A 144,179-nucleotide genomic window follows, 5' to 3' on the forward strand; every position below is an offset into this window, starting at 1 on the left:
TCCACATACCAACCCTCAGCACATCCCATCATTCTCCCCCTCACACAGCAACTCCACTACCACATACCAACCCTCAGCTTCCCTCAGCACATCCCACCACTCTCTCTCACACACAGCAACTCCACTACCACATACCAACCCTCAGCACATCCCATCTATCTCTGTTGGCCACCCACTTTGTGTTTCTACGCAACACATATCTTTCAACTATGCTATGATTTTAACGTACAATTTCAATTTATCTAATCGAATAGAATCCACAGATTGCGTGTTGAAGATAAATACTTTTACTAAGAGTATTAGTATAGTAGTAATTGACTGACCCGGTCTCTCCAGATTCAGACCTCTTTACTTTTTCCACATTTTGTTACATTACAGCCTTGTTTTAAAATGGATTCTTCCCCCCCACCCCCCTCAATCTACACACAAAATCCCACAACGGCAAAGCGAAAACAGGTTTAGACAGTTTTGTAAATTTATTACAAATAAAAAACAGAAATACCTTATTTGCGTAAGTATTCAGACCCCATGATATTTTTTTTGCTATGAGACTCGAAATTGAGCTCCGGTGCATCCTGTTTCCATTGATCATCCTTGAGATGTTTCTTCAACTTGATTGGAGTCCATATGTGGTAAATTCAAATTGATTGGACATGATTTGGAAAGGCACACACCTGTTATATAAGGTCCCACAGTTGACAGTGCATGTCAGAGCAAAAAACTAAATCATGAGGTAAAAGGAATTGTCCTAGAGTTCCGAGACAGAATTGTGTCAAGGAACAGATCTGGGGAAGGGTACCTAAACATTTCTGCAGCATTGAAGGTTCCCAAGAACACAATGTCCTCCAACATTCTTAAAATGGAAGAAGTTTGGAACCACCAAGACTCTTCCTAGAGCTGGCCGCCCAGCCTAACTGAGCAAATGAGGGAGAAGGGCCTTGGTCAGGGAGGTGACCAAGAACCCGATGGTCACTCTGACAGAGCTCTAGAGTTCCTCTGTGGAAATGGAAGAACATTCCAAAAGGACAACCATCTCTGCAGATACTCCACCAATCAGGCCTTTATGGTAGAGATGGAAGCCACTCCTCAGTAAAAGGCATATGACAGCCCGCTTGAAGTTTGCCAAAAGGCATCTAAAAGACTCTCACCCCATGAGAAATAAAAACACAGTGGTGGTACTGGCCACAGGCGCCTAAGCAATGGAGAAAAAGGAGCAGCTGTATCTCCACTTTCAAAATAGGGGTGTAAAAGTATGTTTTTGCACCCCCACTGTTTTACCAGAAAGGTATAATCCATTGGGTAATGTCTCACTTTCAGTGATGAGTAATGTTTTGAACTAGTCTGTATTAAAATAGATATGTCCATTTTATATATGATATAATAATTAACAGATCACATTTTGCACCCCCCTCTGTGGTTTTGCCCACTGAAAAGTTTTACTTCAGTCCCTCATGCCACTGTTTTACTTCAGTCCCTCATGCCACTGTTTTACTTCAGTCCCTCATGCCACTGTTTTGGTTCAGTGCCTCATGCCACTGTTTTGGTTCAGTCCCTCGTGCCACTGTTTTACTTCAGTGCCTCGTGCCACTGTTTTACTTCAGTGCCTCGTGCCACTGTTTTACTTCAGTGCCTCGTGCCACTGTTTTACTTCAGTGCCTCGTGCCACTGTTTTACTTCAGTGCCTCGTGCCACTGTTTTACTTCAGTGCCTCGTGCCACTGTTTTACTTCAGTCCCTCGTGCCACTGTTTTGGTTCAGTGCCTCGTGCCACTGTTTTGGTTCAGTGCCTCGTGCCACTGTTTTGGTTCAGTGCCTCGTGCCACTGTTTTGGTTCAGTGCCTCGTGCCACTGTTTTGGTTCAGTGCCTCGTGCCACTGTTTTGGTTCAGTGCCTCATGCCACTGTTTTGGTTCAGTCCCTCGTGCCACTGTTTTACTTCAGTGCCTCATGCCACTGTTTTGGTTCAGTGCCTCGTGCCACTGTTTTGGTTCAGTGCCTCATGCCACTGTTTTACTTCAGTCCCTCATGCCACTGTTTTACTTCAGTGCCTCATGCCACTGTTTTGGTTCAGTGCCTCGTGCCACTGTTTTACTTCAGTCCCTCATGCCACTGTTTTACTTCAGTGCCTCGTGCCACTGTTTTGGTTCAGTCCCTCTTGCCACTGTTTTGGTTCAGTCCCTCATGCCACTGTTTTGGTTCAGTCCCTCATGCCACTGTTTTGGTTCAGTCCCTCTTGCCACTGTTTTGGTTCAGTCCCTCATTCCACTGTTTTGGTTCAGTCCCTCATTCCACTGTTTTGGTTCAGTCCCTCATTCCACTGTTTTGGTTCAGTACCTCATGACACTGTTTTGGTTCAGTGCCTCTTGCCACTGTTTTACTTCAGTGCCTCGTGCCACTGTTTTACTTCAGTGCCTCGTGCCACTGTTTTACTTCAGTGCCTCGTGCCACTGTTTTGGTTCAGTCCCTCATTCCACTGTTTTGGTTCAGTCCCTCATGCCACTGTTTTGGTTCAGTCCCTCATTCCACTGTGTTGGTTCAGTCCCTCATGCCACTGTTTTGGTTCAGTCCCTCTTGCCACTGTTTTGGTTCAGTCCCTCGTGCCACTGTTTTGGTTCAGTCCCTCGTGCCACTGTTTTGGTTCAGTCCCTCGTGCCACTGTTTTGGTTCAGTCCCTCATGCCACTGTTTTGGTTCAGTCCCTCACGCCACTGTTTTGGTTCAGTCCCTCACGCCACTGTTTTGGTTCAGTCCCTCACGCCACTGTGTTGGTTTAGTCCCTCACGCCACTGTGTTGGTTCAGTCCCTCACGCCACTGTTTTGGTTCAGTCCCTCTTGCCACTGTTTTGGTTCAGTCCCTCACGCCACTGTGTTGGTTCAGTCCCTCACGCCACTGTGTTGGTTCAGTCCCTCACGCCACTGTGTTGGTTCAGTCCCTCTTGCCACTGTTTTGGTTCAGTCCCTCATGACACTGTTTTGGTTCAGTCCCTCATGACACTGTTTTGGTTCAGTCCCTCATGACACTGTTTTGGTTCAGTCCCTCATGCCACTGTTTTGGTTCAGTCCCTCTTGCCACTGTTTTGGTTCAGTCCCTCTTGCCACTGTTTTGGTTCAGTCCCTCTTGCCACTGTTTTGGTTCAGTCCCTCTTGCCACTGTTTTGGTTCAGTCCCTCATGCCACTGTTTTGGTTCAGTCCCTCATGACACTGTTTTGGTTCAGTCCCTCATGACACTGTTTTGGTTCAGTCCCTCATGACACTGTTTTGGTTCAGTCCCTCATGACACTGTTTTGGTTCAGTCCCTCATGCCACTGTTTTGGTTCAGTCCCTCATGCCACTGTTTTGGTTCAGTCCCTCATGCCACTGTTTTGGTTCAGTCCCTCTTGCCACTGTTTTGGTTCAGTCCCTCATGCCACTGTTTTGGTTCAGTCCCTCATGCCACTGTTTTGGTTCAGTCCCTCATGCCACTGTTTTGGTTCAGTCCCTCTTGCCACTGTTTTGGTTCAGTCCCTCATGCCACTGTTTTGGATCAGTGCCTCATTCCACTGTTTTGGATCAGTCCCTCATTCCACTGTTTTGGATCAGTCCCTCATGACACTGTTTTGGTTCAGTCCCTCATGACACTGTTTTGGTTCAGTGCCTCATTCCACTGTTTTGGTTCAGTCCCTCATGACACTGTTTTGGTTCAGTCCCTCATTCCACTGTTTTGGTTCAGTCCCTCATTCCACTGTTTTGGATCAGTCCCTCATTCCACTGTTTTGGTTCAGTCCCTCATTCCACTGTTTTGGTTCAGTCCCTTATTACACTGTTTTGGTTCAGTGCCTCATTCCACTGTTTTGGTTCAGTCCCTCATGCCACTGTTTTGGTTCAGTCCCTCATTCCACTGTTTTGGTTCAGTCCCTCATGACACTGTTTTGGTTCAGTCCCTCATGCCACTGTTTTGGTTCAGTCCCTCATTCCACTGTTTTGGTTCAGTCCCTCATTCCACTGTTTTGGTTCAGTCCCTCATTCCACTGTTTTGGTTCAGTCCCTCATTCCACTGTTTTGGTTCAGTCCCTCATTCCACTGTTTTGGTTCAGTCCCTCATTCCACTGTTTTGGTTCAGTCCCTCTTGCCACTGTGTTGGTTCAGTCCCTCATTCCACTGTTTTGGTTCAGTCCCTCATTCCACTGTTTTGGTTCAGTCCCTCATTCCACTGTTTTGGTTCAGTCCCTCACGCCACTGTTTTGGTTCAGTCCCTCATGCCACTGTTTTGGTTCAGTCCCTCATGCCACTGTTTTGGTTCAGTCCCTCATTCCACTGTTTTGGTTCAGTCCCTCTTGCCACTGTTTTGGTTCAGTCCCTCATGACACTGTTTTGGTTCAGTCCCTCATTCCACTGTTTTGGTTCAGTCCCTCATTCCACTGTTTTGGTTCAGTCCCTCATGCCACTGTTTTGGTTCAGTCCCTCATTCCACTGTTTTGGTTCAGTCCCTCATGCCACTGTTTTGGTTCAGTCCCTCATGCCACTGTTTTGGTTCAGTCCCTCATTCCACTGTTTTGGTTCAGTCCCTCATGCCACTGTTTTGGTTCAGTCCCTCATTCCACTGTTTTGGTTCAGTTATAAAGCACTAGTTGCACCATTGGTGTTTAACATGAGAAGGTACCAAAGAAAATGGTTTATCTGTTCAGAAAGCTATTTCTGTTTTGTTTTTTAAAATACATTTGCAAACATTTCTAAAAACCTGTTTGCGCTTTGTCATATTTTGGGTATTGTGTGTAGATCGCTAAGAATGCATTTATTTTTGAATGAGGCTGTAATGTAACAAAATGTGGAAAAAGTCACGTGGTCTGAATACCTTCTGAAGGCACCGTATTAACTCCATGCGGCAGTAGTCCGTATCTCTGCATTTTCCCGCTTCAGTGTCTTTTTTGTCAATCAAAAGTTATGCGGAAGGTACTACACAACGCACAGTCGTCGAGATACGTCAAGTTTCCGTGTCGGCCTACCAAAAGAAAGGGTCTGAAAACCAAAAAATATTAATATGAAACTTGAGTGACAGAAATCCAATGTTGTATATAAAATGTCTGCCTTTCCCACTATATTTTAACAGTTTAATAACTAAATGTAGTCTGTGTTGTTTCATTTAGTCTCAAAAGGTTCTGCAGCTTCACCATTGCACCACAATATAGCAGGGGGTGTAAAGCCATAACACATAAGTTTTTCCAGCAGCAGACTATGATCGATAATGTCAAAAGCCGACATTGAAGTCTAACAAAAGAGCCCCTCCAATATTTTTATCAAACATTTCTCTCAGCCAATCATCAGTCATTTGTGTAAGTGCTGTGCTTGTTGAATGTCCTTCCCTATAAGCGTGCTGAAAGTTTGTCGTCAATTTGTTTACTGTAAAATAGCATTGCATCTGGTCAAACACCATTTCTTCCAAAAGTTTACCAAGGGTTGGTAACAGGCTGATTGAGCCAGTAATGGCGGCTTTACTATTATTTTGCTTTCCTCCAGGCCTGAGGGGAAACACTTTTTTTGACCCCCTTTTTCGATCTTGCCTCATTGCTGCAACTCCAACAGGAGGCAAAGGTCAAGTCATGCATCCTCCAAAACATGACCCACCAAACCGCTCTTCTTAACACCCGCCCTCACCAATGTGTCGAAGGAAACACTGTTCAACTGAGGTCAGCCTGCAGGCGCCTGGCCCACCACAAGGAGTCGCTAGAGCACGATGAGCCAAGCAAAGTCCCCCCGGCCAAACCCGAACGACGCTAGGCCAATTGTGCGTCAACCTATGGGACTCCCGATCCTGGCTAGTTGTGATACAGCCTGGGATCAAACCCAAGTCTGTAGTGATGCCTCTAGCACTGCGATGTAGCGTCTTAAACCGCTGCGCCACTCAGGAGGCTGCAAAGACTTTCTAGTAGGCTTAAATTAAAGATATGGTAAATAGGAGTGGCAGTATTGTTCACCATTAACCTCAGTAATTTTCCATCCAAGTTGTCAGACCCCGGTGGCTTGTTATTGTTGATAGACAACAATAATTCTCACCTCTTCCACACATTTACTTTATGGAAATCAAAATGACAATGCTTGTATTTCATAATTTGTTCAGATATACTTGGATGTGTAGTGTCAATGTTTGTTGCTGGCATGTCATGCCTAAGTTTTCTAATCTTGACAATGAATTTTTTATTTATTAAAGTGTTTGTATCATTAATCTTTGTTTCATAGTGTAGTTTTTTCTTCTTTTTATTCAGTTTAGTCACATGATTTCTCAGTTTGCAGGACGTTTGCCAATCGGTTGTGCTGCCAGACTTATTTGCCGTTCCTTTTGCCTCATCCCTCTCAACCATACACATTTTCCAAGGGGATTTATAAATCCAAGGGGATTTAACCGTTTTTACAGTCATTGTCTTAATGGGTGCGTGCTTATTAGTAACTGGAATAAACCATTTTATAAATGTGAATAAGTGCAGTGTATGGTTTCTCCTCATTACACACCATAGACCAGCAAATATTCTTTACATCAACAACATATGAATCACTACAAAATGTATTGTATTACTTCTTATACACTATCTTATGAAAATATACCTGTCTGTTGATATCCCACAAGCATTTCACACATATTATCCAGATACTGACTGTTAGCACTTAGTGGTCTACAACAGCTTCCCACAATAATGGGCTTCAGGTGAGGCAGATGAACCTTGGAATAAGATTGTATTTTCATATTTACTATAATAGATGTGCAAAATGTTTAATTTTAAACAAATAGGAGAATGGTTGATTTAAATACCCCACAAAGTTACATTTTTGGTGAATTTAAGGGAACTCATGTCTCCTTCAGGGTGGCCCCTCCCAGAACAGCTTGATGTCGTCTCATGTTATGATCATTTTAGACACTAGATGGAGCGTGTGTATGGGGAATCCGACTAGGAAGACTGGAGCCTTAGGTCATGTGTTAGGTTAGTAGGCCTAGTTAATCTATGTATATTTTGTTTTTACACTTTCATTTCCTATCAAATCTGGGTCATAACCACCCAACTTTATTCACAGGTTAGGTTAGAAACGGAATTAAGTACAGAGCAGAGCAACCACTGATGATTGGTGTACATCAGAGGGCCATTCTACTGGTGATTGGTGCACATCAGAGGGCCATTCTACTGGTGATTGGTGTACATCAGAGGGCCATTCTACTGGTGATTGGTGTACATCAGAGGGCCATTCTACTGGTGATTGGTGTACATCAGAGGGCCATTCTACTGGTGATTGGTGTACATCAGAGGGCCATTCTACTGGTGATTGGTGTACATCAGAGGGCCCTTCTACTGGCATAATACAGTAAAGCTTGCTGTCTCTAATAAGCACAGGTTGTGTTGAGTGTTGAAGTAAATAAACACCCAGTCTATTAATTCAAGTTTTACGGTATGGCTGTCTTTCAGAGGGTTTGGATTCAAGCAGCTAAGACAAGTTTCCTTGATACAGAGTCATCTTCTTCTCTTTGTTTTCAGATACCAATATTGAGGTCACCTTCAAATTGATAATGAATCTGAACCCTGGTCTCGCACGGGAGACACCAACGTCTTAACCATTATCCCACTAGGGAAGTCCCACTAAACCTGTCTAGGACTGGGGTTCCGCCAGCGCCAAATACAAAGCAACAGAAAAATTTAATAAATCAAATTTCTCAAACATACAAGTATTAGTGATAAGAGAATTTCCAAATCCCAATGATAATAACGATCGATTAATAGCTCTGACCAATTCCCGAGGTTTGTAAGACCATGGGTATAATAATAACTAGTCAAAGACTCAGCTTATATAAAAGGCTAGTACAGTTTATTCAGAGGACGTTCTAAAGTCAAGAATACAAAACAATTCATTTTATACAGACTTCTCACGCACACACACACACACACACACACACACACACCCTTCTACCCAGCCGCCAGAGCTTTGTGACCTTGTTCTTGACACGTATTCCCTGTTCTCTCCCAATCTCTAGTCAGGTCGGCACCAAGCTCAGACAGTCTGTTTATAATACCATAAAGACATATTGTCTTTACCCTACTTTTGACTAGGACTACACATTTATTGATTATGATTTTATACATTCTAATAAATTCCATACAATTATATGTTTCAGGGCGGAATATTCTAATCATTCAATTAAATTCTCACCTATCAATTAGGCACCATTTTAAAGATAAAATTCTCGTTAATCCAGCCACAGTGTCTGATTTCCAAAATGCTTTACAGCGAAAGCTCCACAGACGATTATGTTAGGTCACCACCAAGTCACAGAAAAACCCAGCCATTTTTCCAGCCAAAGAGAGGAGTCACAAAAAGCACAAATAGAGATAAAATTAATCACTAACCTTTGATGATCTTCATCAGATTACACTCATAGGACTTCATGTATGTTTTGTTCGATAAAGTGCATATTTATATCCAAAAATCTAATTTTACATTGGTGTGTTATGTCCAGTAGTTCAGAAACATGCTGAGATCTTGCAGAGAGCCACATCAATTCACAGAAATACTATAATATTATAAATGTTGATGAAAATTCAAGTGTTATGCATGGAACTTTAGATAGACTTCTCCTTAATGCAACCGCTGTGTCAGATTTCAAAAAACATTTACGGAAAAAGCATCATCTGAGTACGGCGCCAGCCGTAGGCCAAACCAGCCAAAAGAAATATCCGCCATGACAGACAGACACAGGCTTAAACGTGAGCTGTGTGATGATAGACATGTAAAGATGAGAGGTCCCCATTGGAACAGAGTTCTCTTGACTGTACATCATTTCTTTGCTGTTTTTCTTCATAGAGTTAATGTTAGATTTTTCTTGTCACCATTGGAAAAGACACTAGTTATAACAACCTGGGAAAGTTTCCACATAATATTGGAGCAGTAAATAATCATTCAGATTTCATAGTTAGTTAGTTGACTAAAATTCATATTTGTCTCTGTCTACTACCGTTTCTCGACTATTTCATCAAATATTGTTGCAACACCAGTGGCAATGATGATGGAAGTGTTACTGCAATCGTCCAGTAGAATATTTGTGGTTTGTGGGAAAGAACATGAAAAAAAAAAGTTGATTCTTGGCACTGTCCATCATGTGGTTGCATCATACTGAATCCACTGTAAAGTAGTCTGCAGAGTTAGCTAATATAGGCTGTGCTGATTGTGTCCTGTCTGTCTCTGACCAGGTCCCTGACTGACCCTTACTCCTGTTTCCAGATCTGCCTCTGTCTGTGACTAAAGAATCACTGTGTTTCTCAATGTGAAAATCTGCCATCACCTTCAGTCTACGAGAGAGAGAGAGAGAAAATCAGGCATAGAACTCGCCTTTTATGGTTGTGAGAGGTCTGGGGTCCGCTCAACCAACCAATAATTCACAAAATGGGACAAACACCAAATTGAGACGCTGCATGCAGAATTCTGCAAAAAATATCCTCAGTGTACAACGTAAAACACCAAATAACGCACGCAGAGCAGGATTAGGCCGATACCTACTAATTATCAAAATCCAAAAAAGACACGATAAATTCTACAACCACCTAAAAGGAAGCGATTCCCAAACCTTCCATTACAAAGCCATCACCTACAGAGAGATGAACCTGGAGAAGAGTCCCTTAAGCAAGCTGGTTCTGGGGCTCTGTTCACAAACACACCTCACAGAGCCCCAGGACAGCAACACAATTAGACCAAACCAAATTACGAGAACACTAAAATATAGTTACTTGACACATTGGAAAGAGCTAACTAGAATGATATTTGGCCGTAAACAGAGAGTACACAGTGGCAGAATACCTGACCACTGTGACTGACCCAAACTTAAGGAAAGCTTTGACTAAGTACAGACTCAGTGAGCATAGCCTTGCTATTGAGAAAGGCCACCGTAGGCAGACATGGTTCTCAAGAGAAGACAGGCTATGTGCACACTGCCCACAAAATGAGTTGGAAACTGAGCTGCACTTCCTAACCTCCTGCCCAATGTATGACCATATTAGAGACACATATTTCCTTCAGATTACACAGATCCACAAAGAATTCAAAAACAAATTTTGATAAACTCCCATATCTATTGGGTGAAATTCCAGTGTACTATCACAGCAGCAAGATTTGTGACCTGTTGCCACAAGAAAAGGGCAACCAGTGAAGGACAAACACCATTGTAAATACAACCCATACAGTACATATGAGATGAGTAATGTAAGGTATGTGAACATTATAGTGGCTAGTGATACATTTTTTTACATCAATTTCTCCATTATTAAAGTGGCTAAAGTTGAGTCAGTATGTTGGCAACAACCACTCAATGTTAGTGGTGGCTGTTTAACAGTCTGCTGGCCTTGAGATAGAAGCTGTTTTTCAGTCTCTCAGTCCCTGCTTTGATGCACCTGTACTGACCTCGCCTTCTGAATTATAGCGGGGTGAACAGGCAGTGGCTCGGGTGGTTGTTGTCCTTAATGATCTTTATGGCCTTCCTGTGACATTGGGTGGTGTAGGTGTCCTGGAGGGCATGAGGGCAGTCCTGGAGGGCAGGAGGGCAGTCCTCTATGCAGGGTGCCAATTGGGACCCAAGTACCCCAAACACGCCCACGGTAACACGACCATGATAATCTCCAGTCTTTGTGTTTCACATTACTTCTGCTTTAACTCTTATGGTCCCAGTAATGTTGAATCCACACACACACACACACACACACACACACACACACACACACACACACACACACACACACACACACACACACACACACACACACACACACACACACACACACACACACACACACACACAACATGTGGGCATTAGACCAGAGACTTGGACTAGATTTATGAAGTGGAGTGTGTTCTTACGGAGTTGCCCTTTCACCTAATTTGCTGTTGTGTGAGAGTGTAAAACTACAGGGTGTAAAACTACAGGGTAAAACTATAGGGTAGTGTGTGTGTACATGTGTTTATGTATTTGTGTAAGTGTGTGTGTTTGAATATGTGTGTTTGTATTTATGTGCGTGTGTTGATGTGCGTGTGTTGATGTGCGTGTGTTGATGTGCGTGTGTTGATGTGCGTGTGTTGATGTGCGTGTGTTGATGTGCGTGTGTTGATGTGCGTGTGTTGATGTGCGTGTGGTGTGTTTGTATTTATGTGTGTGTGTGTGTGTGTTGATTTGTGTGTCTGTGTTGATGTGTTTGTATTTATGCGCGTGTGTGTTGTTGTGTTTGTGTATGTGTCTGTGTGTTGATGTGTGTGTGTTGTTGTGTTTGTATTTATGCGTGTGTGTGTTGATGTGTGTGTGTTGTTGTGTTTGTATTTATGCGTGTGTGTGTTGATGTGTTTGTATTTATGCGTGTGTGTGTTGATGTGTTTGTATTTATGCGTGTGTGTGTTGATGAGTGTTTGTGTGTGTGTGTGTTGATTTGTGTGTCTGTGATGATGTGCTTGTATTTATGCGTGTGTGTGTTGATGTGTGTGTGTTGATGTGTGTGTGTTTGTGTAAATTCAGCCGTGAAATTTTGAGGAAGTGACATTGATTATTTATATTTAGAAGGTGTGTGTTGATATGTTACCTCTTTTGGCGGAGGCGGCTCAGTTCGGCCTTGTGACCGCCAAGAGTTAGTGGACACTGACATGGTGATTTCCATTTCTTCTGACGGAGAGGAGTAGTAGGATGGATCGGAGGACCAATGCTTGGTAGCTTGGTAAGTGTCCATTTTAATATCTAAAACTCAACACTACAAAAAAAATACAAAATAACATCGTGAATGACCAAAACGAAAATCAAAACAGTCCCGTGTGGTACAGACACAGGAAATAATCACCCACAACTCAAAAGTGAAACCAGGCTACCTAAGTATGGTTCTCAATCAGGGACAACGAATGACAGCTGCCTCTGATTGAGAACCATACCAGGCCAAACACAGAAATCCCAAATCATATAAAAAAGGAACATAGACAACCCACCTAACTCACGCCCTGACCATACTAAAACAAAGACATAACAAAAGAACTAAGGTCAGAACGTGACAGACACTGACATGGTGATTTCCAAGAAAGGGTCCGAAGTCCATATTTAAATGTTTTATTTAACAAGGCAAGTCAGTTAAGAACAAATCCACAATGGCCCCCAATTCCCTATATAGTGCACTACTTTTGACCAAAGCCCTGTGGGAGTAGCCCTATATAGTGCACTACTTTACTGGGGAGGCAGTTTGGCCTTGGGAAGGTCAAGTGTTAGTGAATATTTGGTCATGGTCATTTCCAAAACAGGAAGTTAGGGAGTTAGAGGGTTAGGGGGTTAGGGGGTTAGGGACTTAGGGGGTTAGGGAGTTAGGGGATTAGGAAGTTAGAGGGTTAGGGGGTTAGGGAGTTAGGGGGTTAAGGGTTTAGGGGGTTAGGGAGTTAGGGAGTTAGAGGGTTAAGGAGTTAGGGAGTTAGGGGGTTAGGGAGTTAGAGGGTTAGGGAGTTAGGGGGTTAGGGGGTTAAGGAGTGAAGGGGTTAGGGGGTTAAGGAGTTAGGGGGTTAAGGAGTTAGGGAGTTAGGGGGTTAAGGAGTTAAGGAGTTAGGGGGTTAGGGAGTTAAGAAGTTAGGGGGTTAAGGAGTTATGGGGTTAAGGAGTTAGGGAGTTAGGGGGTTAGGGAGTTAGAGGGTTAGGGAGTTAGGGGGTTAGGGGGTTAAGGAGTTAGGGGGTTAAGGAGTTAGGGAGTTAGGTTGTTAAGGGGTTAGGGAGTTAGGGGTTAGGGGGTTAAGGAGTTATGGGGTTAAGGAGTTATGGGGTTAAGGAGTTAGGGGATTAGGGGGTTAAGGAGTTAGGGGGTTAGGGAGTTAGGGGGTTAAGGAGTTAAGGAGTTAGGGGGTTAAGGAGTTAGGGGATTAGGGGGTTAAGGAGTTAGGGGGTTAGGGAGTTAGGGGGTTAGGGAGTTAGGTGGTTAAGGGGTTAGGGAGTTAGGGAGTTAGGGGGTTAGGGAGTTAGGGGGTTAGGGGGTTATGGGGTACATCCCACATGACACTATTCCCTGTGTAGTGCACTACTTTTGATCAGAACCCAATGGGCCCTATGTCCCTGGTTAAAGTTAGTGCACTATATAGGAAATAGGGGGTTATTTGGAACTCGCAACAGGGTCTATTTTCGTTTGTTACTGTCACAGTAGGACTTGATCCAGACTTTCAGATCGAAATGTTTCACAGCTGACCCAAATGTGAAAACAACCTTATATTTTTAAATTGAAAATATTAAATGTTAACCCATATCAGATTTTTGTTCATGTTTTAATTTTTATTTATTTATCAATATCGTCCTCACCTTATCCTGACTTAATATTCATCGAAATATCAAGCCCTCTGTTGAATGGTCAAAACAGTGTTTCCCTATCCAGTTTTTGGGGACTCAACATGGTTCTCATGTTTGTTTTTTGCACCAGCAATAAGACCTGATATGACTTAGGAAAGGCTTGATGACGAGTTGTTGAGTTGTATCAGGTGTGTTAGTCGCAGGGCAAAAACACAACAGAACCAGGACCCGGATTGTGAAACACTGGTTTAAATTCCAAAAGCTGTCATCATGCTGTTGTTCTGACGGTACCCATGAAGCATTGCTGTATGCGGTCCTGAAAGGCAACCCATTTCCAATAAAAAGTGAACTTCCTTTAACCAGATACAGGCAGGCAGCTAGGTAGATAGACGGACAGGCAGGCAGCTAGGTAGATAGACGGACAGGCAGGCAGCTAGATAGATAGACGGACAGGCAGGCAGCTAGGTAGATAGACGGACAGGCAGGCAGCTAGGTAGATAGACGGACAGGCAGGCAGCTAGGTAGATAGACGGACAGGCAGGCAGCTAGGTAGATAGATAGACGGACAGGCAGGCAGCTAGGTAGATAGACGGACAGGCAGGCAGCTAGGTAGATAGACGGACAGGCAGGGCTGTAATGTCTGTGTCAATACTATAAACCTCCTACTCTCCCCAGACATCTGGGACCCCTAGGAGCTACGATGATCCCATACACGCTCAGGTTCTATACACACTGTAGATTATGTAAGACAAACTCTGTTTTATCCCAACACTATCGGTTGTATCACAACCGTTGTGTCAAATGCGCTGTACACCATGAGTGTATTCGGGGCCAAAGTGCTCTTTATAACATCGGCACCAGCAGACTGTGTTGTTGGTGAGTAATGTATACTCTCCCAGCTGAGGCGACAGGGAGAGTTTCTCCAGTCAAGTTTCCCTGTTAAACTATTACCATTAGTACTGGAAATCCACCTGAACTTGAACTCTAACTTAAAATATTGGGTATTGTAGTTCTGATTAAACCATTACCATTATTCAGTATTGTAGTTCTGATTAAACCATTACCATTATTCAGTATTGTAGTGCTGATTAAACCATTACCATTATTCAGTATTGTAGTTCTGATTAAACCATTACCATTATTCAGTATTGTAGTTCTGATTAAACCATTACCATTATTCAGTATTGTAGTTCTGATTAAACCATTACCATTATTCAGTATTGTAGTTCTGATTAAACCATTACCATTATTCAGTATTGTAGTTCTGATTAAACCATTACCATTATTTAGTATTGTAGTGCTGATTAAACCATTACCATTATTCAGTATTGTAGTTCTGATTAAACCATTACCATTATTCAGTATTGTAGTTCTGATTAAACCATTACCATTATTCAGTATTGTAGTTCTGATTAAACCATTACCATTATTCAGTATTGTAGTTCTGATTAAACCATTACCATTATTCAGTATTGTAGTTCTGATTAAACCATTACCATTATTTAGTATTGTAGTGCTGATTAAACCATTACCATTATTCAGTATTGTAGTTCTGATTAAACCATTACCATTATTCAGTATTGTAGTGCTGATTAAACCATTACCATTATTCAGTATTGTAGTTCTGATTAAACCATTACCATTATTCAGTATTGTAGTGCTGATTAAACCATTACCATTATTCAGTATTGTAGTTCTGATTAAACCATTACCATTATTCAGTATTGTAGTTCTGATTAAACCATTACCATTATTCAGTATTGTAGTTCTGATTAAACCATTACCATTATTCAGTATTGTAGTTCTGATTAAACCATTACCATTATTTAGTATTGTAGTGCTGATTAAACCATTACCATTATTCAGTATTGTAGTGCTGATTAAACCATTACCATTATTCAGTATTGTAGTTCTGATTAAACCATTACCATTATTCAGTATTCTAGTGCTGATTAAACCATGACCACTAGTCAGTATTATACATAGTCAGCTATTCCACTGGGTAAAGTATTCTTGAGGTGGAAAGCATGTGGAATGTGAATGTGATGCCGATGAGCATTTGAGATGAAGAGATGCAGTCGCCCCACTCCCAAAATGTTTACAAATGTAATGTACAGTAACTGACTCAAGAACTCAACCAGAAACTCAATCAAATCCAAGCTACAGTAATTATTGGGATGAAAACAATTAAATATAGGCTTTAAAAAAGCAGACTTACCCCAGGAAACAAACCATTATATCATTATATACAATCTAAATGATAAATTATATACAACCAATATTGTTTACATACTGCACTACCCATCCAGATCAGCTAGGAAACAGACAATATTGTTTACATACTGCACTACCCATCCAGATCAGCTAGGAAACAGACAATATTGTTTACATACTGCACTACCCATCCAGATCAGCTAGGAAACAGACAATATTGTTTACATACTGCACTACCCATCCAGATCAGCTAGGAAACAGACAATATTGTTTACATACTGCACTACCCATCCAGATCAGCTAGGAAACAGACAATATTGTTTACATACTGCACTACCCATCCAGATCAGCTAGGAAACAGACAATATTGTTTACATACTGCACTACCCATCCAGATCAGCTAGGAAACAGACAATATTGTTTACATACTGCACTACCCATCCAAATCAGCTAGGAAACAGACAATATTGTTTACATACTGCACTACCCATCCAAATCAGCTAGGAAACAGACAATATTGTTATTTTCTTTCTTTTTTAAGGGACATTTCATCAATCATTTATAAAGAAGGAAAATATTTAACCTCCAAAAGATCTATAATATATTAACGCAACCATGTGTAGCTGGGTGAACTGCTGAATGTATACAATAGGTCTGAGTTGTAAAGGGCACCCTATTCCTTATATAGTACACTACTTTTGACCAGGGCCCATAGTGCACTATATAGGGAATAGGGTGCCATTTGGGGTACATACTAGATTTCCTTCAATACGGTGACCGGGGTTATTGACAGCCTGCATAGTGTCCTGTGCTGATCGATATTACCGTCAGGTGACTTGGATTTCACAGCGTTGTAACACAATTGGCACACACACAACAACAACAAAAAAAACGTGTTTACAATACTAATGTAAATATATTGCTCACATCCTAAACTTTGATTCCTTTAATTCAAAAACTATATCAGCTAAAGGGTTGACAAAGTTAATTACAATAATAAAAAAGTATTATATATATATAGAGTAGGGTAGATATATATATATGTATATAGAGAGAGAGAGAGAGAGAGAGAGAGAGAGAGAGAGAGAGAGAGAGAGAGAGAGAGAGAGAGAGAGAGAGAGAGAGAGAGAGAGAGAGAGAGAGAGAGAGTAGATATATATATAAATATATATAGAGAGAGAGAGTAGGGTAGATATATATAGGGAGGGTAGGGTAGATATATATATATATATATATAGAGAGAGAGAGAGTAGGGTAGATATATATAGGGAGGGTAGGGTAGATATATATATGTATATATATATATAGAGAGAGAGAGAGAGAGAGAGAGTAGGGTAGATATATATAGGGAGGGTAGGGTAGATATATATATATATATATATAGAGAGAGAGAGAGAGAGAGAGTAGGGTAGATATATATAGGATAGGGTAGGGTAGGGTAGGGTAGATATATATAGGGTAGGGTAGGGTAGATATATATATATATAGAGAGAGAGAGAGAGAGAGAGAGTAGGGTAGATATATATAGGGTAGGGTAGGGTAGGGTAGATATATATAGGGTAGGGTAGGGTAGGGTAGATATATATATATAAGGATACATGTGTGATAAATAACAATTCAGTAAGATATATTTGAATTAAAGAAACGGCACATGTCTAACTACGCAATGAAAGGAACAAAGAAATCACACTATCATGAAATTAATTCATCATCACGTTTTCAGAGCTGACTGTTACGAAGGAGAACTTTACCAAACCGAGTTTGACTTCTTGATTGGAATGTTAAAACACATATATTATTATACAAACATATACTGTGTTTACACTATTATGTTGCACCCGGACTATGCTGTGTTGGCTCTCACAATCACAAACACTACCACAGATCGTTGGCTGAAATCCTGACTTGAAATTTGAGAACGTAACTCGAATCCTCGATGCAGAGCATGACCCCGGGGTACATAGAGGGTCACCGTATAGGGAATAGGGTGTCATTTGAGACGCGCCCATACATACACTTAACCAGAGGGTACACTCTTCTACTAACCAGTTACTACAATCATATCTACAGTATTTGACCTCAATGCTCTGGTGATGGGGGTGACGATGACGATGATGTGTCTGTGGCAGCGTCGTTCAGGCCTTGTTTGAAGAAGCTGCCCTGCATCTTCAGTCTGTGGATTCTGCAAACAGACACAAACACATAGGGTTGGCAAGGAAGTATGTCATTGGTTGGGGCTGTGACTGGTCGTGTCATATCTCTTTTCCTGGTCCCGTTAGTCACATGGTCAGGAAGAACTCCTTAACTACACTGAAACCAACCAATGGAAATAAGATACTTATTTATGTAATCCTATAATATTTTATGTTTTACTTGATTATTTTTAATGAGTGAATTGTCGTTGCACTGGTTTGTGGCTGTTTATATTTTTTCTTGTGTAATAAATTAAATCAACCAAGTCAGTGTCACCGAGTCTCTCACCTCTCATGCGTCCTGCTGTTCTGATCCTCTTTAGACTTGGAGAAGGTCACAGGGTCACCTCCTTGGACCAGGTGAGCAAACTTCCCGTCACTTTCTGCTCTGAAAATCACCCTGCAGGAGAAGAAAGTCACAATCACCATCATACACTTAAAATCACTCCATTCAGCTCAACTCTAGAGAATCAGCGTGGATTGTTGACTAGAGTAGAGTTCAGTATAGCAGAGTACAGTAGAGTAGAGTAGAGTAGAGTAGAGTAGAGTAGAGTAGAGTAGGGTAGAATAGAGTAGAGTAGAGTAGGGTAGAGTAGAGTAGAGTAGAGTAGGGTAGGGAAGGGTAGAGTAGGGTAGGGTAGAATAGAATAGAGTAGAGTAGAGTAGAGTAGAGTAGAATAGAGTAGGGTAGGGAAGGGTAGAGTAGGGTAGGGTAGAATAGAATAGAGTAGAGTAGAGTAGAGTAGAGTAGAATAGAGTAGGGTACAGTAGAGTAGGGTAGGGTAGAGTGGGGTAGAGTAGAGTAGAGTAGGATAGAATAGAGTAGGGTACAGTAGTGTAGAGTAGGGTAGAATAGAGTAGAGTAGGATATACTAGAGTAGGGTAGAATAGAGTAGGTTAGGTTAGAATAGAATAGAGTAGGGTAGGGGAGAGTAGGGGAGAGTAGAGTAGGATAGAATAGAGTAGGGTACAGTAGTGTAGAGTAGGGTAGAATAGAGTAGAGTAGGATAGAATAGAGTAGGGTAGAATAGAGTAGGTTCGGTTAGAATAGAATAGAGTAGGGTAGGGTAGGGGAGAGTAGGGGAGAGTAGAGTAGGATAGAATAGAGTAGAGTAGAGTAGGGTAGAATAGAGTAGAGTACAGTACAGTACAGTAGAGTAGAGTAGAGTCGAGTAGAGTACAGTAGAGTACAGTACAGTAGAGTAGAGTATAGCAGAGTAGAATACAGTGCAGTACAGTACAGTAGAGCAGAGTAGAACAGAGTCGAGTCAAGTAAACTTTTCAGCCCACTCTACTGTACTGTGTTGTACTGTACTCTACTGTACTCTACTGTACTCTACTGTACTCTACTAGAGTTAAGTCAATCAAGTAGTTCCCTAAGGTAAATTCATATACAAGAGATAAATATGGTAGACTGCAGTAGATAGATAAAATTAGATGCTGACTTGGACTGGGTCTCTCCCGTTTTGACTCTAATCCTGCGGACCATGAACTCGTTTGAGTTGAAGAAAGAGAAGTAGGAGTCACTGTCCCACTGCAGAGTGACTCTCAGCAGCTCTCCCAGGTCTACGTCAGTGGTCAGTAGGAAGGACACGGTGGTGTTGGTGGTCACGTTGGACCTGTGTTGGGGGGGGTTAGCATAGTTAGGTAAACGCACATGAAATAAAACAACCAGAACTTTTAAAACGGGGTGCTGGGCCAGAAATTATTATTTGTTTTGCTCTATCGTAAATCAGCAGTGCACAGGAATTACACACAACTTCACTGTACCATTTCAATAGACAATGTAAAGTAACAATGAAATAACCTAATGTAAATCGACTGTAAACTAAACAGAAAATTAACAAAAAAAATACAGAACCAAGTACTAAATTGTAAGAAGTTGAATGTGTAGCAGAGCTGCTTACAGAAGGAGTTGGACGTCCTCCTTCTCTCCGTGGGTTCCATAAAGAGACACTATGAAGGGCTGCTCGTTCAGACTCAGGTTCTGCTGCTTGAAGACATGGAACTTCATCTGGTAGTGGAAGACTGAGGGTGGAGAACAGGACAGATTGTTTACGCAGCATAAACAAGAAGAAGAAGAAGAAGAAGAAGAAGAAGAAGAAGGAGAAGAAGAAGAAGAAGGATAAGAAGAAGAAGAAGAAGAAGGAGAAGAAGAAGAAGGAGAAGAAGAAGAAGAAGGAGAAGAAGAAGAAGGAGAAGAAGATGAAGAAGAAGGAGAAGAAGAAGAAGGAGAAGAAGAAGAAGGAGAAGAAGATGAAGAAGAAGGAGAAGAAGAAGAAGAAGAAGAAGAAGAAGAAGGAGAAGAAGAAGAAGAAGGAGAAGGAGAAGGAGAAGAAGAAGAAGGAGGAGAAGAAGATGAAGAAGAAGAAGAAGAAGGAGAAGAAGATAAAGAAGAAGAAGAAGGAGAAGAAGAAGAAGAAGAAGGAGAAGAAGGAGAATAAGATGAAGAAGAAGGAGAAGAAGAAGGAGAAGAAGATGAAGGAGAAGAAGAAGAAGGAGAAGAAGATGAAGAAGAAGAGGGAGGAGAAGACGAAGGAGGAGAACCTAGATACTACAATATGGAACATTGACGAGCTTTCTCAGTTTGATCTGCATTGTTTAGGAACACACCGCCCAGCTAACAATCAGATGTTTAACAGATTCACCAACCCACCTTTGAAGGGCATACTGGCGCCGGTCTTCAGGTACATCTTGGCGCTCCTGGTGGTGCGTATCTTGTTGACCCCGAAGCCCATGTTGTTGCAGCGGTTCTTACGGCAACTGAGACACAGGCCCCTGTCGAAAGCGTCTTTGGAGTTGCAGCGGTAGGCCATGCTTTGCTGCTGTTTGTTCACCAGCGAGTCGATGAACAGGTGCACAGAGCGCTCATGGGCGCACTTCACGATCTGATCCATGTCTGGTTCAATAAAATAAATAAATAAATGCAGGGTATGGCACAGGAGAGGATTAGTTATGAGCGATGTGTGTCTGACATTATGTTCACCTTCAGAACACCAATGCAGAGCGAGTGTCCTCTTACTACTAATCGCCACACTGTACTGTTGTGTTGAACTACAAACTAAAGAACATCAGCGCTGTTTTGAACATTCTGTTCTGTTCCAGCATTAGTATGTTTTATTCAACACGTAAAGTCTTGATGATGAGTTGGATAGAATCGGAAATGGCAATGTGCAACAGGCATTTATTTATTTATTTATTTTATTTTACCTTTATTTAACCAGGTAGGCAAGTTGAGAACAAGTTCTCATTTACAATTGCGACCTGGCCAAGATAAAGCAAAGCAGTTCGACACGTACAACGACACAGAGTTACACATGGAGTAAAACAAACATACAGTCAATAATACAGTATAAACAAGTCTATATACGATGTGAGCAAATGAGGTAAGGGAGGTAAAGGCAAAAAAGGCAATGGTGGCAAGGTAAATACAATATAGCAAATAAAACACTGGAATGGTAGTTTTGCAATGGAAGAATGTGCAAAGTAGAAATAAAAATAATGGGGTGCAAAGGAGCAAAATAAATAAATTAATTAAATACAGTTGGGAAAGAGGTAGTTGTTTGGGCTAAATTATAGGTGGGCTATGTACAGGTGCAGTAATCTGTGAGCTGCTCTGACCGTTGGTGCTTAAAGCTAGTGAGGGAGATAAGTGTTTCCAGTTTCAGAGATTTTTGTAGTTCGTTCCAGTCATTGGCAGCAGAGAACTGGAAAGAGAGGCGGTCAAAGAAAGAATTGGTTTTGGGGGTGACTAGAGAGATATACCTGCTGGAGCGTGTGCTACAGGTGGGAGATGCTATGGTGACCAGCATGACCAGGCATGTCTGAAGGTCAATGAAAAACAGATTTGGAAACAATGATGTTCTCTTGTGTGTGTTTTTTTTGTCCTTCACTTGTGTAATGACAAACAAAAATCACTACAGTGTGAATCCAGGGTTGTTCGAGGACGAGGCTAAGTCTGGTAAGTCTACTTTGATACCAGCTAGAGAAATCCAATAATTATATATGGAATTCTATGACTGTAGATATAGTTCGATTAAACTACAGTGTGAGGGTTTGTGGGAGTTGGAGTTGAGCCTGGGTCTACTTACTGTATATGCCTAGTTCTATAGAGCCTCACAGTGGAGGTGTCATAATACCCATAAAGCCTAGCGGTCGAACAGGGAAATGTTGTTTTTCCTCCATTTATTTTTCCCATTGGGAATTTTATAAACACTTCAAATAAGGGCTGTGTTTCATGTAGGTTTACCCTGTTTACCCCGTTTTGATAATCGTGTAAATCTTTCTTGGACAAGGTGACTTTTATCAATATATTCGGCTCTATTTACTCTCAGATTCGAAATGGCTAATTATCATCAAAGTAGACATCATGCCAGACTACAAATCCCTGCCAGTTCCTGCAAATCATCTCGAGCTGACACCTTCATCTCGAGCTGACACCTTCATCTCAAGCTGACGCCTTCATCTCGAGCTGACACCTTCATCTCGAGCTGACACCTTCATCTCGAGCTGACACCTTCATCTCGAGCGGACACCTTCATCTCGAGCTGACACCTTCATCTCGAGCTGACACCATCTCTAGCTGACATCTTCATCTCTAGCTGTTACCTTCATCTCGAGCTGACACCATCTCTAGCTGACACCTTCATCTCGAGCTGACACCTTCATCTCGAGCTGACACCATCTCTAGCTGACACCTTCATCTCGAGCTGACACCTTCATCTCTAGCTGACACCTTCATCTCGAGCTGACACCTTCATCTCGAGCTGACACCATCTCTAGCTGACACCTTCATCTCGAGCTGACACCTTCATCTCGAGCTGACACCTTCATCTCGAGCGGACACCTTCATCTCGAGCTGACACCTTCATCTCGAGCGGACACCTTCATCTCGAGCGGACACCTTCATCTCGAGCTGACACCTTCATCTCGAGCTGACACCTTCATCTCGAGCTGACACCTTCATCTCGAGCGGACACCTTCATCTCGAGCTGACACCATCTCTAGCTGACATCTTCATCTCTAGCTGTTACCTTCATCTCGAGCTGACACCATCTCTAGCTGACATCTTCATCTCTAACTGACACCTTCATCTCGAGCTGACATCTTTTGCTAACAGGTATTGTGTCAATTTAAAACTTGCCAAGACAATTCACAGAATTGTAAATGTAAAGAAATGTAGCCAATTTATTCATTACAAAATTTAGTTAATCCGCAGGTTCTTACCTTTGCCTCGATTCGGTAGTCTCATCATGGCATTTGTAGTTCTCTATGATAGCCACATTAGCAGCTAATTAGCATTTCATTTTGGAGGTAAATACAGGCAAATTGTAAAAGTCACCTTGTCCTAGAGACTTACACAGTTATCAAAATGTCACGCCCTACGGGAAGAATAACCTATGGGAAGAATCCCCTATGGGAAGAATAACCTATGGGAAAAATAACCTATGGGAAGAATCCCCTATGGGAAGAATCCCCTGTTGGAAAAATAACCTATGGGAAGAATCCCCTATGGGAAGAATCCCCTATGGGAAAAATAACCTATGGGAAGAATCCCCTGTGGGAAAAATAACCTATGGGAATAATCCCCTATGGGAAGAATCCCCTATGGGAAGAAACCCCTATGGGAAAAATCCCCTATGGGAAAAATCCCTTAAGGGAAAAATGAATGGTGAAGAAATGATGGAAACCATTTTCTTGTTTGACCGCTATTTGCTGCCCTACATGGAATCACTGGTCACTTTAATAACGGAACACTAGTCCTTTTAATCATGTTTACATACTGCTTTACTCATTTCATATATATGTATAAACTGTATTCTATTCTACTGCATTTTAGTCAATGCCACTACGACGTTGCTCGTCCTAGTATTTATATATTTCTTAATTCCATTATTTTACTTGTAGATTTGTGTGTACTGTTGTGTATTGTTAGATACTACTGCACTGTTGGAACTAGGAACACAAGCATTTCGCTACACCCGCAATAACATCTAATAAATATGTGTATGATTCCCAAAAAATAATTGTTGATTTGACTTGATATTTCATGGGGATTAATGACTCATACTGTGGTACTCTATTGAACTAAAGTGTTGGAGTTGGAGTGAAGCCTGTGTCTTCTCACTGTAGATGCCTAGTTCTATTAAACTACAGTGTGAGGGTTTGTGGGAGTTGGAGTTAAGCCTGTGTCTTCTCACTGTAGATGCCTAGTTCTATTAAACTACAGTGTGAGGGTTTGTGGGAGTTGGAGTTAAGCCTGTGTCTTCTCACTGTAGATGCCTAGTTCTATTGAACTACAGTGTGAGGGTTTGTGGGAGTTGGAGTGAAGCCTGTGTCTTCTCACTGTAGATGCCTAGTTCTATTGAACTACAGTGTGAGGGTTTGTGGGAGTTGGAGTTAAGCCTGTGTCTTCTCACTGTAGATGCCTAGTTCTATTGAACTACAGTGTGAGGGTTTGTGGGAGTTGGAGTGAAGCCTGTGTCTTCTCACTGTAGATGCCTAGTTCTATTGAACTACAGTGTGAGGGTTTGTGGGAGTTGGAGTGAAGCCTGTGTCTTCTCACCGTAGATGCCTAGTTCTATTGAACTACAGTGTGAGGGTTTGTGGGAGTTGTAGTTAGAGTGAAGCCTGTGTCTACTCACTGTGGAGGCCAAAGCTTCTCATCATGTCTACGGTGTGCCGGAAGGAGCAGCCTGGCTGCTCGGTTCCTCCGTTGGGGTAGATGTCCACATGGCCCACAGGTCTCTGGATACCGATACTGAGATCTGGAGACCCCCTGGTGTTGGTGTGGAGGACGTCCACAAATGTTGCATCGTCAGGAGACAGGCGGTTTAGGTGCTCAGCGTATTCGAAGCGAGGCCCAGCCGGATCCATGCCTGACAGAGAGAGCATGACAGGGAGAGGGACATTAGAAGACTGGTATGTTACAGTAACTTCCAGTGGTAGAACTACTATATTCTGCTCTGTTGTTAATAGTTAGTAGCTACTGCATATAATCAGAACACTGTCAGTCTGTTGTTATGGTGTCAGCCTGCTGTTGTGGTGTCAGCCTGCTGTTATGGTGTCAGCCTGCTGTTGTGGTATCAGCCTGTTGTTATGGTGTCAGCCTGTTGTTATGGTGTCAGCTTGCTGTTATGGTGTCAGCCTGCTGTTGTGGTGTCAGCCTGCTGTTATGGTGTCAGCCTGCTGTTATGGTGTCAGCCTGCTGTTGTGGTGTCAGCCTGCTGTTATGGTGTCAGCCTGCTGTTGTGGTGTCAGCCTGCTGTTGTGGTGTCAGCCCGCTGTTATGGTGTCAGCCTGATGTTGTGGTGTCAGCCTGATGTTATGGTGCCAGCCTGCTGTTATGGTGTCAGCCTGCTGTTATGGTGCCAGCCTGCTGTTATGGTGCCAGCCTGCTGTTATGGTGTCAGTCTGCTGTTGTGGTGTCAGCCTGCTGTTATGGTGTCAGCCTGCTGTTATGGTGTCAGCCTGTTGTTATGGTGTCTGCCTGCTGTTATGGTGTCAGTTTGCTGTTGTGGTGTCAGCCTGCTGTTATGGTGTCAGCCTGCTGTTATGGTGTCAGCCTGCTGTTGTGGTGTCAGCCTGCTGTTATGGTGTCAGCCTGCTGTTGTGGTGTCAGCCTGCTGTTGTGGTGTCAGCCTGCTGTTGTGGTGTCAGCCTGCTGTTGTGGTGTCAGCCTGCTGTTATGGTGTCAGCCTGCTGTTGTGGTGTCAGCCTGCTGTTATGGTGCCAGCCTGCTGTTATGGTGTCAGCCTGCTGTTATGGTACCAGCCTGCTTTTATGGTGTCAGCCTGCTGTTATGGTGTCAGCCTGCTGTTATGGTGTCAGTCTGCTGTTGTGGTGTCAGCCTGCTGTTATGGTGTCAGCCTGCTGTTGTGGTGTCAGCCTGCTGTTGTGGTGTCAGCCTGCTGTTATGGTGTCAGCCTGCTGTTATGGTGTCAGCCTGCTGTTACGGTGTCAGCCTGCTGTTATGGTGTCAGTCTGCCATGATGTATTAGAACACATGGTTCAAGGTACAAGCCTTCTGAAAGTTATACAGCAGTCTTTTGTGTGTTATAAATAGTCATTTGGGGGGTTATAAATTGTCATTTTGGGTGTTATAAATAGTCATTTTGGGGGTTATAAATAGTCATGTTGTGTGTTATAAATAGTCATTTTGGGGGTTATAAATAGTCATTTTGGGTGTTATAAATAGTCATTTTGGGTGTTATAAATAGTCATTTTGGGAGTTATAAATAGTCATTTTGGGTGTTATAAATAGTCATTTTGGGTGTTATAAATAGTCATTTTGGGGGTTATAAATAGTCATTTTGGGTGTTATAAATAGTCATTTTGGGGGTTATAAATAGTCATTTTGGGGGTTATAAATAGTCATTTTTGGGTGTTTACTTAAGCAGTGATTGGCTGACCAAAGTTTGATAGGCAACAAACCATTATAACTGCTATAGGGGTGCAACGTAAATACAAAAAAAATATTCAGGGCAAACTTGTATATCTTAGGTTTAGAACAAAGCCTAATGACACAGTAGTGATTAGGTTGATTGACAGATGGACAGTGCGAGGGCTGGGTCCTACCCAGAGCCATATACTTCTCTGTTATATATCTTTTTTGGTCCTATCCACCAGTGATATTACTCTGTTATCTGGCTGTGGTCTGGTCCTATCCACCAGTGATATTACTCTGTTGTCTATCTGTGGTCTGGTCCTATCCACCAGTGATATTACTCTGTTATCTGGCTGTGGTCTGGTCCTATCCACCAGTGATATTACTCTGTTATCTGGCTGTGGTCTGGTCCTATCCACCAGTGATATTACTCTGTTGTCTAGCTGTGGTCTGGTCCTATCCACCAGTGATATTACTCTGTTATCTGGCTGTGGTCTGGTCCTATCCACCAGTGATATTACTCTGTTGTCTAGCTGTGGTCTGGTCCTACCCACCAGTGATATTACTCTGTTGTCTAGCTGTGGTCTGGTCCTATCCACCAGTGATATTACTCTGTTGTCTAGCTGTGGTCTGGTCCTATCCACCAGTGATATTACTCTGTTGTCTAGCTGTGGTCTGGTCCTATCCACCAGTGATATTACTCTGTTATCTGGCTGTGGTCTGGTCCTACCCACCAGTGATATTACTCTGTTATCTGGCTGTGGTCTGGTCCTACCCACCAGTGATATTACTCTGTTATCTGGCTGTGGTTTGGTCCTACCCACCAGTGGGTTGCAGAGTTGAGGTGGATTGAGAGATGGTTATATGTCTCTATTGGTCCTACAGAAACCTGCTCCTACAGGCATCATACGAGGGATGAGAGCATCTCGTCCTACCCACCAGTGATCCTGTTGACCTTGTTGTTGGTCAGGTTTCCAGCTACGCCAGCCACGTGTGCTCCCAGGCTGTAGCCCAGCAGGTGGAGGTTCTTCAGGTCATACTTCAGATCCACCTGAGTGGAGGTATCATTTACTTTTAACAGATGATTGGTGTATTTCAGATCCACATAAATAACTGCACATTTCAAGTAAGAGAACACATGGATTATGGTTCTGGAATTATCAGTGTGGTAGAACAGTCAAACTGCGTTGATCGCCATTGCTAATTCTCTCTCTCGTCACAGCCCCATCTCTCTCTCTCTCTCGCCCCCACCCCCCTCTCTCTCTCTCACCCCCCCCCCTCTCTCTCTCTCTCGTCACCCCCCCTTTCTCTCTCTCTCTCTCTCTCATCACCCCCCTCTCTCTGAATAATTTTGCACGCCCTATTTTTCAGTTTTTGATTTGTTAAAAAAGTTTGAAATATCCAATAAATGTCGTTCCACTTCATGATTGTGTCCCACTTGTTGTTGATTCTTCACAAAAAAATACAGTTTTATATCTTTATGTTTGAAGCCTGAAATGTGGCAAAAGGTCGCAAAGTTCAAGGGGGCCGAATACTTTCGCAAGGCACTGTATCTCTTTCCATTCACCTCTGTTTGGTGGCTGGAAATATGTTACGCGTGGATGAACGGGCGCGGGTACACGTAGTAAAAGAGCCCTTTAATGTGATTGGTTGACAATCAGATGAAAACATCACGATTGGTTGTGCCACAACAAAAGGTAATACATTTTAAAAGTTAAATTACAAATCTTTAGACTAGTGCCACAGTGATCCTATTGAATGAATAGGGATTCCATACAGATTTCTAAGATTAAGAGGTACTGTTATGGGTCTACTTTCGCTCTTGTATAAATCCAATACATTATCCTTACAGTAGCGTACCAAAACGGCATCATGATCAAACCCTCACCTCCAGCCAGTTGATGAGCCTTGCCACATCCTCTCCAACCAGCTTGGTGTTGGCAGCGGAGTTGGGGTAGTGGTGCTGGGCCCGATCCAGCCAGTCCACCACTATAACGTTGGCATTGGGCACACGCTCAAACAGGGCCGCTACCAGCTCGTGGATCCAGCTCGCAAACAGACCTGCCACCTGGAACACAAGGCAGGAAGATACAAGTGTATTAGGGATGACTTACAGGGTCGTTAGGGAAAACCTCAAAGCCACACTATTCTCTATGTACTACACTTCTAACCAGACCCTATGTAGGGCAGTACTAACCAGACCCTATGTAGGGCAGTAATAACCAGACCCTATGTAGGGCAGTACTAACCAGACCCTATGTACGGCAGTACTAACCAGACCCTATGTAGGGCAGTACTAACCAGACCCTATGTAGGGCAGTACTAACCAGACCCTATGTAGGGCAGTACTAACCAGACCCTATGTAGGGCAGTAATAACCAGACCCTATGTAGGGCAGTAATAACCAGACCCTATGTAGGGTACTACTAACCAGACCCTACTGTGCACTACTAACCAGACCCTATGTAGAGCAGTACTAACCAGACCCTATGTAGGGCAGTAATAACCAGACCCTATGTAGGGTACTACTAACCAGACCCTACTGTGCACTACTAACCAGACCCTATGTAGAGCAGTACTAACCAGACCCTATGTAGGGCACTACTAACCAGACCCTATGTAGGGTACTACTAACCAGACCCTATGTAGGGCAGTACTAACCAGACCCTATGTAGGGCAGTAATAACCAGACCCTATGTAGGGCAGTAATAACCAGACCCTATGTAGGGTACTACTAACCAGACCCTACTGTGCACTACTAACCAGACCCTATGTAGGGCAGTAATAACCAGACCCTATGTAGGGCAGTAATAACCAGACCCTATGTAGGGTACTACTAACCAGACCCTACTGTGCACTACTAACCAGACCCTATGTATAGCAGTACTAACCAGACCCTATGTAGGGCAGTACTAACCAGACCCTATGTACGGCAGTAATAACCAGACCCTATGTAGGGCAGTACTAACCAGACCCTATGTAGGGCAGTACTAACCAGACCCTATGTAAGGCAGTACTAACCAGACCCTATGTAGGGCAGTACTAACCAGACCCTATGTAGGGCACTACTAACCAGACCCTATGTAGGGCACTACTAACCAGACCCTATGTAGGGCACTACTAACCAGTACTACATGTGCATCATGTAACAGCATGTAACATCATGTAACAGCATGTAACAGCATGTAACAGCATGTAACAGCATTTAGCAGGCAGCAGTGGTAGCAGTAAGAGAGACTTTACTATTGTGGCTTCACAAACAGATCTTAGACCAGGATACGCTCCTGTTGTCCAGCTGATCTGGGACCAGTTTACATTCCTGTTATTCAGCTGATCTGGGACCAGGATACACTTCTGTTATCCAGCTGATCTGGGACCAGTTTACATTCCTGTTATTCAGCTGATCTGGGACCAGGATACACTTCTGTTATCCAGCTGATCTGGGACCAGTTTACATTCCTGTTATCCAGCTGATCTGGGACCAGGATACACTTCTGTTATCCAGCTGATCTGGGACCAGTTTACATTCCTGTTATTCAGCTGATCTGGGACCAGGATACACTTCTGTTATCCAGCTGATCTGTGACCAGTTTACATTCCTGTTATTCAGCTGATCTGGGACCAGTCTACACTTCTGTTATCCAGCTGATCTGGGACCAGTCTACACTCCTGTTATCCAGCTGATCTGGGACCAATCTACACTTCTGTTATCCAGCTGATCTGGGACCAATCTACACTTCTGTTATCCAGCTGATCTGGGACCAATCTACACTTCTGTTATCCAGCTGATCTGGGACCAGGCTACATTCCTGTTATTCAGGTGATCTGAGACCAGGCTACATTCCTGTTATTCAGGTGATCTGAGACCAGGCTACATTCCTGTTATTCAGGTGATCTGAGACCAGGCTACATTCCTGTTATTCAGGTGATCTGAGACCAGGCTACACTCCTGTTATTCAGGTGATCTGAGACCAGGCTACATTCCTGTTATTCAGGTGATCTGAGACCAGGCTACATTCCTGTTATTCAGGTGATCTGAGACCAGGCTACATTCCTGTTATTCAGGTGATCTGAGACCAGGCTACATTCCTGTTATTCAGGTGATCTGAGACCAGGCTACATTCCTGTTATTCAGGTGATCTGAGACCAGGCTACATTCCTGTTATTCAGGTGACCTGAGACCAGGCTACATTCCTGTTATTTAGGTGATCTGAGACCAGGCTACATCCCTGTTATTCAGGTGACCTGAGACCAGGCTACATTCCTGTTATCCAGGTAGATACTTACCGACCAGCCATGAATGATGGCGAACGTGGGTAAGCTGATGTTGAAGCCACACCGTGTGACTGTATTCTTATCGCCTGGCACCAGGTAACACAGATCCTCCTCTGGCTCCTCGACTGAACGCACTGAGAACTTGGTCTCTATATCAGTGTAGTCCCGTATCCAGTTTGTACCGTTGCCTGGAGGGACAGAGGGAGAGATTGAAGACACACGATCCCCACTTTGTATCAAGTGTTTCAAAAACATTTAGTACGTGGCAATTAATGACCTATTATGCTGGCGGATACAGGAACGTTATAGGCACAGATGTTTCTAGACACCGGTGTTCGAAAGCACCGACGCATAATGCATATTCTCATGAGTTGAAAAGCACAAAATGGCCCTTAGGGGCTGTAGAGGTTCAACCAGAGAGAGTAGTCATTCCTCTCTCAGATTGCAAAATTATAAAATCATCCCAAACCTCATCATTTACAATATTTTGTTAAAGTTTAAAAACACAATATGCTACATATTTAAATATTAATACGCATACATAAAAATATGGTTATAATGTACATATGAATGTGTCATGATTTCGTGAAATCTCTTCTAGCCCATATGTTCAGGTGATCTGGGATCAGGGTACACTCCTCTTATCCTAATAAAACACCAACAGGTTAGGGGAGTTTTGTTCCTCCGAATAATGAACTGTCTGGCTGTCAGAACTCAAAACAGGTTAATGGAAACTGCCTTCATGGAGACTGCCTTCATGGAAACTGCCTTCATGGAGACTGCCTTCATGGAGACTGCCTTCATGGAGACTACCTTCATGGAAACTGCCTTCATGGAGACTGCCTTCATGGAAACTGCCTTCATGGAGACTGCCTTCATGGAGACTGCCTTCATGGAGACTGCCTTCATGGAAACTGCCTTCATGGAAACTGCCTCAGCTAAATGCCAACTTTCCAAATCCCGTGGCACAAATGTTCCAATTGTTAAAAAATCCACTGCACCTTTTATAAACAGCATGTAGCCTATTATAATCTGCTTACAAAACATATATGTATTACATTGTTATCTAACGTTTGTATTCAGAATAATGCATTCATTAATTTGAGAGAGTAAAAGAATCGTCCAACTTACCGAGAACAGGAGTTTCAGTGTTGAAGAGAGACTCACATGATGACTTGATACAAATCCCAATTATGATCAACCAGGGGATTTCCTTTCCCATAGTACAGTTGATTCAATATAATTAAAGAACTTTCCAAATTAAAAAGTAAATTGTTTGTCACTTTAATCCACAGGAATGTATTTTACTGCTTGTAAAAGTCTATTTTTGTAAAAGTTGTCCAACTACGTAAAATTATATTCACTTGAACTTGAAGGTTTCAAATGGTTTATTTATACTGGCCCCGTAGACGCATGTAAATCCAACCCTATTTCTATTGGTCTAAAACATGGGCAAGGCTTGGACAACCTTCCCAAATGGGGACAATGTCAACAAATCACGTCTGCTTCAGGACTACTGTTCTTCCCTGAGTACTTACCTGGTATGGTACACTGACTGTGTATAAAAATACACACACACACACACACACACACACACACACAGTAGGCATGCATACACTATATACAAAAGTATGGGAACACTCCTTCAAATTAGCAGATTCGGCTATTTCAGGCACACCCATTGCTGATAGGTGTATAAAAAAGAGCACACAGCCATGCAATCTCCATAGACAAACGTTGGCAGTAGAATGGCCTTACTGAAGAGCTCAGTGGCTTTCAATGTTGCACCATCACAGGATAACACCTTTTACAGGTCAATTTGTCAAATTTCTGCTCTGCTAGAGCTGCACTGGTCAACTGTAAGTGCTGTTATTGCGAAGTGGAAACGTTTAGGAGAAACACCTGCTCAGCCGCAAAGTGGTAGGCCACACAAGTCCACAGAACGAGACCGCCGAGTGCTGATGGGCATGGCGTGTAAAATCTGCCTCTGAAAGCAAGGTCAGCACAATGAACTGTTCATCGGGAACTTAATGAAATGGGTTTCCATGGCTGAACAGCCTGATCACCATGCGAAATACCAAGCATCGGCTGGAGTGGTGTAAAGCTCCCCACTATTGGACTGGGGCAGTGGAAATGCTTTCTATGGAGTGATGAATCACTCTTCACCATCTGGCAGTCTGACGGACGAATCTGGGTTTGGTGGATGCCAGGAGAACGCCACCTGCCACAATGCATAATACAAACTGTAAAGTTTGGTGGAGGGGGAATAATGGTCTGGGGCTGTTTTTCATGGTTCGGGCTAGTCCCCTTAGTTCCGGGGAAGGGAAATCGTAATGCTACAGCATACAGTGACATTCTAGACGATTCTGTGCTTCCAATATTATGGCAACAGTTTGGGGAATGCCATTTCCTGTTTCAGCATGACAATGGCACCATGCACAAAGCGAGATACAGAAATGGTTTGTCGAGATCGGTGTGGAAGAACTTGACCAGCCTACACAGAGCCCTGACCTCAACCCCATCGAACACCTTTGGGATGAATTGGAACGCCGACTGCGAGCCAGGCCTAATTGCCCAACATCAGTGCCCGACCTCACTAATGCTCTTGTGGCTGAATGCCCACAGCAATGTTCCAACGTCTAGTGGAAAGCCTTCCCAGAAGAGTGGCAGCTGTTATAGCAGCAAAGGGAGACCAACTCCATATTAATGCCCATGATTTCAGAATGAGATGTTGGACGAGCACGTGTCCGCATACTTTTGATCATGTCGTGTACATCACCTTTAGTTTATTATATAGACCACTTACTGTTGTTGTAAATATTAGTAATGGCTAATATTGTATTCATTGTATAATTACTCACTTTAGCAGACAGCAACATATATTATTGTAATAATATGTCAAAAATAATTCACAATTATGACATATATAAGAATATAATCATATATATAAGAATATAATCATAATTAATATAATTAATCATTCCATTTTAGCCTATCCACCCTTTTCTAGTTCAACCCCCACGCCCCCATCTCAGACAATCTGCTAAACTTCCCTTTTTCAATTCAACCCCCATGCCCCCATTTCAGACAATCTGCTAAACTTCCCCTATTTAGTTCAACCCCCATGCCCCCATTTCAGACAATCTGCTAAACTTCCCCTATTTAGTTCAACCCCCATGCCCCCATTTCAGACAATCTGATAGGCTGCCAATGCCTGTTCTCTTCTCAAGAACACACCATCCACAGTTAGCGTGCTTCTGCTGTCATTGACGTTTGACATATTTATTTTTCCATTTAGCCTACCACATGTTGTAAGGTTTGTCACTGATGTTGCTCGTGTACCATGTCTCAATAAGTGTACTACATTGTTAATCACAGGCACCAATGAAACATCGAATGTACCTGTTTCACTAAGGCAGGCATAGGACTGTAATAAATGATTACATCATTTACCAATATCAATTAATATAATCCCTGGGCTGTAATAAAAATGTTTAAAAAAAAGCTTAGCAGTAGCAAACTTCTGTCTAAAAATAACCATTTTGAAATATGTTGAAATATTGTTGAATCATTCCTGACAATTTCTCCATTCTCATATGCAACCATCGCACTTGCAAGACTCATGAAATACCAGACAGAAATGTGTGCTCACTTGGCGTCTCACAATAATATCCTCATGCTATAGAAATCTGATTGCATAGAACAGAAAATATTAGAATAACTTTATTTCTCTCAGAGGGAACTTCAGTCTGTGACAATTGGGATATATAATTTGGATATATAATTGGGATATATAATTTGGATATATAATTGGGATGTATAATTGGGATATATAATTTGGATATATAATTGGGATATATAATTGGGATATATAATTGGGATATATATGTATACAGGACTGTCTTCAGTTGATCCTTATTGGATTTGACAGGTGGTGAAGACTCAGTAATGATAATAAAGGGGAGTTTTTTTTTTAAATTTAAAGCTCTTAGATCAGGAACTATTCAATCAGATTTGTCTAATTACCTCCAACGTGACTCGGTGGAACATTCCTTGAAATCAAATCAAAAGGGGCTTCAGGTGGGAAATCACTTGTAGTATTATCTATGAAACTCGCTCATCTTTGGTGTTTTCCATTGTTCTTACGAGAGGAGTTACAGTGTAACTCCTGAATCAGACAGCTGCAGTACGTCAGAAATGGTACATGTTTTTTCATCATGTTGTTAAAGAGTTCACCTTAGAACAGTCTCGTAGACAGGTAGGTGTTTTTCACCATGCTGTTAAAGACTTCACCTTAGAACAGTCTCGTAGACAGGTAGGTGTTTTTTGCACATTCATGTGACATAATGTAGCAACATTTTATCCTATACTCTAAGCATTATCCAGAAATTAGAATTAGACCCAAAATGAAAGCCATTGCCTGAGGACGGTGCCTGAGGACGGTGCCTGAGGACGGTGACGGAGGACGGTGCCTGAGGACGGTTCCCGGAAGATAGGGCCTTTTTTTGACACCGCCTGGTATACAGGTCTTGGATGGCACTGGCCTGTACGCACCACCCTCGGTAGCTCCTTGCGGTCGGATGTCAAGCAGTTGCCATACCAGGCGGTGAGGCAGCCAGTCAAGATGCTCTCAACGGTGCAGCTGTATACATTTTTGAGGATCTGAGGGCCCCATGCCCTCAGCCTCCTAAGGGAGAATAGGTGTTGTCATGCTCTCTTCGTGACTGTGTTGGTGTGTGTGGACCATGATACTTCCTTAGTGATATGGACACTAATGAACTTGAAGCTGTCAATCTGCACCACTACAGCCCCATTGATGTAGATGGGTGCATGCTCAGCCCTTCGTTTCCTCCTTTGTCTTGATCACGCCGAGGGAGAGGTTGTTGTCCTGGCACCACACAGCCAGGTCTCTGACCTCCTCCCTGTAGGCTGTCTCATCATCGTCGGTGATCAGGCCTACCACCATCGTGTCGTCAGCAAACTTAATGATGGTGTTGGAGTCCTGCGCTGGCCACGCAGTTGTGGGTGAACAGGGAGTACAGGATGGGGACTAAGCACGGAGCGATGGTCATTTAGTCAGGTTATCTTGGAGTTCTTGGGCACAGGGACTATGGTGGTTTGCTTGAAACATGTAGGTATTACAGACTGCTAGCCTCGAAGCGAGCATAGAAGGTATTTAGCTCGTCTGGTAGGTTTGCCTCACTGGACCGCTCACTCCTGGGTTTCCCCTTGTAATTTGTTATACACTATATTTACAAAAGTATGTGGACACCCCTTCAAATGAGTAAATGCAGCTATTTTAGCCACACCCGTTGCTGACAGGTGTATAAAATCGAGCACCCCGCCATGCAATCTCCATAGACAAACATTGGCAGTAGAATGGCCTTACTAAAGAGCTCAGTGACTTCCAATGTGGCAATGTCATAGGATGCCACCTTTCCAACAAGTCAGTGGATGAATGGAAGCAAGATCCCGCAGCAATGTTCCAACATCTAGTGGAAAGTCTTTGTTGGACGAGCAGGTGTCCACATACTTTTGGTCATGTAGGAAAGTTTGCAAGCCCTGCCAAATCCAACGAGCGTCAGAGCTTGGTCCTGTTCTGACGCTTTGGCTATTTGAGCACATCATTGGTACTTCCTGTTTTAGTTTTTGCTTGTAAGCAGGAATCAGGAGGACGGAGTTATGGTCAGATTTGCCAAATGGAGGGCGATGGAGTGCTTTGTATGCGTCTCTATGTGCCAGAATAAGAACCTATCCCTCAACGTAACCAAGACTAAGGAGATGATTGTGGACTACAGGAAAAGGAAACTAAAAAGATTTGGCATGGGTCCTGAGATCCTCAAAAGGTTCTACAGCTGCAACATCGAGAGTATCCTGTCTGGTTGCATCACTGCCTTGTACGACAATTGCTCGGCCTCCGACCGCAAGGCACTACAAAGGGTAGTGCGTACGGCCCAGTACATCACTGGGGCAAAGCTGCCTGCCATCCAGGACCTCTACACCAGGCGGTGTCAGAGGAAGTCCATAAAAATTGTCAAGGACCCCAGTCATAGACTGTTCTCTCTACTACTGCGCATGGGAAGCGGTACAGGAGTGCCAAATCTAGGACATAAAGGCTTCTCAACAGTTTTTACCCCCAAGTCATAAGACTCCTGAACAGGTAACCAAATGGTTACCCGGACTATTTGCATTGTGTGCCTCCCCCAACCCCTCTTTTACGCTGCTGCTACTCTCTGTTTATCATATATGCATAGTCACTTTAACTATACATTAATGTACATACTACCTCATTTGCCACAACCAACCAGTGCTCCCGCTATATGGCTAACCAGGCTATCTGCATTGTGTCCCGCCACCCACCATCCGCCAACCCCTCTTTATGCTACTGCTACTCTCTGTTCATCATATATGCATAGTCACTTTAAACATATTTACATGTACATACTACCTCAATCAGCCTGACTAACCGGTGTCTGTATATAGCCTTGCTACTGTTATTTTCAAATATGTTTTTACTGTTGTTTTATTTCTTTACTTGCCTACACACACACACACACACACACACACACACACACACACACACACACACACACACGCACACACACCCACCTTTTTTTTTCGCACTATTGGTTAGAGCCTGTAAGTAAGCATTTCACTGTAAGATTGGTCGTGCCAATTGAGGTAGTGTGTACATGAATGTATAGTTAAGTAAGTGTTGTATTCGGCGCACGTGACAAATAAACTTTGATTTGATCCAGAAACCTATGAGTCTTCAGTCCAGTAACCTATGAGTCTTCAGTCCAGTAACCTATGAGCCTTCAGTCCAGTAACCCATGAGCCTTCAGTCCAGTAACCTATGAGTCTTCAGTCCAGTAACCCATGAGCCTTCAGTCCAGTAACCTATGAGTCCAGTAACCCATGAGTCTTCAGTCCAGTAACCTATGAGTCCAGTAACCCATGAGTCTTCAGTCCAGTAACCTATGAGTCCAGTAACCCATGAGTCTTCAGTCCAGTAACCTATGAGTCTTCAGTCCAGTAACCTATGAGTCTTCAGTCCAGTAACCTATGAGTCTTCAGTCCAGTAACCTATGAGTCTTCAGTCCAGTAACCTATGAGCCTTCAGTCCAGTAACCTATGAGCCTTCAGTCCAGTAACCTATAAGTGTTACAAGTGGTGCTCAGCTGGTAGAGAAGGGTGCTTGTAACATCAGGGAGTGGGTTCGTTTCAAGCTGTGAACACCCATATGAAAATGTATGCACACCCTACTGTAAGTCGCTTTGGATAAAAGTGTCCCCTAAATGGTATATGTTGTGTTATGTGCAGTGCCTTCAGAAAGTATTCACACCCCTTGACTTTTCCCACGTTGTGTTTTGTCACTGGTCTACAAACCCCATATTGTCAAAGTGTAATTATGTTATTAGAAGTGTTTACAAAAAGTATTCAACCCCTTTGTTATGGCAAGCTGAAATAAATTCAGGAGTAAAAATATGCATAATTAGGTCACATAATAAGTTGCGTGGACTCACCCTGTGTCCAATAATAGTGTTGAACATGATTTCTGAATGACTACCTCATCTCTGTACCCCACACATACAATTATCTGTATGGTCCCTCAGTCGAGCAGTGAATTGCAAACACAGATTCAACCACGAAGACCAGGGAAGTTTTCCAATGCCTCGCAAAGAAGGGCATCTATTGGTAGATGTGTAAAAATAAAAAAGCAGATATTAAATATCCTTTTTATTAATTATTAATTACAATTTCGATGGTGTATCAATACAGCCAGCCACTGCAAAAATGCATGCGTCCTTCCTAACTCAGTTGCCAGAGAGGAAGGAAACTGTTAAGGGATTTCACTATGAGGCCAATGGTGACTTTAAAACAGTTACAGAGTTGAGTGGGTGTGATAGGAGGAAACTGAGGATGGATCAACAACATTGTAGTTACTCCACAATACTAACCTAAATGACAGAGTGAAGAGAAGGAAGTCTGTGCAGAATATAAATATTCCAAAGCATGCATCCTGTTTGCAACAAGGCATTAAAATGATGCGTTATATTTGTGGCAAATCCAATGCAACACATTAATGAGTACCACTTTCTATATTTTCAAGCATAGTGGTGGCTGAATCATGTTATGGGTATGCTTGTCATCGTGAAGGACTGGGAAGTTTTTCAGGATAAAAATATGGAGCTAAGCACAGACAAAATCCTAGAGGAAAACCTGGCTCAGTCTGCTTTCCACAAGACACTGTGAGATTCACCTTTAAGCAGGACAATGACCTGAAACACAAGGTAAAACCTAGACTGGAGTTGGTTACCAAGAAGACAGTGAATGTTCCTGAGGTGCAGAGTTACAGTCTTGGCTTAAAAATCTGTGGCAACGACCTGAAAATGTCTGTTTAGCATTGAACAACAACCAATTTGTCGCAGCTTAAAGAATTTTAAAAGAATAACGGGCACATTCTTTAAAATAATGATGGGCACATTCTTTAAAAGAATAATGGGCACATTCTTTAAAAGAATGATGGGCACATTCTTTAAAAGAATAATGGGCACATTCTTTAAAAGAATAATGGGCACATTCTTTAAAAGAATAATCGGCACATTCTTTAAAAGAATAATGGGCACATTCTTTAAAATAATAATGGGCACATTCTTTAAAAGAATAATGGGCACATTCTTTAAAAGAATAATGGGCACATTCTTTAAAAGAATAATGGGCACATTCTTTAAAAGAATAATGGGCATATTCTTTAAAAGAATAATGGGCACATATTGTATAATCCCAGTGTGCAAAGAACTCTTCGAGCAGGGTTCATCAACTGGAGACTCGCATTTTAACGTTCCATCCTCCCATTCGAAAGATGGCACCTTACGCACGGCAATGTCCCCAAATGTAATCAAGGTTTGAAAATATTATGTTTAAGTCAAATATTAGATCTGTTTAGGCTTATTGTGAGTTAGGGTTGGGGTTGGGGTTGGGGTTGGGTTAGGGTTGGGGTTGGGGTTAGGGTTGGGGTTGGGGTTGGGGTTGCAGTCTAAAAATATTTATTTTATTATGTTCCCGCCCCCCAGCCATCCGCTCAAGAAACAATTGGCCCGCGGCTGAATCTAGTTAATGATCTCTGTCTTAGAGACTTACTCAGACTCACAGCTTTAATCACTTCCAAAGGTGATTCTAACATGTATTGACTCAGGGGCGTGAATACTTATGTAAATTAGATATTTCATTATTTCCTTTTTGAAGAAATGTGCCAAAATTTCTAAAAACACATTATCACTTTGTCATTATGGGGTATTGTGTGTAGACTGGTGAGATAACAATGTAATCCATTTTGAATTCAGGCTGTAACACAACAAAATGTGGAATGAATCATGGGGTATGAATTCTTTCTGAAGGCACTGTAACAGGTGTTAGTCATCAGTAAGGGACAAGGGTTCATGTAATGAGATTGTATCAGATAAGGTCACTCCACAGCTTGAAATAGTACCAATGACCTTTTCCGGTGCCAGGGCAACTGGTTTGTACATTGTCAAGCAGGGCATTCATGTGTGTTGATGAGCAGAGTGTCACTAGTTCCAGCCATGGAATGGAAAGTGACAGTGGAGGAAGCGATACTGTTTGCAGCACAGTGATTTCTGTCACATTTTACTTTTACTCTCGTCTACAGTCAGAGACAGAACATCTCTGACCTAAACTCTCTAAACCTTTAGATAGAGACAGAACATCTCTGACCTAAACTCTCTAAACCTTTAGATAGAGACAGAACATCTCTGACCTAAACTCTCTTAACCTTTAGATAGAAACAGAACATCTCTGACCTAAACTCTCTAAACCTTTAGATATAAACAGAACATCTCTGACCTAAACTCGCTAAACCTTTAGATATAAACAGAACATCTCTGACCTAAACTCTCTAAACCTTTAGATATAAACAGAACATCTCTGACCTAAACTCTCTAAACCTTTAGATAGAGACAGAACATCTCTGACCTAAACTCTCTAAACCTTTAGATAGAGACAGAACATCTCTGACCTAAACTCTCTAAACCTTTAGATAGAGACAGAACATCTCTGACCTAAACTCTCTAAACCTTTAGATATAAACAGAACATCTCTGACCTAAACTCTCTAAACCTTTAGATATAAACAGAACATCTCTGACCTAAACTCTCTAAACCTTTAGATATAAACAGAACATCTCTGACCTAAACTCGCTAAACCTTTAGATATAAACAGAACATCTCTGACCCAAACTCTCTAAACCTTTAGATATAAACAGAACATCTCTGAATCAAACTCTCTAAACCTTTAGATAGAGACAGAACATCTCTGACATAAACTCTCTAAACCTTTAGATATAAACAGAACATCTCTGACCCAAACTCTCTAAACCTTTAGAGAAAAGCAGAACATCCATGACCCAAACTCTCTAAACCTTTAGATAGAGACAGAACATCTCTGACATAAACTCTCTAAACCTTTAGATAGAGACAGAACACATCTGACCTAAACTCTCTAAACCTTTAGATAGAGACAGAACATCTCTGACATAAACTCTCTAAACCTTTAGATAGACAGAACACATCTGACCTAAACTCTCTAAACCTTTAGAGAAAAGCAGAACATCTCTGACCCAAACTCTCTAAACCTTTAGATAGAGACAGAACACATCTGACCTAAACTCTCTAAACCTTTAGATAGAGACAGAACATCTCTGACATAAACTCTCTAAACCTTTAGATAGACAGAACACATCTGACCTAAACTCTCTAAACCTTTAGAGAAAAGCAGAACATCTCTGACCCAAACTCTCTAAACCTTTAGATATAAACAGAACATCTCTGACCTAAACTCTCTAAATATTTAGATATAAACAGAACATCTCTGACCCACACTCTCTTAACCTTTAGATATAACCAGAACACCTCTGACCCAAACTCTCTTAACCTTTAGATATAAACAGAACATCTCTGACCTAAACTCTCTAAATCTTTAGATATAAACAGAACATCTCTGACCCACACTCTCTTAACCTTTAGATAGAGACTGAACATCTCTGTGTCACGCCCTGATCTGTTTCACCTGTCCTTGTGCCTGACTCCACCAGGTGTCGCCCATCTTCCCCATCATCCCCTGTGTTCTTACACCTGTGTTTTCTGTTTGTCTGTTGCCAGTTCGTCTTGTTTGTCAAGCTTACCAGCGTTTGTCCTGTCAGCTCCTGTTTTTTCCCAGACTCTCTTTTTCTCGTCCTCCTGGTTTTGGACCCTTGCCTGTCCTGACCCTGTACCCGCCCGCCTGACCACTCTGCCTGTCCTGACCTTGTACCCGCCCGCCTGCCCACTCTGCCTGTCCTGACCCTGTACCCGCCCGCCTGACCACTCTGCCTGTCCTGACCCTGTACCCGCCCGCCTGACCACTCTGCCTGTCCTGACCCTGTACCCGCCCGCCTGACCACTCTGCCTGTCCTGACCCTGTACCCGCCCGCCTGACCACTCTGCCTGTCCCTGACCCTGAGCCGTCCTGTACCTTTGCTCCACCTCTGAATTACTGAACTCTGCCTGTCCTGACCCAGAGCCTGCCTGCCGTCCTGTACCTTTGCTCCTACTCTGGATAATCGACCCCTGCCGGCCTTGACCTGTCGTTTGCCTGCCTCTGTTGTTACAATAAACTTTGTTACCTCACACGGTCTGCAGCCCCGAGAGGATCCGAGCGTACCCAAGTACCTCCAAGAGCCTCCCAACCCAACACAACCCAACACAACCCAACACCCAACAAAAATAGAGCAGAAGACAAGATACAACTAGACATTAATGAGTGTCCTGTTACTATACGTTGATGAGTGTCCTGTTACCACATGTTGAAGAGTGTCCTGTTAATAGATGTTGATGAGTGTCCTGTTACTACATGTTGATGAGTGTCCTGTTACTACATGTTGATGAGTGTCCTGTTAATAGATGTTGATGAGTGTCCTGTTACTATATGTTGATGAGTGTCCTGTTACTACACGTTGATGAGTGTCCTGTTAATAGATGTTGATGAGTGTCCTGTTACTACACGTTGATGAGTGTCCTGTTACTACACGTTGATGAGTGTCCTGTTACTATATGTTGATGAGTGTCCTGTTACTACACGTTGATGAGTGAGTGTCCTGTTAATAGATGTTGATGAGTGTCCTGTTACTACACGTTGATGAGTGTCCTGTTAATAGATGTTGATGAGTGTCTTGTTAATAGATGTTAATGAGTGTCCTGTTACTACACGTTGATGAGTGTCCTGTTACTACATGTTGATGAGTGTCCTGTTAATAGATGTTGATGAGTGTCTTGTTACTACACGTTGATGAGTGTCCTGTTAATACTATTCAAATCTGAATCTAACTGGACAAACTACACAGTGGGATGGATGGCTGTGGAGGAAACTGACTTGAGAATGTTGTGTCCTTAGTTTTCTCTTGTATCCTACATCGCCCTCTGCTGCTGACCACAGTCATCACAGAATGCTTGGATTTAAATGTTAAGGAAGAGTAACACATCTGACCACTAGAGGGCCATGTTGTCTATATATCACGGCATAGAAATGAGTGAAATCCTACTGCCCAGCTGTCAGTGGTCAGAGGGAGCCTGATCGCCCTCTTGAGTGAAATAACTTGCTTCTGTCTGCACCTTGGACGAAAATGTAAACATCAACATTAAGTGTCTGTTGACCTATGCCAGTACCCAGTCAGTCTTTTAGCCTACTTTAAAGCTGAAGCTGACCCGCGGAAAGACGGCAGACAGAAAAACAGACAGACACACACACACACTTAAGATAGGATAGGAAACCTGAGTTACCTCAGGGAGACACGAGGAGAAGAACAGGATGATATTTCACCACTATGCTGCTTTAATCCACCGTCTCAAGCTCTCCCAACCTACGCCACTGCCTCAGAATAGAAGTGATTGGAATGATGACGGACGGAGGGCCTCCGCCGAGGGAGATGACCGTCCTGAATAGAAATACAGTGCAATATGTCTAGCCTGGGCTTTAATATAAACGCTGTAGGAACCTTTTAGTCCAGGACCGGGGCTTAACCCAGGACTCTCTGGAAAGCGGTGGCAAGTGCATCCCAGGTGAATCTAGTCCCTGTACATTCCATTCCAACAGTCACAAACTAGAGGTCTACCCTGGGGTTAGGAGAAAGGGCTGTGTTTCATTAAAAATGGCAGAGGGGGAGGGGGCAAATGTTACTGAGAGGACTACCGAGTTGCGCAGCGGTCTAAGACACTGCGTCTCAGTGCTTGAGGCATCACTACAGACCCTGGTTCGGTCCTGGGTTGTATCACAACCGGGATACAGGGCTGGGTTTCATCAAAAGTGGCTGAGGTGGGCTCCAGATATGAGTCCCCTGATCCCGAGGATGATAATATAAAATGTTCCAGAAGTCAAACGTAAGCACAAATGGAGTGGCCAGTGGGTTCCCAAACCTGTGTGTGTGTGTGTGTGTGGTAGGGGGGGTGTTATAACCCTTTATGTATTCTTGTGTTTACCTATCAACATGTTGATAGAACAACTTTATGAAACTTGAAATGTAACCCATCTGTGACACACACAAACATACATACACACAGTGTATCCATTCCCATAGCGTTTGTGTATGAACTTAGCTGTACTTTGGCTGGACTGCATGGTCCCAAGGGGACCTGGCTGCTTTTAGGGGAGTTTTTACCATACAAGGAGAAGAGGATTTGAGCTGCATTTCCTGTGGGAGGGTTCTGATTTCTCTCTCTCTCTCTCTCTCTCTCTCTCTCTCTCTCTCTCTCTCTCTCTCTCTCTCTCTCTCCTTCCCCCTCTGTCTCTCTCTCTCTCTCCTTCACCCCCCCTCTCTCTCTCTCTCCTTCCCTCTCTCTCTCTCTCTCTCTCTCTCTCTCTCTCTCTCTCTCTCTCTCTCTCTCTCTCCTTCCTTCCCCCTCTCTCTCTCTCTCTCTCTCCTTCCCTCTCTCTCTCTCCTTCCTTCCCCCTCTCTCTCTCTCTCTCTCCCAATCTCTCCTTCCCTATTTCCCTCCCTCTCTTTCTCTCTCTCTCTCTCTCTAAAAGGGTCTACCCACCTCTCTACTCACTCTCTGTCCATCCTGAAGGAATGTGACACTCTTAGGACTCTTAAAAGGGTTCCTCGGCTGTCCTCATAGGTGAACCATTTGAATAACCCTTTTTGGTTCCAGGTAGAACCTTTTTGGGTTACATCTAAGCCCGTTCTACAGACGGTTCTACATGGAACCCAAAAGGGAGAGAGCGAGAGAGAGAGAGAGAGAGAGAGAGAGAGAGGGGAACACATTTATTAATCTACAGGGCATTCAGAAACCCCTTCACTTTTTCCACATTTTGTCACGTTACGGGCCTATTTTTTTAAATCAATCTACACACGATACCCCACAATGACAAAGTGGAAGCAGGTTTTTAGAAATGTTTGTACATTTATTAAAAAGAAAAATCAGAAATACAGAATTTACATAAGTATTCAGACCCTTTGCTATGAGACTCAAAATTGAGCTCAGGTGCATCCTGTTTCCATTGATCATCCTTGAGATGTCTCTACAACTTGATTGGAGTCCACCTGTGGTAAATTCAGTTGATTGGACATTATTTGGAAAGGCACACACCTGTCTATATAAAGGCCCCACAGTTGACAGTGCATGTCAGAGCAAAAACCAAGCCATGAGGTCAAAGGAATTGTCCGTAGGGTTCCGAGAGGATTGTGTCGAGGCACAGATCTGGGGAAGGGTAGCAAAAAATGTATGCAGCATTGAAGGTTCCCAAGAACACAGTGGCCTCCATCATTCTTAAATGGAAGAAGTTTGGAACCACCAAGACTCTTCCTAGAGCTGGCTGCCCAGCCAAACTGAGCAATCGTGGAGAACAGCCTTGGTCAGGAAGGTGACCAAGAACCCGATGGTCACTCTGACAGAACTCTAGAGTTCCTCTGTGGAGATGGGAGAACCTTCCAGAAGGACAACCATCTCTGCAGGACTCCACCAATCAGGCCTTTACGGCAGAGTGGCCAGACAGAAGCCACTCCTCAGTAAAAGGCACATGAAAGCCCGCTTGGAGTTTACAAAAAGGCAACTAAAGGACTCTCAGACCATGAGAAACAAGATTATCTGGCTTGATAAAACCAAGACTGAACTCTTTGGCTCGAATACCAAGCATCACGTCAGGAGGAAACCTGGCACCATCCCTACAGTGAAGCATGGTGGTGGCAGCATCATGCTGTGGGGATGTTTTACAGCGACACGGACTCGGAGACATGTCAGGATCAAGGGAAAGATGAACGGAGAAAAGTACAGAGAGATCCTTGATGAAAACCTGCTCCAGACCGCTCAGGACCTCAGACTGGAGTGAAGATTGACCTTCCAACAGGACAACGACACTAAGCACACAGCCAAGACAACGCAGGAGTAGCTTCGGAACAAGTCTCTGAATGTCCATGAATGGCCTACCCAGAGCCCGGAATTGAACCCGATTGAACATCTCTGGAGAGATCTGAAAATAGCTGTGCAGCAACACTCCCCTTCCAAACTGACAGAGCTTGAGAGGATCTGCAGAGAAGAATGGGAAAAACTCCACCAATACAGGTGTGTCAAGCTTCAAAAAAGTAAAGAGTAAAGAGTCTGAATACTTATGTAAATGTGACATTTCAGTTTTGGGGTTTTAATACATTTGCAAACATTAAAAAAAATATTTAAACAATTTGCTTTGTCATTATGGGGTATTGTGTGTAGATTGGTAAGGGGGGGAAAATATTTAATACATTTTAGAATAAGGCTGTAACGTGACAAAATGTGGAAAAAGTAAAGGGGTCTGAATATTTCCCAAATGCCCTGTCCGTATCCATCCACTACAATGGATGTCAAAGATTCCCCTCAACAACGTAATCTGAGTTTTAGAGGGTCAAAGATTTCCTCGGGACATGAACTATAGACTCATGTCTCACTCATGTCGATTTTAGTAGTTGTGGGGGATTTGTACCTTAGTGATGTATTCAGATGCTACTACAGGGTAACCTGATATACAGAGAGAGAGAGAGAGTGTGTGTGTGTGTGTGTGTGTGTGTGTGTGTGTGTGTGTGTGTGTGTGTGTGTGTGTGTGTGTGTGTGTGTGTGTGTGTGTGTGTGTGTGTGTGTGTGTGCGTGTGTGTGTGAGTGCGGGTGTTCTGCTCTACTTTCACCCAAACCCTAACCATCAATAGTCGGTGTCTCATTGTCTTCCTCTCTGACCATCATCACAATCATCATTATCACCATATTTATCAAACATAACATTACATTCTTTTAATTTTATTCCCTGGGTTATTAGTCTATATTCAACAAGTTCATACAGTTTCAAGTCAGAATTAATTTTATTCCCTTGGGTTATTAGTCTATATTCAACAAGTTCATACAGTTTCAAGTCAGAATTAATTTTATTCCCTGGGTATTAGTCTATATTCAACAAGTTCATACAGTTTCAAGTCAGAATTAATTTTATTCCCTTGGGTTATTAGTCTATATTCAACAAGTTCATACAGTTTCAAGTCAGAATTAATTTTATTCCCTGGGTTATTAGTCTATATTCAACAAGTTCATACAGTTTCAAGTCAGAATTAATTTTATTCCCTGGGTTATTAGTCTATATTCAACAAGCTCACACAGTTTCAAGTCAGAATTCGACATTAATCTGTGGTTCTCAAACATCAAATTTATATGTTGTTCCAAATGTCAAATTTCGAAGTGTTTAAGTTTAAGTTTAGACATTAACTCTGAATGGTTAAAATAAGGGTTCAGTTTTGGGATATAGCTTAAAACAAAATCTCAAAAACAACTTTTTATTACCGTTGTGACAACACTGTTCTCTAATTTCACCACCCTTTATTTTTAGACAGAGCAGCTGTTAGTGTTCGTGAAAGTCAATTCCACAGTCACGGAATTACGCTATGATTCTATTTTAACTTTAAAATGGATGCCAAACCAAAACCACTGATTTCAAAGTTAAACAAGCCATACAACTCTATGCACAAGGACAACTTTGAACAATTTACACAGACATTTTTGGGCTCCTGAGTGGCGCAGCAGTCTAAGGCACTGCATCTCAATGCTAGGGGTGTCACTACAGACCCTGGTTTGATTCCAGGCTGTATCACAACCAGCTGTGACTGGGAGTCCCATAGGGCGGCGCACAATTGGCCCAGCGTCGTCTGGGTTAGAGTTTGGCCTGGTTAGGCCGTCATTGTAAATAAGAATTTGTTCTTAACTGACTTGCCTAGTTAAATAAAGGTTAAATAAAATAAAATGTTTTAAAAAATCACACATTAACTGAAAGAACTGTGCAAGTGCAAAGATTGGTAACAGAATTACGGTAAAATCTCTTGTCAGTTTTTTTATTTTCCATCATGTTTTCTAAAAACGATGTTGAATATCTGCTCTGAATTAAAACCCAAAGATGTCTGCAGGGAATTGCACATCCAGGTGCAGGACAGAAGAACGTATCGAAGAAGAAAATAAAAATGTCCACAACTCTGCTCCCATGGTGATTTAATCAGACACACAATAAAGACAACGTTTTTCGATGACCCGACGAAGATCCATTGTCTTTATTGTGATTTAAATCACCTAGAGCTGTGGACATTTCTTTTAGCTATAACATGACACCTTGACTCTGATCTATTTTGTATTTGCTTATTGAACTACAGTAGGTGAAGGAATTACGGTAACGGAATTACAGTAACAGAATCACATCATGGGTCCCTGATCTGTACTATAGAGAAATACATAATTATGGATATAAATTTAATTCTCTTCATGGTGATGTATGTTAAATAGGTGGTAGATACATACAACGGTAGAGATATGCCCCCCCCCCCACCCCCACACCACCACCCCCTTGCACACACGTGCCCACACCACGTCTATTTTAACCCTAACCCTAAAGCTAATATTCTTGCAATTCTATACATTTTGCCATGTCTAACGTGCATTCATGTGATATTTGAGTGACTAAAAAAATGACAACAATATCTATGGGCTAAAAAAACAGTTGACATGGTCAACATTTTCTGACAAGTTGTAAATATCTCTCTAAGGTCGACAATGACTGACATGACAAGAGGAACTGATGATGCACTACCCAATTTAGAAATGGCACCTTGTGCGTTCTCCTATTAGATCTTTAACAAGTAAGGTTAAAACCGGACAGAGTTAAAAAAAAAAATTGAAATAATAATAAAATAATTTGAAACTAATCCGATCAGTTAGTTAGATTTATTGCACCCGTTACGGAGATGGTTGTTCCAGTTTAAATGATTTAGGTCGTCTCCTTTGTCAGTGTTCCTGACCCTGACAGTCATTCTGAATGTTGCAGGTGAACACAATTTCCAACTGTTGGATCTGTCTGCATAACGTGACTTGCAGGCCTGATGTGGCCTGTAAACCAGGAGATTCCTAACACCACTATGGTAAGAAACTCACTTGGTGAAGTCCACAAGACTGAAAATGAATAAATTCAACAACCATGTCTCTGTCACTAACAAATACAGTCATGGGTAGTAACTCTACAATTCACTCAAAAAAAACAAGGCACAATGGGAAATTATATTGGAGGTGAGGCTTGTTGGAGGCTTGTTGACTTTCAATTAGTTATTTTTGGCTCCCCGTGAGTGGAAGTGTTGTACCAGTTTAAGTGGTTATGTTAATTAAAGATTGAGAGTGTCTGCTGCCAGTTCTGATGTTTTTGTAAATGTTTACATAGGAGTATGTGACAGTAAAGACTGAAATATAAATATTAGTGTAATGTCTTAACTCAGCACTGAGTGACCTCTTGATGTAGCGATTAAAAATACTATAGAAGGCGTTATTGCATAACACTGACAAAGTGTAACAGCGTCAGCACTAAGCACCGTGTTGAATTAACACTGGAGAATTTGCTGTGCAGAGACAGTAGCTGCCAGCTGACTGAGTCTTTCTGTCCCTAGTCATCAGAGACAGTAGTTCCCAGCTGCCTTCTGTCACGTGTGGTGAAATCAACCTATCCTCACACTTTCTTTACAGCACATCACATCGTCGTGCCGACAAACGGTTAAAAACAGCCGTTGGCCACCTGCTTAGTTAGTTGCAAACCCATTTTCAGACACAGGGAGGTAATCACCTTACTAAACTATAGTAGTGATGCTGCTCTTCTAAAAAATATATAAAAAATACAGCAAATATTCAAATTATACACATAGGTTGGTCAACCGAGCAGTAATTAAAGAGATCTTAATTAGAAAGTAGGGTAATTGTATTCATTTGGAGTTTTAGTTTACAGCCTTGAATGTAAAATCCTTTTGAAGATAATATGTGCACACATACAGAAATTCTACCCCATTTCCTTGGCTGGGTCTTTTTCCGTCTGACTCTTTTTAATCCACGGTAGAATGATAACTATGTCTCCCCCAACCAACGCTGGTATTAACATCAATTTCAGCATTCCTCAGTGACGGAGGAAACCCAAGCCTGGAATAAAATGCTTACAGAGTCCCGTGTTGTTCAGACAGAGGCTGAAACTTACGTTTCGGTTATTTATCTTGTAAAAAAAAAAAGGCAAAACCCTGCTCGCACATACTACTAATTGTAGATTTTTTTGTCGTATGTGTGGTGCGTAGACCAAGCCTTAATCTGTTATGAGCGTCTATCAACGGTTATTTCTTTGTGAATAATACACTGTGTCTGTGGTGCCACAGGTTCTTCTCCAGACAGGTGTGTGTTATCTCAGCAATGATGCTTCTCTTCTGATCTTTCCCTCTCCCTTCCTCAAGATCTTTTTCTCTCCCTTCCTCAAGATCTTTCTCTCTACGTTCCTCAATATCTTTTTCTCTCCCTTCCTCAAGATCTTTTTCTCTCCCTTCCTCAAGATCTTTCTCTCTACATTCCTCAAGATCTTTCCCTCTCCCTTCCTCAAGATCTTTCTCTCTACGTTCCTCAAGATCTTTTTCTCTCCCTTCCTCAAGATCTTTCTCTCTCTGTTCCTCAATATCTTTTTCTCTCCCTTCCTCAAGATCTTTCTCTCTACGTTCCCCATGATCTTTTTCTCTCCCTTCATCAAGATCTTTCTCTCTCTGTTCATCAAGATCTTTTTCTCTCCGTTCCTCAAGATCTTTCTCTCTCCGTTCCAACCCGTCCCCTTAAGAAAAAAAAAGGAAATGAGAACATGCTTCCAAATAAGGAGAGCGGGTGAATTTCGCCAGAGTGTCTGTTACGTTCTTAAGAAAGCCTTAGGAGGAGTGAGTGGGGAGGTTCAGACCAGAGAGGGAGGGGTAGAGGGAGGGGGGTACTGTGGCTGCTGAGGTTAGCTAGCTAACCAGGCGCGGGGAGGGGTGGGGGGGTGGAAGGGGGTAGTGGTCTATGTCACTGGGGACTGCATGGGGCTGTCTCTTCAAAACCAGTCAGGTTTAAATCACTTATATCAGCCCTGGTTTCCAGTCTGCATCCTCTGCTCTCTCCTCTCTCTCTCTCTCTCTCTCGCTCTCTGTATCAGCTGGCGTATTGGCTCTGGTGGACTTGGAAACTTAGAAAGGACTAGTCTCTCTCTCTCTCTCTGTGAGAGGGTTTGTTTTTAAGTGTCTAACTAGACCTCCCTGTCCCAAACTTGAAAAGTTTCCCCAGTTTCTGTAGCCACTGACCCCTAACAACCGTCAACCATGGAGGCCATCAAGAAGAAAATGCAGATGCTGAAGCTGGACAAAGAGAACGCCATCGACCGGGCGGAGCAGGCAGAGACCGACAAGAAATCAGCTGAGGACAAATGCAAACAGGTGAGGGAAGGATATTGAGAGGGGGGAGGAAAGATAAGGTGAGGGAAGGATTGTAAAGAGGGTAGGGTTGCAAAAATCCTGTAACTTTCCCAAATTTCAAGGTAATCTAGAAATCCCGGATGTAGGATTCCCAGATGTCCTGCTTATTCTCTCCTGATTGCAGGAATATTACAACCAGGATTTCTGGGAAACCTGGGAATTTTGAAAAGCTACTGGAATTTTGCAACTCCAAAAAGGGTAGAGAGGGAAGAGTTGAGGAGGGGGAAAGGGAGAGAGGGAAGAGCTGAGAAGGGGGAAGAGCTGAGAGGGAAGAGTTGAGGAGGGGGAAAGGGAGAGAGAGAAGAGCTGAGGAGGGGGAAAGTGAGGGAGGGAAGAGCTGAGAAGGGGGAAGAGCTGAGAGGGAAGTGTTGAGGAGGGGGAAGAGAGGGAAGAGTTAAGGAGGGGGAAGAGCTGAGAGGGAAGAGTTGAGGAGGGGGAAAGGAGAGATAGAAGAGCTGAGGAGGGGGAGACAGAAAGCAGCTAATGGATACAAGTGATGAATTGTACAGAGTGGTAAAATATACATGGGTACTTTACATTTTTTTTATTGTAATATAGGCAAATGTTGAAGTACTTGATAATGAACGTGATGCTGTTCTTCTTGTGCTGTGTGCTTGAATGTCATATCTCGGATCCAATGTATTAGACCCATGGGTGTCCCTAACCTCCCTGTCCCAAACCTCCCTGTCCCAAACCTCCCTGTCCCAAACCTCCCTGTCCCAAACCTCCCTGACCCATGGGTGGAAATGATCATTAGTAAATAGATGATGTATATATATATCATAAATGTCATTTCTGAGGTATAAATAAATGCAGTTCTTCTCATGGAATACATGTAAGAAACTAGCCCAAGGCAGAGTGTGATGGAATAGATTTGTGGATGACCTATACTCCTCACAGAGTATAAAGTAGTTTATGCACAGTGAAATCAGTCCGGGGAAAAAGAGCTACTTGAAATTGATTGATTAAAATAAGCTCTGAGACGTAGAACAGCTAGCTGATTGTACTGAGGATGGTTCTCCTTTCCTCTGATGGAGAGAGATGAAGGCCTCAGGGAGAGAGGGATGGAGAGAGAGATGAGGGCCTCAGGGAGAGAGGGATGGAGAGAGGGATGAAGCCCTCAGGGAGAGAGGGATGGAGAGAGAGATGAAGCCCTCAGGGAGAGAGAGATGGAGAGAGGGATGAGTCATCAGCGAGAGAGGGATGGAGAGAGAGATGAAGGCCTCAGGGAGAGAGGGATGGAGAGAGAGATGAAGCCCTCAGGGAGAGAGGGATGGAGAGAGAGATGAAGCCCTCAGGGAGAGAGGGATGGAGAGAGAGATGAAGCCCTCAGGGAGAGAGAGATGGAGAGAGAGATGAGTCATCAGGGAGAGAGGGATGGAGAGAGAGATGAAGGCCTCAGGGAGAGAGGGATGGAGAGAGAGATGAAGCCCTCAGGGAGAGAGGGATGGAGAGATAGATGAAGCCCTCAGGGAGAGAGGGATGGAGAGAGAGATGAAGGCCTCAGGGAGAGAGGGATGGAGAGAGAGATGAAGCCCTCAGGGAGAGAGAGATGGAGAGAGAGATGAGTCATCAGGGAGAGAGGGATGGAGAGAGAGATGAAGGCCTCAGGGAGAGAGGGATAGAGAGAGAGATGAAGCCCTCAGGGAGAGAGGGATGGAGAGAGGGATGAAGAGAGGGATGGAGAGAGGGATGGAGAGAGGGATGAAGCCCTCAGGGAGAGAGAGATGGAGAGAGGGATGAGTCATCAGGGAGAGAGGGATGAGTCATCAGTGAGAGAGGGATGGAGAGAGGGATGAAGTCCTCAGGGAGAGAGGGATGGAGAGAGGGATGAAGTCCTCAGGGAGAGAGGGATGAGTCATCAGCGAGAGAGGGATGGAGAGACGGATGATCCATCTGGGAGAGAGGGATGGAGAGAGGGATGAGCCCTCAGGGAGAGAGAAAGAGCAGTGAATGAGTTCTTCTGCATCCCAAACCCACCCCTTCCCCGTAACCTCCCGGACGCTCCTGTAGACGTGAAAGGAAGAAATATGGCCCAAATTCCACCCAGCTTATCTGTTAATATGGTTGAAAATTCCAATGTGATAACAAATTCCATGCAGCACATCAGAAGGCTTGGTGAATCAATCTATGAATCATTAAAGCTACCAGATCTAATCATTTTGTATCTCCAGGCTAAGGGGATAGGGGTTCCCCTGTCCATTTGGTATCCAGCAGCAGGCTGCATGACGACTGATCATAGATAGATCTTAAGAGAGCCATAGAGCTCCAGAAGGATTAGCCCCCCCCCCCCCCCCCCCCCCCCCCCCCCCGCGTTGTACAGGAACAACAAGGGGTATCAGGAATAAAAAGCTAGCTATGCCAGCTGTCGCTCTGCTCCTCACTTTGGTGTGACTTTACATGGCTCTGGGGTGCAGATCCACTCACCAACATTCCTTTGTCTGATCTGTCTAAAGTTCAAGAACATACCAGAGGAGATACTAAGGATATGTCCCAAATGGCAGCCTATTCCCTTTATAGTGCACTACTTTTGACCACAGCCCTGTAGGTATTGATCGAAAGTAGTGCACTATATAGGGAGCAGACTTCCATTGTGGACGTAGTCGAACTAACAACACAACATTCTTAGAACCGTGTGTGTAAGTGTGAGCAGCAGGCAGTCATCAGTAGCACTATCCACAATACCCTCAGCCATTTCAGATAGGGAGGGTTCCCGTTTGCCTGAATCATGGTGGATTACACAGACCTCTTTAGACAATTAGTTGGATAGAGTTAAACAGCGATGAGTGTTGATGCTTTCCTCTGGTATTCTATGAGTCTCTGGGGCTTTGTCCCAAAGGGCACCATACTACCTGTAAAGTGCACTGCGTTTGACCAGAGCCCCGTCAGCAGCCTGTGAGCCAAAGGCCAGCGGGGTAGTGAACACTTGTACCCTTCTGCCATCTACTGGGATCACACTTCATGGCTATAAAGCACTGCAGGAAAAAGTACGGTTGAATCCAACAACAACAACATTCTAGTCTTTGGAACAAGCACCTAAACATTAGCAAAAAACATTCAATGTTGGAGTCAATTCAATTCTACATTTATAGCTACAAAATACTGAGTGGTTGGTTATTCTCTTCCTTTGCAGGCCTTTTCTCCTGAGTTCCCCACTGGAGGCACAATGTTGTAGATATACATCTGTTTTATATAGAGCTGACATGATTCTGTCTTATATAGAGCTGACGTGATTCTGTTTTATATAGAGCTGACGTGATTCTGTTTAATATAGAGCTGACGTGATTCTGTCTTATATAGAGCTGACGTGATTCTGTTTTATATAGAGCTGACGTGATTCTGTTTTATATAGAGCTGACATGATTCTGTCTTATATAGAGCTGACGTGATTCTGTTTTATATAGAGCTGACGTGATTCTGTTTTATATAGAGCTGACGTGATTCTGTTTTATATAGAGCTGACGTGATTCTGTTTTATATAGAACTGACGTGATTCTGTCTTATATAGAGCTGACGTGATTCTGTTTTATATAGAGCTGACGTGATTCTGTTTAATATAGAGCTGACATGATTCTGTTTAATATAGAGCTGACATGATTCTGTTTTATATAGAGCTGACGTGATTCTGTTTTATATAGAGCTGACGTGATTCTGTTTTATATAGAGCTGACGTGATTCTGTTTAATATAGAGCTGACATGATTCTGTTTAATATAGAGCTGACATGATTCTGTTTTATATAGAGCTGACGTGATTCTGTTTTATATAGAGCTGACGTGATTCTGTTTTATATAGAGCTGACGTGATTCTGTTTTATATAGAGCTGACGTGATTCTGTTTTATATAGAGCTGACGTGATTCTGTTTAATATAGAGCTGACGTGATTCTGTTTAATATAGAGCTGACGCGATTCTGTTTAATATAGAGCTGACGTGATTCTGTTTTATATAGAGCTGACGTGATTCTGTCTTATATAGAGCTGACGTGATTCTGTTTAATATAGAGCTGACGTGATTCTGTTTAATATAGAGCTGACGTGATTCTGTTTTATATAGAGCTGACGTGATTCTGTCTTATATAGAGCTGACGTGATTCTGTTTTATATAGAGCTGACGTGATTCTGTTTTATATAGAGCTGACGTGATTCTGTTTAATATAGAGCTGACGTGATTCTGTTTAATATAGAGCTGACGTGATTCTGTTTTATATAGAGCTGACGTGATTCTGTTTTATATAGAGCTGACGTGATTCTGTTTAATATAGAGCTGACGTGATTCTGTTTAATATAGAGCTGACGTGATTCTGTTTTATATAGAGCTGACGTGATTCTGTTTTATATAGAGCTGACGTGATTCTGTTTAATATAGAGCTGACGTGATTCTGTTTAATATAGAGCTGACGTGATTCTGTTTAATATAGAGCTGACGTGATTCTGTTTTATATAGAGCTGACGTGATTCTGTTTTATATAGAGCTGATGTGATTCTGTTTAATATAGAGCTGACATGATACTGTTTTATATAGAGCTGATGTGATTCTGTTTAATATAGAGCTGACGTGATTCTGTTTAATATAGAGCTGATGTGATTCTGTTTAATATAGAGCTGACGTGATTCTGTTTTATATAGAGCTGACGTGATTCTGTCTTATATAGAGCTGACGTGATACTGTGTGACAGAACGCATATCTGAACATTTCCTGACTCTGTCACCTAGTCTGTCCTTTCTGTGACAGAAGTACAGGTATGTCTGTTGTATAAAATATTGATATCTGAACACCCTTCCCTGATTCTCTGCTTCGCTCTGACTCTGTGTGCCCCCAGTTGGAAGATGAGCTGCTGGGGCTGCATAAGAAGCTGAAGGGGACAGAAGATGAGTTGGATAAATACTCTGAGGCTCTGAAGGACGCACAGGAGAAACTGGAGCTGTCAGAGAAGAAGGCTACTGACGTGAGTACAGTACAGTACTAGAGATACTGCCGGGTTGTCACTGTAACGCTCAAATAATCCCTATTTCAGACACATACAGATGTTTTAAATGTATCATATCACATCCAAGGTTAAGCAATAAAACACTTTCCTTTATGCTCAAGCATTGCACCACTGTACACACATGGTTTAGAGAACCTTGGTTCTGTCTTGGCAAGTTTGTTCAGACATCTTCGAATACCGTTGGACAACAGACTCTGATCTAGTCTGGTTGTGTCGTCAAAAGACCCAAGATTAAACAGCATTCCTTTTTCCTGATCATTTAGAGAGATCAGGTCAGAAAAATAACATTTGGGATAACATCCACTTCCCTCAGACCACAGCAGGGTCTCTTTCATCAACAGCACAACCAACTGCTTTCCCTCAGACCACAGCAGGGTCTCTTTCATCAACAGCACAACCAACTGCTTTCCCTCAGACCACAGCAGGGTCTCTTTCATCAACAGCACAACCAACTGCTTTCCCTCAGACCACAGCAGGGTCTCTATCATCAACAGCACAACCAACTGCTTTCCCTCAGACCACAGCAGGGTCTCTTTCATCAACAGCACAACCAACTGCTTTCCCTCAGACCACAGCAGGGTCTCTTTCATCAACAGCACAACCAACTGCTTTCCCTCAGACCACAGCAGGGTCTCTTTCATCAACAGCACAACCAACTGCTTTCCCTCAGACCACAGCAGGGTCTCTTTCATCAACAGCACAACCAAACTGCTTTCCCTCAGACCACGGCAGGGTCTCTTTCATCAACAGCACAACCAAACTGCTTTCCCTCAGACCACAGCAGGGTCTCTTTCATCAACAGCACAACCAAACTGCTTTCCCTCAGACCACGGCAGGGTCTCTATCATCAACAGCACAACCAAACTGCTTTCCCTCAGGCCACAGCAGGGTCTCTTTCATCAACAGCACAACCAACTGCTTTCCCTCAGACCACAGCAGGGTCTCTTTCATCAACAGCACAACCAAATTGCTTTCCCTCAGACCACAGCAGGGTCTCTTTCATCAACAGAAAACACCCAATAAATCAACGAAGTACAGTCAATGTGACTTTCCAACCTTCACTCCCATCATGTATGAACAAAGTCAACAGTCTCCTCTCTCTTTATTTTCAAAGATAGCATCTACTGAACTGCGTTACGGTCTTCTCCCAGGCCTGAAACAAAGTTTCAGGGGCTGCTATTTCATATATATATATATATATATATATATATATATATATAGTGCATTACTTTTCACCTGGACCTATAAGGCTCTGGTCAAAAGTAGTGCACTGTATAGGGACTAGGATGCCATTTGGGACACATGCAGAGTCTCAGCACTCAGCTCCACTACTCCACATATGCAACAACACAGAAATGTGAGGAATGCAGCTAAAACAAACAGAGAACCTCACACTGCTGTGGCTATTGAAGACTATACTGGAAATGCTTCTTGTAAGGAGACCACAGACACAGTTACAGACACGGCTACAGTTACAGGCATAGCTACAGACACAGTTACAGACACGGCTACAGTTACAGGCACAGCTACAGACACAGTTACAGACACGGCTACAGTTACAGGCACAGCTACAGACACAGTTACATGCATAGCTACAGACACAGTTACAGACACGGCTACAGTTACAGGCACAGCTACAGACACAGTTACATGCATAGCTACAGACACAGTTACAGACACGGCTACAGTTACAGGCACAGCTACAGACACAGTTACATGCATAGCTACAGACACAGTTACAGACACGGCTACAGTTACAGGCACAGCCACGGACACAGTTACATGCATAGCTACAGACACAGTTACAGGCACAGCTACAGACACAGACGCGTTTACAGACCCGGCTACAGACACGGTCACCGACACAGTTACAGCAACCGACACAGACACGGTCACAGACACAGTTACAGAGTCACAGACACGGCTACAGACACAGTTACAGACACAGATACCGACACAATAACAGAGACACAGCTACAGACACAGACACAGTTACAGACACAGACACAGACACAGTTACAGACACAGACACAGACACAGTTACAGACACAGACACAGTTACAGACACAGATACCAACACAATAACAGAGACACAGCTACAGACACAGACACAGTTACAGACACAGATACAGACACAGTTACAGACACAGACACAGTTACAGACACAGACACAGACACGGCTACAGACACAGTTACAGACACAGATACCGACACAATAACAGAGACACAGCTACAGACACAGTTACAGACACAGACACAGACACAGACACAGTTACAGACACAGTTACAGACACCGACACAATAACAGAGACACAGCTACAGATACAGACACAGTTACAGATACACAGCTACAGACACAGTTACAGACACAGATACCGACACAATAACAGAGACACAGCTACAGATACAGACACAGTTACAGATACACAGCTACAGACACAGTTACAGACACAGCTACAGACACAGTCACAGACACCGTCAACATGTTGTGATTCTGGATGGCCAGATTGCTAGTAAGAATGACAAGAAACTGCCATATGGGAAATAGTAAGTGGCTTGTTTCAGCTCGTTTCACCTTGTTTTTGATACCATGTCTTATTTTGAGGTATTTTGACTGAAAATGTCAATGTTAATATCGCCCCTCAGGGGTGCATGCTTAGTCCCCTCCTGTACTCCCTGTTCACCCATGACTGCATGGCCAAGAACGACTCCAACACCATCATTAAGTTTGCCGACGACACCACAGTGGTAGGCCTGATCACCGACAACGATGAGCCTATAGGGAGGAGGTCAGAGACTTGGCAGTGTCGTGCTAGGATGACAACCTCTCCGTCAACGTGATCAAGACAAAGGAACTGATTGTGGACTACAGGAAAAGGAGAGCCAAGCACACCCCCATTCTCATCGTGGAGCAGGTTGAGAGCTTCAAGTTCCTTTGTGTCCACATCACAATAAACTATCATGGTCCAAACACACCAAGACAGTCGTGAAGAGGGCACAACAATGCCTTATCCCCATCAGGAGACTGAAAAGATTTGTCATGGGTCCCCAGATCCTCAAAAAGTAATACAGCTGCACCATCGAGAGCATCCTGCCTGACTGGCTGCATCACCGCCTGATATGGTAACTGCTCGGCATCTGACCGCAAGGCCCTACAGAGGGTAGTGTGGCCAAGCTTCCTGCCCTTCCAGGACCTTTATACAAGGCGGTGTCAGAGGAAGGTCCTAAAAATGATCAAAGACTCCAGTCACCCTAGTCATAGACTGTTCTCTCTGTTCTCAAGTCTAGGTCCAAAAGGCTCCTTAACAGCTTCTTGTGCGAAGCCACTGCTGAACAGTTAATCAAATGACTACCTGGAATATTTGCAATGACCCTCCATTTTTTTTACACTGCTGCTACTCGCTGTTTATTATCTATGCATAGTCACTTTACCTCTACCTACATGTACAAATTACCTCAATTACCTCGACTAACCTGTACCCCCGCACATTGACTCAGTACCGTCACCTCCTGTATATAACCTCCACATTGACTCAGTACCGTCACCTCCTGTATATAACCTTGTTATTGTTATTTTATTATGTTACTTTCATTTTACTTTAATTTATTTAGTAAATATTCTCTTAACTCTTAATTTTCTTAAGTCGGCATTGTTGGTTTAAGGGCTTGTAAAGTCAGCATTTCACGGTAAGTTTACCTGTTGTATTCAGCATTTCACGGTAAGGTCTACTACGCCTGTTGTATTCAGCGCATTGATTTGATTTGAATGATTAGAATGATTGATCTTCTTCCTGTGCTCATATTCAACCTTAAATCAGCGTCACCCAACCCCAGAGGGAAAGGAGAAAGAAAGACAGGAAACACTAGCCTGTGGAATGTTTTGCTGCAGGTTATTTCAGCCAATAAATCAGTTAACATTCCAAACCATTTCTTTGTCCAGTATACATGTTATAAAGATTGTTTTTACAGATATGAAACCATATTTAGAGGCAAGTTTACTTTGCCCATCACATCTACAGTGCCTTGCGAAAGTATTCGGCCCCCTTGAACTTTGCGACCTTTTGCCACATTTCAGGTTTCAAACATAAAGATATAAAACTGTATTTTTTGTGAAGAATCAACAACAAGTGGGACACAATCATGAAGTGGAACGACATTTATTGGATATTTCAAACTTTTTTAACAAATCAAAAACTGAAAAATTGGGCGTGCAAAATTATTCAGCCCCTTTACTTTCAGTGCAGCAAACTCTCTCCAGAAGTTCAGTGAGGATCTCTGAATGATCCAATGTTGACCTAAATGACTAATGATGTGATAAATACAATCCACCTGTGTGTAATCAAGTCTCCGTATAAATGCACCTGCACTGTGATAGTCTCAGAGGTCCGTTAAAAGCGCAGAGAGCATCATGAAGAACAAGGAACACACCAGGCAGGTCCGAGATACTGTTGTGAAGAAGTTTAAAGCCGGATTTGGATACAAAAAGATTTCCCAAGCTTTAAACATCCCAAGGAGCACTGTGCAAGCGATAATATTGAAATGGAAGGAGTATCAGACCACTGCAAATCTACCAAGACCTGGCCGTCCCTCTAAACTTTCAGCTCATACAAGGAGAAGACTGATCAGAGATGCAGCCAAGAGGCCCATGATCACTCTGGATGAACTGCAGAGATCTACAGCTGAGGTGGGAGACTCTGTCCATAGGACAACAATCAGTCGTATATTGCACAAATCTGGCCTTTATGGAAGAGTGGCAAGAAGAAAGCCATTTCTTAAAGATATCCATAAAAAGTGTCGTTTAAAGTTTGCCACAAGCCACCTGGGAGACACACCAAACATGTGGAAGAAGGTGCTCTGGTCAGATGAAACCAAAATTGAACTTTTTGGCAACAATGCAAACGTTATGTTTGGCGTAAAAGCAACACAGCTCATCACCCTGAACACACCATCCCCACTGTCAAACATGGTGGTGGCAGCATCATGGTTTGGGCCTGCTTTTCTTCAGCAGGGACAGGGAAGATGGTTAAAATTGATGGGAAGATGGATGGAGCCAAATACAGGACCATTCTGGAAGAAAACCTGATGGAGTCTGCAAAAGACCTGAGACTGGGACGGAGATTTGTCTTCCAACAAGACAATGATCCAAAACATAAAGCAAAATCTACAATGGAATGGTTCAAAAATAAACATACCCAGGTGTTAGAATGGCCAAGTCAAAGTCCAGACCTGAATCCAATCGAGAATCTGTGGAAAGAACTGAAAACTGCTGTTCACAAATGCTCTCCATCCAACCTCACTGAGCTCGAGCTGTTTTGCAAGGAGGAATGGGAAAAAATGTCAGTCTCTCGATGTGCAAAACTGATAGAGACATACCCCAAGCGACTTACAGCTGTAATCGCAGCAAAAGGTGGCGCTACAAAGTATTAACTTAAGGGGGCTGAATAATTTTGCACGCCCAATTTTTCAGTTTTTGATTTGTTAAAAAAGTTTGAAATATCCAATAAATGTCGTTCCACTTCATGATTGTGTCCCACTTGTTGTTGATTCTTCACAAAAAAATACAGTTTTATATCTTTATGTTTGAAGCCTGAAATGTGGCAAAAGGTCGCAAAGTTCAAGGGGGCCGAATACTTTCGCAAGGCACTGTACTTTATTATGCACTGATATGAATCTCTCTCTCTCTCACACACACACACAGGTCCTCAGGGTTATTTTTATAGAAATGAGTGGCTACACTGACAATTAAGCAACACACAGATTGTACAATATTATGAGGAAATGTAGATACAGTATATATATCATAAACTACAGTAGGCTACTAAATAATGTTTTCAGTGGCACACTGACTCACCTAATGATAAAGATGAAGACATAGGCTAATCACAGTGATGACCGATGAGCTCGTCTCAAGATGAGCTACTTTGAAAAACGGCGCTGCTGTTAGCTACAAATTTGGAGTGAAAATGGTATTTTGAAATCTGCAAACCAACAGCCTTAACCAACCACAGAAATATAATCCATAGAGGGCAGTTCCCATTCAAGTCAGGACTGGCATTCATTACTAGTGTACTGATGAGTATTAACATTCAAATTGCCAGGGTAAGAGGTTACAAGACCCGTCTATGGATTATATATCTATGGCCACAATGCAACAAGCTGTAGCCTATACGGTATTTGGTGCAGATGCTGCCCAAACTGCAGCCTTCCAAACTGTAGGAATACCAGTAATTGCCAAAAATAAAGGAAACACTGGAGTAAACAAGGAATACAAAGTATATGTCATGATGTGGGGTGCGTTTTCCTGGCATGGTTTAGGTCCACTTGTAGAATCTATGCCAAGGAGCATTGAAGCTGTCCTGCCAGCTCGTGGTGGCCAAGCACCCTTTTAAGACATTTTATGTTGGTGTTTCCTTTATTTTGGTAGATACTTGTATGTGCTTGTGATAAAACGTAATCCAAAGTCACAATCCAGTCACATTTATTTATTATGTATTTATTTTTATTTTTTATTAATCAGTTACTCAATATATTATTTATTATGTATTTTTATAAATGTATTAATCAGTTACCCAATATATTATTTATTATGCAGTTGTTTATTATTTTATTTTTTTAATCAGTTATTTAATATATTTCCTTCATCATTTTTGTTTTCTTCTTCTCTTTTTTTTGCTGCCTCTTGGGCCCCCCAAGGGCCTGGGGCCCAGGGGCTTCTGCCTCTTGGGGCCCCCCAAGGGCCTGGGGCCCAGGGGCTTCTGCCTCTTGGGGCCCCCCAAGGGCCTGGGGCCCAGGGGCTTCTGCCTCTTGGGGCCCCCCAAGGGCCTGGGGCCCAGGGGCTTCTGCCTCTTGGGGCCCCCCAAGGGCCTGGGGCCCAGGGGCTTCTGCCTCTTGGGCCCCCCAAGGGCCTGGGGCCCAGGGGCTTCTGCCTCTTGGGGCCCCCCAAGGGCCTGGGGCCCAGGGGCTTCTGCCTCTTGGGGCCCCCCAAGGGCCTGGGGCCCAGGGGCTTCTGCCTCTTGGGGCCCCCCAAGGGCCTGGGGCCCAGGGGCTTCAGCCCGGTAAGCCCCTGCATTAACCCAGCCCTGCACACACACACACACACTCTCTCTCTCTCTAGCATACTCAATTCAATTCAAGGGCTTTATTGACATGGGAAACATATGTTAGCATTGCCAAAGCAAGTGAAGTAGATAATAAACATAAGTGAAATAAACAATAAAAATGAACAGTAAACATTACACTCACAGAAGTTCTAAAGAAGTTCATAGTCTCTCTCTCGGGTACTCGCTCTCTCTCACTCTAATCAGTTCAGGGTGTACATAACTGCAGACATAAACCTACACACACCTTGCACTGAAACTGAAGTGAAAGCTAAAAACCATAGACATTACAACCAGCTATAAATCCACACCCTCTCATGGGAACAAAGATCAAGACCTTCATGCACGAAAACCTCCCTCCCTCTGGTTAATCTAATCATGATGTCATCTGAGACTGCTCAGGATTGGAGGATTTCAGCCATAACTTTCCTCAAACCTCCAGCCCTTTCCCGGCCCTCTACTTCTTAAACGTATTTTAAATTTGATATCCAATTTACAGTAGGCTAGATCGATCACTTAGTTCGATAATGACAGGTGGATCATTGGACGCGGTGAAAAGGAAAATCCAGGCGCTTCAACAGCAAGCGGACGACGCAGAAGATCACACGATACTTTTACAGAAACAGTTGGACGATGAACGGGAATTGCGCGAAAACGTGAGAATGTTGTGGCTACAGTTTTATCATTACCTGTTCGCCACGTTTATTTTACTTTTGGTTTTCCTCCGTTCTTCTTTGGCAGAAAACCTGTTTAAAGTAGTCTAAAATTATATCGACTAAAAAGTCAGTGCTACTGCACTACCTTGAAGTGAGGCATTGAGTTCATTCATATTCTGGTTGTAATGTCGGCTGATCATTGGAAGTTGAGGAACGTTTTCTATTGAGATGAAACCAAATATTCCCATAGTCAAGTCAAGTGCCATCAAATTTAATTCTCACAAAATCATTGACTTTTGATTACGTTTAATTGTATTGTAGCGACCTTAAAACCCAACACCTAGCAACGGTAAAGGTGTTGGCATGACATTCGATGGACCCGGGTTCGCTACACTGGTGTCAGAAGTGGGATCAAGGTGTTCGGCCCTTGTGGCCATCGGAGAGTTGTGTACATGTAACAGTATAAGTTTAGACCGTCCCTCGCCCATACCCGGGCGCGAACCAGGGACCTTCTGCACACATCAACAACAGTCACCCACGAAGCGTCGTTACCATCGCTCCACAAAAGCCACGGCCCTTGCAGAGCAAGGGGAACTACTACTTCAAGGTCTCAGAGCAAGTGACGTCACTGATTGAAACGCCCACGCTAACTAAGCTAGCTGTTTCACATCCGTTACATACACGTGAGGGGGCTTGGTGTAGAGAAGTGTGGGGACCACTCTCCTGAAGGAAGGGTAATGTACCGACCTTAATCCAACACCTAGAGACCTCATCAAGGTGTTCGGCCCTCTTGGCTTGACAGTTGCTGGACCTGGATTTGAGTCCCAGTCGTGGCTAACCCCGTCATTTGCTATAGCATTATATTGAAAAGCTAACAATGATAGGCTTGTCAAATGCCTTGTCTTGAACAAGCAGAGGTTAGTTTTTCCTATTGAATGAAGGGACCAGACAGGAGAGAAGCAGACAGACGTCAGGGTTATCTTTTACAATGGGCGTCTCACAGGAAGCAGATTGATAAGCAGCCATCCCAGACTGCCAACTATTCACACTGACTGACTGTTTACAGTACGTTGTTGAGGAGGGGATGTTGCACAAGTGTGTACAATTTATCAAGATTCAACCATTCCCATCATGAGTCCCCCTATTCTTCTGAATGAGTCCTTTATTCTTGGGTAATACACAGTGTGGGTTGAGGACTGACTTGAACAGTGACGATACTCTATCTGCAGGCTCCCTGTTTCACCTCATCACCTGTTGTTCTGTACCATTGGGAATAAAAAAAATTGTCTTGTTTCCTCTGGTCTTTATCATGACCTCTAACCTGTGACCTGTGCCCCTCCCCCCCGCAGGCGGAGGGCGACGTGGCGGCTCTGAACCGTAGGATTCAGCTGGTGGAGGAGGAGTTGGACAGGGCTCAGGAGAGGCTGGCCACTGCCCTGCAGAAACTAGAGGAGGCAGAGAAGGCTGCGGATGAGAGTGAGAGGTCAGATCAGGACTACAACAAGTCACCATTTGCTCTGTCATTATATAGATAGCACAGCGCTACAGGGCTTTTCTATGGGTCCATGTTTATCAATGGGTATGGACTGCTATAAGGAGGGATTGTGTTTATTTTTGGACAAAGGAGAAAGTGGCCTCCACACTTTGCAGACTTCCTCTGTATGGAGGTGGGGGGGGGGGGGGGGGGGGGGGGGATTGTAGTTATTCTTTACACAGTTATTCTTGATATAATGGTAATCAGAGTTAGCTTACAGGTAGATAGTTTACAGAGCTATCTAGCATTTTTCTCAAGTCTTCACATACGGTAGGTTATACTGTAGCTAACCCTGTGTTGCTGTTGCTCCAGAGGCATGAAGGTGATAGAGAACCGAGCCTCCAAGGATGAGGAGAAGATGGAGATCCAGGAGATGCAGCTGAAGGAGGCCAAGCACATCGCTGAGGAGGCCGACAGGAAGTACGAGGAGGTAAGAAGCACAGAATAGTAGGGTGAAGGTGCCCCTAGATGCGCTGATTTTGGGTCTGTTTTGCATTTTCCCCACTAAATTGAAGCTGATCCTAGATCCTGTACCCAGTGAAAACTTCACCCTGGAGTCACAGCATAGTTTGTTATTAGGGGAAGGGGGATACCTACTCAGTTGTACAACAGAACGCATTCAACTGAAATGTGTCGTCCGCATTTAACCCAACCCCTCTGAGTCAGAGAGGTGCAGGGGGCTGCCTTAATCAACAGCCACATCTTCGGCACCTGGGGAATACTGGGTTACCTACCTTGCTCAGGGGCAGAACAACAGATTTTCACCTTGTCAGCTCAGGGATTTGATCCAGCAACCTTTTGGTTATTGGCCCAACACTAACCACTAAGCCAAGAGTTTCCCCTGACCAGGAAAACCTCTGGGTCTAATCCGTAAGGCCCTAGTATAGCTGGTCATAACCAGTATAACCCAGAGTTTTTCTTGGTTAGTTGTGGTCATGAAGACCTCAGGCGCCGTTCATGACATCATACATTTTCAGATGAGTCAATGTAATGAGGCACGATTATTGATTTAATGTTGAATTTAGTCTCCAAGAGATCCCTTCTGACCCATGGTTTGTGTTGTTCTGTTTCAGGTTGCTCGTAAGCTGGTCATCCTCGAAGGGGAACTGGAGAGGGCCGAAGAGCGAGCAGAGATCTCTGAGCTGTAAGTACCAATACTCATCACACTAGATGTCTGTCAACTATGTTAGTCAGACTACAGGGTGGCGTTAGGGGCGGGCCTTAGGGGGCCTGGCCGACCCTAACGTACATCGTTGCGTGTCCAAAACAAATATTAAAATATTGATAATTTATTTGACCGAGACGCGAGCCAACAGAAAGACTCATCAATCTCAAATAAAGCATCTGAGCAAACAAAACAGCGCCCCCTCTGTATCAGTATGGATAGCCCATGTATCTGATGCTGTCTGGACAGGGAAACAGCGCCCCCTCTGTCTCAGTATGGATAGCCCATGTATCTGATGCTGTCTGGACAGGGAAACAGCGCCCCCTCTGTCTCAGTATGGATAGCCCATGTATCTGATGCTGTCTGGACAGGGAAACAGCGCCCCCTCTGTCTCAGTATGGATAGCCCATGTATCTGATGCTGTCTGGCCATAAATAGAATGGCATGTAAAATTACATGTCTTTACGATGAAACCCATTAAAAAAAATGTGTAGGAGGTCCCGTTGAAGAAAAAATAATAATAAACTTGCCCCTTATGGAAATCAAATGCCAGTCCTCTGATTGGTTCTGGGGCTGGTCCTGGTCAGACTTCTTGTGTTAGAATGCTTTTACTTGCTACTCACAGGGGTTTGCACCTCCAGTCCTCTGATTTGTTCTGGTGCTGGTCCTGGTCAGACTTCTTGTGTTAGAATGCTTTTACTAGCTACTCGCAGGGGTTTGCAGCTCCAGTCCTCTGAATGGTTCTGATTGGTGTCTTTCTTTTACCTCCATCCTATCAAACACAGCTGATAAATCAAATTGCGTTCTAAACTGAAGATCATGATTAGTTGATTATTGGAGTCTGGTGTGATAGCTGGGGCAAAACTGTGACACCAATCAGCCCCCCCCTGCAGGCTAGTGTCAAATCAACCTTGGGCCAATGTAACGGATGTGAAACGGCTAGCTAGTTAGCGGTGGTGCGCGCCAAATAGCGTTTCAATCGGTGACGTCACTTGCTCTGAGACCTTGGAAGTAGTTGTTCCCTTTGCTCTGCAAGGGCCGCGGCTTTTGTGGAGCGATGGGTAACGATGCTTCGAGGGTGACTGTTGTTGATGTGTGCAGAGGGTCTCTGGTTCGCGCCCGGGTATGGGGCGAGGGGACGGTCTAAAGTTATACTGTTACAACAAGATTGCCTTGTTGATGTAAGATGATTCCCTCTGTCCTCCTCTACAGTAAATGTGGTGACCTGGAGGAAGAGCTGAAGAATGTAACCAACAACCTCAAGTCCCTAGAGGCTCAGTCTGTTAAGGTGAGTGTCCTCTGCCCCCTATTTTGTTCTGTTTCTCTGTGCCCTTGTCTGAACGATACTTTTGCAAAATATCAGCTCTGAAATCTGCTACTGAATAATAATTAATGACATGTAACATGAGTTCCATTTTAATAAATATGTTGTTTTGTCTCTGCAGTATTCAGAAAAAGAAGACAAGTATGAGGACGAAATCAAAGTGCTGACTGACAAACTGAAAGAGGTGAGGACAGCTGTCTGTCTGTGGTGGCCTGTTGCCCTTAAGGCTCCAGCCAAACTCGGCTAAGTGAACCGAACAAGTGTGCTCACATACTCCCTTACTCGCTTGAGATGCAACTCATACAGTAGGAAGGTGTTCCTAATGTTTGTTATACTCCGTGTATATTGGTCCTATTTCACACATATAGTGTATAAGGGGATATCTGTCGTTACTGGCTATAACCGGTCCTCTGTCCCGTCTCTCTAGGCTGAGACTCGTGCTGAGTTTGCAGAGAGATCGGTGGCTAAACTGGAAAAGACGATTGATGACTTAGAAGGTACAGTTCACACACAGTGCATTTCATGGCTGTTTATGTCTCTGCACACTGTGGTTCCTCAGAGTCAAACCATCTGGATTCAACACTGATCTCTAGACTGTTTCTCTCTACCTCTGTATTATTATTTGACCCTAATCTCTCAATTTCCCTCTTTCTTTCTTTCTCTCTCCCTCCACCCTCTTTCTTTCTCTCTCTCCCTCCACCCTCTTTCTTTCTCTCCCTCCACCCTCTTTCTCTCTCTCTCCCTCCACCCTCTTTCTTTCTCTCCCTCCACCCTCTTTCTCTCTCTCTTTCCACCCTCTTTTTTTCTCTCTCTCTCCCTCCACCCTCTTTCTCTCTCTCCCTCCACCCTCTTTCTTTCTCTCTCTCTTCCTCCACCCTCTTTCTTTCTCTCTCTCTCCCTCCACCCTCTTTCTTTCTCTCTCTCTCCTCCACCCTCTTTCTTTCTCTCTCTCTCCCTCCACCCTCTTTCTCTCTCTCTCTCTCCCTCCACCCTCTTTCTCTCTCCCTCCACCCTCTTTCTCTCTCTCTCTCCCTCCACCCTCTTTCTCTCTCTCTCTCTCTCTCCCTCCACCCTCTTTCTCTCTCTCTCTCTCCCTCCACCCTCTTTCTCTCTCTCTCTCCACCCTCTTTCTCTCTCTCCCTCCACCCTCTTTCTCTCCCTCTCTCTCCCTCCACCCTCTTTCTCTCTCTATCTCCCTCCACCCTCTCTCTCTCTCTTCTCCACCCTCTTTCTTTCTCTCTCTCTCCCTCCACCCTCTTTCTTTCTCTCTCTCTCCCTCCACCCTCTTTCTTTCTCTCTCTCTCTCCCTCCACCCTCTCTCGCTCTCTCCCTCCACCCTCTCTCTCTCTCCCTCCCCTTTTCCTCTATGGTCTCTGTGCTGTTCTCTCTGCTCTTCTGACCCTGCTGCATCCTGCCACGCCTGCTCATTTCCTCTGATCTGCTGACCTTTGGCTGACCTCTAGATGAACTGTACTCTCAGAAGCTGAAGTACAAGGCCATCAGTGAGGAGCTGGACCATGCCCTCACCGACATGACCGCCATATAGATTACCTTTAACCTTTCACACTTCACCAATCGAAATGGGACGCTTTCACCTTTTCTCGTCTTCTCTTCTCCCTTCCTTTATTTTCTTCTCTCTTCGCCTCGCTTATCTTCTCTTCGTGCCTTTTCTGTCTTGTTGTGAGACCTTTTCTGTAAAATCAACGTTTCAATAAAATTTGACCTGTTCTATGCACTTCCTCTCCTTGAATCCTTACTTTGTAAATCTGCTACCTCAACTTTACTGCTTTTATCCTCTCCTTTTTCTGCTAATAAATATTGATTTTAATATTTTTTTTTAACATAGTAAAACTATGAACTAAAGAATAACGAAACAGTTTACAGGTGCAGTCATTATGTTTTGTCTTCACAATGTCTGTGTCCCAGCAGATCTCCTAAAGAGATATCAAAGGGGACCGAATTTCTCAAGTTTGAATATTACAACCTTTTATTACAGAACATTTATCCAGTGCAAAAGAAGAGAACTTGGATATGCATCAAGTCCTGGACCAAACACTGATAGAGCTGAATAGTTTGTAAAGAAATGAAACATAATTAGAAACCAAAGAAGAAGAAGAATCATTGTTCCATGACTTTTTTTTTTTATAACGTCACAATTCTAATGGCATGTCCAGCTTTAACGTCTCAACCATGAAAAGACGTTGTACTTTCCGACCACTGTTTGTAATTCTTGTTTTTCTCTATTTTAGTATTCTACCGGTAGCTTTTATGTTTCGACGTCCTTTCCTACTGTCATGAGTACAGTTTATAAGTACAATGAGCATATACTGACAGCTGTAGCTGGATACCAAAACACTATCAAAGATTCCTCTCTGACTCTATATAGGAATGCTTGTATCAGTTGTATAGCCACCATGGACCAGTTTTTTTCACAGACATATTCTGCAAAAAAAACAAAAAAACATTTTGGGGGTTGAAATGTCTGTGGTTAGCTATAATACTAAAAATCTATAATACAACTTTTAATGTGTGTGTCTGTTTTCCTATACTGAGTACCAGGAGTCCTCACAAGAATAGTAAGCAAACATACATTCAGAGAAGTGAGACATTTTGCTGGGTCTCACTTGTAAAAAGGCTATTTTAGCGTCAGGGTTGGGGTTAGGGAAAATGGGATTTTGAATGGGAATCAATTGTTGGTCCCCAAAGTCCTCACAAGTATAGTAAGACATAGCTGCATGGGTGCTCATGCACATGTTTGTATGCGGACATTTTGTGTAATAAATCCGCAATCGGAAATAATGAACACATATTCAACGTTTACATATTTATGTAACATCACAATGTTATGTTTGCTAGTAGGTGTGATAAACGTTGAATTAGTCATTCAATCATAATGATTTATTTAGATGTGTATTTGGATACTGACCTCATAACGTGACAGAAGGGGGCGTCGCCGTCCTGTAACGACGCGGCAGCGCGCAGCTTTTCGCCGGGCGGGATTTCCGCAATATCAAGTATGGCGAAGACGTACGATTATTTGTTTAAGTTACTGCTAATCGGAGACTCCGGTGTCGGGAAGACCTGCGTGCTGTTCAGGTTTTCAGAGGATGCTTTTAACTCGACATTCATCTCCACCATAGGTAGGTGTGACTTTGGTTAGCCACAATGCAATGTTTACAAAACGACAGTCATCCTGACCAGAAAGCAGCTAGCTAACGTTACTAGTATATGCTGTTAACTGTAGCTTATTAGGCGAAATTGATTCAAGTAACTGACTAACTCAAGTTAACTTGTTTAGGTGACAAGTAACACTAGGTGACAAGTAACAGTGGCACTAGCTGTGTAATAGCTGCATTATAGCAAGCTATATAGGTAATGCTAGCTAACGGTCGGTATATAGAATGCTAGCCTGTTGGCTAACTTCCTGTAGCTTACTAGTAACGTTACTAGCTAACAATTAGCCCCACTAGCTAACAGTTAGCCCCACTAGCTAACAATTAGCCCCACTAGCTAACAATTAGCCCCACTAGCTAACAATTAGCCCCACTAGCTAACAGTTAGCCACACTAGCTAACAGTTAGCCCTACTAGCTAACAGTTAGCCCTACTAGCTAACGTTGCTTAACTCTAACTCGCAGCTGGAAATCGAAACGATAAAGTGCTACAGTACGTTAACTAGGTAACGTTAGCTACCTGCTCTGGCTAACCGTTATGAACGTTAACTAGCCACTAAATGTTCATAACTGTGTACAACTAACTTAGCTAACCTTTTATTTAACGAACTCGCTAGTTAGCTTTAGAGCTTGTTCTCCTTTTACATTTTGTATTGCATTGATTGGAGTATAGCTACAGTCATAGCCATAGTGTGTAATGGCTAGGTTGTTTAATTTCATGATTCTTCTCTTCTGTTTCTCCTGTAGGCATTGACTTTAAGATTAGAACGATAGAGCTAGACAACAAGAAGATAAAGTTACAGATATGGTAAGCCCTCCATGTCACCTCGAGCACCACGACTGCTTTTTATACAGGAAAGAAAACGGGTAGGCTTACACCCAACGCGTTTTGCCTTGCAGTTATAATGTATGACTGTCTATGTACCTAACTAACTGTTGTCCTTGTGTTTTTGCAGGGACACAGCAGGGCAGGAGCGATTTCGAACAATCACAACCGCATACTACAGAGGCGCGATGGTGCGTTAACAACATGCTTGTTACGTTTTCATATTTTGTTATGTGTGTTTTCTTCTTCATCACAACGTCGAGGTGTTGACTTTCTGGTTGTATTCTTTCATTTTGACGTTTCTCATCACAGGGTATCATGCTGGTCTATGACATCACCAACGAGAAGTCCTTCGAAAACATAAAGAACTGGATACGGAATATAGAGGAGGTATGTTTGCTTAAAGTTCTATTCTGTTCTAAACACGAATACCATACTGACTGACTAGTAAATATTTGGTGTACTCTTGTCAAAGTCGACCGTATGTACAGTGAGGGAAAAAGTATTTGATCCTCTGCTGATATTGTATGTTTGCCCACTGACAAAGAAATTATCCGTCTATAATTTTAATGGTAGGTTTATTTGAACAGTGAGAGACAGAATAACAACAACAACAAAAACACATGTCAAAAATTGTATAAATTGATTTGCAATTTAATGAGGGAAATAAGTATTTGACCCCTCTGCAAAACATGACTTAGTACTTGGTGGCAAAACCCTTGTTGGCAATCAGAGGTCAGACGTTTCTTGTAGTTGGCCACCAGGTTTGCACACATCTCAGGAGGGATTTTGTCCCACTCCTCTTTGCAGAGCTTTTCCAATTCATTTAAGGTTTTGAGGCTGACGTTTGGCAACTCAAACCTTCAGCTCACCCCAGATTTTCTATGGGATTAAGGTCTGGAGACTTGCTAGGTCACTCCAGGACCTAAATGTGCTTCTTCTTGAGCCACTCCTTTGTTGCTTTGGCCGTGTGTTTTGGGTCAATGTCATGCTGGAATACCCATCCACCACCCATTTTCAATGCCCTGGCTGAGGGAAGGAGGTTCTCACCCAGGATTTGATGATACATGGCCCCGTCCATCGTCCCTTTGATGCAGTGAAGTTGTCCTGTCCCCTTAGCAGAAAAACACCCCCAAAGCATAATGTTTCCACCTCCATGTTTGACGGTGGGGATGGTGTTCTTGGGGTCATAGGCAGCATTCCTCCTCCAAACACGGCGTGTTGATGCCAAAGAGCTCCATTTTGGTCTCATCTGACCACAACACTTTCACCCAGTTGTCCTCTGAATCATTCAGATGTTCATTGGCAAACTTCAGACGGGCATGTATATGTGCTTTCTTGAGCAGGGGGATCTTGCGGGTGCTGCAGGATTTCAGTCCTTCACAGTGTAGTGTGTTACCAATTGTTTTCTTGGTGATTATGGTCCCAGATGCCTTGATCATTGACAAGATCCTCCCGTGTAGTTCTGGGCTGATTCCTCACCGTTCTCATGATCATTGCAACTCCACGAGGTGAGATTTAGCACGGAGCCACAGGCCAAGGAAGATTGTGAGTTATTTTGTGTTTCTTCCATTTGCAAATAATCGCACCAACTGTTGTCACCTTCTCACCAAGCTGATTGGCGATGGTCTTGTAGCCCATTCCAGCCTTGTGTAGGTCTACAATCTTGTCCCTGACATCCTTGGAGAGCTCTTTGGTCTTGGCCATGGTGGAGAGTTTGGAATCTGATTGTGTGTTTACGGACATATTCAATCAATCCCTATACCAGTCTGCTGTTCCCACATGCTTCAAGAGGGCCACCATTGTTCCTGTTCCCAAGAAAGCTAAGGTAACTGAGCTAAACGACTACCGCCCCGTAGCACTCACTTCCGTCATCATGAAGTGCTTTGAGAGACTAGTCAAGGACCATATCACCTCCACCCTACCTGACACCCTAGACCCACTCCAATTTGCTTACCGCCCAAATAGGTCCACAGACGATGCAATCTCAACCACACTGCACACTGCCCTAACCCATCTGGACAAGAGGAATACCTATGTGAGAATGCTGTTCATTGACTACAGCTCGGCATTCAACACCATAGTACCCTCCAAGCTCGTCATCAAGCTCGAGACCCTGGGTCTCGACCCCGCCCTGTGCAACTGGGTACTGGACTTCCTGACGGGCCGCCCCCAGGTGGTGAGGGTAGGCAACAACATCTCCTCCCCGCTGATCCTCAACACTGGGGCCCCACAAGGATGCGTTCTGAGCCCTCTCCTGTACTCCCTGTTCACCCACGACTGCGTGGCCACGCACGCCTCCAACTCAATCATCAAGTTTGCGGACGACACAACAGTGGTAGGCTTGATTACCAACAACGACGAGACGGCCTACAGGGAGGAGGTGAGGGCCCTCGGAGTGTGGTGTCAGGAAAATAACCTCACACTCAACGTCAACAAAACTAAGGAGATGATTGTGGACTTCAGGAAACAGCAGAGGGAACACCCCCCTATCCACATCGATGGAACAGTAGTGGAGAGGGTAGCAAGTTTTAAGTTCCTCGGCATACACATCACAGACAAACTGAATTGGTCCACTCACACAGACAGCATTGTGAAGAAGGCGCAGCAGCGCCTCTTCAACCTCAGGAGGCTGAAGAAATTCGGCTTGTCACCAAAAGCACTCACAAACTTCTACAGATGCACAATCGAGAGCATCCTGGCGGGCTGTATCACCGCCTGGTACGGCAACTGCTCCGCCCTCAACCGTAAGGCTCTCCAGAGGGTAGTGAGGTCTGCACAACGCATCACCGGGGGCAAACTACCTGCCCTCCAGGACACCTACACCACCCGATGTCACAGGAAGGCCATAAAGATCATCAAGGACATCAACCACCCGAGCCACTGCCTGTTCACCCCGCTATCATCCAGAAGACGAGGTCAGTACAGGTGCATCAAAGCTGGGACCGAGAGACTGAAAAACAGCTTCTATCTCAAGGCTATCAGACTGTTAAACAGCCACCACTAACATTGAGTGGCTGCTGCCAACACACTGACACTGACTCAACTCCAGCCACTTTAATAATGGGAATTGATGGGAAATGATGTAAATATATCACTAGCCACTTTAAACAATGCTACCTTATATAATGTTACTTACCCTACATTATTCATCTCATAGGCATACGTATATACTGTACTCTATATCATCGACTGTATCCTTATGTAATACATGTATCACTAGCCACTTTAAGTATGCCACTTTGTTTACATACTCATCTCATATGTATATACTGTACTCGATACAATCTACTGTATCTGCCTATGCTGCTCTGTACCATCACTCATTCATATATCCTTATGTACATATTCTTTATCCCCTCACACTGTGTACAAGACAGTAGTTTTGGAATTGTTAGTTAGATTACTTGTTGGTTATTACTGCATTGTCGGAACTAGAAGCACAAGCATTTCGCTACACTCGCATTAACATCTGCTAACCATGTGTATGTGACAAATAAAATTTGATTTGATTGATTGCTTCTGTGGACGGGTGTCTTTTATACAGGTAACAAACTGAGATTAGGAGCACTCCCTTTAAGAGTGTGCTCGTAATCTCAGCTCGTTACCTGTATAAAAGACACCTGGGAGCCAGAAATCTTTCTGATTGAGATGGGGTCAAATACTTATTTCCCTCATTAAAATGAAAATCAATTTATAACATTTTTGACATGTGTTTTTCTGTTTTTTTTGTTGTTCTGCCTCTTCACTGTTCGAATAAACCTACCATTCAAATGATAGACTGATCATTTCTTTGTCAGTGGGCAAACATACAAAATCAGCAGGAGATCAAATACTTTTCCCCCTCACTGTAGTATACTGTATGTATTGTGGTGTTCAACTACTCTTATCTCCTTAGCATGCATCGGCTGATGTTGAAAAGATGGTCCTCGGTAACAAATGTGACATCAATGACAAACGGCAGGTGTCCAAAGACCGGGGAGAGAAGGTGAGTTCTGCTGCAATTGTGATGAATCACAAGCTCCGTTCTGGTTGTGTACTGTACAACATTAAAGGGCTTGGGATGATATAGAGCACTTTTCAAACTTAAGCTCTGCCATGTTGTCTAGGTCAACAACAACAACAACAAAGACCTGCTTGAATTACCAAAACCAGATAGAAACTGTGTAGAAATGATGATCGTAACCACAGTCAAAGCATTACTCCCCCCCCCATTTCTCAGCTGGCGCTGGAGTACGGTATTAAGTTCATGGAGACTAGTGCAAAGGCCAACATCAACGTGGAAAACTCGTTTTTGACACTTGCCAGAGACATCAAATCAAAGATGGACACAAAATTGGTAAATTCAAACTCATTTAGGTTTTAGAAGGAACTTTTTTTTTTTTTTAACGGTCAAAAATGCTGGACTGTTGATTTGAAAAACTGAACTGTCTGTCTTTGTTGCAGGAGGGTAGCAGTCCTCAGGGGAGCAGCCACAAGGTGAAGATCTCTCAGCCCCAGAAGAAGAGCAGCTTCTTCCGATGTGCCCTACTGTGAGGACCAGACCATGGGTGTATACCAAATGGCCCACTATTCCATATATAGTGTGCTATGTTTGACCAGGGCCCATAGAACTCTAGTCAAAAGTAGTGCACTATGTAGGGAATAGGGTGCCATTTGGGATGCATACCAAAGGCCTTACCTACCCTCCGCCTGCCCTGGCTGGGATATGCTGGGGTGCTGGCTGGACACAACTGGACTGTGCTTGCTCCCAGCACCCCCCCTTCTACCCTATTCCCTTCAGCCAGTCCCAATTCACTCCCCGCCTCTTCCCCTCGGCCCTAACCCTTAGATGTCTGTGTATCTGAAGTGTTTGAATAGATACATGCAGTTGTTTACACCTTGCGTATACAGTGAGCTCCAGAAGTATTGGGACAGTGACACATGTTTGGTTGTTTTGGCTCTGTACTCCAGCACTTTGGATATTTGTGCATCTGTCATTTCTTTTCCACTCGTCATTATTCACGATGATCCGTAACCATGGTAACATCCACTTTTAAATGTAGATGTGTTAAGAAACATTCTATTATTGTTTACAATACAAGTGACTGAAAAATAGCACAATAACAAACGGCAAATGCATCCAACAAATTTGTAGAATCACAAGCTTGACGTAGTCATTGTGTGCTATGAATATGAGACGAAATACTTAACTTTTAATTACGTTAATACCTATATAAGTGAATTTGTCCCAATACTTTAGTTCCTCTAACATGGGGTGGGACTATGTACAAAAAGTGCTGTAATTTCTAAACGGTTCACCCGACATTGAAAATACCCTCAAATTAAAGCTGACAGTCTGCACTGGAGTACCGAACCTAAACAACCAAAAATGTGTCACTGTCCCAATACTTTTGGAGCTCGCTGTTCGTGAACATCGAAGACTTGGGGCCAATGGTAATTGGTAAGGAGATAATTAGGACAAGTTGTCTCTCTTGCTCTCTCTCTCTCCCTCACTGTCCACCTCTCCCAACGTCACGCCCTGGGGTAGCTGGAGTACGGTAACCGCGACTCCATCCACAATGGCCCCGTGACACCTGGTAATGCTGCTGTCCTTCCTGCGGCACACCAACCTCCTGTTTTCTCTCACCACGGGTCGGACTGACAGACCAACCGGTGGAAACACCACTTGTTTTTGTTTTTTTTAAAAGAAGGTTCAAATGACATGTCACACAGAAAAGATGGGCTCTTCTTCCTGTTTCACACTAGTCTCTATGTACATACATTTTTCACACGCAGCCACCTGGCTCCACACCTGCCAAAGTTGGAGCCCCGTTTACTTTTCAGTTCGAATCGCTTGAATGACCCAAAGGTTTGGGATTGGGAACGTGATGCGTGGATGTTTAGATACTATTTGTAGGCCTCTCTTCCCCATTCGCCACATTGTTAACATGAGCCAGAGACTGATAAGCTTACTGTTTTGATGAAACAAGAGTTTTTAAATTAATATAATATGACTTGAAGATTCACAATCCTTCAGGAAAGATTGATCGCTAAATAATTTAATTACACAGACTAAAAGAAAATTCAATTTGAACGATAATTCCGTTTTGTTTACATTCCAAGATAATTTGATGCTATTCTATACATGAGAGGCTTGCAACAGGCCTCTCTTCCTGGACAAAGTTATTGTACTGAATCCAAGTGTTTGACTTGTTTACTGCCAGTCCCAGATGTTGTCTTGAGAACAAACACACAGCCTCTTAACCATAGTGCTGCAGCACCACCTGAAAAATTTGAATTTAAAAATACATTTAGACTTTTTTTTTTTATATACATACAGTACCAGTAAGAAATTTAGACACCTTTCTTTCTACATTGTAGAATAATAGTGAAGACATCAAAATTTCATGTTATTTCATAGTTATGTAGTAACCCAAAAAATTGTTAAACAAATCAACATATATTTTAGATTCTTCAAAGTAGCAACCCTTTGCCTTGATGACAGCTTTGCACACTGTTGGGATTCTCTCAACCAGCTTCACCTGGAATGCTTTTCCAACAGTCTTGAAGGAAAAGTACTGAGCACATGTTGGCTGCTTTCTTTCACTCTGTGGTCCAACTCATCCCAAACCATCTCAATTGGGTTGAGGTCGGGTGATTGTGGAGGCCAGGTCATCTGATGCAGCACTCCATCACTCTCCTTCTTGGTCAAATAGTCCTTACACAGCCTGGAGGTCTGTTGGGTCATTGTCCTGTTGAAAAACAAATTAAAGTCCCACTAAGCCCAATCCAGATGGGATGGCGTATCTCTACAGAATGCTGTGGTAGCCATGCTGGATAAGTGTGCCTTGAATTGTAAATAAATCGCTGACGGTGTCACCGGCAAATCACCCCCACACCATCACACCTCCTCCTCCATGCTTCACGGAGAGATCATCCGTTCACCTACCCTGCATCTCACAAAGACACGTGCAGTTGGAATTTAAAAAATCTCACATTTGGACTCATCAGACCAAAGGACAGATTTCCACCAGTCTGATGTCCATTGGTCGTGTTTCTTGGCCCAAGCAAGTCTCTTTCTTCTTATTGGTGTCCTTTAGTAGTGGTTTCTTTGCAGAAATTTGACCATGAAGGCCTGATTCTCGCAGTCTCCTCTGAACAGTTGATGTTGAGATGTCTTTTAATTGAACTCTGAAGCATTTATTTGGGCTGCAGTTTGAGGTGCAGTTATTCTAATAAACGTATCCTCTGCAGCAGAGGGGAACTCGTTTCATTTCCTGTAGCGGTCCTCATGAGAGCCAGTTTCATCATAGCGCTTGATGGTTTTTACGACTGCACTTGAAGAAACTTTTCCGACTTGACTGACCTTCATGTCTTCAAGTAATGATGGAATGTCGTTTCTCTTTACTTATTTGAGCTGTTCTTGCCATAATAATGACTTTGCCCTATTTGGTAAAAGACCATCTTCTGAATACCACCCCTACCTTGTCACAGCACAACTGATTGGCGCAAATGCATGAAGCTGGAAATTATTTCCACAAATTAACTTTTAACAAGGCACACCTGTTAATTGAAGCTAGTTGAGAGAATGCCAAGAGTGCAAAGCTGTCATCAAGGCAAAGGGTGGCTACTTTGAAGAATCTAAAATACATTCTGATTTAACACTTTTTTTGGTTACTACATGATTCCATATGTGCTATTTCATTGTTTTGATGACTTCACTATTATTCTACGATGTAAAAACAATAATAAGATGAAAAACCCTGGAATAAGTAGGTGTGTCTGGAATGACTGGTTCTGTATGTATGTGTGTATTCACAAGTGTACAGCACTGGGCCTTAAATAGTATTAGCTTCCCACGGCTATGCTCTTAACACAAGGCCTGGGGCTACCTTTTCTACTCTAGAACATTCTTGTGTGAAATCTGTTGAAATGTGGCCCACTGGAGCAGGGCTATTTAATTCTTACCCTACGAGGTCCGGAGCCCGCTGGTTTTCCGTTCTACCTGATAGTTAATTGCACACACCTGGTGTCCCAGGTCTAAATCAGTCCCTGATTTAGAGGTGACAATGATAAAATGCAGTGGAACTGGCTTCGAGATCCAGAGTTGAGTTTGAGGCCAATAGAGCGTTGACACGTAGCCAACCTGAGCATTGGTTCCTGGTAGTGGAGAGACGGACTGATTAGTGTCTGAAATGGCACTCCATTCTCTAGTGCACTACTTTTGACCAGAGCCCTATGGGACCTGGTCAAAACGAGTGCACTGTATAGAAATTTAGGGTGCCATTTCGAAAGCAGCGATAGTGGGGTTTTTTCTTCTTCTCGTCGGTCAAGTTACAGCAACAACATCCATTTATAAGCTCATGTTTATTCCCAGCTATATGACGTCTCTGGTAGTTAGCTAGTGAAACACTCAGCTTTTTCACTCTAAACTGGAGTGGCTGTCTGCTAGTACAAACATCCATGTTACAATGTGGACACACAAACAGATCCAATGCAATCCATCCCTTTGCACTTTACCAGTAAACCTGTGTGTGTGTGTAGTCTGTGCCAAGTGATAGTTTTGCAATATAAGAACAAGCATATTTTTTTGTCCATTTTAATTGAATGACATGATCTGTTGGATTTATGGTAATGGTTGGTAGATACTTTGGGCACATTTTAGATTAGTGTTGTTTGTTACGCCTGTACTACGCCTTTATAAATGGCTTCCTCTCCTTTGCTACTTCTGATATGACTTGTGTTCTATGGTTCAGGGCCTCTGGTCACAAATGTCTCTGAATATTAATGCTGACCTAGGATAAGGTTGTCTTGTTGGTTATGATTTAAATACAAAACTGATCCTAGATCAGTATCCTGCTCTGAGACGCTTTAGGAATACAGGCCCTGGTATCAGTTTTTAGTAAAAAGGGGTTTTTAGTTGTATGCTACTGCCCTGACAAATTTGAGTATAATCTAAATGTGACGTTCTCTTGGCTTATGGAGCCAAGCTAAAACTTCCTCAAGGTCTTGTGAGTCTTGGTTTCATGTGGTCGTGTCTGTCTTTTTTTTTGTCAGTACCTTGTTTGACAGCTAGGTGGCAGCACATCACCACCACCAGCTGTTTATAACATTGGAATAATGCGTTGAAAGAAATGTCCTAAGTTATGAATTGAAAAATCCATTGTAAAGCAGTGTGATATTTTTGAATATGTTTTGGAAGTGCTAGGATAAAATGGTGTGTATATGTGATAGACACACCTAGCATCGCTTGTGTCCTACGTTGATACAGTGTTTAACCATTGAGTCCTCTTACTCCAACACTTCCCAGTTTGTCCCTTCCTGTTCTATTAAATGTCTGTGTTTTGAAGAGTTAAAAAAATAGCCTGAGTTCCAGTCTGTTTGTGTTATAATACCAACTCCTTGTCACTCATCGTCATGTTTAGCTTGACAATGAAGTTGGCAGGGGCACAAACAGATCTGGGACCAGGCTAAAACAATGAAAATACATGTACAACATTGACAGGAGGGCTCCTTTTAAACTAGCCTTCCCCTTTTTCGATATATCTACTGTACTGGGACCTGCTGCTGCACCTGCCTCTCAACCACGTCTTAATAATAACTAATACTCTTCCCGGTTTGGACCTAGCCTGGTCCCAGATCTGTTTGTGCTAGTTTTACATCCAATTGGGGACAGATTTCCATGTGAATATTGTAAAAAATCTGCATAAAAACAATACACGCATTTTCCCACCAGAGATGTTTCCGTCAAATTGTACAGTTCCTGATAAAAGACGTAAGTGATGACGTAGTGCACATAAAAACAATTCAATGTGCCGAATAGGATAATAAACTCAGCCAAAAAATAAACGTCCTCTCGCAGTCAACTGCGTTTATTTTCAGCAAACTTAACATGTGTAAATATTTGTATGGACATAACAAGATTCAACAACTGAGACATAAACTGAACAAGTTCCACAGACATGTGACTTACAGAAATTTAATAATGTGTCCCTGAACAAAGCGAGGGTCAAAATCAAAAGTAACAGTCAGTATCTGGTGTGGCCACCAGCTGCATTAAGTGCTGCAGTGCATCTCCTCCTCATGGACTGCACCAGATTTGCCAGTTCTTGCTGTGAGATGTTACCCAACTCTTCCAACAAGGCACCTGCAAGTTCCTGGACATTTCTGGGGGGAATGGCCCTCACCCTCCAATACAACAGGTCCCAGACGTGCCCAAAGGGATTGAGATCTGGGCTCTTCGCTGGCCATGGCAGGACACTGATATTCTTGCTTTGCCAGTCCTGTCTGGTCCAGCGACGGTGGGTTTGTGCCCATAGGTGACGTTGTTACCGGTGATGTGTGGTGAGGACCTGCCTTACAACAGGCCTACCAGCCCTCAGTCCAGCCTCTCTCAGCCTATTGCGGACAGTTTGAGCACTGATAGAGGGATTGTGCGTTCCTGGTGTAACTCGGGCAGTTGTTGTTGCCATCCTGTACCTGTCCCGCAGGTGTGATGTTCGGATGTACCGATCCTGTGCAGGTGTTGTTACACGTGGTCTGCCACTGCGAGGACGATCAGCTGTCTGTCCTGTCTCCCTGTAGCGCTGTCTTAGGCGTCTCACAGTACGGACATTGCAATGTATTGCCCTGGCCACATCTGCAGTCCTCATGCCTCCTTGCAGCATGCCTAAGGCACATTCACGCAGATGAGCAGGGACCCTGGGCATCTTTCTTTTGGTGTTTTTCAGAGTCAGTAGAAAGGCCTCTTTAGTGTCCTACATTTTCAGAACTGTGACCTTAATTGCCTATCATCTGTAAGCTGTTAGTGCCTTAATGACCTTTCCACATGTGCATGTTCATTAATTGTTTATGGTTCATTGAACAAGTATGGGAAACAGTGTTTAAACCCTTTAGAATGAATACCTGTGAAGTTATTTGGATTTTTACGAATTGTCTTTGAAAGACAGGGTCCTGAAAAAGGGCCATTTCTTTTTTTACAAGTGAAATGTGTTTCCATTTTCCACTCTGCTGATGGTTTTCTCACTAAAAATGTTGTGTTGTATAGCAAATGCCCACTGGTATTAGAACCTGCACTCTAGCCAACAGCTCGCAGATACAGTGCAAATATAGCCTACAGCATGAGATTATTCTGGACAAAAGACAGAGATTCATTTTGTTTGTCAAATGGCAGCCAAGCATCAGTGGCCGTGTCACCAGAATAAAGCCCTCTGCATTTATTACCACCCTGTTAAATTCATAATGGATTTCATCTGTAGCCTAATTAACTGCATGCTTTCTCAAATACGAGTCATAGTAGGAGGACAAATAGCATGTAATCGCGTGACTCCAAAATGTATATTGATATGATAGTTAGTATATCCATATTTGCTCATAAAAGCTTTTCCACCAACATTTCTCTCATTGCAAAAGGATAGATTTGGAGTTAGATCAACTTTGATTTTAGGTAGGTGTATACAGTTGAAGTCGGAAGTTTACATACACTTAGGTTGGAGTCATTAACTTGTTTTTCAACCACTCCACAAATTTCTTGTTAACAAACTATAGTTTTGGCAAGTCGGTTAGGACATCTACTTTGTACATGACACAAGTAATTTTTCCAACAATTTTTTACAGACTGATTATTTCACTTATAATTCCAGTGGGTCAGAAGTTTACATACACTAAGTTGACTGTGCCTTTAAACAGCTTGGAAAATTCCAGACAATGATGTTATGGCTTTAGAAGCTTCTGATAGGCTAATTGACATCATTTGAGTCAGTTGGAGGTGTACTTGTGGATGTATTTCAAGGCCTACCTTCAAACTCAGTGCGTCTTTGCTTGACATCATGGGAAAATCAAAAGAAATCAGCCAAGACCTCAGAAAACAATTGTAAACCTCCGCAAGTCTGGTTCATCCTTGGGAGCAATTTCCTAACGCCTGAAGGTACCACATTCATCTGTACAAACAACAGTACGCAAGTATTAACACCATGGGACCACGCACCCGTCATACCGCTCAGGTAGGAGACGCGCTCTGTCTCCTAGAGATGAACGTACTTTTGTGCAAATCAATCCCAGAACAACAGCAAAGGACCTTGTGAAGATGCTGGAGGAGACAGGTACAAAACTAAATCCACAGTAAAACGAGTCCTATATCGACATAACCTGAAAGGCCGCACAGCAAGGAAGAAGCCACTGCTCCAAAACTACCATAAAAAAGTCAGACTACCGTTTGCAACTGCACATGGGGACAAAGATTGTACTTTTTGGAGAAATGTCCTCTGGTCTGATAAACCAAAAATATAACTGTTTTGCTATAATGACCATCGTTATGTTTGGAGGAAAAAGGGGGAGGCTTACAAGCTGAAAAACAACATCCCAACTGTGAAGCACGGGGGTGGCAGCATCATGTTGTGGGGGTGCTTTGCTGCAGGAGGGACTGGTACACTTCACAAAAAAGAAGGCATCATGAAGAAAAATTATGTGCATACATTGAAGCAACATCTCAAGACATCAGTCAGGAAGTAAAATCTTGGTCGCAAGTGGACAATGACCCCAAGCATACTTCCAAAGTTGTGGCAAAATGGCTTAAGGACAACAAAGTCAAGATATTGGAGTGGCCATCACAAAGCCCTGACCTCAATCCTATAGAAAATTTGTGGGCAGAACTGAAAAAGTGTGTGCGAGCAAAGAGGCCTACAAACCTGACTCAGTTACACCAGCTCTGTCAGGAGGAATGGCCCAAAATCATCCAGCTTATTGTGGGAAGTTTGTGGAAGGCTACCCAAAATGTTTGACCCAAGTTAAACAATTTAAAGGCAATGCCACCAAATACTAATTGAGTGTATGTTAACTTCTGATCCACTGGGAATGTGATGAAAGAAATAAAATCTGAAATAAATCATTCTCTCTACTATTATTCTGACATTTCACATTCTTAAAATAAAGTGGTGATCCTAACTGATCTAAAACAGGGGACCTTTTACTAGGATTAAGTGTCAGGAATTATGAAAAACTGAGTTTAAATGTATTTGGCTAAGGTGTATGTAAACTTCCAACTTCAACTGTATGTAGGATGCAACACTCCACAGCATGGCCTTCGCTCCAGATCAAAACTCCAAACCTACAACCTAATTTTGACCAAAGAGATTACTGCTGCCAAGGTTTTATTTTTCCAAGCTTTACGGAGGGTGCTCTAGCCAACAAACAGCAGAGTCCCGAGGACACCATTCCAACCAGGAATTGAGCCAGATACCAATTCAATTAGCACTAAGGTGTGAAGTAAAAGGCCTTTGGGCCCAACAAGTGTCAGGAGTCTTTGAAGCATCCTCAGAAGTCCCCTCCTACTGTTCAAAGACCATCACTGGCATTTTCTACAGGAAATTTGCCTACAGAAATAAAAGCTTCTCCCAAGTGGGTGTGACACCTACTCCCAATGCCTGCTGCACTGCTGCTTGGATTCCACCTGGCGATCTCTTCACCGTCTGCCCTGGTCTGTCTCCCCCTGTCTGGTACAGGTACCCCCACCACACTCACCCCTCTCTCCCTGGCCTGTCTCCCCCTGTCTGGTACAGGTACCCCCACCACACTCACCCCTCTCTGTTCACCGTCTGCCCTGGCCTGTCTCCCCCTGTTTGGTACAGGTACCTCCACCACACTCACCTACCCCCACCACACACTCACCGTCCCCTGGCCTGTCTCCCCCTGTCTGGTACAGGGTCTGTCTCCCCCTGTCTGGTACAGGTACACTCCCCCTCTCTCCCTGGCCTGTCTCCCCCTGTCTGGTACCCCCACCACACTCACCCCTCTGTTCACCGTCTGCCCTGGCCTGTCTCCCCCTGTCTGGTACCTCCACCACACTCACCCCTCTCTGTTCAGGTACCTCCACCACACTCACCCCTCTCTCCCTGGCCTGTCTCCCCCTGTCTGGTACAGGTACCTCCACCACACTCACCCCTCTCTGTTCACAGTCTGCCCTGGCCTGTCTCCCCCTGTCTGGTACAGGTACCCCCACCACACTCACCCCTCTCTGTTCACCATCTGCCCTGGTCTGTCTCCCCCTGTCTGGTACAGGTACCTCCACCACACTCCCCCCTCTCTGTTCACCGTCTGCCATGACCTGTCTCCCCCTGTCTGGTACAGGTACCTCCACCACACTCCCCCCTCTCTCCCGAGCTTTCTCTCGCCTCCAGCACACAGGCACTGTTTGGGTGAGTGACTCTGAACTTACAATGGGAGCCAAGTCGTTAGTTATATGTATTTTTTAATTATTGTGCATTTTGCTTTTTTGCTATTTACTTCATGACTCCTGAATACTTTGTTGACTACAAACTTTCTTTACCCAACATTGGGACAGACTATGTTTGTTCCCACACTTGGGACTCTGACTCTCTATTGGTTACACAGACTTTTGGCCTCCCATCCTATTCTAACCACCTCTCTCCAGCTTTGTATTCATGTTACTTGGTGAAATTGCTGTACAATATGATCTTGTTACCATCTGATGCACATTCAGATGTCATAAATCAGCACTGCAGAGCTCTCCCTGCCCTCTGCTGTGCCCTGATTGTATTACTGCTGATGATATCTGGAAATGTGCATGTACACCCTGACCCATCTATTGTTGCTAGCCCCAATTCTTACTTGCGCTCTGATATCTGCTTCACTGATTTCTGCTCTCGTAAAAGCCTGGTTTTTCTGCATGTTAACAATTGAAGCTTATTACATAAAATGGATCAATTGAAAGTGTGGGTTCATAGCTCCAATCCAGATGTGTTGGTCATTACTGAGACGTGGTTAAGAGTGTTTTGAATACTGATGTTAACCTTTCTGGTTATAACTTTTTTCAGCAAGACAGATCTTCCAAAGGTGGAGGAGTGGCAATCTTTACCAAGGATCACCTTCAGTGCTCGGTTGTCTCCATCAAGTCTGTTCCCAAACAATTTGATTTACTTTTAAGCATTAACCTTTCAAATAGCTCTTTGTTGACTGTTGCTGGGTGCTATCGTCCTCCATTAGCACCGGCCTGTACCCTACCTGCCCTAAGCTCTCTCCTGGCCCCTTACACTAAGTCTAAATTTGTCCTGCTAGGTGACCTAAACTGGGACATGCTTAAACCACCTGACCAAGTCCTAAAGCAATGGGACTCCCTAAATCTTTCTCAGATTATCACCAATCCCACAAGGTATGACTTCAAACACCTAGAAAAAAGGCTGCTCTCCTCGATGTTATCCTCACAAATAATCCTGATAGGTATCAGTCTGGTGTTTTCAGTAATGACCTTAGTGATCACTGTTTTACAGCCTGTGTTTGTAATGGCTGCTCAGTGAAACGACCTGTCCTGATTTGTCATAGACGATAAAAATAATTATTGAGCAAGCCTTCCTTCATGAACTGGCCTCTGTAAAATGGTGTAGAATCAGATTGATCCCCTCTGTCGAAGACGCTTGGACTTTCTTTTGGTATATTTTCAGTGGTATTGTTAACAAACACGCCCCCATAAATAACATGAGAATTAAAAACAGGTTCAGCCCCTGGTTTGACAGTGATCTTGCAGAGTTACTCCACCTCAATAATTGCATTTGGCGAAAGGCTCGGCACACGCATACTCAGGCTGACTGGCTCTCATTCTTTCAAATGAGAAATAAGAGCACTCAGGCTTTCCGGAAGGCCAAAATTAGTTACTTTATGGAACAGTTCTCTCTCTTTGGGTCTAACCCCAAGAAGTTCTGGAAAACGGTGAAAGACCTGGAGAACAAACCCTTCTCACAGCTGCCCATGTCCCTTAAAGTTAATGATGTGGCTGTTACTGACTAGGAGCACATGTCCCTTAAAGTTGATGATGTGGCTGTTACTGACTAGGAGCACATGTCCCTTAATGTTGATGATGTGGTTGTTACTGACTAGGAGCACATGTCCCTTAAAGTTGATGATGTGGCTGTTACTGACTAGGAGCACATGTCCCTTAATGTTGATGATGTGGTTGTTACTGACTAGGAGCACATGTCCCTTAAAGTTGATGATGTGGCTGTTACTGACTAGGAGCACATGTCCCTTAAAGTTGATGATGTGGCTGTTACTGACAAGGAGCACATGTCCCTTAATGTTGATGATGTGGCTGTTACTGACTAGGAGCACATGTCCCTTAATGTTGATGATGTGCCTGTTACTGACTAGGAGCACATGTCCCTTAAAGTTGATGATGTGGCTGTTACTGACTAGGAGCACATGTCCCTTAAAGTTGATGATGTGGCTGTTACTGACTAGGAGCACATGTCCCTTAAAGTTGATGATGTGGCTGTTACTGACTAGGAGCACATGTCCCTTAAAGTTGATGATGTGGCTGTTACTGACGAGAAGCACATGTCCCTTAAAGTTGATGATGTGGCTGTTACTGACAAGGAGCCCATGTCCCTTAATGTTGATGATGTGGCTGTTACTGACTAGGAGCACATGTCCCTTAAAGTTGATGATGTGGTTGTTACTGACTAGGAGCACATGTCCCTTAATGTTGATGATGTGGCTGTTACTGACTAGGAGCACATGTCCCTTAAAGTTGATGATGTGGCTGTTACTGACTAGGAGCACATGTCCCTTAAAGTTGATGATGTGGCGGTTACTGACGAGAAGCACATGTCCCTTAAAGTTGATGATGTGGCTGTTACTGACTAGAAGCACATGTCCCTTAAAGTTGATGATGTGGCTGTTACTGACTAGGAGCACATGTCCCTTAATGTTGATGATGTGGCTGTTACTGACGAGAAGCACATGTCCCTTAATGTTGATGATGTGGCTGTTACTGACGAGAAGCACATGTCCCTTAAAGTTGATGATGTGGCTGTTACTGACGAGAAGCACATGTCCCTTAAAGTTGATGATGTGGCTGTTACTGACTAGGAGCACATGTCCCTTAAAGTTGATGATGTGGTTGTTACTGACTAGGAGCACATGTCCCTTAATGTTGATGATGTGGCTGTTACTGACTAGGAGCCCATGTCCCTTAATGTTGATGATGTGGCTGCTACTGACTAGGAGCACATGTCCCTTAATGTTGATGATGTGGCTGTTACTGACTAGGAGCACATGTCCCTTAATGTTGATGATGTGGCTGTTACTGACTAGGAGCACACTGACTAGGAGCACATGTCCCTTAAAGTTGATGATGTGGCTGTTACTGACTAGGAGCACATGTCCCTTAATGTTGATGATGTGGCTGTTACTGACTAGGAGCACATGTCCCTTAATGTTGATGATGTGGCTGTTACTGACTAGGAGCACATGTCCCTTAAAGTTGATGATGTGGTTGTTACTGACTAGAAGCACATGTCCCTTAATGTTGATGATGTGGCTGTTACTGACTAGGAGCACATGTCCCTTAAAGTTGATGATGTGGCTGTTACTGACTAGGAGCACATGTCCCTTAAAGTTGATGATGTGGCTGTTACTGACGAGAAGCACATGTCCCTTAAAGTTGATGATGTGGTTGTTACTGACTAGGAGCACATGTCCCTTAATGTTGATGATGTGGCTGTTACTGACTGACTAGGAGCACATGTCCCTTAAAGTTGATGATGTGGCTGTTACTTAGGAGCACATGTCCCTTAATGTTGATGATGTGGCTGTTACTGACTAGGAGCACATGTCCCTTAAGTTGATGACTGTTACTGACAAGGAGCACATGTTAGGAGCACATGTCCCTTAAAGTTGATGATGTGGCTGTTACTGACTAGGAGCACATGTCCCTTAAAGTTGATGATGTGGCTGTTACTGACTGAGAAGCACATGTCCCTTAATGTTGATGATGTGGCTGTTACTGACGAGAAGCACATGTCCCTTAAAGTTGATGATGTGGCTGTTACTGACTAGGAGCACATGTCCCTTAAAGTTGATGATGTGGCTGTTACTGACTAGGAGCACATGTCCCTTAAAGTTGATGATGTGGCTGTTACTGACTAGGAGCACATGTCCCTTAATGTTGATGATGTGGCTGTTACTGACTAGGAGCACATGTCCCTTAATGTTGATGATGTGGCTGTTACTGACTAGGAGCACATGTCCCTTAATGTTGATGATGTGGCTGTTACTGACTAGGAGCACATGTCCCTTAATGTTGATGATGTGGCTGTTACTGACTAGGAGCACATGTCCCTTAAAGTTGATGATGTGGTTGTTACTGACTAGGAGCACATGTCCCTTAATGTTGATGATGTGGTCCCTTGTTGATGACTGACTAGGAGCACATGTCCCTTAAAGTTGATGATGTGGCTGTTACTGACTAGGAGCACATGTCCCTTAATGTTGATGATGTGGCTGTTACTGACTAGGAGCACATGTCCCTTAAAGTTGATGATGTGGCTGTTACTGACTAGGAGCACATGTCCCTTAAAGTTGATGATGTGGCTGTTACTGACGAGAAGCACATGTCCCTTAAAGTTGATGATGTGGCTGTTACTGACTAGGAGCACATGTCCCTTAAAGTTGATGATGTGGCTGTTACTGATAGAAGCACATGTCCCTTAAAGTTGATGACTGACTAGGAGCACATGTCCCTTAAAGTTGATGACTGACTGTTACTGACTAGGAGCACATGTCCCTTAAAGTTGATGATGTGGCTGTTACTGACTAGGAGCACATGTCCCTTAAAGTTGATGATGTGGCTTAAAGTTGATGATGTGGCTGTTACTGACTAGGAGCACATGTCCCTTAAAGTTGATGATGTGGCTGTTACTGACTAGAAGCACATGTCCCTTAAAGTTGATGATGTGGCTGTTACTGACTAGGAGCACATGTCCCTTAATGTTGATGATGTGGCTGTTACTGACGAGAAGCACATGTCCCTTAAAGTTGATGATGTGGCTGTTACTGACGAGAAGCACATGTCCCTTAAAGTTGATGATGTGGCTGTTACTGACTAGGTGCACATGTCCCTTAATGTTGATGATGTGGCTGTTACTGACGAGAAGCACATGTCCCTTAAAGTTGATGATGTGGCTGTTACTGACGAGAAGCACATGTCCCTTAAAGTTGATGATGTGGCTGTTACTGACGAGAAGCACATGTCCCTTAAAGTTGATGATGTGGCTGTTACTGACTAGGAGCACATGTCCCTTAAAGTTGATGATGTGGCTGTTACTGACAAGGAGCACATGTCCCTTAATGTTGATGATGTGGCTGTTACTGACTAGAAGCACATGTCCCTTAAAGTTGATGATGTGGCTGTTACTGACTAGGAGCACATGTCCCTTAAAGTTGATGATGTGGCTGTTACTGACTAGGAGCACATGTCCCTTAAAGTTGATGATGTGGCTGTTACTGACAAGGAGCCCATGTCCCTTAAAGTTGATGATGTGGCTGTTTCTGACTAGGAGCACATGTCCCTTAAAGTTGATGATGTGGCTGTTACTGACTAGGAGCACATGTCCCTTAATGTTGATGATGTGGCTGTTACTGACTAGAAGCACATGTCCCTTAAAGTTGATGATGTGGCTGTTACTGACGAGAAGCACATGTCCCTTAAAGTTGATGATGTGGTTGTTACTGACTAGGAGCACATGTCCCTTAAAGTTGATGATGTGGCTGTTACTGACAAGGAGCACATGTCCCTTAAAATTGATGATGTGGCTGTTACTGACTAGGATCACATGTCCCTTAAAGTTGATGATGTGGCTGTTACTGACTAGGAGCACATGTCCCTTAAAGTTGATGATGTGGCTGTTACTGACGAGAAGCACATGTCCCTTAAAGTTGATGATGTGGCTGTTACTGACGAGAAGCACATGTCCCTTAAAGTTGATGATGTGGCTGTTACTGACTAGGAGCACATGTCTCTTAAAGTTGATGATGTGGCTGTTACTGACTAGGAGCCCATGTCCCTTAAAGTTGATGATGTGGCTGTTACTGACTAGGAGCCCATGTCCCTTAAAGTTGATGATGTGGCTGTTACTGACTAGGAGCACATGGCTGAGCTCTTTAATCACACCTTCATTAAGTCAGGATTCCTATTTGACTCAGCCATGCCTCCTTGCCCGTCCAACATTTCCTCATCTCCCAACCCTTCTAATGTGGCTATCCCCGATGCTTCTCCCTCTTTTTCCCCTGCCCTGCTACAAAGTTTCACCCTGCAGGCAGTCACTGAGTCCGAGGTGCTAAAGGAGCTCCTTAAACTTGACATCTTACAACAGAGTAGAAAAAGACAGGTGTGTGTCATTTTAGTCAAAACATTTTCTGTCAAAACTACCTCTAAAATGTGTTATCTATCCCTCCTTGTTCTTTCTGTCAGTACGTGTCGAACTTCCTCTTGACACCAATGCATGACTAAGTGGAAAAATAGGTTTAGGAAAAGTCAGAGTTCACCCCTAAATGCATATCACTTACATTGCTTTTTTTTATGACCACATCTTTATTCCATTGTCGATTGTGAGGTACACCATGAGAAAGAAATGACATTTTAAGAAAATATAAAATGCTGTTTTTAATATATCACATTCAAAACAGAGAAGAGATCTACTGTAATTGTACTGTACTTAATACAATCATATTGAAATTGATCTACAGTTTTGTAGATATCTGCACTTTGATTGAATAAAATAAAATAATTTTAAAGAGCTGTGAGTCATTTTTTTTCTTCAAAGGGGCAATCTGGAATTGGTACATACAATCTGGAATTGGTACATACAATCTGGAATTGGTACATACAATCTGGAATTGGTACATACATTTTTGGACTTTAATCTTAATATATAGTCACTGATTATTGAAGAATAAACGTGTACATTCCTCATGAGCTTAGTTTGACTGTCTTATCCCCATCAGAACCCCAAATACAAGCTTGTTTTACTAAAAAAAATATGTAAACAACATAATTGTAAACAAACACGGTATAGCTTGAAACTATAATTTTGATCTCATGGATGGTCGGTCCTCGCATCCATAGCTTCATCTATGAATTTGAGAGTGGTTACATTTCTCCAGCCCATCCCTCAGCTGTTTACCAAAGAAGAGTTGGGGTGCACGACTGCTTTGTTGTTGTTTGAATCTCAGATTGCCTCTTTAAATGACATTGTATGAATGTATCCAGAATGATTAAAGCACAATCGACTGTTAGCTGAACCCATGATTTTATAATGGAGCGTTAATTCATACATGACACAGATGCCTCACCCTCCACTGCCCCTCCATGGTTCAGTGAAATATGGGGGAAGATGTTTATTTTATAGCCTGGTGTAACTGAGCCTTCATAGAAGAGAATACAAATCAACTGTTGGCCGTCATAGCTAATGAGCCCTGTCCTGATAGCTACAATAGCTCTATAATAATAGACTATTCAGCTGTCAACAGGTCAGTGGGCTGTCTCCGGCCTACATCAAAGTAAAAAACAACTAGCCTAAGCCTGCATAGTGCACACTTTAAAGGTCCCTCTAACATCTTTGGTAGAGAAAATGTTTGGATCCATGGTGGTAGTGTCCATGGCATCTCTTTAGTCTTCATATCCTTATATGGAAGGTGCTGTGGAAGAAAAGTCAACATGTTAGAATTTGTTCTAAATGAGTTATGCTGCATTCAAGACAACTCAGAATTGGGAAACCTCCGACTTCACCGTGTTCAAGACAACTTAGAACTGGGAAACCTCCAACTTCAGTGCGTTCAAGACAACACCCAACTGCAAATTTTTTTTTGAACAGTCATCCAACTCAGAATTACAAGTCGGAAACTCTGACATCATCCTAGAGCTCTGACTTCCCGACCTAAAGATCACTGATGTCATGATTTTCCCAGTCCGAGATTATTTTTTTCCTGAGTTCCCAGTTGTTTCGCTAAATTAAAGTTAAGAACTGCCCAGGAAAAAACCGCTTGGCCATTGGTTAGGTGACAACTACTGCAGACCTGAGGAAGTCTGGAGCACGGACGATCATGTGCTGGAAGTCCTCCAGTGAGAGACGTCCATCGTTGTCCAGGTCGGCCTCGTCGATCACCTTCTCACATACCATCCTGACCTCGTCCTCCGTTAGCTCATTCCGCGTCAGCTTGTTCAGCGTCTTCTCCAGGTCAGACTTACACAGGAAGTCATCATTGTTGAAGTCTGAGAGGATTGGAGGAGGAACAGAAACAGTAGTAGGATGTCATTATTCAAATGATCAGTTAAAGATTAAAGTTCACATTCCCCTCTTTTAGTTTACAGCTTACTTTGGTCCCTGGTAGCAGTGTACTAAAGGGAAAGGGGGATACCAACTGAAATGTGTCTTCTGCATTTAACCCAACCCCTCTGAATCAGAGAGGTACAGGGGGCTGCCTTAAATCAACATCCATGTCTTCAGCGCCTGTGGAACAGTGGGTTAACTGCCTTGCTCAGGGGCAGAATAACAGATTTTTTACCTTGTCAGCTCAGGGATTTGATTCAGCAACCTTTGGTTACTGACCCAACGCTCTGAACACTAGGCTAGGGTGCTTTTCGGGAAGCATAGACTTCCCTTTTTGTCCTGTAACTAAACATTTCCAAACAGAGCCTTCCTTTGCGTTTTATTGACCCATGACCGCGGGCGGTCATGTCACTGCATAGCTGCCTGCGGTGAAACGTCATCTGTCATCGCCAGTTAATTAGGGTGACTCTAGCAACACAGACCGTGCAAGGCCTTTTTTTTGTACAGGCCTGCCCTGTCCATACAGCGTGTTTGGGCCCCTCTATAATGCCCTTATCAATCATTCACAGAGATGGGGCAAAATGAGTGGCTAATAAGTCTGGCTGCACTGCATCTGATTGGCTGACTTACTGCAAATCTTTCATCGAATCAGATGGCATATTTATCACAAAACTATTTGATGTTGCCAATTATTTGAATGATTACTTCATTGGCGAACTTCACAGGAAATGTCAACAACGAACAGTGAGCCATCGTATTCATGCATTAAAAAAAACAAATAATGAAGGAAAAGCATTGCAAGTTAGAATTTTGCATAGTTAGTGTGGGAGAGGTGGAAAAATTATTGTTATCAATCCATAATGACAAACCTCCTGGCATTGAGAACTTAGATGGAAAGCTACTGAGGATGGTATCTGACTCTATAGCCACTCCTACTGAGGAAGGTAGCTGACTCTATAAGCCACTCCTATCTGTCATATCTTTAACTTCTTGCTCCTACTTGAGATGTCTGCGTCTCAAGTAGGCACCTGGAAATGCAAATGCGCTACGCTAAATGCTAAATGTACTCGTTAAAACTCAAACGTTCATTAAAATATACATGTAGGGTATTGAATTTAAAGCTACACTCGTTGTGAATCTAGCCAACAAGTCAGATTTTTAAAATGCTTTTCGGCGAAAGCATGAGAAGCTATTATCTGATAGCATGCAACACCCCAAAATGCCTGAAGGCGACGTAAACAAAAGAATTAGCGTAGCCGGCGCTACACAAAAACGCAGAAATAAAATATAAAACATTCATTACCTTTGATGATATTCTTTGTTGGCACTCCTATATGTCCCATAAACATCACAAATTGGTCTTTTTCCCGATTAAATCCGTCCATGAATGCCCAAAATATCCATTTGTATGGCCTGTCTGCATCACGAAAAAAGCTCTCTTCCAACACGCAACGTCATGTTTAAAAATTATATAAGTTGCCTATATTCTTTGACAAAAAACTTCAACCTACTTTTATAACCCAACTTTAGGTATTTGTAAACGTTAATAAGCGATCAAATTGATCACTGGGCGATCTGTATTCAATAGCAGCTACAAAAGAAAACAGTGTCCATTTTTCAATCTTCCAAAATCGATTGAGGTAGGCTGGATGGAATCAAGGATCTATTCGTAATGTCTCAATGGATTTTTGTCAATGAAAATTACGTTTTTGGCGACATCGTGTGGAAGCTGTGGGAATTGCATTCGTCTCCATATTAAATTTGGTTTCCTTTAAATAATCCATGAAAGGGGCGCATGGATACTTTTTTCAGATTTCAGTGAACAGTTTTTCTTGCGCTTTTCGATGAAACACACGCTCTGTTATAGTCACAGCCGTGATTTAACCAGTTTTAGAAACTTCAGAGTGTTTTCTATCCACACATACTAATCATATGCATATACTATATTCCTGACATGAGTAGCAGGACGCTGAAAAGTTGCGCGATTTTTAACAGAATGTTCGAAAAAGGAGGGGGTAGGATAAAGAGGTTTTAATCTGAGTCTAGAGGAAAGTCTTTGTCCTCAGGTCTGGAGCGAAGCCAAAGTCATTCCGCTACCCAAGAGTGGTAAAGCAGCCTTTACTGGTTCTGACAGCAGACCTATCAGCTTGCTGCCAGCTCTTAGCAAACTGTTAGAAAAAATTGTGTTTGACCAAATACAATGCTATTTCTCTGTAAACAAATTAACAACAGACTTTAAGCATGCTTATAGAGAAGGGTACTCAACATGCACTGCACTGACACAAATGACTGATGATTGGTTGAAATAAATTGATAATAAAAGGATTGTGGGAACTGTGCTGTTAGATTTCAGTGCAGCCTTTGATATTATTGACCATAACCTGTTGTTGAAAGAAATGTACGTGTTTTGGCTTTTCAGGCTCTGCCATATCGTGGATTCAGAGCTATCTATCTAATAGAACTCAAAGGGTTTTCTTTAAATGGATGCTTCTCTAATGTCAAACATGTAAAGTGTGGTGTACCGCAGGGCAGCTCTCTAGGCCCTCTACTCTTTTCTATGTTTACCAATGACCTGACATTAAACAAAGCATGTGTGTCCATGTATACTGATGATTCAACCATATACACATCAGCAACCATAGCTAATGAAATCCCTGAAACCCTTAACAAAGAGTTGCAGTCTGTTTTTGGAATGGGTGGCCAGTAATAAACTGGTCCTGAACATCTCTAAAACTAAAAGCATTGTATTTGGTACAAATCATTCCCTAAGTTCTAGATCTCAGCAGAATCTGGTAATGAATGGTGTGGCTGTTGAACAAGTTGAGGAGACTAAATGGCGTTACCTTAGATTGTAAACTGTCATGGTCAAAACATATAGATTCAATGGTTGTAAAGATGGGGAGAGGTCTGTCCGTAATACAGAGATGCTCTTCTTTTTTGACACCACACTCCAGAAATTCTGCAGGCTCTAGTTTTGTCTGATCTTGATTATTGTCCAGTCGTGTGGTCCAGTGCTGCAAGGAAAGACCTAGTTAAGCTGCAGTTGGCCCAGAACAGAGTGGGGCATCTTGCTCTTCATTGTAATCAGAGGGCTGATATAAATACTATGCAGCCAGTCTCTCTTGGCTAAGAGTTGAGGAGAGACTGACTGCACCACTTATTCTTTCTATTTAGAAACATTCATGTGTTGAAAATCCCAAATTGTGTTGCATAGTCAACTTAGACACAGCTCTGACCAGTGGCGTGCCGTGGGCCTGGGGCCTGGGCCTTCAGTGAGGTCCTACACAGAATTAATCCACCTCTTATTACCATCATTATGATGCCATGGCTCTAGACACTATACATTTAGACAGAAACGCAGTATAACCAGGCATTGCGTCACCTTGAAATTGACATTTTTATTCAGAGAATTGTAGGGGAAGAGTGCAATACCTTTTCATTGTGCAGCTCCCGTTGCCCTGCGCGCTTGTTCGTTGAGCTGTAGATCCACTCGGGTGTCCCCAAAAGTTTTCAAAGGCACCATTGCTTGTAAGTGCCCAGCCGTACTTTGGTGTCTCGTTGCTGCCTTGGTTAGACAACTCAGGTTTGCAAAGCCAGTGTGGCTCCAAACACCAAATCGATCACTTGCAAATAATAGGCATTCCCAGCAGTACAGTTTGCAGTGCTTCTCGGAGCCTGTGAGCTATTGATAGCGCTCGTAGTTGGAACTTTGGAAGTGGCGAACAAACCCCTTTCCCGCCTGTGACAGGCTTTGTAGTGTCGGCGTCGGGCGACCTCTCCTGACAATGTCTAACTTTTCTTGAAAAGTTTGTCTTGAGAAAGGCGTTATAATTATATCCTCGACCAAATCGATATCTTCTCCTCCTTCCGCCATTGTGGGTTGAAAAAACAGCTTAGTAGTACGCAAATTAATTAGTTTATCAAATTCAGTTTCCTAGTTCTGAGGTTCTGCATAGACCTGCCCATATAGGACCTGCCTCTCAATATTGGTAATCCAATACGCCTGCTAGCTGTGTAACACTGGAGCCAGCCAGCAGGCGTACAATGGCCAACTCTAAAGCTGATTGGTTGACACTAAATTTTCATTTCCATTCACTTTAAGCTGCAAGCGCCCGCACTGTTGATTCTGAAGGCCTGAGGGCAGATTTTAGACCCCTGGCAACACATGATGGCTGAATATGATTGGATAAAAGATCTAACATAAAGACCAGCCCTCCAAATATCAACCTGGGGCTGGAAGCAGTGCAACCAAGAGGAAGGCTATGAAATGAAGAGTATAACTCTTACTCTGGGGAATAATTTAATACATATTTGTGGGAAAATATATTTAAAAAACAATTATATTCTGATGATGTTTAGGCCAGCAGAGAAGGCCTTGCTGGCCCTGACGGCCCACCACTGGCTCTGACATACAGACTTATCCCACCAGACATGCCAGCAGGGATCTTTTCACGGTCCCTAAATCCAGAACAAATTCAAGATAGCGTACAGTATTACATAGCGCCATTTTGTATCGAACTTCGTTCCATCTCATATTGCTCAAATAAACAGCAAACCTGGTTTTTAAAAAACAGATGAAGAAACACCTCACGGCACAACGCCTCTCCCCTATTGGACCTAGATATTCTGTGTGTATGTACTAATATGTAGCTATTTATGTAGTTCTGTCCTTGAGCTGTTCTTGTCTATTTAATGTTCTGTATTATATCATGTTTCCTGTTCTGCGTTGGACCCCAGGAAGAGTAGCTGCTGCTTTTGCAACAGCTAATGGGGATCCTAATAAAATACCAAATACCAAACATCAAGGTGCTGATTATGTTAAAATTATATTATTTCTTGCTGGGCAGATTGTTTCACATAACCAAAACTGTTTTGAGAGCAAACCAGAAGTATTTCTGACCTGCTGATGGTAGATGTTATTAAAGGCACACACATCTCACACACTGACCGTAGATTTTAAATGCATAGTAGGCCTTCAGATCTCGTGGAGCCATCTCACTCAGCACGGAGAACATATCCAGGAAGTCATCCAGGGTCATGTTTCCTTCTCCGTCCTCCGAGAAAACCTCAGCGATCCTCTGGCGGAACGGGTTGTCCTGAGGAGAGACACATTGACTGCGTTAGCACGCTGAGCTAAAGCTTTGACGTTCGCTTTGGGGGAGCTAACACAATCACAGGGAATATGCCAGAAGGGACAGGATGGGAAATACAAGAGTACTGCGTCGATATCAGTTGTTTCTGCTGTTGTCGTTGTGAGGAAATGTGTGTTTCTGTAAAGAAGCTCATAGTGGACCCAGTCGTACTCAGTGCCCTGTAGGTCGCCCTGGCCTTCTTGTGGTTTATTAGAGTCAGATAACATATAGCCAACCGTTCAGAGACTACTGTCAATTAGTTGTATATTAATAATGGATGGACACATTCCAAATTGTACCCTATGCCCTAGATAGCGTTTAGGGTCAAAACAGGTGCAGTAGAAAGGGAACAAGTTGTCATTTGGGACTTATCCACTAATATGTGTGTGCAAACACGGGACAGAGGGTATACCTTCAGTTCTGGCATGCTGCCAATGAGCTCGTATGGTAGCCTCACATCTGGCTGGTCTGTGTAGTCGAGAGGAACGAGCTGTGGTGCCAAGTCTCGATAACGGTCGAATAGTCTAGGAGGGGGGAAAGAAAGTTGAACCTGAAGTATATCAGATGTGCAGACTGGATAATATCCACTTTCTATATAAAATCAAATAATAAGAGATTTCAAAGAATAGCAGGTCAATTTGTGAAGTGAACAAATATAAATGTACTGTTAAATTCTAGTAAACAACTGTGTTGAAACTGCAGTAAATACAGTATATTCAACCTAAGCAATGTGTACAGCAGAAGCGTTGGTCTCAGGCTTTTGTTTTGACATGTGAGCTCAGATAACAATACAGTATGTATGTCCCAGTATCTCTGGTCTACTGTTACATGTGTGTGTGTACAGAATAACTTTCATCCTAGTGAAAGGTTTCACGATGCAGAACTGAACAAAATCCAAGCAGCTACATTTGCAAGTGGTTAAGAACTTATCAGTGGTTAAGTGTCATATTCTGCCTAGGCTTAGTTAGTTATACTGAATACTTAACTAGTTCTAAACATCATGTAGGAGCTTCCTCTCACCTTAGAATTTCCTTCCTTGTGAAGAATGTGCAGTCCTGCAAATGCAACATTTTTTTAAATGTATTTTATTTAATCTGTATTGAAGTAGGCAAGAAGACATTCTTATTAACAATGATGGCCTACCCCGGCCGAACCCTACCCCGGCCGAACCCTAACCCGGCCGAACCCTAACCCAGACGACACTGGGCCAATTGCGCGCCGCCCCTACGGGACTCCCAATCACAGCCGGTTGTGATACAGCCTGGAATCGAACCAGGGTCTGTAGTGATGCCTCTAGCACTGAGATGTAGTGCCTTAGACCGCTGCGCCACTCGGGAGTCCCAAAACGCTATTAAAAAAAATAATGATTCACAGCTGCAACAATTCAAGAGGTTCCTTTTTCCTTTTAAGAAAGTGACTTGTGGCTCAGATTAAACATTGTGCTGTGGTTGTCTCACTAGCGTTGGTTTGTTAGACCTGAATTAGACCATAACATCACATTAAGCACTTAACCGTTTCTCTGTTTGCTGTGTCTGTTTTCTTAGTAAATAGAGCTGCAAAGGAAGTGTGCCAAGACCTGTGTTTTGTATCAATGCACTCCATTCACTAATTACAGTACCCCATCCACTAATTACAGTACCCCCATTCACTAATTACAGACCTAATTACAGTGTTCACTGTATCACTAATTACAGTACCCCAATCACAAATAACTCCATTCACTAATTACAGTACCCCATCCACTAATTACAGTACCCCCATTCACTAATTACAGTACCCCGATTCACTAATTACAGTACCCCCCAATTCACTAATTACAGTACCCCATTCACTAATTACAGTACCCCCATTCACTAATTACAGTACCCCCTTCCACTAATTACAGTATCCCAATCACAAATTACAATACCCCCATTCACTAATTACAGTACCCCAATCACAAATTACAATAACCCTATTCACTAATTACAGTACCCCCAATCACAAATTACAATACCACTAAGTACAGTACCCACATGAAAGCAACACCAAGCTAGACGGGTGAAGCAATTTGTCTCAATCAATAAGCTATCTGAAGAAAGTTAGTCATCACCACACTGAGGGGGTTAAATAAATACACACACACACACGCACACACACACACACACACACACACACACAAACACAAACACGCACGCACACACACACACACACACACACACACACACACACACAACACACACACACACACACACACACACACACACACACACACACACACACACACACACACACACACACACACACACACACACACACACACACACACACACACACACACACACCGACCTGATACGCATCAAGCTGCTGCGCCGTGAAAATCGTCTGCTTATTCCCCATTTCTCAGCCCACCACCCTGGTGCCTCTGTGCCATGGCACGTATCAGTATGAAGGCAGGCCTGTGGTGTGGTGTGGTGTGGTGGGACTGTGGATATGTCAGATATGAAATGGCTGCATGGGGGACAAAGGGAGGCCAGGTTGCCAGGTTAGATCGGGTGTCTCCTGCCACCGAGCCCTTTGGTTCTCTTTATAATGGCAGCATTTCATCATTCCCCCCCCCCCCCCCCCACCACCACCGCCACCACCACCACCACCACCACCATCTGAATGGCAGCCGCTTTGACAGCAGAGAATAAGGGCTGTCTTCCAGCATGCCTTCAGCGTTGTATCAGCCTTTAGTGCTGCTCTGTGGCTGACTGATGCCTCACACTGCTCTCAGGTTACACTGTATGTGTCCCAAATGGACCCCTATTCCCTATATATTGGACTACACTTGACCGGAGCCCCTGGTTAAAAGTAGGGGCTGTGGTCAAAAGTAGTACACCATACAGGGAAATAGGGTGCCATTGTCTTTTACAACTGGGGCTTGGGAGTGGGCATGCAATACTTTTTTGAGGGATTATGAGGAATGTATGTTTTATTTATGTATAACTCTGAGAATTTTATATCTACATGTTTACTGGCTATATTGACATCGTTTTTTTCCAATGTTAATTGAAACATGATTATTGACACAACCAATATGTTGAGAAATTATATCCATCTCAGCACACCGTGGGTGAACTCTTGGATAAGGCCAGTGTTCTGGTATTTAGGGTCACTGCACATGCCCTCTCTTCTTGGCAGTGGCGCATTGATGAGAATACCACCTGTTAGGGCCTGCATTCAACTCCCGGCACAATAGGTTGTATCCAACTTAACTATTGAGGAGTAGAATCAAAAATTTATTTGAATTGGCATTAAAGAACACTGCATCGTTTAAAAGGTTTAAGTAGGCCCTATATTGTCACAGAAATAATGAGAGCCCAATATACACTCACCGGACTGTTTATTAGGTATACCCATTTAGTACAGGGTTCATGAACCTTGTTTCCCTGGCTACATATGTTAATGTGGGCTATTATCAGAGGTAGACATGACAGTGGTATGTATTTGTATAGTGCAGGGTGAGCTGCACACAGTGGTCTTCCTACTAAGGCACAGTATAGCTCAGGTTCATGGGCGCATGATTGCTGACAATAGCTGTTGGACTGACAGAGGCATTCAGGGGAGATAGACGAGCATAAATTAGATTACTTACATTATGACTTTCAACGCCCCTTGGGACAATGTACATTTGCAGCAACACTACAACAATTCAGTAACACAATGATAGGGAGCATGGCTCGGGTCCCTAATAAGTCATTGTCTCAACGCGGCCTTGAAATATGAGGACAAAGTCCAGGCAACAAGATCATTTGGATGGATTCCGTCATTCCTGTAGACTAGAGCATCCTCTGTTTCCAAAATGTGTCAAAGTTATCTATACAAATTATGCCAACAGAGCTACAGTAGTCTTTTAGCCAGATGTGTAAAGCCAGTAAGTAGCCTGTTGCCCATTAATGATATAGGGCTTGAAATAATCGGACGATTTTGGAGTCTTTCAGAGTTAGAATCAGTTCTTTCAAATCCAGTTTCAGCAGTTTCGAGTTAGCCCTCCTAATGTCGTTTGACCCCACATGTACTAAGACAGCACAGTAGAAAGCAACCCTCCTCCTCCAGCCCACCCAGCCCTACAGGGGTTCACGGGGGTGACATGGTGCCCGTTGTGGGCTCCTCAGTAGGGTGAATGCCCTAGGTCTAGTGGTCTTCTCTATAGGCTTTGGTCTGGTCTGGTCCTGAGAGAGTTGAAGACCTCTGAAGGACTTCTTTGACTGCCTGAACGAAGCCATCATGTGCCAGGTTACTTACCATCATCGGGTAAGTAAACAAAACATTAATAGTGGTCTGGACCATCTTGCTATGTATATATATATATTTTAAATAATAACAATAACAATAATAACTATATAAATAATTTTAGAACGCAATTGCTAACGAAGGCATTTGATAACATTCTGCCTGTGTATATTCTGGGTGGCCCTAAAGCTGCGTTCATGCTCTCTTAGAGGTTTCCCTGTGGGATTGTTTCTTTCTTTCCAATGTGCAGTGGTGCACGTAAATACAACACAACTCTGCTTTGTCTCCGTCCATCAGGGACGCCCCAGTGAGGATCCTGTCCTTGATAGCAGGGAAGATCTTGGAGAGGTGGGTGGATGTCAGCTGCACACTCTGTGTGTGATAACAGGCCAGCTGGTTCACAGTCTGGTTACACCGCCTCTACTTTACCTCACCATGACACACGGGAACCCTCTACTTGTTAGTAGGCCTGCTGCAAGCACTACTCACAGCCCTGGGAACCTCATCTAGGTGAGGCTACTCATAAGAAATACTGTACACACTGGATATTTGGTTTGACTTCAGGAAGTGGTTTTAAGGGAAACGTTATTGTTTGTTACTATACCGAATAACATAAATGAAGGAACTCAGGGTCCTGATGAAGGTCTTATGATTGAAACTGTCATTCATCCAGGGGCCTCCCGGGTGGCGCATTGGTTAAGGGCGCTGTACTGCAGTGCCAGCTGTGCCACCAGAGACTCTGGGTTTGCGCCCAGGCTCTGTCGTAACTGGCCGCGACCGGGAGGTCCGTGGGGCGATGCACAATTGGCCTAGCATCGTCCAGGTTAGGGAGGGCTTGTCCGGTAAGGAAATCCTTGTGCACCAGCATCTCCTGTGGCGGGCCGCGCTAACCAAGGTTGCCAGGTGCACAGTGTTTCCTCCGACACATTGGTGCGGCTGGCTTCCGGGTTGGATGGTGCTGTGTTAAGAAGCAGTGCGGCTTGGTTGGGTTGTGTATCGGAGGGCGCATGACCTTCGTCTCTCCCGAGCCCGTACGGGAGTTGTAGAGATGAGACAAGATAGTAGCTACTAAAACAATTGGATACCACGAAATTGGGGAGAAAAAATAAACTGTCATTCATCCATACACACTCACCCACTCATTCACCCATTCATTGATCCATCCAGCCACACATTCCTCCATCCACCTACTTATCCATCCATTCACCCACCCATTCATTCATCCATTCATCTATCCTATTCAAATGTACTTATTTTCTTCCGAATCATTCCCTCAGCTCTGCCACACTGCCCAACACCTTCCCTTGTCTGGAAGAGACCAATGGCGTGGACAAGAGGGTTTACCTTCCCGTGAGCTCCACCATCAACATGGACAGGACAGCGCTCTACGAGGCTGTGGCAGCCATCTTCATCGCCCAGGTTAACCACATGGACCTCACCATCGGGTAGATAGTCACCATTGGCTAGATAGTCACCATCGGGTAGATAGTCACCATTGGGTAGATAGTCACCATCGGGTAGATAGTCACCATCGGGTAGATAGTCACCATTGGGTAGATAGTCACCATCGGGTAGATAGTCACCATCGGGTAGATAGTCACCATTGGGTAGATAGTCACCATTGGGTAGATAGTCACCATCGGGTAGATAGTCACCATCGGGTAGATAGTCACCATTGGGTAGATAGTCACCATTGGGTAGATAGTCACCATCGGGTAGATAGTCACCATTGGGTAGATAGTCACCATTGGGTACACTCCCCATAGGGACAATCCTTTGAATAACCCTTTTTGGATTCAGGTAAAAAGTATTTTGGGTCTCAAAAGGGTTCTACCTATAACCAAAAAGAGTTCTACCTGGAACCAAAAAGAGTTCTACCTGGAACCAAAAAGAGTTCTACCTGGAACCAAAAAGGGTTCTACCTGGAACCAAAAAGGGTTCTACCTGGAACCAAAAATAGTTCTACCTGGAACCAAAAAGAGTTCTACCTGGAACCAAAAAGGGTTCTACCTGGAACCAAAAAGGGTTCTCCTATGGGACAGTCGAAGAACCCTTTTGGAACCCTGTTTCCTGTCACCAGTACAATATTCTACTTTATATTTACTTGTCCTGTTTTCTGTCACAAGTATTATATTAGTGTGTTTTTTTATCATGTCATTGGTTATAAAATTGCAGTTTGTTGAATGTTGTTCAGATGTTTTGTGTGTTTTCAAGTTATTTTTAAGAGTAATATCAAATATGTTTTACGTTATATGTTTTTGTTGTTGCATTTTTAAGTGAACTCATTATCGAAATCATTATAATGAACTTAATTATCACTGAGACTCTTTGTATAAAATAACAAATTAACACTATCACTTCTTATCGTTATCTACAAAACAATTTTAATGCAACAGTGACAGTGAAAAACATAATATATAATACAATTGATTATATGACAAAAACAAGGATGTATGACAAAAAAATATATATTAGCTAAGAATACTGTCTGATTGTTTAGTTTAGACAGTAAAAAACGTTCACAGTATAAGTAACCCTACAACTGACTATGTTTCGTGTGGGTTGTGTCAAACTTACCTAAATCACAATACTCAAAATATAAAAACATGGAAATATTTTTTGAAGGCAAAGAATCCTTTGTCATTGCAATGTCCTCTTTCTTTCTCAGAAGAAAGAAACCTTCCATGAATGAGTCTCAAGTATATTAGTGATTGTACAGCCTTGTGTTGTTAAAGTAGCTTTCCAAGACATTACCAGAGACAACCCAATAAAAACTGTTATGTACATCTCATTATTGTCAATTTAATTTAGTCTTGTGTTGTTAAAAGTGCCATTCGCTTCAAGGTCCTTCTTCTGCTGAATGCCGCTCCTTATCATAAGACACACAGATATTTATACAGTTGTCCTAGCAGTGAGGCTGATGAGGCCTAGACTCCTCCCCGTCTGACTGGCTAGACTCCTCCCCGTCTGACAGGCTAGACTCCTCCCCGTCTGACAAGCTAGAATCCTCCTTGTCTGACTGGCTAGACTCCTCCCCGTCTGACAGGCTAGACTCCTCCCCGTCTGACAAGCTAGAATCCTCCTTGTCTGACTGGCTAGACTCCTCCCCGTCTGACAGGCTAGACTTCTCCCCGTCTGACAAGCTAGACTCCTCCTTGTCTGACTGGCTAGACTCCTCCCTGTCTGACAGGCTAGACTCCTCCCTGTCTGATAGGCTAGACTCCTAACTGTCTGATTTGCTAGACTCCTAACTGTCTGATTTGCTAGACTCCTAACTGTCTGATTTGCTAGACTCCTAACTGTCTGATTTGCTAGACTCCTTCCCCTCTACATGATTACACACACAGCAGAAGGCCTCAACTGAGGTAAGGTACCCTCGCTCCAGCGTCTCTTGACCTGGAAGTCTTTGTGACACTCAGCGCTGTACCCCACCGCCTCCACTTTCTTCCTCTTATGGATACGGTGCAGCAGGATCCTATAGGCCCCCGTCACAGGGCTCCTCAAGTCATGGCAGGCATTGTTCACCAGGTGGCTCTCTGTTATCCCCAGGTCCGCCAGAGCTGCCTTGACATCCAGCTCATCTGTACCCAGGACCCTGGAGGGCTCCACCAGGTGGGCTGGGGTCGGGTGGGAGAAGGGGTACGCCTGGGGGTAATCAATGCCCTTCAGCCAGGTGTAGGTCATGATATGAGCAACGGAGAGACGGTCGGCGGGCACGGGCCTCAGGATGTCCTGGATGACCTGGTGGCAGGGGTCGGGCACGTAGGCTGGGATGGTGAAGGAGCCCTGAAGGATGCAGACCTTCAGCCGGCTGAGGTTGGCAGCGTTGAAGGGTAACATGGCTGTAGTCATGAAGTAGAGTAGTACACCCAGGGCCCAGACGTCAGCGGACTGGCCCACGTAGCCTTTGTCCTTGAAGAGCTCCGGGGCGACGTAGGGCGTGGAGCCGCAGAAGCTGGTGAGGACGTCATCGGGGCGCGAGGAGGTGCTGAAGCCGAAGTCGCCTACCTTGACGCAGTATGTGGTGGTGTAGAAAACGTTCTCTGCCTTCAGGTCCCGGTGGACTATGTTGTTATCATGCTGGAAGACGACAAGAAGAAGATACTTTAAACGTAAAGCCAGATTTGTACACAGAGACTGAGTGAGGCACGTTAGGGCCCTAAGGATACATGGATGTATCACACAACACTTATTTAAAATGGGGTCCTCCGTGTGCCATTGTTGTTTGGACAGACTTACAGCGCTATGCCACTGTAGTAGGCGAGAGTCAATGCAAGACTATATTGTTGCTAACTCACCATGTGTTTGACTGCAGCCAGAATTTGGGAAAAGATGAGTTTGCTTTCAAGGTTTGAGAGTCTACCCCTGGTGGTAATGCGTGAGAACAGATCTCCTCCACTGGCGTACTCCATCACTAGGTACAGCCGCTTAAACGTCTCCACCACCTCGTACAGACGCACTATGTTGGGGTGGGACAGCCTCTCCATGCACCCGATCTCTGAGGCAAACAGCACGTGGGACCTCTTGTCCAGTTTGACTTTATCCAGGATCTTAACTGCCACTCTCTCTGGGTGTTGGAATCCAAAATGGAGGAAAAGAGAGAAAGGGACAGGACAGGGAGAGAGTTAGAGACATGCTATCACGTTTAGAATTCACTAAGCTATCCTCTCTCTTTATCTCTCTTCAGCTTGTCTTGCTATGGCTATTGTCCTCAATACTTTACTCAATACATAAGCTTGTGACTGAGTCTGAGACACGTGCAAGTGGCTGAAGACAATCCACAGGGATTAGTGAAAGTTAAATGAGATTCTAGCCATCTGCTTTTTCTCACATGTTGGATTAGCCTAGTTTGTTCTCCACCAGACTTAGTGTGGCAACACAGGCAAGGCAACACTAGCAATACCGGCAAAGCAACACAGGCAACGCAACACTGGCAAGGCAACACTGGCAACGTTGGCAAGGCAACACAGGCAACGCAACACTGGCAAGGAAACACTGGCAACATTGGCAAGGCAACACTGGCAAGGTAGCTGGCAAGTTGCAGGTCTACCAGCTAGAGAGTCTGATAGAGTCCACATGAAAAAAGTGCTCTTGAGATCGAGACTGTGAAGATAAAACAGGCTAGTGATGTAATCTAGCCATATTAACACGTCTTGTCCCCTCAGGGAAGTACATACTCTGGGGGGGTCCATGAATTCAAACCTTATCCCAGTCATGTTGATAATTAAATATATCATCACTTGACATTATATATAGATGGGTAATTTTCCAAGGAAACTACAAGAGGTACTTACTTGTGTGATATGTATCATTGTTTTATTTATGTTTTATTTAACAAGTGAGCGCTGTATCGGTGGCAGGGATGTAAAGTAGTTAAGTACAAATACTTTAAAGTACTATATAAGTATGTTTTTGCCGTATCTGTACTTTACTTTACTATCTATATTTTTGACAACTTTTACTTCATTTCATTCCTGAAGAAAATAATGTACTTTTTACTCCATACATTTCCCTGACACCCAAAAGTACATGTTACATGTTGAATGCTTAGCAGGAAAAGAACATGGTCTAATTCACACACTTTTATCATGAGAACATCCCCGGTCATCCCTACTGCCTCTGATCTGGCAGAATCACTAAACACACATGCTTCATTTGTAAATGATGTGTTGGAACCCCTGGCTATCCGTAAAATAAAATACAAAAAAACAAGGAAATTAGGCTGTCTGGTTTGCTTCACTTTGACTCAAGTATGACAATTTGGTACTTTTTCTACCACCGATAGATGGCTCCATGTTCCAGGCCTGTGTCTCACCTTTAGTTAGGTCATGAAAGCCCAGTTTCACCTGGGAGAAGTTTCCACAGCCGATCTCCCCTCTCAGCTCGTAGAAGGCCACCCTCCTTCCGAACGTCAGGTCATTCATCACCCTCTCCGTGTGGGCCAGGTCATAGACAGCTTTATCGAACACACTCTGCTTCTCCGGCTTCACCTCTTCAACGTCCTCCACCGCATCCCCACGAAACCTCAGCTGGTTCTCATTGTTCTCCTTGACCTTCTCCTCCTTCCCTCCCTCTTTCGGGTCTCCACATCGCTGAGCTATCGTCTGCTGAGCTTTGTTCCCTGCACCAGATAAACACAGGAAGAGGAAGAGAACATAAACGACACTACGTAGACCTCACAGTATTTCAAAACAACTGAAACACCTCCAAACCTCTGACACCAATGGCTTGTCGTGGTTCATCACATTTCCAACGTTATCGATGGTAAAGTGTCCATTGGGTAGCTTGTGTGTTTAGTGAGTCCGCCAGATTGGATGCAGTAGGGATGACCAGTGATGTTCTCATGGGGATGTTCTCATGATAAGTGTGTGAATTACACCATTTGCCTGTCCTGCTAAGCATTCAAAATGTAACAAGTACTTTTGGGTGTCACAGAAAATGTATGGAGTAAAATGTATATTATTTTCTTTAGGAATGTAGTGAAGTAAAAGTTAAAGTTGTCGAAAATATAAATAGTAAAGTACAGATACCCCAAAATATGAGTTAGCCACTTGGAGAGTGATAGTCTATTAGCAACCTGTGATAATCAGAAAAATGGAACCTTTATTGAACTAGGCAAGTCAGTTAAGAACAAATTCTTATTTACAATGACAGCCTAAGAATATAAATATGACATTACATCACCCTCTACAACCTCTGCGATTATTATTTGACCCAGCTGGTCATCTATGAACATTTGAACATCTTGAAGAACAATCTGGCCTTCATGGCCATGTACTCTTATAATCTCCACCCGGCACAGCCAGAAGAGGACAGGCCACCCCTCAGAGCCTGGTTCTTCTCAAGGTTTCTAATCTCCACCCGACACAGCCAGAAGAGGACAGGTCACCCCTCAGAGCCTGGTTCTTCTCTAGGTTTCTAATCTCCACCTGGCACAGCCAGAAGAGGACAGGTCACCCCTCAGAGCCTGGTTCTTCTCTATGTTTCTAATCTCCACCCGGCACAGCCAGAAGAGGACAGGTCACCCCTCAGAGCCTGGTTCTTCTCTAGGTTTCTAATCTCCACCCGGCACAGCCAGAAGAGGACTGGCCACCCCTCAGAGCCTGGTTCTTCTCTAGGTTTCTAATCTACACCTGGCACAGCCAGAAGAGGACAGGTCACCCCTCAGAGCCTGGTTCCTCTCTAGGTTTCAAATCTCCACCTGGCACAGCCAGAAGAGGACAGGTCACCCCTCAGAGCCTGGTTCCTCTCTAGGTTTCTAATCTCCACCTGGCACAGCCAGAAGAGGACAGGTCACCCCTCAGAGCCTGGTTCCTCTCTAGGTTTCTAATCTCCACCTGGCACAGCCAGAAGAGGATTGACCTCCCCTCAGAGCCTGGTTCCTCTCTAGGTTTCTAATCTCCACCTGGCACAGCCAGAAGAGGACTGACCTCCCCTCAGAGCCTGGTTCCTCTCTAGGTTTCTTCCTAGGTTCCTGCCTTTCTAGGGAGTTTATCCTAGCCACCGCGCTTCCACATCTGCATTGCTTTGCTGTTTAGGATTTTAGGCTGGGTTTCTGTACAAGCACTTTGTGACATCTGCTGACGTAAAAAAGGGCTTTATAAATACATTTGATTGATTGCAATAAGAATGAATAAACAAAAGCCACTATTACTCACAAAGGACCTTCTCTTTAGCCTCTGTCTTGTTGCTCCTCACAGCTTTGAAACAAAGGACCTTCTCTTTAGCCTCTGTCTTGTTGCTCCTCACGGCTTTGACACTTCTCCTCTGCTTCTGAAACATGGCTGATGGTCAGGGTGGGCTGACAGTGTTCCTGGTAGTCCTTGGATAGTTCTCCAAGCTCTCAAAGAATGTAGTAATTGTCCTAGTAGTTGGGCTCAGTCAGTGCTGGTGTTTGAGGACTCGAGAAATCCACTTAACAAACAGGTAGAATGCAACAGGAACATGGATTCATCAAAAACGTGTGTATTGCTGCGGCTAAACTGACACAAAATGAAGAAAACAAGTATCTCTGATGTTTGGGATAGATCTACTGTCCTTTGTGGAATGTTGTGACAAATCACAACCTCTCCTACAGAGCACCTAGTTTCTCTCTTTCTCTCTCTCTACCTGTTCCTCTCTCTTTCTCTCCTTCCCTCTCTCTGTGTGTCTGTCCTGTTAGAACTGTCAGTGAGATGTTGCCACTCTGCAATGTCAATACCCATAATCCCCTCTGTGTCTGGCTCCTCCCACACAGACAGAACATTCTACACAGGCTATTCAAACCACAAGACTGGGACCCGTCTTATGACTGTCTGTCTGACCCAACCATGACCCGGTCACAGACCAAACAGACAGACATGTGACATTATATAAGAGTTCAATTGAAAGCATCACAGTGGTCGGGAGAGATTGGGTTCTGGGAAATGTCAATTACAAATGATCTCACACTCCTGGTAAGGGAAATAAACCTTCATCAAATGAAGGACCAAAAGATGGGAGTCTGCGTGGTGACAAACTGTTATACCACATACACATGACAAATCACTAATTGACCTAAACATAACAACCTAACTCTTATTTCACCCCACATATCAAAGGGGTATACAGGAAATGGACCTAAAGCCACAGTCTTCCATTACAACATCTTATAAGGTCAGGGGTCACTGAGGGAGATGACATAGACGAATCATGACCCAGATATACAGGGCCTTCGGAAGGTATTCAGACACATTGACTTTTTCCACATTTTGTTACAATATAGCGGCAGGGTAGCCTAGTGGTTAGAGTGTTGGACTAGTAACAGGAAGGTTGCAAGTTCAAACCCCTGAGCTGACATGGTACAAATCTGTCGTTCTGCCCCTGAACAGGCACTTAACCCACTGTTCCTAGGCCGTCATTGAAAATAAGAATTGATTCTTAACTGACTTGCCTAGTTAAATAAAGGTCAAAAATAGCCTTATTCTAAAATGGATATAAAATACATCCTCTGTAATCTACACACAATACCCCATAATGACAAAGTAAAAACAGGTTTTTAGACATTTTTGCAAATTTATAACAAATAAAAAAACAGAAGTACCTATTCACACCGTTTGCTATGAGACTCGAAATTGAGCTCAGGTGCATCCATTGATCATCCTTGATATGTTTCTACAACTTGATTGGAGTCCACCTGTGGTAAATTCAATTGATTGGACATGATTTGGGAAGACACACACCTGTCTATATAAGGTCCCACAGTTGACAGTGCATGTCAGATCAAAAACCAAGCCATGATGTCGATGAAATTGTCCGTAGAGCTCTGAGACAGGATTGTGTCGAGGCACAGATTTGGGGAAGGGTACCAAAATATTTCTTCAATACGAAGATCCCCCAAGAACACAGCACAGTGGCCTCCATCATTCTTAAATGGAAGTAGTTTGGAACCACCAAGACTCTTCCTAGAGCTGGCCGGCCGGCCAAACTGAGCAATTGGTGTAAAGAGCCTTGGTCAGGGAGGTGACCAAGAGCCCGATGGTCACTGACAGAGATCTAGAGTTCCTCTGTGGAGATGGGAGAACCTTCCAGAAGGACAACCATCTCTGCAGCACTTCACCAATCAGGCCTCTATGGTAGAGTGGCCAGACGGAAGCCACTCCTCAGTAAAAGGCACATGACAGCCCGCTTGGAGTTTGCCAAAAGGCACCTAAAGACTCTCAGACCATGAGAAACAAGATTCTCTGGTCTGATGAAACCAAGATTGGACGTTTTGGCCTGAATGCCAAATGTCATAACTGGAAAAAACCTGCACCATCTCTACGGTGATGCATGGTGGTGGCAGCATCATGCTGTGGGGATGTTTTTCAGCGGCAGGGACTGTAAGACTAGTCAGCATTGAGGCAAAGATGAACGGAGCAAAGTACAGAGAATTCCTTGATGAAAACCTGCTCCAGAGCACTCAGGACCTCAGACTGGGGCAAAGGTTCACCTTCCAACAGGACAATGACCCTAATCACACAGCCAAGACAACACAGGAGTGGCTTTGGGACAAGTCTCTGAATGTCCTTGAGTGGCCAAGTCAGAGCCTGGACTTGAATCCAATCGAGCACCTTTTGAAGAGACCTGAAAATGGATGTGCAGCAATGCTCCCCATCCAACCTGACAGAACTTTAGAGGATTTGCAGATGAGAATGGGAGAATCTCCCCAAATACAGGTGTGCCAAACTTGTAGCATCATACCCAAGAAGACTTATGGCTATAATTGCTGCCGAAGGTGCTTTAACAAAGTCCTGAGTAAAAGGACATATGTAAATGTGATATTTCCAGATTTTAAAAAATATATACATTTGTTATTTATTTTCGAAAAACCTGTTTCTGCTTTGTCATTATGGTGTATTGTGTGTAAATTGATGAGGGGGAGAGAAAAAAAACGATTGAATCAATTTTAGGTAAATGTCTGTAACCTAACAAAATGTGGAAAAAGTCAAGGGGTCTGAATACTTTCCAAATGGTATTGTATACAGTATGTCATAACTGAGGCAATGTGACAGGCAGGGCACAGACCTGTTCAGACTTGTTAGTCTACTCTCCACTGGTATACATGTGCGACCTCTACTACATCAGCCATACAGGCTGTATGAATCAGGTATGTACAGATGTAGGATCTTACTTTGAACCCATTCGCTACAGTTGGAAAATAATTATGATTCAACAGGACATTTTTTCATGTGAATTATAAGGAGTGACACTAATGCCCCATGTATACAGAATCATTGAATCATTGAACGCTGATCACCATCTATTGTTTGTACACTGTTGTCTACTGACTGTGTATGGATATACTGTACTCTCCACATAGCTCATCCTAATATACCTAATACATACAATGTTTTTCCCCCAATCGATATACTGTCTATACACACCACACGTTTATATTCTGGATTGTCACACTGCTCACTGTAATACGTGTATTTTTGGATAGTTATTTCTTGGTTTGTTTTTTGTTGAATTATTTCTGTGTCAGTATTGTATTTGGGAGACATTCTACTGCCCTGTTGGAGCTGGCAACATAAGCATTTTGCTGCACCTGCTACAACACCTGCAAATATCTGCGTACACAACCAATAAACTTTGATTTGATTAATGATTAACTTTGATTTGAAATTTCAAAGGGGAAATTACTAACTTCAGAAGCCTTTTTAAACCTCAAAAACACAATAAGTTTAAAATGTTCTGCATTGCAGGAAAGTTATCCTGCGACAGGGTGATCAAATTAAGATCCTACATTTGTATCTGTTATGATGACTGAGGCCTGTGACAGGGCCAGACCTTTCCAGAGGTGTTCTGCTAAATTATCCACACAGGTTTTGTGAATCATAGACATAACATCCAGAAGTGATGTGTGGGTGAAATCACTGGGGAAACCAAGCCTGTGTTGTGACAATTACGTCGTTTGCTCTATAACCTGTTAGTTCATATGCCTTGACACCATGAACCTGTATATAGGCCTGAAGGCAGAGGCCGATAAGAACACACAGCGGCAGAATAAATTCAACCACACCTTTGTTTTATCACAAAACCGGAGAGCAGCCTCTGTCCGGTGAAGTCCACAAATCATATTGGTTGTAACAAACAGTTACATGACCTACAGCATGGTCAAGCAAGTTAATGTCTCTGAAATATTCAGGAGCTGCCTCCACTATTCCAGCAACATTTCAACTTCAGCATTATCAAATCACCTGTGCTTAGTCTAATACAGTGACAACTAAAAGATCCCAAAAACAATTTGTCCAATCAACATAAACTAAATATGATGTGGTTGTTCACGGTTATGATTTCTCTCTCTCTCTCTCTGTGTGTGTGTGTGCGTGTGTGCGTGCGCGCAAGTAGAAAAAACATGTTGACTCACCCTACTGGTAGAGAAACACCAGTGCCATTCTCTCATGTTGACTCACCCTACTGGTAGAGAAACACCAGTGCCATCCTCTCATGTTGACTCACCCTACTGGTAGAGAAACACCAGTGCCATCCTCTCATGTTGACTCACCCTACTGGTAGAGAAACACCAGTGCCATCCTCTCATGTTGACTCACCCTACTGGTAGAGAAACACCAGTGCCATCCTCATGTTGACGAAACGATCTATAACATACAGTACACTTTAGTTTTGTCATGGGTTACCTGGCTAAAATGCTTGCTCGCTAGCCTAACTTCCTTTCATGGGCAACGATGACCCAGCTAGTTAACATTAGCCATCTAGCTACACATCATCTCAGGCCAGGGACACAAAGTATGAATTTAAGATTGGATCAGAATCGCCATTATAAGCATTGGGCAGTACGGAGAATTAGGTCAAACCCACAAGTTCAAATCCCTAGCTCAAAAAATTGTTAATTTAGCAAAGGGACAATTTTAGCTAGCTAGCTAGCCACCGGAGGACAACAACACAACAACAACACAACAATGTTTTTTCTGTCATGTGACTTTTTTCTCTTTATGTGATGTGATTGGTGTTAAGCCAAATCCAAGCTGGCTTCCCTTGACACTTTCTTTTGGTGCGGCAGGACCGAACTCGCTCAGTTTAGATCAACACTGATTGGCTATTATTTTCTACATTTTTTTGTCAAGGGAGGCCAAATGCTCACTGGGATGCTTTCTCCAGTGTAAGACATTCAGTCTCTTGTGAATTGAAGGAACAGGTCCACACTGGTCCACACTGGGCCACACTGGTCCACACTGAGCCACACTGGGCCATAATGGGGAAATGCCTTGAAGGCCAATGTGGAGCCAATGAGCAAAGGTGCATTGGCCTAATGTGGGCAACCAATATTTTAGCCTGCATTGGGCCCACATAATGCCAATGTGGACATGTTTGCTGGTCTAGCACTACTGACCCAGTTTGGCTAGCAGAGGTCAGTCACTGCATGTTGGTGAGCAACGCTTCTGAATTAGCTCTGAAATGTGACGTGTTAGGTCTCAAGTCCAGAGAGCTTATTCACCAGCCTTCAGCTGGCTCAGTAGTCACTCAGTAGTCACTCAGCCATCACTCAGTAGTCACTCAGTAGTCACTCAGTCATCACTCAGTAGACACTCAGTAGTCACTCAGTCATCACTCAGTAGACACTCAGTAGTCACTCAGTAGTCACTCAGTCATCACTCAGTAGTCTCTCAGTCATCACTCAGTAGTCACTCAGTCATCACTCAGTAGTCACTCAGTCATCACTAAATAGTCACTCGTAGTCACTCAGTCACTACTCGGTAGTCACTCAATAGTCACTCAGTAGTCACTCAGTCATCACTCTGTAGTTACTCAGTAGTCACTCAGTCATCACTCAGTAGTCCCTCAATAGTCACTCAGTCATCACTAGTCCCTCAATAGTCACTCAGTCATCACTCAGTCGTCATTAAGTTGTCACTCAGTGATCTCTCAGTAGTCACTCAGTAGCCACTCAGGCATCACTCAGTAGTCCCTCAATAGTCACTCATTCATCACTCAGTAGTCACTCAGTCATCACTCTGTAGTCACTCAGTCATCACTCTGTAGTCACTCTGTAGTCACTCAGTCATCACTCGGTAGTCACTCAGAGGACCACCATGTGGGTAGTGGACAAGTGCACACTTCAGGAAAAAGTGTAGAGTATTAAAAAGCATAGCCAGCAGGGGGGATCCCACCCTCCAAGAACCCAAACATTGACATCTATTTAGACAAAACATAGACCTCTAGTCTTCACTCAGCGGCCACTCAGTCGTCACATAAAGTAGATGAGCTTCATGGATTCGTACTGTGCACTGCAGAGGCTCAGTGATAATCCTGAATATCTCAACAGAGTTAATCCCAGGGCCAGTGGTATACTGAGCCATCCAACACGTGCAGTAGAGTTATAGAAAAGCAGGCACGCATTCAGGCCAGGCCAAATTCATCATCAGTGTAATCTCATTCTCGGACACAACACCCACTTGATGAATGACTAAGAGGCTTAATTAAATTGCGTTTAACAAGATGAAGACCATATGTGGGATTATTTTGAGGTAAGGAGATCTTAACTGTGAATTTCTACGATAATAAAAAATTAAAAAATTAAACTAACATGGAGTTTTTAACCAATGAAAATCGTTTATTTTGCCAAAATAAAGATGGGTATAAAGTGATCATTTAAATACCCTGCCCATCTGGGAACATGGAGGACTGGCCTGGGACAGAGTCAAACACCTGGGAGGACCCTGCCCATCTGGGGACATGGAGGACTGGCCTGGGACAGAGTCAAACCCCTGGGAGGACCCTGCCCATCTGGGAACATGGAGGACTGGCCTGGGACAGAGTCAAACCCCTGGGAGGACCCTGCCCATCTGGGAACATGGAGGACTGGCCTGGGACAGAGTCAAACCCCTGTGGGACCCTGCCCATCTGGGAACATGGAGGACTGGCCTGGGACAGAGTCAAACCCCTGGGAGGACCCTGCCCATCTGGGAACATGGAGGACTGGCCTGGGACAGAGTCAAACCCCTGTGGGACCCTGCCCATCTGGGAACATGGAGGACTGGCCTGGGACAGAGTCAAACCCCTGGGAGGACCTTGCCCATCTGGGAACATGGAGGACTGGCCTGGGACAGAGTCAACCCCTTGGGAGGACCCTGCCCATCTGGGGACATGGAGGACTGGCCTGGGACAGAGTCAAACCCCTGGGAGGACCCTGCCCATCTGGGAACATGGAGGACTGGCCAGGGACAGAGTCCAACACCTGGGACGGCCCTGCCCATCTGGGGACATAGAGGGTTGGCCTGGGACAGAGCCAAACCCCTGGGAGGACCTTGCCCATCTAGGAACATGGAGGACTGGCCTGGGACAGAGTCAAACCCCTGGGAGGACCCTGCCCATCTGGGGACATGGAGGACTGGCCTGGGACAGAGTCAAACCCCTGGGAGGACCCTGCCCATCTGGGAACATGGAGGACTGGCCTGGGACAGAGTCAAACTGAGTCAAACCCCTGGGAGGTCCCTGCCCATCTGGGGACATGGAGGGCTACCTACTGTAGTGGATCTACTGCAGCGGATCTACTGCAACGCTACCTACTGTAGTGGATCTACTGCAGCGCTACCTACTGTAGTGGATCTACTGCAGCGCTACCTCCTGTAGTGGATCTACTGCAGCGCTACCTACTGTAGTGGATCTACTGCAGCGCTACCTCCTGTAGTGGATCTACTGCAGCGCTACCTACTGTAGTGGATCTACTGCTGCGCTACCTCCTGTAGTGGATCTACTGCAGCGCTACCTACTGTAGTGGATCTAATGCAGCATCACCTACTGTAGTGGATATACTGCAGCGCTACCTACTGTAGTGGATCTACTGTAGCGCTCCCTACTGTAGTGGATCTACTGCAGCGCTACCTACTGTAGTGGATCTAATGCAGCATCACCTACTGTAGTGGATATACTGCAGAGCTACCTACTGTAGTGGATATACTGCAGAGCTACCTACTGTAGTGGATCTACTGTAGCGCTCCCTACTGTAGTGGATCTAATGCAGCATCACCTACTGCAGCGGATCTACTGCAACGCTACCTACTGTAGTGGATCTAATGCAGCATCACCTACTGCAGCGGATCTACTGCAACGCTACCTACTGTAGTGGATCTACTGTAGCGCTACCTATTGTAGTGGATCTACTGCTGCGCTACCTACTGTAGTGGATCTACTGTAGCGCTACCTACTGTAGTGGATCTACTGCAGTGCCACCTACTGTAGTGGATCTACTGCAGTAAATCTACTGCAGCGCTACCTACTGTAGTGGATCTACTGCAGCGCTACCTACTGTAGTGGATCTACTGCAGTAAATCTACTGCAGCGCTACCTACTGTAGTGGATCTACTGCAGCGCTACCTACTGTAGTGGATCTAATGCAGCACCACCTACTGTAGTGGATATACTGCAGCGCTACCTACTGTAGTGGATCTACTGCAGTGCCACCTACTGTAGTGGATCTACTGCAGTAAATCTACTGCAGCGCTACCTACTGTAGTGGATCTACTGCAGTGCCACCTACTGTAGTGGATCTACTGCAGTAAATCTACTGCAGCGCTACCTACTGTAGTGGATCTACTGCAGCGCTACCTACTGTAGTGGATCTAATGCAGCACCACCTACTGTAGTGGATATACTGCAGCGCTACCTACTGTAGTGGATCTACTGTAGCGCTCCCTACTGTAGTGGATCTACTGCAGCGCTACCTACTGTAGTGGATCTACTGCAGCGCTACCTACTGTAGCACTACCTACTGTAGTGGATCTACTGCAGCGCTACCTACTGTAGTGGATCTACTGCAGCGCTACCTACTGTAGCACTACCTACTGTAGTGGATATACTGCAGCGCTACCTATTGCAGTGGATCTACTGCAGCGCTACCTACTGTAGTGGATCTACTGCAGCGCTACCTACTGTAGTGGATCTACTGCAGCGGATATACTGCAGCGCTACCTACTGTAGTGGATCGACTGCAGCGCTACCTACTGTAGTGGATCTACTGCAGCGGATATACTGTAGCACTACCTACTGTAGTGGATCTACTGCAGCGTTACCTACTGCGTGTTCTCAGCCTAGCCTGTAAGTACGGCTGTTTGTTGTTGGCTCAGTGATGTACAGTGACAATGGCTACTGACTGATGTGACTTCCATCAACAGAGATACTTCATAATCCCTTTTGAATCTCAGAAGAACACAGGCACTGGTAGGGAGTGTTAAACTGAGGACAGCAGTGTGACATGCTGATGGGGATCTGATGCTGCCTAATGACTTACTGTTCAAACCTATTTACTTTGTGAATTTTATTTATCCGTTATTTTACCAGGTAAATTGACACATTCTCATTTGCAGCAACGACCTGGGGAATAGTTACAGGGGAGAGGAGGAGGGATGAATGAGCAAATTGTAAACTGGGGATTATTAGGTGACCGTGATGGTTTGAGGGCCAGATTGGGAATTTAGCCAGGACACCGGGGTTAACACCCCTACTCTTACAATACGTGCCATGGGATCTTTAATGACCTCAGAAAGTCAGGACACCCGTTTAACATCCCATCCGAAAGACGGCACCCTACACAGGGTAATGTCCCCAATCACTGCCCTGGGGCATTGGGATATTTTTTTTTTAGACCAGAGGAAAGAGTGCCTCCTTACAGGCCCTCCAACACCACTTCCAGCAGCATCTGGTCTCCCATCCAGGGACTGACCAGGACCAACCCTGCTTAGCTTCAGAAGCAAGCCAGCAGTGGTATGCAGGGTGGTGTGCTGCTGGCTGAATACCTGCTATGAATGACCATACTGTACATCACTTTATAATTCAGCCATGGAACTAGCCAGAACAACTAAGAGCTGAGTCTGCATGTAGAAATGCTGATCTAGGATCAGGTTCAATGGTTATAACCTAAAAGGCAAAACTGATCCTAGATCAGCAATCCTACTCTGAGACACTTTATCAGGCCTGGTGTTACTTTGCCAAGGACTTAGAGCTCTGGCAGTTAGTTGAGGAATGTTGAGGAACGTTGTGGAACATTGAGGAATGTTTAGGAATGTTGAAGAACGTTGGAATTTTGAGGAATATTGAGGAGCGTTGCGGAATGCTGTTGTCAGCTTGGACAACTCTCATTGTAGCTACAAGGTGTTGACGTGTGTGTTTCTGTTTTCCAGCGGCAGCAGTGTTGGACAAACGTCACCGGAACCTGTTAGCACTGAGAGCCTGGATCAACAGGAACCTGTTAGCACTGAGAGCCTGGATCAACAGGAACCTGTTTCCACTGAGAGCCTGGATCAACAGGAACCTGTTAGCACTGAGAGCCTGGATCAACAGGAACCTGTTAGCACTGAGAGCCTGGATCACAGGAACCTGTTAGCACTGAGAGCCTGGATCAACAGGAACCTGTTTCCACTGAGAGCCTGAATCACAGGAACCTGTTAGCACTGAGAGCCTGGATCAACAGAAACCTGTTAGCACTGAGAGCCTGGATCACAAGAACCTGTTAGCACTGAGAGCCTGGATCAACAGGAACCTGTTTCCACTGAGAGCCTGGATCAACAGGAACCTGTTAGCACTGAGAGCCTGGATCAACAGGAACCTGTTTCCACTGAGAGCCTGGATCAACAGGAACCTGTTAGCACTGAGAGCCTGGATCACAGGAACCTGTTAGCACTGAGAGCCTGGATCAACAGGAACCTGTTAGCACTGAGAGCCTGCTGCAAGAGACAGAGTCACTTGGTTAACAACGGCCAGGGTAAAGTAACTGTAAAGGTATCCAAGAAATTAAGAGCGATGGGACAGCAACTAAAGGGTTGCTAGTTCGAATCCCTGAGCTGACGAGGTGAAAAATCTGTCTGTGACCTTCATTAAGGCACTAAACCCTAATTTCTCGTGGAAGTTGCTCTGGATAAGAGTGTCTGCTTCAAATCTAAAGCAGTAAGGGGACATCAGTAATGGGACATCAGTAATGGGACATCAGTAATGGGGACATCAGTAATGGGACATCAGTAATGGGACAGCAGTAATGGGACAGCAGTAATGGGACAGCAGTAATGGGACATCAGTAATGGGACATCAGTAATGGGACAGCAGTAATGGGACATCCGTAATGGGGACATCAGTAATGGGACATCAGTAATGGGACATCAGTAATGGGACATCAGTAATGGGACATCAGTAATGGGGACATCAGTAATGGGACATCAGTAATGGGGACAGCTGATAAGGGGACATCAGTAATGGGACATCAGTAATGGGACATCAGTAATGGGGACAGCTGATAAGGGGACATCAGTAATGGGACATCAGTAATGGGACATCAGTAATGGGACAGCTGATAAGGGGACATCAGTAATGGGACATCAGTAATGGGGACAGCAGTAATGGGGACAGCAGTAATGGGACATCAGTAATGGGGACAGCAGTAATGGGACATCAGTAATGGGGACAGCAGTAATGGGACAGCTGATAAGGGGACATCAGTAAGGGGACATCAGTAATGGGACATCAGTAATGGGGACAGCAGTAATGGGACAGCAGTAATGGGACAGCAGTAATGGGGACAGCTGATAAGGGGACATCAGTAATGGGGACAGCAGTAATGGGACAGCAGTAATGGGGACAGCTGATAAGGGGACATCAGTAATGGGACATCAGTAATGGGGACAGCAGTAATGGGGACAGCAGTAATGGGACATCAGTAATGGGGACAGCAGTAATGGGACATCAGTAATGGGGACAGCAGTAATGGGACAGCTGATAAGGGGACATCAGTAAGGGGACATCAGTAATGGGACATCAGTAATGGGGACAGCAGTAATGGGGACAGCAGTAATGGGGACAGCAGTAATGGGGACAGCAGTAATGGGGACAGCAGTAATGGGGACAGCAGTAATGGGACAGCTGATAAAGGGACATCAGTAATGGGACATCAGTAATGGGACATCAGTAATGGGACATCAGTAATGGGACATCAGTAATGGGGACAGCTGATAAGGGGACATCAGTAATGGGACATCAGTAATGGGACATCAGTAATGGGACAGCTGATAAGGGGACATCAGTAATGGGGACAGCTGATAAGGGGACATCAGTAATGGGACATCAGTAATGGGACATCAGTAATGGGACAGCTGATAAGGGGACATCAGTAATGGGACAGCTGATAAGGGGACATCAGTAATGGGACATCAGTAATGGGACATCAGTAATGGGACATCAGTAATGGGACATCAGTAATGGGACATCAGTAATGGGGACAGCTGATAAGGGGACATCAGTAATGGGACATCAGTAATGGGACATCAGTAATGGGACAGCTGATAAGGGGACATCAGTAATGGGACATCAGTAATGGGGACAGCAGTAATGGGGACAGCAGTAATGGGACATCAGTAATGGGGACAGCAGTAATGGGACATCAGTAATGGGGACAGCAGTAATGGGACAGCTGATAAGGGGACATCAGTAAGGGGACATCAGTAATGGGACATCAGTAATGGGGACAGCAGTAATGGGACAGCAGTAATGGGACAGCAGTAATGGGGACAGCTGATAAGGGGACATCAGTAATGGGGACAGCAGTAATGGGACAGCAGTAATGGGGACAGCTGATAAGGGGACATCAGTAATGGGACATCAGTAATGGGGACAGCAGTAATGGGGACAGCAGTAATGGGACATCAGTAATGGGGACAGCAGTAATGGGACATCAGTAATGGGGACAGCAGTAATGGGACAGCTGATAAGGGGACATCAGTAAGGGGACATCAGTAATGGGACATCAGTAATGGGGACAGCAGTAATGGGACAGCAGTAATGGGGACAGCAGTAATGGGGACAGCAGTAATGGGGACAGCAGTAATGGGGACAGCAGTAATGGGGACAGCAGTAATGGGACAGCTGATAAAGGGACATCAGTAATGGGACATCAGTAATGGGACATCAGTAATGGGACAGCAGTAATGGGACAGCAGTAATGGGACAGCAGTAATGGGACATCAGTAATGGGACAGCAGTAATGGGACAGCAGTAATGGGACATCAGTAATGGGACAGCAGTAATGGGGACAGCAGTAATGGGACATCAGTAATGGGACAGCAGTAATGGGGACAGCAGTAATGGGACAGCAGTAATGGGACATCAGTAATGGGACATCAGTAATGGGGACAGCAGTAATGGGGACAGCAGTAATGGGACAGCAGTAATGGGGACAGCAGTAATGGGGACATCAGTAATGGGGACATCAGTAATGGGGACAGCAGTAATGGGACAGCAGTAATGGGGACAGCAGTAATGGGGACATCAGTAATGGGGACATCAGTAATGGGGACATCAGTAATGGGGACAGCAGTAATGGGGACATCAGTAATGGGGACATCAGTAATGGGGACAGCAGTAATGGGGACAGCAGTAATGGGGACAGCAGTAATGGGGACATCAGTAATGGGGACATCAGTAATGGGGACAGCAGTAATGGGGACAGCAGTAATGGGGACAGCTGATAAGGGGACATCAGTAATGGGGACAGCAGTAATGGGGACATCAGTAATGGGGACAGCAGTAATGGGGACAGCAGTAATGGGGACATCAGTAATGGGACATCAGTAATGGGACAGCAGTAATGGGACAGCAGTAATGGGGACAGCTGATAAGGGGACATCAGTAATGGGACAGCAGTAATGGGACAGCAGTAATGGGACAGCTGATAAGGGGACATCAGTAATGGGGACAGCAGTAATGGGACAGCAGTAATGGGGACAGCTGATAAGGGGACATCAGTAATGGGGACAGCAGTAATGGGACAGCAGTAATGGGGACAGCTGATAAGGGGACATCAGTAATGGGGACAGCTGATAAGAGGACATCAGTAATGGGGACAGCTGATAAGGGGACATCAGTAATGGGACATCAGTAATGGGACAGCAGTAATGGGGACAGCTGATAAGGGGACAGCTGATAAGGGGACAGCAGTAATGGGGACAGCAGTAATGGGACAGCAGTAATGGGACAGCAGTAATGGGGACAGCTGATAAGGGGACATCAGTAATGGGGACAGCAGTAATGGGACAGCAGTAATGGGACAGCAGTAATGGGACAGCAGTAATGGGACAGCAGTAATGGGGACAGCAGTAATGGGACAGCAGTAATGGGGACAGCAGTAATGGGACAGCAGTAATGGGGACAGCAGTAATGGGACAGCAGTAATGGGACAGCAGTAATGGGACAGCAGTAATGGGACAGCTGATAAGGGGACATCAGTAATGGGACAGCAGTAATGGGACAGCAGTAATGGGACAGCTGATAAGGGACATCAGTAATGGGACAGCAGTAATGGGACAGCAGTAATGGGGACAGCTGATAAGGGGACATCAGTAATGGGGACAGCAGTAATGGGACAGCAGTAATGGGGACAGCTGATAAGGGGACATCAGTAATGGGACAGCAGTAATGGGACAGCAGTAATGGGACAGCTGATAAGGGGACATCAGTAATGGGACAGCAGTAATGGGACAGCAGTAATGGGGACAGCTGATAAGGGGACATCAGTAATGGGGACAGCAGTAATGGGACAGCAGTAATGGGGACAGCTGATAAGGGGACATCAGTAATGGGGACAGCAGTAATGGGACAGCAGTAATGGGACAGCTGATAAGGGGACATCAGTAATGGGGACAGCAGTAATGGGACAGCAGTAATGGGACAGCTGATAAGGGGACATCAGTAATGGGGACAGCAGTAATGGGACAGCAGTAATGGGACACCAGTAATGGGACAGCAGTAATGGGACAGCAGTAATGGGACAGCTGATAAGGGGACATCAGTAATGGGACACCAGTAATGGGACAGCAGTAATGGGACAGCAGTAATGGGGACAGCTGATAAGGGGACATCAGTAATGGGGACAGCAGTAATGGGACAGCAGTAATGGGGACAGCTGATAAGGGGACATCAGTAATGGGACACCAGTAATGGGACAGCAGTAATGGGGACAGCTGATAAGGGGACATCAGTAATGGGGACAGCAGTAATGGGACAGCAGTAATGGGGACAGCTGATAAGGGGACATCAGTAATGGGACAGCAGTAATGGGACAGCAGTAATGGGGACAGCTGATAAGGGGACATCAGTAATGGGACAGCAGTAATGGGACAGCAGTAATGGGGACAGCTGATAAGGGGACATCAGTAATGGGACAGCAGTAATGGGACAGCAGTAATGGGACAGCAGTAATGGGGACAGCTGATAAGGGGACATCAGTAATGGGACAGCAGTAATGGGGACAGCAGTAGCAGTAAAGCACCATGGGGACATCAGTAATGGGGACAGCAGTAATGGGGACATCAGTAATGGGGACAGCAGTAATGGGGACAGCAGTAATGGGGACATCAGGGACAGCAGTAATGGGGACAGCAGTAATGGGGACATCAGTAATGGGGACAGCAGTAACACTATAGCATCATGCGAGGGCAGCAGTGTCCCTTGAATGCCATCACCCTTGTTTTATCATATCTATTATATTCAATATTAATATATATAATTATATAATAACTATATTTGTCAGTTGAATGGTTAATGAAACGCTATATAGAATTAAACACTGTATAGAATGAAAAACTATATAGAATTAAACACTATATAGACTGAAACACTATATAGAATGAAACACTATATAGAATGAAACACTATATAGACTGAAACACTATATAGAATGAAACACTATATAGAATTAAACACTATATAGAATTAAACACTATATAGAATGAAACACTATATAGACTGAAACACTATATAGAATGAAACACTATATAGAATGAAACACTATATAGACTGAAACACTATATAGAATGAAACACTATAAAGACTGAAACACTATATAGAATGAAACACTATATAGACTGAAACACTATATAGAATTAAACACTATATAAAATGAAACACTATATAGAATGAAACACTATATAGAATGAAACACTATATAGACTGAAACACTATATAGAATGAAACACTGTAACTTTATGTGTTCCAGCAGGACATCACACGAGGCTGGAAGATCACAGCAGACCAAACACTCCTCCATACTGGAATACCTCAGGAGTAGTTTCCTAAAACGACCACAAGAGAGCGCTCCAAATTCATCACTGTCAGTAAAGAATAAAGCCCTACTAATTTGGGAATTTTATGAATAAACAACAAATACATTTGCTATTACATTCGGAAACATACATATTCGTTCCAGATCTATATATAAATATCAAACTAGTCCCAGAATAACGACGTCGCTTGTCTTTGTTTCTTTTTTAAAAAGTGAGGGTGTGCGAAACCTTCCACTCCAACCAGTGCCGAGACTTCTGGCCAGTTTCCAACCTGCGGGGTGAACCATAACTGTGAGCCGACCGGGTTGAGGGTGGACAGGGTGTTGCTGTTCCAGGGTCCCCTGGGGGTGGAGGTCATAGAGGAATGCCATTGTGAAAACAGACGGACACAATGTGTCTGGGTTCGCGTGCTTAATTACGTACTTCTTTGAGACGCCATACGAGACGGTCATTGATGTGGGAAGCTGTTCCTGTTCGAAAGGTTCGCCAGGTGTGTATCCTTCCCTAAACATTTGGGAAGAGTGTACAAAAACATTCAATTTGTTTAAACATGCACTGATGTCAATGGGAGATTTGAGTAAAAAGGTTAAATTCGGAAAACATTTGTGCGCACAAAAGTGGCACAATTTTCATGCCTTTCCCTGCATTTACCTGTAGCCTGAAGCTGAACATTTTATCATTTATATATTATGTGTTATACATTTGTTATAAATTGCTATTTTATTTATGTCATATAACTTATTGCAGTCTCAACAATCGTTCATTGAGTTAATGTCAATCAATCATTATTCACATCTTGAATTAATGTGCACACTGATAATTAAATGGTAGCCACAGAGGCTATAGGGCCCAATAGAAAAATATTGTCTTGTCATGTGAATGACCTCAAAGTGCACGAAACAGAACAACTGAGTATCAACTGAGTATCATGATGCATTATCATGTTCAGATTGTCACATAAGCAGCCATAAAGTCACTGGTCATAAGCAACCTGTCACGACTCTCCTTGTTCGGGCGGCGTTTGGGTTCGGAGGTGACTTCTAGCCATCGCTAATTGTTTGTATGTAATATGGTTTGTTATGTGGGCTCGCTTTATTGTATTGTATTTTGTCTATTTTTGAGTAAATTACTTTTATTTACTCATATCTGCTGTCCTGCGCCTGACTCCTCTACACAAGCTATACACAGACCTCATTACAAAACCATAATGTCACTGGTCATGAGCAGCCATAATGTCACTGGTTATAATCAGCCATAATAATGTAATAATTAATAACATCCTAATTGAATACATAATTCCCCAGCACCACCATACGTAAAATGTATGTAAGCATGCATGACAGCAAGTCGCTTTGGATAAAAGCGTCTGCCAAAAGTGCAGATATGATATATTGTTATATTATAATGTATTTTTCTCAGATGGGTTCTCCTGCGTGCCCACTGAGTTTGACTCTGCCCTTGGTGGAGACCCCTAACATGGTAGACCTGGTCCAGACAGTGGAGACTTGTGAGCTGAAGGAGAGGTCCTTCAGAGTTCCTTACATAGAGTTCTACTATGAAATAGTCTACGATGACGACGGAGTCAAAGAGGAGAAACTCAAGGTGAGCTCACGTTGCAGACGGTGTCCTGTGTTTCTACCTCTCTGAATCTTGGATCATTTTAATAATGATCTCCAAAAATAGCAAAGATAAAACCCAGTAAAACCGCCACTATTTTCTCTTATCCGTTGCCTCCCTGAGAACATATTTTTTCCTCTCTACTTTGCCCTAATTTTAATAATAAACTTTAAAGACCTGGGCTAAAGGACTATAATTAGCTCTAGGTCTGAATTGAATCAGTAGCTCAAAAGATCACCATTACATGTAAAGACAATGTTTCCACGTTCGCAGAGGATCCATTCTCGGTAAACGCTGTCTATGTCAGCTCAATTGGAAATCACCTTTAAATTTCAAGCGCGCTACAGTTGCAGATCTTCGGGCGCTACGGTTCAATCCAGCCCCTAGCCTGATCTAATTCATATGAGTGATAAGAAAGTAGAGGAAGTTAGAGATTCCATCTGGAAGTCAAAGCTTATAGATCCATTTCCCCTGCACATCCAATCCAATCCACTCCCCACTGTTTGGCACCACACAGACAGAGAGATACAGCAGGCGTGAAACGCTGTAGGTTGACAAGGTTAGGTGTTGTGTTATCTTTATACACATAAGCCAACACAGGATGAACTGAATGTTGGAATGGCTTTATCACGCGGTCTTCTTGGCAGGGAGATACTGTATGTACTGGCCATGACTTCAGTGAGTTTGTTTGAATATGGAAATTATTGTAATCACTGTCTTTATGATGTCCGACTGGAGGGATTTAAAGAGACTATGTCTTGGTTTAGGAGAAAATGAAATAAAACATTACTCATGGTTACACATATTGCCTAGTTAAATAAAGGTTAAAATAACTAAAATAAATATCTATATTTTTGTTAAATGTGAACGTAGAAAGAGAAGAAAGACAGCCACGTGTCGTTAGAGTATTTTACTCATCTAACTCCTGTGTCTGTCTGAGTGTTTAAGCACATAAAGCTGTCTGCCACCCACTCTCACAAAGGTGTGAGGAGAGCAAACACAAATGGACCCTGCAGGTGTCAAATCACGTTTAGTAGATCTCCCTGCTGGTGGGCCGGCCTGTGGTGAGCTGATTGCTGATGGACTTTTCAATTCAATTCAAGGGGCTTTATTGGCATGGGAAACGTATGTTAACATTGCCAAAGCAAGTGAAGTAGATAATAGATGGCCTTTTCTCTGTGTTGCTAATGTCTCAACAGGAAATAGATGTGGGCAGATGTTTGGGAGGCTGCACCGCAGGATACCGCTGTCTTCTCAGGTCAACTAGAACACAGCTGCTCTCTCCCACCCTCCCTCCTTACAGTACCCCAGCTCTCCTCCTCCTCTTCCTCCCTGCAGCACCCCAGCTCTCCTCTCCTCCTCTTTCTCCCTGCAGCACCCTAGCTCTCCTCTCCTCCTCTTCCTCTTCCTGCCTTCAGCACCCCAGTTCTCCTCTCCTCTTCCTCTTCCTCCCTTCAGTACCCCAGTTCTCCTCTCCTCCTCCTCCTCCTCTTCCTGCCTTCAGCACCCCAGTTCTCCTCTCCTCCTCCTCTTCCTCCCTGCAGCACCCCAGCTCTCCTCCTCCTCTTCCTCCCTGCAGCACCCTAGCTCTCCTCTCCTCCTCCTCCTCTTCCTCCCTTCAGTACCCCAGTTCTCCTCTCCTCCTCCTCTTCCTCCCTGCAGTTCCCCAGCTCTCCTCCTCCTCTTCCTCCCTGCAGTTCCCCAGCTCGCCTCCTCCTGCCTCGCATCTCCTCTCATAACAACTGCCTGCTAGCTGTTAGCTCTAACACTTTGCTACACCCATAAAGTTAGGCTGCTGTTGTTTAAATACCACTTGTTTGGTTTGGTTTCTTCTTCACACTCCCTCCAAGTGTCCTCAGTTTGTGATTGTTGCATATATTGTAGTGATAGGCTTATATTGCGTAGAGACCTATATTTTTTTCTGGTGAACAGGTTTGATGAGAAAGTGTATGTTTGAGAAATGTGTTTACTCTTGGAAATCATGCAGCAAAACACAGACCTAGATGTCTCTGGGATATATTTGGTTATGGATTAAATGCATGGTTTTTCACAACAGCACTTCACCTTCTTATAACCTTGTTTCACTCTGTATTGCAGGAGCCCCTCTGATTCAGAAGTATGCCATCTGTGGGCTGAGAGACCCACTAAATCTTGTGTCCCTCTGGGCTACGACAGCCACATATTCCTCAACCAGCATGGCAAGACCAGCACAGTCTTCTCCAGCTCTTCCTGTCTCTGCCAGTCCTGAACCAGTCCTCTACTAGAGAATACACTCACCACCATGCCCAGTCCTCTACTAGAGAATACACACACCACCATCCCCAGTCCTCTACTAGATAATACACACACCACCATCCCCAGTCCTCTACTAGAGAATACACACACCACCACCCCCAGTCCTCTACTAGAGAATACACACCACCATCCCCAGTCCTCTACTAGAGAATACACTCACCACCACCCCCAGTCCTCTACTAGAGAATACACACACCACCATCCCCAGTCCTCTACTAGAGAATACACTCACCACCATGCCCAGTCCTCTACTAGAGAATACACACACCACCATCCCCAGTCCTCTACTAGATAATACACACACCACCATCCCCAGTCCTCTACTAGAGAATACACACACCACCATCCCCAGTCCTCTACTAGAGAATACACACACCACCATCCCCAGTCCTCTACTAGAGAATACACACACCACCATCCCCAGTCCTCTACTAGATAATACACACACCACCATCCCCAGTCCTCTACTAGAGAATACACACACCACCATCCCCAGTCCTCTACTAGAGAATACACACACCACCATCCCCAGTCCTCTACTAGAGAATACACACACCACCATCCCCAGTCCTCTACTAGAGAATACACACACCACCATCCCCAGTCCTCTACTAGAGAATACACACACCACCATCCCTATATACACACACCACAATCCCCAGTCCTCTACTAGAGAATACACACACCACCATCCCCAGTCCTCTACTAGAGAATACACACACCACCATCCCCAGTCCTCTACTAGAGAATACACTCACCACCATCCCCAGTCCTCTATATTATGTCCTCTACTAGAGAATACACACACCACCATCCCCAGTCCTCTACTAGAGAATACACACACCACCATCCCCAGTCCTCTACTAGAGAATACACTCACCACCATCCCCAGTCCTCTACTAGAGAATACACACACCACCATCCCCAGTCCTCTACTAGAGAATACACACACCACCATCCCCAGTCCTCTACTAGAGAATACACACACCACCATCCCCAGTCCTCTACTAGAGAATACACACACCACCACCCCCAGTCCTCTACTAGATAATACACACACCACCATCCCCAGTCCTCTACTAGAGAATACACTCACCACCACCCCCAGTCCTCTACTAGAGAATACACACACCACCATCCCCAGTCCTCTACTAGAGAATACACACACCACCACCCCCTATGACTGTCTTGCAGAAGTCTGTAACATCCGGTTCAGAAACAACCCCCGTAGAAATTTATTTATATGGCTGCAGTACCACTTTGACATGCTAAATGGAGTTTTAACCTCTGGACTTATACATATACCAGTCCTGTCTGATATACATGGAGTATCTTTGTGGTTAAGATCTTCGACTTGTTTTAGGACCTTCAGCTCTACCTGTTTCTAAGCTTCAGTCTAGGCCTATGTTGAGTCAATTGGTATTACCATACTTCCACAGCTACCAGATGTCTCTGAATGCAACACTTTGCTGATGCTATTCTTGTGTTATATGTCAAAAATTATTTTGTAGATAAAATGTATTCCAAAACCATGAATCAACTGGATATCAGGCATCATCAGTGTGTCGAACTGCTTTGCTTTATCTTGGCCAGGTCGCAGTTGTAAATGAGAACTTGTTCTCAACTGGCCTACCTGGTCAAATAAAGGTGATTTTTTAAATTATTATTTTAAAACCCGGAAAATCAATGAAGAATCAATGACACAAACTACTTATCTCTTCAACAAATGCTTGACTGTACTAACTTACAATTCACATTGCTCATTGTCATGCCTATGGAATCCATATTGTGCAGCATGCCAAAATGCTAATTTAGAACTTTTAAATGACAATAGTTAGGGATTAAACATAATATAACAAAATTATAATCGAGCCATTTAAATAGTGATCTGAGGGAAACATTCGGACAATATCTGTTTGAAGGGGCACACGTGTGTAAATAGTTGCCTAAAACAACGGTTTCAGTTTGTAACATGGGCTCTCTTTTTTTCCTCAAGACATGTTATGGCTTTAGGGATTACGTGTCATATGTAGTAAATAAGCGATAGAACATGTTTTTTGAAAGGCTTCTCTTTAGAGATTGCAAGGTACGAGTGTCTTGAAAGGTATTTTGTTGTTTGCTACCACCCAAGTGGTTACAAATTCTTCATCTTAAAAGGACTGTGAATTTCTCACAATTTACTAAAAAGCCACGCGTAATGAAATGAAAGACACCTAAGATGCACAAAGTCGTTGATGCGTAAATATTCACATTGTAGCTTCTTATATCCTAACTCTCATTCGTGATCAATTATAAATACGTTACGTAGGTAATACATTGATAATACTATATATTAATTGTGCTGTTTGTATGAAGGTGTGTTGCGTAAATAGATCATATGTATAAAAAAGAGAGGGTTTGAAAAGTTGATAAAGGCTGAACATGTGAGACTGACTACATGATTGCAACACAACTCATTCGTTTGCCACACAAGATTGGCAATCGAAAAAAGTGAATTCAAAATATTTTACAAGAATGCTCCAGGCCGGATATAAAAACGCGTAATTGCATGTTAGAATGAAAACAGTCCACTGTAATGTATCCCTTAAATCCACGAGAGTACACCTAAGCCTCATTTTATCCACACCAATTAAATGACACATTTGTATATTTCGAGATGGGTTCAATGATTGTAACTGGAGTATAGGGACCATAACAGTTGTGGCTGTATTTGACCAGGTGTGATGAAGCCTATATATGATTCAAATGGGAACATCCCCAACTAGGAAGACTTCCCTTTCTGTTCATAGAAGTAGGTGTCGTTGCCAAATTATACCCATTTGTCGAAATTAATGGATCCATTATAAGGCGGTTAACCTCCTACGGTGAGCAAACATCCTTGGCTGTGCTGTCCTCAGAGAGGTTTGACAATTTTCTCGATATTTTCTATACGATTGAAAGCTTTAATTTGTCCCTAAATACCATTAAAATATTTTGTAGTGATATTATATATCTAATATATTAGTCACGAGTTATTATTCAAAGGAAAAGTTGTTCAATTGCAATTTTCTCGTTAGATGTTGAGAATACCGTTTCAATTAAATCTACAATCTGTTCACACCTTGTTAACCATACCATTAGCCTTGCTTTACATTCGCTGATTGTTGATTTACATGTGCGACTAAATAGCATATTTTATGGCTGTTGTCCGAGGGTTTAGGGACACCGTAGCCAATGCTGTAGCATTTGATATAAAACCTGAAGCTTCCAAAGCTCTCCAGTCACTCCAACTTCGGACTTCTACTGCATGCTAGAGAACAAGACATAGATGCTCCAAGGACCCACAACAAGAAGCATGTACCATTACCTTATCTCTGAGATGTTACCTGTTGCTATGATCACTGCCATTGCCACGTTAGTGAGCATGGCTACTGCAAGATCATCACTAAATTATTTGGAAAGCCACTTTTCCATGGAGAACGAGTCTGAAGAAGTGCGTTCTGCAGCTATCAAGAGGCTACTGGAGGTGTTTGGGATGGAGGATGCTCCTCTCCTCCGGGGCGACAAGCAGCCGCCTCAGTACATGGTCGACCTGTACAACACTGTCGCAGATGTGGACGGAGTTACCAAGGACCCCTACATTCTGGAGGGGAATACAGTACGCAGCTTCTTCGACAAACGTAATATTTAGATATTTTAACCTCGACCCTGTCGATAGATCAGTTATATTAGGTTAGACCTATACCTGTATCGCTATTGCACCCGCCAGTCCTATGATTCACCTTATGCAATGTTTACAAAATAATTCGTATTTTACGCATGATATTACGCACGTATTAGGCTCACATTTTAAGTCTTATCGGGGCACTTTTGCGTACTCATTTTGACAATAAGTATTATCCTTCCCGCACACAGTGCACAGTGAACAAATCGAGTTCCTGTTCAACTTGTCCATGGTGGCCAGTAGTGAGAAGGTTCTAACCGCGGAACTCCATCTCTTCAAGCTGCGGCCTCAGGTTTCTGCAACATTCAATAGATATCACTTCTGTCAGGTATAAAACTCAATGTGACCCTTTTATATATATAGGCAGACGTGCAGAGGCTCAACTGTCCTTTGACTCCTCAAAAGTAAGCTACTCAAAGCTAATGATGAATCCATTCATTCCCTATAGGTCAGTGTCTACCAGCTTCTGGATAGCAGCAAAATGAACATTACTCAGGGGAAGAAGCTGCTGTCTTCCAGACTGATCCCTGTCCCCTCCACTGGCTGGGAAGTGTTCACCATTACACAAGCTGTAAGTATGTCATCCATCCATTCATCCATAAATTCATCCATCCATCCACCATCCATCCATCCATCCATCCATCCATCCATCCATCCATCCATCCATCCATCCATCCACCCCTAACCCAAAATAACTCTCTCCCTATAAAGGTGCGTTCCTGGATGGCTGTTGAGGGCAATAACCTGGGTCTTCTGGTCACAGTGCAGACCCTGGGAGGAAGCCAGATGGATGAGAAGGTGGTGCGTTTTTCTTCAGGCCGTAACCACCATAAAAGCAAGCAGCCCATGCTGGTGCTGTTCACTGACGATGGCCGCCGTGCAGCCGCTCTGGATAATACAGTCAAAGGTAGCCTAACACACAATCGAGTTATTATTAATGTGTTATTACTGTATTTTTTTTTATTTTAATGGTGTATTAACACAACATGATGGTCTCTGTCATAATACATCATCGTTTATTTGTACTTTTATCAGTATTGCTACTCTATTTTTTTCTGTTGAACCTAATATCAATAGTATCAATCATCTTAATTGAGTGTGTATTCAGTTCAAACGGAACCACATTTCCCAAACCAACTCTACATTTTCTCTATCCAGATCCCAATGAGACCCCAGCTGTCCCTGGCCTGTCCAACCTCCCCAACACCCCAGGCTTCCACCGCAGCGCCCGCTCCCTGGATTATGACGAGGACGTAGAGAAGAGGACGTGCCAGCGCCTGCCACTCTACGTGGACTTCGAGGAGATCGGCTGGTCCGGGTGGATCGTGTCGCCTCGGGGGTACAATGCCTACCACTGTAAGGGCTCCTGCCCCTTCCCCCTGGGCCAGAACATGAGACCCACTAACCACGCCACCGTCCAGTCTATCATCAACGCTCTGAAGCTGACTAAAGGCATTGAAACGCCGTGCTGCGCGCCAGACAAGCTCTTCTCCATCAACCTGCTGTATTTTGATGATGACGAGAATGTGGTGCTGAAGCAGTATGATGACATGGTGGCAGGAAGCTGCGGCTGCCATTGAGCTGGACGGACGGACAGACGGGGGGGGGGGGGGGGGGGGGGGGTGACTGCGCTAAACCAAGATGGCTGACACGGAGCAGCAGTATATCTCATTCAGGAGGGCACAACGCTGCAAACCTCACAGAAAAGAAATGTCTTGTATAGAGCTCACACCCTTCTACATGACAGAGAATGATGCTTGTTAGATGTGATATATTTCTATTTGATTGTTGTGTAATCTTGCGCCCAACTGAATGCGACTGTGCTCTGTGTGGATGGATGACTGCCACAGGGCTGGTGCTGTACAACGCTGACCAAGGTGTATTGTGTCAAAGCAAAGGAGGACAAATATTAAAATCAGATTTCAGTCTAGGTGTTGGTATAAAACCGCCTCTTACACTCAGCGATGAAGATGAAGATGAAGCAGTATGCAGGCAGAGTCCTACGTGTAACATATGTAAATAGGTAGAAATTATAATATATGACAGGGCATGACTTGATTTCCTGTGACAGATGTAAATGTGTATATTAAATGATTGATGATTGTGAACTATTATAACATTTTAATAAATTGTGCGAAAAAAATAAATAAATTGTTTGACAGAATGAGTATACTGAGAAACATTAACTACTAACCACTAATATCAAGAAGGGGGGCCTTCTATATTTAGAAAACCTTCCTAGCTATATCCATGGCTTGCCTGATGAAGACAGCATTCTGTTGCGGACCTATCTATCCTACATGCCGGTGTAGTCGTACAGATGATGGCCTGGCACCTTGCTGGAGAACAGAAAGCACCACACGTCACAGCTGTCTTCATTAAGGGTTAGATGAAGCCTTGAATGGAGAAAAAACAGTGACCTAAACTGGGGCAGGTCTGCTCTGCTCTGAGTGTGAATAGGACATTCCTTTATACCAAAGTCACTGTCAGACTGATTCAGTGATTAGTAATTAAAGATGTCCATCAATATACAGGAATATATAATGCTATATGCTATAATTACACAATCTATGATATACACTATATATACATATGTATGTGGACACCCCTTCAAATGAGTGAATTTGGCTATTTCAGCCACACTCATTGCTGACAGGTGTATAAAATCGTGCACACAGCCATGCAATCTCCATAGACAAACACTGGCAATAGAATGGCCTTACTGAAGAGCTCAGTTACTTTCAACATGGCACCGTCATAGGCTGACACCTTTCCAACAAGTCAGTTCGTCAAATTTCTGCCCTGCTAGAGCTGCCCCAGTCAACTGTAAGTGCTGTTATTGTGAAGTGGAAACGTCTAGGAGAAACAACGGCTCAGCCGCGAAATGGTAACCCACACAAGCTCACAGAACATGACCGCCAAGTGCTGGAGCGTGTAAAAATCGTCTGTCCTCGGTTGCAACACTGACTACCGAGTTCCAAGGTCAGCACAACTCTTTGTCAGGAGCTTCATGAAATGTGTTTCAATGGCCGAGCAGCCGCACTCAAGCCTAAGATCACCATGGGCAATGCCACGCGTCGGCTGGAGTTGTGTGAAGCGCGGCCCCATTGGACTCTGGAGCAGTGGAAATGAATTCTCTGGATTGACAAATCACACTTCACCATCTGGCAGTCCAACGGCCGAATCTGGGTTTGGTGAATGCCAGGAGAATGCTGCCTGCCCCAATGTATAGTGCCAACTGTAACGTTTGGTGGAGAATTAATAATTGTCTGGTGGCTGTTTTTTGTCGTTCGATAAGCAGGTGTCTAGATAGTCCATCTGTAGATGCTCTACACTATCAAAAAACTATCTGTTGATAAGCAACTGATATATATATATATATATATATATATTATACTGTATCAGTAACATATATATATATACAGTATATATGTATATATCACACATTATGCTACAATATTATGCAATATTATGCTATATATATTACACATTATGCTATAATGTAATTCTTATAATTAGCATTATATGCTATAATGCATCTGTATAGGTGACCGTGTGTACTGTAGCAGTGTACACATACGAGCAAATATGGTCAAGTGCATTGCTCAAGGGCACATTGGCAGATTTTCCACATAGTCGACTCAGGGATTTAAACCAGCAACCTTACAGTTACTGGCCCAATGCCCTTAACCGCCAGGTTACCTGCTGCCCAGTAGTAAAGTTGAATTCACCTGAAGTTATTTCAGTCTTTGAGGCACCAGCGATTGGAAACAATCAATCATCGAGTCAGTCAGCCAGGTCCTAAACTATGACATGACTCACAGTTAGATGCTATCAGAAACACCATGACTGGCTCTTTCTGTTACACATCATGGAGGAAGACCAAGAACCCATGAAGATGGAAAAAGATCAATGCGCATCCTAAATGGTACCCTATTCCCTTTATAGTGCACTACTTTTCACCGGGACCCATAGAGTTCTGGTCAAAAGTAGTGCACTATATAGGGAATAGGTTGCTATTTTGGACGAATACCTGACTTTACACATCACCGCTGGTTACAGAATAAGAGATCACAACACAGGATGGGAATGGACATGCATCAGAACTGTGAGAAAACAATCTAGTATCTTTGAGTTAATGCCGCACCATACAAGTGATAAATCTCACTTGACTTGGTTAACTATGACATCGTAAATCACTCTCACTAGGCTTCAGTATTCATTCATCAGTATTGCAACATACATGTGATCAATCAGTCTTGCGATGAAAATCAAATCAAATCAAATCATTTTTGTCACATTGCGCCGAATACAACAGATGTAGACCTTACAGTGAAATGCTTTACTTACAAAACTTTAACCAACAATGCAGTTTTATGAAAAATACCTCAAATAAATAAGAAAAAAAAGTAACAAATAATTAAAGAGCAGCAGTAAAATAACAATAGCAAGGCTAAATACAGGGGGTACCGGTACAGAGTCAATGTGCGGAGGCACCGATTAGTCAAGGTAATTGAGGTAACGTACATGTAGGTAAAGTTATTAAAGTGACTATGCATAGATAATAACAAAGAGTTGCAGCAGCGTAATGGGCTGTGCAAAAAGTCTGAGTAGACATTTGATTAGATGTTCAGGAGTCTTATGGCTTGGGGGTAGAGCAGTCATGAGTGAACAGGGAGTACAGGAGGAGGCTGAACACGCACCCCTGAGGGGCCCCTGTGTTGAGGATCAGCCTTGCGGATGTGTTGTTACCTACTCTTACCACCTGTGGGAGGCCTGTCAGGAAGTCCAGGATCCAGTTGCAGAGGAAGGTGTTTAGAGCGTGATCACACAGTCTTCCAGAACAGCTGGTGTTCTTATGCATGTTTTAGTGTTATTTGTGTCGAAGTGAGCATAGAAATAGTTTAGCTCTTCTGGTAGGCTTGTGTCAAAAGGATAGAATTATGGTCAGATTTCCAAATGGAGGGCGAGGGAGAGCTATGTGTGTGGAGTAAAGGTGGTCCAGTGTTTTTTTTCTCCCTCTGGTTGCACATTTAACATGCTGATAGAAATTTGGTAAAACGGATTTAAGTTTCCCTGCATTAAAGTCCCCGGCTACTAGGAGTGCCTCCTCTGGGTGAGCGTTTTCTTGTTTGCTTATGGCGGAATACAGCTCATTCAATGCTGTCTTAGTGTCAGCCTCTGACTGTGGTGGAATGTAAACAGCTATGAAAAATACAAATAACTCTCTAGGTAGATAGTGTGGTCTACAGCTTATCATGAGACACTCTACCTCCGGTGAGCAATTGCTTGAGACTTCCTTAGATATCGTGCACCAGCTGTTATTTACAAAAATACATTGTCCGCCGCCCCTTGTCTTATCAGAGGCAGCTGTTCTATCCTGCCGGAGCAGCGTATAACCAGCCAGCTGTATGTTGATAGTGTCGTCGTTCAGCCACGACTACATGAAGCATAAAATATTACAGTTTTTAATGTCACGTTGGTAGTTTCACCTTACGCGTAAATCATATATTTTTTTTCTCCAAAGATTGCACGTTTGCTAGCAGAATGGAAGGAAGTGGGGTTTATTCGATCGCCTACAAATTCTCAGAAGGCAGCCCGCCCTCTGGCCCCTTTTTCTCCACTTTTCACAGACTGACTGACCTGCTTTTCAAACTGTATGTAAAACCAATTAAATAGGCAGGTTAAATACAATTAAATAGGTAGGTAAAAGACAATTAAATAGGTAGGTAAAAGACAATTAAATAGGCAGGTAAAAGACAATTAAATAGGTAGGTAAAAGACAATTAAATAGGCAGGTAAAATACAATTAAATAGGCAGGTAAAATACAATTAAATAGGCAGGTAAAATACAATTAAATAGGTAGGTAAAAGACAATTAAATAGGTAGGTAAAAGACAATTAAATAGGTAGGTAAAATACAATTAAATAGGCAGGTAAAATACAATTAAATAGGCAGGTAAAATACAATTAAATAGGCAGGTAAAATACAATTAAATAGGTAGGTAAAAGACAATTAAATAGGTCAAATTAAATTAAATAGGCAGGTTAAATACAATTAAATAGGCAGGTAAAAGACAATTAAATAGGTAGGTAAAAGACAATTAAATAGGTAGGTAAAAGACAATTAAATAGGCAGGTAAAATACAATTAAATAGGTAGGTAAAAGACAATTAAATAGGTAGGTAAAAGACAATTAAATAGGTAGGTAAAATACAATTAAATAGGCAGGTAAAATACAATTAAATAGGCAGGTAAAATACAATTAAATAGGCAGGTAAAATACAATTAAATAGGCAGGTAAAATACAATTAAATAGGTAGGTAAAAGACAATTAAATAGGTCAAATTAAATTAAATAGGCAGGTTAAATACAATTAAATAGGCAGGTAAAAGACAATTAAATAGGTAGGTAAAAGACAATTAAATAGGTCAAATTAAATTAAATAGGCAGGTGACAACAAATAAACTTTTTAATATTCACTGTCAAGTTTATCATCATTCACGGAAGTAGGGAACGAAGATGAGTTACTTTTGTTCGTCCACAGATCCATATAGGGCATTAACCTACAGTACATTAACCATCCCATTAACTTACATTGTGTTATTGATTGGGTACTATTGCTTCTCTACATTCACATCAATCATCATGTGATAATGTATGTCAACAATATACATGGATCACCTGGTACTACTTACCTGCCTACTTAATTTAGGAAATATTATAACCATGTCATAAATGATCATACCATAACCATCAATGACATCAACAAGTAGGCCTAACTCATGTGAGAGCAATATTAGCACCCCGCGTCTTGGACCAATGCAGTCTCAGTCCAAAATGCGTTATTTCTTAATCCGACAACTCAGGTCCACATTTTAGCAGATGCTTTTATCCAGAGCGACTTACAGGAGCAAATATGGTCAAGTGCATTGCTCAAGGGCACATTGGCAGATTTTCCACATAGTCGACTCAGGGATTCAAACCAGCAACCTTACAGTTACTGGCCCAATGCCCTTAACCGCCAGGTTACCTGCTGCCCAGTAGTAAAGTTGAATTCACCTGAAGTTATTTCAGTCTTTGAGGCACCAGCGATTGGAAACAATCAATCATCGAGTCAGTCAGCCAGGTCCTAAACTATGACATGACTCACAGTTAGATGCTATCAGAAACACCATGACTGGCTCTTTCTGTTACACATCATGGAGGAAGACCAAGAACCCATGAAGATGGAAAAAGATCAATGCGCATCCTAAATGGTACCCTATTCCCTTTATAGTGCACTACTTTTCACCGGGACCCATAGAGTTCTGGTCAAAAGTAGTGCACTATATAGGGAATAGGTTGCTATTTTGGACGAATACCTGACTTTACACATCACCGCTGGTTACAGAATAAGAGATCACAACACAGGATGGGAATGGACATGCATCAGAACTGTGAGAAAACAATCTAGTATCTTTGAGTTAATGCCGCACCATACAAGTGATAAATCTCACTTGACTTGGTTAACTATGACATCGTAAATCACTCTCACTAGGCTTCAGTATTCATTCATCAGTATTGCAACATACATGTGATCAATCAGTCTTGCGATGAAAATCAAATCAAATCAAATCATTTTTGTCACATTGCGCCGAATACAACAGATGTAGACCTTACAGTGAAATGCTTTACTTACAAAACTTTAACCAACAATGCAGTTTTATGAAAAATACCTCAAATAAATAAGAAAAAAAAGTAACAAATAATTAAAGAGCAGCAGTAAAATAACAATAGCAAGGCTAAATACAGGGGGTACCGGTACAGAGTCAATGTGCGGAGGCACCGATTAGTCAAGGTAATTGAGGTAACGTACATGTAGGTAAAGTTATTAAAGTGACTATGCATAGATAATAACAGAGAGTTGCAGCAGCGTAATGGGCTGTGCAAAAAGTCTGAGTAGACATTTGATTAGATGTTCAGGAGTCTTATGGCTTGGGGGTAGAGCAGTCATGAGTGAACAGGGAGTACAGGAGGAGGCTGAACACGCACCCCTGAGGGGCCCCTGTGTTGAGGATCAGCCTTGCGGATGTGTTGTTACCTACTCTTACCACCTGTGGGAGGCCTGTCAGGAAGTCCAGGATCCAGTTGCAGAGGAAGGTGTTTAGAGCGTGATCACACAGTCTTCCAGAACAGCTGGTGTTCTTATGCATGTTTTAGTGTTATTTGTGTCGAAGTGAGCATAGAAATAGTTTAGCTCTTCTGGTAGGCTTGTGTCAAAAGGATAGAATTATGGTCAGATTTCCAAATGGAGGGCGAGGGAGAGCTATGTGTGTGGAGTAAAGGTGGTCCAGTGTTTTTTTTCTCCCTCTGGTTGCACATTTAACATGCTGATAGAAATTTGGTAAAACGGATTTAAGTTTCCCTGCATTAAAGTCCCCGGCTACTAGGAGTGCCTCCTCTGGGTGAGCGTTTTCTTGTTTGCTTATGGCGGAATACAGCTCATTCAATGCTGTCTTAGTGTCAGCCTCTGACTGTGGTGGAATGTAAACAGCTATGAAAAATACAAATAACTCTCTAGGTAGATAGTGTGGTCTACAGCTTATCATGAGACACTCTACCTCCGGTGAGCAATAGCTTGAGACTTCCTTAGATATCGTGCACCAGCTGTTATTTACAAAAATACATTGTCCGCCGCCCCTTGTCTTATCAGAGGCAGCTGTTCTATCCTGCCGGAGCAGCGTATAACCAGCCAGCTGTATGTTGATAGTGTCGTCGTTCAGCCACGACTACATGAAGCATAAAATATTACAGTTTTTAATGTCACGTTGGTAGTTTCACCTTACGCGTAAATCATATATTTTTTTTCTCCAAAGATTGCACGTTTGCTAGCAGAATGGAAGGAAGTGGGGTTTATTCGATCGCCTACAAATTCTCAGAAGGCAGCCCGCCCTCTGGCCCCTTTTTCTCCACTTTTCACAGACTGACTGACCTGCTTTTCAAACTGTATGTAAAACCAATTAAATAGGCAGGTTAAATACAATTAAATAGGTAGGTAAAAGACAATTAAATAGGTAGGTAAAAGACAATTAAATAGGCAGGTAAAAGACAATTAAATAGGTAGGTAAAAGACAATTAAATAGGCAGGTAAAATACAATTAAATAGGCAGGTAAAATACAATTAAATAGGCAGGTAAAATACAATTAAATAGGTAGGTAAAAGACAATTAAATAGGTAGGTAAAAGACAATTAAATAGGTAGGTAAAATACAATTAAATAGGCAGGTAAAATACAATTAAATAGGCAGGTAAAATACAATTAAATAGGCAGGTAAAATACAATTAAATAGGCAGGTAAAATACAATTAAATAGGTAGGTAAAAGACAATTAAATAGGTCAAATTAAATTAAATAGGCAGGTTAAATACAATTAAATAGGCAGGTAAAAGACAATTAAATAGGTAGGTAAAAGACAATTAAATAGGTAGGTAAAAGACAATTAAATAGGCAGGTAAAATACAATTAAATAGGTAGGTAAAAGACAATTAAATAGGTAGGTAAAAGACAATTAA

General features: G+C 43.5%; 6 protein-coding genes and 1 pseudogene across 9 annotated transcripts; 4 read left to right on the forward strand and 3 right to left on the reverse strand.

The window, feature by feature from the left end:
- Positions 1-17,005: 17,005 nt before the first annotated feature.
- Positions 17,006-31,722, reverse strand: LOC139387078 (lipoprotein lipase). Its single transcript, XM_071133064.1, has 10 exons — positions 31,488-31,722; positions 30,369-30,544; positions 27,970-28,149; positions 27,021-27,132; positions 24,340-24,573; positions 20,352-20,594; positions 19,603-19,723; positions 19,141-19,314; positions 17,985-18,095; positions 17,006-17,685 (listed from the first exon to the last, which is right to left on the reverse strand). The coding sequence occupies exons 1-10, from the start codon at positions 31,576-31,578 to the stop codon at positions 17,583-17,585; spliced, it is 1,545 nt and encodes a 514-aa protein (XP_070989165.1). The 5' UTR covers positions 31,579-31,722; the 3' UTR covers positions 17,006-17,582.
- Positions 31,723-50,713: 18,991 nt separating this feature from the next.
- LOC139386807 (tropomyosin 4b) lies at positions 50,714-70,481 on the forward strand. 4 transcript variants are annotated; one of them, XM_071132615.1, is made up of 9 exons: positions 50,714-51,159; positions 56,019-56,144; positions 65,289-65,422; positions 65,786-65,903; positions 66,547-66,617; positions 67,851-67,926; positions 68,084-68,146; positions 68,390-68,459; positions 69,959-70,481. In XM_071132615.1, exons 1-9 carry the CDS (start codon positions 51,046-51,048, stop codon positions 70,039-70,041), a joined length of 855 nt encoding a protein of 284 aa, XP_070988716.1. In that variant the 5' UTR covers positions 50,714-51,045; the 3' UTR covers positions 70,042-70,481. The 4 variants fall into 4 exon arrangements, with proteins under 4 accessions (XP_070988716.1, XP_070988715.1, XP_070988718.1 ...); XM_071132614.1 differs by having other exon boundaries at positions 50,761-51,159; positions 69,426-70,481; XM_071132617.1 differs by lacking the exons at positions 50,714-51,159; positions 56,019-56,144 and adding an exon at positions 63,655-63,939.
- A 429-nt stretch (positions 70,482-70,910) lies between these two features.
- Positions 70,911-80,671, forward strand: LOC139386664 (ras-related protein Rab-8A-like). The gene is made up of 7 exons (XM_071132437.1): positions 70,911-71,102; positions 71,882-71,942; positions 72,091-72,151; positions 72,273-72,350; positions 75,859-75,948; positions 76,183-76,299; positions 76,407-80,671. Exons 1-7 carry the CDS (start codon positions 70,979-70,981, stop codon positions 76,494-76,496), a joined length of 621 nt encoding a protein of 206 aa, XP_070988538.1. The 5' UTR covers positions 70,911-70,978; the 3' UTR covers positions 76,497-80,671.
- A 12,735-nt stretch (positions 80,672-93,406) lies between these two features.
- LOC139387326 (calcium and integrin binding family member 3) lies at positions 93,407-101,571 on the reverse strand. Its single transcript, XM_071133452.1, has 6 exons — positions 101,521-101,571; positions 100,213-100,247; positions 99,605-99,716; positions 99,009-99,156; positions 93,807-94,002; positions 93,407-93,428 (listed from the first exon to the last, which is right to left on the reverse strand). The coding sequence occupies exons 1-6, from the start codon at positions 101,569-101,571 to the stop codon at positions 93,407-93,409; spliced, it is 564 nt and encodes a 187-aa protein (XP_070989553.1).
- A 4,357-nt stretch (positions 101,572-105,928) lies between these two features.
- Positions 105,929-111,417, reverse strand: LOC139387019 (serine/threonine-protein kinase NIM1-like). The gene is made up of 4 exons (XM_071132969.1): positions 111,159-111,417; positions 109,265-109,570; positions 107,748-108,016; positions 105,929-107,529 (listed from the first exon to the last, which is right to left on the reverse strand). Exons 1-4 carry the CDS (start codon positions 111,229-111,231, stop codon positions 106,777-106,779), a joined length of 1,401 nt encoding a protein of 466 aa, XP_070989070.1. The 5' UTR covers positions 111,232-111,417; the 3' UTR covers positions 105,929-106,776.
- A 14,773-nt stretch (positions 111,418-126,190) lies between these two features.
- On the forward strand, positions 126,191-130,875 carry LOC139386791 (uncharacterized; annotated as a pseudogene).
- A 3,333-nt stretch (positions 130,876-134,208) lies between these two features.
- LOC139387502 (anti-dorsalizing morphogenic protein) lies at positions 134,209-136,205 on the forward strand. Its single transcript, XM_071133764.1, is given in 5 exon segments — positions 134,209-134,581; positions 134,817-134,953; positions 135,074-135,196; positions 135,337-135,532; positions 135,784-136,205. Coding segments are annotated over 5 exon segments (1,251 nt in total).
- Positions 136,206-144,179: the final 7,974 nt, after the last annotated feature.

Source organism: Oncorhynchus clarkii, chromosome 28 (genome assembly GCF_045791955.1).
Source record: "Oncorhynchus clarkii lewisi isolate Uvic-CL-2024 chromosome 28, UVic_Ocla_1.0, whole genome shotgun sequence".
Taxonomy (NCBI): Eukaryota; Metazoa; Chordata; class Actinopteri; order Salmoniformes; family Salmonidae; genus Oncorhynchus; species Oncorhynchus clarkii.

Excerpts from the sequence above, each read along its gene's own strand:
- LOC139387078 (XM_071133064.1), bottom strand. The coding sequence starts at position 31,578 with ATGGGAAAGGAAATCCCCTGGTTGATCATAATTGGGATTTGTATCAAG. Across the intron at positions 28,150-30,368 it reads CCATCATTCATGGCTGGTCG|GTGGCAGGTCTGTTTGCGAG; the intron begins GTAAGTATCTAC and ends CTTGTGTTCCAG. Across the intron at positions 20,595-24,339 it reads GAGAAGCTTTGGCCTCCACA|ACATGGATCAGATCGTGAAG; the intron begins GTGAGTAGACAC and ends TTATTGAACCAG.
- LOC139386807 (XM_071132615.1), top strand. The coding sequence starts at position 51,046 with ATGGAGGCCATCAAGAAGAAAATGCAGATGCTGAAGCTGGACAAAGAG. Across the intron at positions 65,423-65,785 it reads GCTGCGGATGAGAGTGAGAG|AGGCATGAAGGTGATAGAGA; the intron begins GTCAGATCAGGA and ends CTGTTGCTCCAG. Across the intron at positions 65,904-66,546 it reads CCGACAGGAAGTACGAGGAG|GTTGCTCGTAAGCTGGTCAT; the intron begins GTAAGAAGCACA and ends GTTCTGTTTCAG.
- LOC139386664 (XM_071132437.1), top strand. The coding sequence starts at position 70,979 with ATGGCGAAGACGTACGATTATTTGTTTAAGTTACTGCTAATCGGAGAC. Across the intron at positions 71,943-72,090 it reads AAGATAAAGTTACAGATATG|GGACACAGCAGGGCAGGAGC; the intron begins GTAAGCCCTCCA and ends GTGTTTTTGCAG. Across the intron at positions 72,152-72,272 it reads CATACTACAGAGGCGCGATG|GGTATCATGCTGGTCTATGA; the intron begins GTGCGTTAACAA and ends TTCTCATCACAG.
- LOC139387326 (XM_071133452.1), bottom strand. The coding sequence starts at position 101,571 with ATGGGGAATAAGCAGACGATTTTCACGGCGCAGCAGCTTGATGCGTAT. Across the intron at positions 99,717-100,212 it reads ACAAGGAAGGAAATTCTAAG|ACTATTCGACCGTTATCGAG; the intron begins GTGAGAGGAAGC and ends CCCCCCTCCTAG. Across the intron at positions 94,003-99,008 it reads CTATGCATTTAAAATCTACG|ACTTCAACAATGATGACTTC; the intron begins GTCAGTGTGTGA and ends CAATCCTCTCAG.
- LOC139387019 (XM_071132969.1), bottom strand. The coding sequence starts at position 111,231 with ATGTTTCAGAAGCAGAGGAGAAGTGTCAAAGCCGTGAGGAGCAACAAG. Across the intron at positions 108,017-109,264 it reads CTTTCATGACCTAACTAAAG|AGAGAGTGGCAGTTAAGATC; the intron begins GTGAGACACAGG and ends TCCAACACCCAG. Across the intron at positions 107,530-107,747 it reads TGGCTGCAGTCAAACACATG|CATGATAACAACATAGTCCA; the intron begins GTGAGTTAGCAA and ends GTCGTCTTCCAG.